At 42.5% G+C, this 132,673-nt stretch overlaps 2 protein-coding genes across 2 annotated transcripts in view; both read left to right on the top strand.

The window, feature by feature from the left end:
* SLC25A20 (solute carrier family 25 member 20) overlaps positions 1–12,993 on the top strand; it is a 19,926-nt gene extending 6,933 nt beyond the window's left edge. Inside the window, exons 4-9 of the mRNA XM_035106819.3 lie at positions 3,325–3,415; positions 6,001–6,118; positions 6,482–6,554; positions 8,240–8,349; positions 10,433–10,557; positions 10,660–12,993. Of these exons, the coding sequence (XP_034962710.1) occupies positions 3,325–3,415; positions 6,001–6,118; positions 6,482–6,554; positions 8,240–8,349; positions 10,433–10,557; positions 10,660–10,722 (580 nt within the window). The 3' untranslated portion in view covers positions 10,723–12,993. The remainder of the gene's footprint in view (positions 1–3,324; positions 3,416–6,000; positions 6,119–6,481; positions 6,555–8,239; positions 8,350–10,432; positions 10,558–10,659) is intronic.
* Positions 12,994–36,434: 23,441 nt separating this feature from the next.
* Positions 36,435–128,990, top strand: PRKAR2A (protein kinase cAMP-dependent type II regulatory subunit alpha). The gene is made up of 11 exons (XM_035106818.3): positions 36,435–37,134; positions 72,425–72,460; positions 101,043–101,095; positions 102,669–102,752; positions 110,991–111,097; positions 114,696–114,849; positions 117,624–117,725; positions 118,556–118,630; positions 119,321–119,386; positions 121,718–121,856; positions 124,633–128,990. The coding sequence occupies exons 1-11, from the start codon at positions 36,870–36,872 to the stop codon at positions 124,764–124,766; spliced, it is 1,215 nt and encodes a 404-aa protein (XP_034962709.1). The 5' UTR covers positions 36,435–36,869; the 3' UTR covers positions 124,767–128,990.
* Positions 128,991–132,673: the final 3,683 nt, after the last annotated feature.

The raw sequence follows: 132,673 nt of genomic DNA, 5'->3' as shown, positions 1-132,673 counted from the left end.
CTCTTTGCAGACTTACATAAGAACAGCCCTGCTAAAGGCCAACCTGTTTCTAACCTGGATTAGTTACAACTAATCCGGAATGCGGCAGCTAGACTGGTGACTGGGAGCGGCCGCCGAGACCACATAACACCGGTCTTGAAAGATCTACATTGGCTCCCAGTAGGTTTCCGAGCACAATTCAAAGTGTTGGTGCTGACCTTTAAAGCCCTAAATGGCCTTGGTCCAGTATACCTGAAGGAGCATCTCCACCCCCATCGTTCAGCCCGGACACTAAGGTCCAGTGCCGAGAGCCTTCTGGCGGTTCCCTCGTTGCGAGAAGCCAAGTTGCAGGGAACCAGGCAGAGGGCCTTCTCGGTGGTGGCGCCTATCCTGTGGAACGTCCTCCCATCAGATGTCAAAGAGAAAAACAGCTACCAGATTTTTAGAAGACATCTGAAGGCAGCCCTATTTAGGGAGGCTTTTAATGTTTAATAGATTATTTTATGCCATTTTTCTGTTGTAAGCCGCCCAGAGTGGCTGGGGAAACCCAGCCAGATGGGCAGGGTATAAATAATAAATTATATATATGTTTCCCACAGTGGTCTGTCACTTGACCATGGGAAACCCACAAGCAGGATGTGAGGGCAGTTGCCCTCCTCTACAGTCGTTCCCCAATGACCGGTCTTCTGACACAGGATCCTTAGACCCTGGAGCTAATATCATGACTTGTAGCCATTGGTAAATTTTCTCCTCCATGAGTTTGTCCAATCCAGGGGTGGGGAACCTTTAGGGCCTGGTGGGCCAGATCTTTTATCTCCTCCTGCTTCTCATAGGCCAGTTTTGGCAGCTGGGTGCAGTTGCTCACCTACTAATCCTCTGGTGTCGTGATGATATCAGGTGATAGATAGGCAGGAGGTTCTAGCCTTCTGTCATAGTGGACTCAGAGGGCTGGGGAAAAGAGGTCTCCTTCGCCAGCACATTCCCTGTAGGACTGAACCCCACCCTAATATAATAATAATAATAATAATAATAATAATAATAATAATAATAATAATAAATGTATTTATTTATGCCCTGCCCACCTGACTGAGTTTCCCCAGCCACTCTGGGCGGCTCCCAATCGAATATTAAAAACACAATGCAGCATCAAACATTAAAAACTTCCCTAAACAGGGCTGCCTTCAGATGTCTTCTAAAAGTAAGATGCCGTATTTTCCGCTCCATAGGGCGTAGCTGACCATAGGACGCACCTAGTTTTTAGAGGAGGAAAACAAGAATTTTTTTTTTTGCTTTCTTGAGTTGTCCTAGGCATAGCAGCCAACTCCTAGAGGCCTAGGTTCCTTTGCCCCCATTAAATATTTGAGGAAGCTTCTTTTTTAGGATCAGCTCAAAGTTGTGCAGCTTTTTTTTTGCAAATGGGAAATGCCCCGTTTTTTGGGGGGGGGTCCAGCTCAGAGTTGTGCATCTTTTTTTGCAAAGGGGGAAAGCTCCATTTTTTAGGATCAGCTCAAAGTTGCTGAGTTTCCTTGCAAAGGGGAAAAAATCCTGTTTTTATGGGGTTCAACTCACAGTTCTGCAGCTTCTCTAGGAAAGGAAAGGGGCCCATTTCTACAGTTTCCAGACAGATAATCTAATCAGCTGTCGCTGGGGAAACAAGCAGCCTCTCTCTGCAGACAACAATTGAGGCCTAGGCAAGGGGCCGGGAAGGGAGCTAGCTCTCTTATCTCCCTCCCTGATCTCTTGCAATCAGCTGCTGAGCGGGTTCCTTTCAATGGGCTCATTCCCTCTTGTTAGCTTTTAGCTCTTTCTTGAAAAAAAAAAAGCTTGATCTGCCTTTAGCCCCTGGGCAATTCAGCTCCAGGGATCATGCATTCACTCCATAAGACGCACAGACACTTCCTCTTACTTTTTAGGAGGGGGGAAAAGTGCGTCTTATGGAACGAAAAATACAGTAGTTGCTTATTTCCTTGATATCTGATGGGAGGGCGTTCCACAGGGCGGGCGCCACTACCAAGAAGGCCCTCTGCTGGTATTCAGCTTATCAACAGTGGGGTGGGGATGGATGAGGTCCTCCCCACCCCGTCTAATCTCTTTCTGAAACCACCTACATTGCCTTTTCTGACATTAGGTGACCAAGTTTGCTGATGATACTAAATTCTTCAGGGACATTTAAAAAAGAGAGAGAGATTCTGAAGAGCTCCACTTTGGTGTGCTTCATTTTGGCTGTTCTGAGGTTTGTTAAGGCAGTTCCCCCCACCCATCATGCCAGTAAAGCGGGAGTGGGGAGTCTCAGACAGACCAAGGTCACATTGCATCCTGGTTAACATGGTGCATGGGGCCAGGGGCAAAGGTGGGTGGAACAACAGGTGTAAATTTTATTTCATTTTAAACTTGCATTATTGGAGTTCAAGGCCATATTCCAGCAAGGTAAAAAACCTCAAGGAGGGTTTGAAGAAAAGAGAGCAAGCTATGTGATCTTGAGAGAGGAGATGTGACCGTGATAGAGTCCCAAGGGCTGGACTGAGGCCTGTATGAGACCTGAGGCGCCCCCACCCCTGCGCTAAAGTTTGGGAGTGGGGGGGGGAATATGCAAATATTGTTCAAAATTTGTAGCGATCTATCTGAATCTGCTGCTACTGTGGTTCTGTAATGACTGCTCCTGCTGCCTTTATATTTTTAATTGGCTTTTGTTATTTTTTTAAAATTGTTGTTAGCTGCTCTGAGGTTCTTTCTGAAGCACCTGGTGAGATGTAAAATTCGGGGGGGAATAAAGACGATGAAATTATCATTTAATTGCATGATTACATTTTGCTCAGAACGTTGGTTTTCTTGGCACATAATTGGGATTTTTAAACGTTGACAGGGAACAGCCCTGATAATATGCATAGGTATTTTTAATAGTTGGCTGGCATTTTTAGTTCTTTTGTTCTGGAAATGAAAGGCGCTCTGAAAGAGCAGAGTCTAAAGTGCCGCGCTGCTGAGCAGTTGTTGATTTAATACAGTGGCATGGCAAGGCCTAGTAAGGACTCAAGAACCCAATAGGTGGCTGACCAGTGGCCAAGCAGATGCCTTTGGGGTGCACACAAGCAGAGGATGAGCACAATAGCCCTCTCCCACTTGTGACCCCCCAGCAACTGATGTTCAGGGGCATACTGACACTGATCCTGGAGATTAGATATAGGCATCGTGACCAGTAGTCTGACAAAGGAATTTATTAGCCTTCACCCCCATGAAGTGGTCTAATTCACTTTAGAAAACCATCCAAGTTAGGAGTCATCACTACATCTCTTCCTGTGTTTAGGAAAAGGCAAATCCCGTGATTAATGTCCTTTCATTCCTATGCAGATATCCCCAGCTTTTTGCTGCAGGCATGCTTTCTGGGGTATTCACCACTGTAATCATGGCTCCGGGAGAGAGAATCAAGTGCCTTTTACAGGTAAGAGGGGCTTCAGGAAGCCACCCAACCTTTCCAGGAAGCTTGTCTGGCCATTGCGCCCTAGCAAAAGCTTTGCATCCTTATATTTCCTCCTTATCACTGGGTGTCGTCCTCTAGCCTTCAGTCTGAGGTTAGCAGGACACCATGTAAATATAAAGTGTTCTAAATGTTTTGGATGTCCCCCAGTCCACTTGGCTAAGCATATGAGTCTGTGTGTGTCTCTGTGTGTGTGTGTAAAAAAGACATACAGTGGAACCTCGACTTACGAGCTCCTTGACATCCGACGTTTTCGACTTACGAGTGGAAAAAGTGGCCGCGCGCTTACAATGTTTGACATCCGAACGGAAAACCCGTTCGTGGCTAGATGCGGTTTCCTCGACTTACGAATTTTTCTGTTTCCAATGCATTCCTATGGGAAACTGCTTTTCTTATGGGAAACTCGACTTACGAAGTTTTCAACCTACGAGTGTGCATTCGGAACGGATTAAATTCGTAAGTCGAGGTCCCACTGTATCTGCGGAAGTGTGTATAGATACAAACGAGAGAGGATGTTAAAATTGCTAGGAAACTATGCCCCGCCTCTTAACTACTAACCATTGGCACATCACATTCCCACCAGCAATGTTTTCTTAATGATACTGCTCATATAAGTGCTACAAGTGGGGTGCAGTGACGACTGCAGGAGCAGGAGGAAAGCGATGGGTGGAACAGAGGTCCAGTCATCTGGCCAGAGGCTTGTGCATCCTGCAGTAGCTTGCAGGAGGTTCCTGGCATGTTTACGCTGAACTGGTTAGGACAGTGTTCTCCCAATAGGGTTGACGGGCCTGTTACAGTATTTGCAAGGGTCCTATACCTACCTTACCTTCCAAGTCCAGGACTGCAAAATCCGGGACCGGCAGCCGTGTGACACCGGAAGTTCGTTGACGCAACTTCCGGTGTCGCTCCGCCCATCTATGGGCATCAAAAATGGCCGACACCGGAAGTCGCGTCTATGCACTTCCGGACATGCGTAAATGCGACTTTTGAAGCCAGCGGCGGCCATTTTTGGTGCCCATAGAAGGGCAAATTGGAAAGGAAAAAAATGGCCGCCGGCAGGAGAAAATAACGGAGAAAAACGGGAGATGAAGTGATACGGGAGACCACCGGGAAAAGGTAAGTAAAAATGGGGGGTTTCCCGGGGGAAAACGGGGTACTTGGCAGCTATGATACCTACTGCTGCCCTATCTGACACTGATACATAATTCTCTCCTTGGTCTTCAGGCTTCAGCTTTGGCCTGTGGCGTTTCTTAAAAAAGCAACCTGCCTCTTTGTCAGTGACAGCGCTTTTTCAACTTTATTACAGCCCCCTTCCCCACTGCTGCAGTTCCTCGCGGTGAAATTATCTTACATCTGAACTCTCTTCTCGGAGAGGCAACGGTCAGGGGCCTGTGGTGCACCCTGACACTTTCCTGGCTGTCAAGTAACTCTCTCCAGAGGACTTCTCACTTCTGATGGGCCCTATCTTGTAGACCAGAACAGTCTCTTACCCTTTCCCCAAGATCAGTTTCCCTGGACCAGGGAGGGAAATAGGGGTAGCTCCCACCAGGCATATCTGCTCTTGGCTTCCCAAGAGCCTTGGACCTCCAGACCTTATTGAAAGCTCCCCATAGTAACACGCCCGTTAATCCAGCCGGTGGTTATCTGAACATATTGAATGGGCAGGTTCATTTCTCATTCCCCATATAAACAGCTTGCCTGTTTATTTCCAAGTACAGTGGAACCTCGGTTTGTGACCACCTCCGTTTACGGCGAACTCGGAGAGCGACCGCCGCGGACCCGGAAGTATTTACATCCGGGTTCCGCACGCGCGGATGCGCAGAAGTGATCGCACGTGCGTGCTCAGAAGTGCTCTATCGGCGCTTCGCACATGCGCAGAAGCGTGCCTTCGGGGAGCGACGATCTCGGGGAGCGACGGCTCCCCAGAACGGATCGTCGTCGTAAACCGAGGTACCACTGTAGACATCCGTTTACAGCTTGACTACTCCGCAAGGCGGTCACTAAATGTTGCATTTGATTACTGTTATGAATGATACACTTTACAGAAGTTTTTGCAGGCTCTTTTGGGACTAGATAAGGGAATTAGATGTTAAAGAGCTGGAAGGGGAAGAAGGATACAGGCAGAGCAGCTGGTAGTTTGCTCAATTTCAATTTGAGTGTGAATTTTTGAATGGAATGTTAACACCAGGCTTGCAGAAGCGACTCGTTAATTTGAGCAAGCTAAAATTAAGAGCAACCACAAGAAGTTTTGAAGCTGAGTTTCATTCTGACTTTATCTTATCCTTTCCGTTTGTGTATTTTTATGCAGTTGTGATGGCCTATGGCTATATGCAATAAATACCGGTATTTACCGTATATCGAGTGGATTTCAATTTCCACCACTTCGGTGCACAATCATCACTTGACATCCTGTGGCCTCACATCACCCAGTCGACTTCTGAGGAAGGAATCAAATTTGCAGAGTTGCCTTTCAGGAGTTCTAGATTTAGGGGCATTTGTACAACCGTGTAGTTATAGCTGATGAGAAAATCATTCTTTAATTCCCTTAGATCCAGGCAGCCTCTGGTGAAATTAAATATGGAGGCCCTATGGACTGTGCCAAACAGCTTTATCGTGAGGCTGGCATTCGAGGTGTTTACAAAGGAACGGTGCTCACCCTTATGAGAGGTAATTGCTGGTCAAGTGCCCCTAAAGCCCTGTTTGTGGAATGTTGTAAATGTTATTTTTTTTCTTAAAGTTTTGTTAAAATAATAAAAGTAGCTAGATTTTTAAAGAGGAGAGGGGGGAGGTTGGCACCGAATTGCTCCTTTGGTGTTTTATAATCACAGATGACATTGTCTTTCTGGCTTCTTTTCTCCCCCCCCCCCAGCTCTGCCCCTGTCTCAATCAAGGAGTCAAGCCCACTTTGTTCCGCTTTGGGGCCTGGCGGAATGTTCTGTATCATTTCCTTCCTTGCAGAATGTTCCTTGCAAGCCAGGCCCCGGTTGTGCCTCTGTTTCTCTAAGTCTGAATTTGCCTTTGCTTTACCAGATGTTCCAGCCAGTGGGATGTACTTCATGACCTATGAGTGGCTTAAACATATTTTGACACCTGAAGGGCAGAGGTGAGTAAAACCCTACGTTTCCCACCAGTACTTCTAGGAAATTCTTCCTGCTGCTGAGTAAGGATCATCTTGTGTACTTAATTATCAAAAACACCATACGCTTGGACGTGATGCACGCCATTGGCAAGTGTTTCCAGGGAAATGCTCAAATACTTGATTATGTGTTCTTTAGTTTTGTTGCATTTGTTTACAGGAAAGCCATTTAAAAAATGCACTGCTTCTAATAGCAAGATTGCTGTTGTTTAGTCGTGTCCGACTCTTCGTGACCCCATGGACCAGAGCACGCCAGGCACTCCGGTCTTCCACTGCCTCCCGCAGTTTGGTCAAACTCATGTTCGTAGCTTCGAGAACACTGTCCAGCCACCTCGCCCTCTGTCGTCCCCTTCTCCTAGTGCCCTCCATCTTTCCCAATATCTTCTCTTCTCTTATGAGGTAGCCAAAGTATTGGAGCCTCAGCTTCAGGATCTGTCCTTCCAGTGAGCACTCATGGCTGATTTCCTTCAGATTGGATAAGTTTGATCTTCTTGCAGTCCATGGGACTCTCAAGAGTCTCCTCCAGCACCATAATTCAAAAGCATCAATTCTTCAGCGATCAACCTTCTTTATGGTCTAGCTCAGTGTTTCCCAACCTCGTGCCTCCAGATGTTTTGGGACTACAACTCCCATCATTCCTGACCACTGGTCTTGCTAGCTAGGGATGATGGGAGTTGTAGTCCCAAAACATCTGGAGGCACAAGGTTGGGAAACACTGGTCTAGCTCTCACTTCCATACATCACTACTGGGAAAATAGCAATAGCAAGATTACATTTCTATAAAGGATTTGAAGTGAAAAGCAGGCATCCCCAAACTGCCGCCCTCCAGATGTTTTGGCCTACAACTCCCATCATTCCTGACCACTGGTCTTGCTAGCTAGGGATGATGGGAGTTGTAGTCCCAAAACATCTGGAGGGCCGAAGTTTGGGGATGTCTGCTGTAAAGTAAGCCTAAGTGGCTTCGTCGTCATATGTGCCTTGTAGTATAACACAGGGGCAGAGTGTAGGAATCCACATAGTAATTATGACAGGACGTCTTTCTCTGACCTGAGTTGTAGCAGGAAAGTTTTCCTCTTTTCAGTGCACTGCAGGAACTCCTCTTATCAAGAACAAAAGCAGCTTGCTGGGTGGAGCAGAGCTGTGACACTACAGGGGGTGAGGTAGTGGGGAGCCTGGTGCAGTGCAGGTGCACCAACGGAAAAGTCCAAATTGGCTCTGCTGGTGCCCTTGCACTGTGCCAACCTCCCCGCCTTCTATCCCCTCTGCCTTGGTGTCTGTTGCGTTTCTGGTCCCAAGAAGTTGTGATCTTCATAAATAGAAACTGAAAAGTCTTGTGGCACCCTGCAGTCTACGGCTTGCACTTTCATGGGTTACAGATATGTGAAATGTCGTCCTCGGAATGCAAAAATATAGAACAACCACAACCTTGTGAACAGTAGTGTCAAATAATGATAAAATGCCAAAAAAAAAAAGCATGGTCCGTGCTAATGCAGATAAAGCTTAAATTTATGCAGAATAAGCACCTTGTGACCATTCACAACAGACGTAATTGGTGATGGAGGACACTGAAGAATCTTTCTTTCTTTCTTTCTTTCTTTCTTTCTTTCTTTCTTTCTTTCTTTCTCCCTCCCTCTTTTTAATCTTCTCTGCAGTGTCCGCGACCTCAGTGTACCCAGGATTCTGTTTGCAGGTGGCATGGCAGGGATTTTTAACTGGGCTGTTGCGATCCCTCCAGATGTGTTGAAGTCTCGTTTCCAGACGGGTGAGTCAGCTTGGTCTCTAACCTAAAGGTGGGCATCTTGGGAGATTGCTGTTTTTGTCTTCCATTACCTTTTGAAATGCATGATTCAAAGAGATGGCTGCCTGAGAATGAAGCAGGGAAACCAAATGGGAACAATGAGCGCTCAGTAAACTTGTGTGCATCTTGAGTGACTCATTGCTAATTTCACCTTAGTGTAATTAGAGAAAACATGGAGGTGTGGCTAACACTATCCATGGCTCTCCCCACCCTGAGTTCCACTGTAGCTCCGCAATATTCTTAGGATAAGAATGCACATTGAAGGATTCGCTCTTTCAGGTTTCATTTGCACATTGCCTTCTTTAGTGAGTTCCTCTGAGCATCATTCCTGGGCAACAGCCCGTGCCACACTCTCTGGTTTAATCCGGAGCTTGATGAGACATTTGCATCTTTCTTCTCTGTGCAATGACTGCCCTTTCCCATTGTGGCCATTGGGTTGCTAGTGCGGCACAAATTCTCACTTTTCTCCCCTCCTAATTGTTGGCTTTGCCGCTGCAACTCTATTCACTATGGGAATTGGAACCCAAATGCGGTATGGCCCCATTTTGCAGCCTCCTTGAGGCTTTCTGTTACCGGAAGTTTTTTTCCAGAGGAAACTTTGTGCTGGCTTTCTGGTGAGGCAAATAGCTGCTTGCCTTGTCAGCTGTGGTGAATATAATTGCCTGCAAACAAAGAGCGGGGACCCAAAGAGAGGGGAACCTGTGGCACTTTGGGGACTACAGCTCCCATCAGCCCCAGCCAGTGTGGTTTCTGGGAGTTGTAGTGCTGCATCCTGCAAGTTGCAATCCCTGTTTGCTAAAAGAAGTTGGTATTTTCAGGCCATTGGTATGCCTCTAATGATTTCTCATTAGATTGGGTTAGTCGGTGGGACAGGTGGGAAGCGGGCCAGAATGTTCCTTGACTCCTTTGTAAAGCTGGTACAGCATCTTCACCACGGCCATGCCTTGCCTTCTCAACAAGCCATTCAGATAAGTTCTGAAAGTTTTGCCTGCCTGAGCATCTTCGTCACAGTGTGGCTTGTACAGTGGACCTGGCAAGTTACTCACCCTTGAGTGAGTGGCAAGTGGTTAATTTCAAGGCTGATTTCAAGGAATAATAATAATAATTTATTTTTTATTTATACCCCACCCATCTGGCTGGGTTTCCCCAGCCACTCTGGGCGGCTCCCAACAGAATATTAAAATACAGTGGTACCTCTACTTACGAATAACTCTACTTACGAATGTTTCTACTTACGAATGGAGCTCCGTCCGCCATCTTGGATGCGGTTTAGATAGGATTTTTTCTACTTACGAATTTTTTCTCCCAATGCATTCCTATGGGATTCGACTCACAAATATTTTCTACTTACAAATGTGTGTTTGGAATGCATTAAATTTGTAAGTAGAGGTACCACTGTACAATAATCTATTAAACATTAAAAGCTTCCCTAAACAGGAACAGCTCCCTTTCTCCCCACCCCACAAGGCAGGGACATTGTCGCTCACATCACGGTCTCTAACTAGAGATGGGGAACCTGTAGATGTTGAGATGTTGCTGGACTACAGCTTCCGTCATTCCTGGCTGTGCTGGAGGAGCCAGGTTCCCTAACTCTCAACTCACTGCAGAAAATGTGGTCCCACAGCAGTAGTTATCATTTGAGGGTGTGCAGAAAGGAGGGAGAGTGATTGCTGGGCAAACAGGGAGGAAGGGGGAGCACAAGGCTGCCTTAGCAGGCCAGGGCCTCTCAGTGACTGGGGCTCATGAGATGACTTAAACCAGGGGTCAGCAACCTTTTTCAGCCGTGGGCTGGTCCACCGTCCCTCAGACCATGTGCTGGGCTGGACTATATTTTGGGAGGAAAAATGAACGAATCCCTATGTCCCACAAATAACCCAGAGATTCATTTAAATAAAAGGACACATTCTACTTACGTAAAAACACGCTGATTCCCGGACTGTCTGTGGGCCGGATTGAGAAGGCGATTGGGCCGCATCTGGCCCATGGGCCTTCGGTTGCCTACCCCTGACGTAAACCATAACTTGCATGCTTTTACCTTTCTCAACAGCTCCTCCAGGAAAGTATCCCAACGGCTTCAGAGACGTTTTCCGGGAGCTAATTCGAGAGGAAGGAGTGGCGTCACTGTACAAGGGATTTACCGCTGTGATGATCAGGGCTTTCCCAGCCAACGCAGTAAGTGAAGAGTGGGCTCATCGACAGATGGTAGAATTTATTTATTTTTTAGCCCTGTTTCCATTTGGATCATTTCATTCCTTTCTGTGTGTTTTCCTCCAGGCCTGCTTCCTTGGTTTTGAAGTCGCCATGAAGTTCCTTAACTGGCTCGCCCCAAGTCTGTGAAGACAGGAAGGACGTGTTCCTAAGGGAACCTGAGGACAAGAGGAAGGAGGCAATCACATTAGAGGAGCAAAATGGAACGATGAAGCAAAATAAGCTGTAGAAATGACTTACTTTTTAATAACCGGTTTTTGCCTTACTCGCTTCCTCTGGAGGAGGCTGTTGTTGCCATTCGGAATCTTGAGCTAATTCTCATCCCCGTTGGGAGCTTGAGATGCATACTTGCCTTCTGAACCCAAAGTTGCCATAGGGGTAAAGCTGCTAGTAGAAAACCTTACTGCTATTAATAGGTGTCAAATTTCTTAAAACATTTTTTTTCCTTCTCGTTTGCCTCTTTTGGAAATAAAGAAGGAATATTTTAATTTCCCTTTTTTTAAAATCTTAGTAAAGAACCGCATGGATGGTGGCAATGGTACCAGGTGGAGGGTGGAGCTGGAGATCTAGCCACTGTGCATTTAATTCTCAGGATAAACTTCACACTTAAGTGCATGCAACCACATAAGAAGATTGTTTAGCTTTGGTTTACAGACGCTACACAGTCTGCCACTACAGTTCCCGTGTAAGCAGCATGGAAATGAATGAGACTTGCACATGGACACAAATGTTACTTCAGCAGTCCCATGAACTTCAGTGGGGCTTGTGCGTTACTCAGTTATGGCAGGTCCTGGGTTTTAAGTCTCTTGCTTGTTACCTTGAGGTGTATGGCCCACACTCAGTGGCACGGCATGCTGGCTTGAACTAGTTCACACACTGAAAGCTAGAGAACTGGACACAACAGATATAAAATTAACAGAGCTGCAGAATCTTGTATGAATGTCTAATCTCCAGGTTTCTTCAGAGATCCTGTCGCAGTTGCCTAGAAAGTCAGCACAGAAACATGGGCGTTTCAAGCCCCCTTTCCCCCTAAAATACTCTTTCAATAGGTGCTTTTTGGTAACCGGTGATCAGGGCTGGCCCTAAGGCAAGGCTGGGTGGCGCAATACGCCAGGGGGCGCTGCGCTGCGGTGCCCGCCAGACAGCCGTGCTGGGAAACGGGGGGGGGGAGCGCCGGAAGGATCTTCACGCCAGGGCGCCAGATATGCTTAAGACGGCCCTGCCGGTGATACCAGTTACCAGCTTCACAAGTGCCAACCTCATGGTTATATCTGAGGTGCCAATTGATGAATTCTGGTACATATCGTACCTGTGCTTGTATTATGGTGGTGTCAAAGTCAAGAGAGGTTTTAAAACAGGGAAGTTGAAAGAGCCTGAAATAGGACAACTTCAGAGTGACTGTTTCCACTGCTGTTTTTCCTCAAGAGGACTTTGCCGCATGCCTGATGTGTTTTAGCTGAAGCACATCCCATGCTCAGGCAGTAAAGGCAGGACTATTGATCTGTAAAGTGTTTCAGTGGGATAAAATAATCCTGTTCAGGACTACAGTGGTGCCTCGCTAGACGAATTTAATTCGTTCTGTGAGTCAATTCGTCTTGCGAAAAATTCGTCTTGCGAATCCCATGGGAATGCATTGATTTTTTTTAAAAAAAATCTTGCCCATAGGAACGCATTAATTGAATTTCAATGCATTCCTATGGGAAACCGCGATTCGCTAGATGAATTTTTCACAAAACGAATTCGTCTTGCAAGGCAACCTCCGACCGCAAAACCCATTCGTCTAGCGAAAAAATTGTCTAGCAGGGCATTCGTCTAGCGAGGCACCACTGTATACATTTGCTGAGTCTCAGCCAGAATTTGGTCTTGGTGTTTTTGTTTACTTTCCGTTTCGGAGTTACGGTACTACACCATCGGCAGAGACTTGTCCTCCTTTTCATAGATATCAGCCAGGCTATTTTAAAAATAGCCTCTGCCATCATGAGAGCCAGAGTCTTGTTCTAAGGGCTGAGATTCTTTTGGAATGCAAATCCTATACTAGCTTCTCCGGGGAACCCCAAAAGGCTGCTCGTGTTCTCTTGGTGTATAGTTTTGTATCTGTTGCTGTCTATGAGAATCTGTTGTTAAACACACAAATTGAACTTTAACTCGGCTGGGACTGAAAGCCTCCTTCAGGACAGTTGAGATCCTGCTTTAACTAAAAATTGGCTGTCTGGCTGTCAGTCGTTCAGCTCATTTCTCATTGTGTCTTTTATATTTGAGGCATTCCAAAGAGAAATCATCTCTCTAGAATATACTCCTCTACCAAAGTAAGATAATTAAGCCTGCACAAGCTGCCTATGAGCTTTTGAAAAAGTAACTGCTCCCTTAAAAAAAATAAAGATCATATGCATAGTTTCATGATGGTGGTTTCATCTCTTGTAAAACATTAATAAATTACTTCATGATGCCCACCATTAACACATTAAGCTGGTCATTTCCTTCCTATCTAAGACAAAGGATTGCTTTCATTTGCAGTATATTGCATCATTCAGTGCTTAGGTCATTTGGTTAAATATTAGTAATTCATTGTCCCTGGAACAGTACTTTTTCGGGGGGGGGGGCTTTAAGGGGCTAGTTTTCTCAGAACATTCACAAAACACAGCCCCTCTTCTGGGTTGCTAGTCCTTGAACCAGCCTTACTAATTAAAACAATACATGGCCATCTGTTGTGGATGGTTTAGCTGAGATTCCTGCCTTGCAAGGGGGTTGGACTAGATGGCCCCTGGGTCCCTTCCAACGCTGCCATTCTATGACTCTGTGCCCTGCTGCATCAAACCAAAGCTCCAGCTAAAGCAGGATTTTGTGTAACCAGAGCAGGCATCAGGTTTGAGGAAGCTCTGTTCAAAATGCTCCCTGGCAGGCCTTAATGCACTTACCGGTAACCTTGCAGCAGCAGGAAACAACTGCCGACATCGAGAGCTGAGCTGCCATTTGAATTTTCTATAGTGCTGTTGCTCTGGAATATAGCATTGAAGGGATTAGAACGGCTTCTAGGCCCAGCTGCCTGGCACTGCTTGGAGCACCGGGAAGATTTTCTTTTTAATGTGGGATTAGAGCAGGCATTGGTTGTGGGCCTTGATGGCGAGCCATGGCCTTGGCACACCTGCCCAAGGATGCTAGGTGTTGACACCAGCCTTGCTATTCGCAGCACTCAGTCACACTTTCCTGCAAGCTCCCAAGCAGAACATGAAGGCAACATTGCTTGTCCTGAATCTACTGCCAGTCAACCGCACTGAGTGACTCTGAGTTTCTAGGATTACAAGTGATGGTGGTGGAAAGGATTCTCTCACTCCGCTCCATTCATAATCTTTATTAAGACTCTTCCCACCCCCACCCCCCAAAAAAACCTGGAAAGCCCCAAATGTTTATAGTGAAGCTTTTCATTTCCATTGATAATTTTAGTTGGCTTTTTCCAGCTCTCTGCTCGTTTTCTAGTTGGGTGACCATTATCGTATAGCAAAAGTGCCTAACCTGTTGCCTTCCATGTGTTGCTGAACCAGAACTTCCATTATGCCTGGACTCTCATCTTGGCTGGGGCTGATAAGAATTGGGAGTTTAATGACATCTGTAAAGCTACCCCGTGCTGTATAAGGTGCTTCAAATGTAGCCATGCTGTAGATTTATTATACGGTGGCATAATGGTGCTTGCTGTTTTATTTTCTCTCTTTCCTAGCATTTAATATGCTCCTCCCCTATAGTTTCAGAGAACTGTCCACTATGACAACAGCTCCTTCTGACACCATCACTTTGTATGTAGTACTAGCTGGCCCTGCCCCGCATTGCTGTGGCTCAGTCTGTTAAATGGAGCCTTAGAGTCCCCCTTCAGACTCCCCTCACCTTCAGAGTCCCCCTGCCTTACACGTGTTATGTTTACACAGGCGCATCTCTGTGACTCCTCCCCCCTGTCCCAACCCATGACCTATCCTGCCCCCTCCTCCCCCCACACCCCACCCAGGCAAGCCCCCACCTCTACTCGGCCTAGTCTGGAAAGCGGCCTAGGCCTAGTCTGGAAAGCAGCCTAGTCTGCAAAGGGGAGCCGAGATGCTGTGGAGAGGGAAGCTTTGCTAGGTGCAGTACTAGTGTAGCCATCGCTAGAGGGCACTGGTTTGCAACCTCTCCTGTGCTCCTAGCATGCATTTTCGTACGATTTGTGAGTTCTGAAACATGGGGTTTGGGTTTTTTTTACCTGGCGTAGGTGACACATCTGTCTTAGCAAACTTTCCTATAGACTTCGGACATTCACATGTGATGCTGTGTCAAAATTTCAGCTCAATTGGTCAAGCGGTTTTGGTGAAAAGTGGAAACACACCCACATGCCCAGTTTACATTTTTATAAGGCAAGGGCTGCCCAGAATTCTGGAAAAGGAAGTGGGAAGTACACCAACCAGGAAAGGTATGTAAATTAACCAACTGTGCATAATTAGCTCCCGATAACAGGTTGTCTAGTGCTGACCTCCAGCCCTCTCTCTCTAAATAGTCTGCTGTTGTCACCTCACTCACTTTATGGCAGAGCTGTTGCTGTCACACTCTTGGTGAATGAATGAATATAAAACTTCTGTTTCAATGAAATTAACCCATTAAGGCTTCATTTATTATTATTATTATTATTATTATTATTATTATTATTATTACGGCTTCAAATTATTATTATTATTATTATTATTATTATTATTATTACTACTACTACTACTACTACTACTACATCCATTTCTTACATGCCATTTTAGTAACTCAGTACAGTACTAGTTCACCACTGCAGGTGGGTGGAGAAAGAAACACTTTGCAGTACAGGCATACTGTTAACTGGTTTGCACCTGTTAATAAAGGTTTTGCGCCTGTTGGTACAGTCTCTTAAGACATGCTTGAAATCATTTGCAAGCTTGGACAGCAGAACCTGTCTACAAATGTCTAATAGAGATTGCGGTTTCTTGGTTCAGTCTTCTTAACAATCGCATTGGAATTGACATTAGTTTAATTTTCATATCCACCAGTCAAAATTATGCCTCCCCCTTAAGTGACACTTAACACAGCACATACATTAAAACTACAGAGTTTGCTTTCAGAAGACGTGGGGATGGCATTAAATGGGGTTTTGACAAATTCAGGAGAATAAGGGTGCCAATGGCTACTAGCCACAATGGCTCCCTCCAGGATTACAGGCAGTATGCTCTTGTATAGCAGTTGCCAGGGAACAACAAGGAGAGAACTATTGCGCTCCTGTCCTGCTTGGGGTTTTCTCAGAAGCATATAGCTGGTCGTTGTAGGAACTGTATTTTGGACATGATAGGACTTTAGCCAGATCCAGCAGTGTTCTTCCTATACAGTGGAACCTTGGTATACAAACACCTCGGTTATGCATTTTCGGTTTATGAACGCCGCGGACCCATCTGGAACGGATTAATTCACTTTCCATTACTTTCAATGGGGAAGTTCGCTTCAGTTTATGAATGCTTCAGTTTATGAACAGACTTCCGGAACCAATTACACCCATGCTTCGGATTAAGTACGCTTCAGGTTGAGTACTCCGCGGACCCGTCTGGAACGGATTAATCCACTTTCCATTACTTTCAATGGGAAAGTTCGCTTCAGTTTATGAATGCTTCAGTTTATGAACAGACTTCCGGAACCAATTGTGTTCATAAACCGAGGTACCACTGTAGTCATACGTTCATACTAAAACCAGAGATGGACGAAAGTGATTTTCAATGAGGAAAGTACAAAGTGAAACAAATCACAGAGAGATTCTTTTCCTTTTTAAAAATCTTGCCTCTGGTGGAGAAGTTCTGAGAGGCAAACGGAGAAGCAAAGATGGAAGCTTTACCTGGCTGGTTTCTGCCTGCTGAAGGCTCTGCCAGGAAACATGGTGGCGCTCCTATTTTTGCATGTGGGAAGAGCAAATAGCTTCGGAGAACAAGGTCCTGTTTCAACGCTGTAAACACTTTGTTCCAGTCAGACTGCCAGGCAGAGTTAAAAACAAGGTACTGACTGTAGTCTTGATGGCTCAGCGATGTGATGTGCAGAGCCTGAGGAACATGTGTTCTGGGTTTTGGCTTTTCTGTTCAACGGATGCCCAAGGACTCCAAGCGCCATTTATGATGCATCACCTGCCAGTAAGCATTAGGATGCCCACATAGGCTCACGAAAGTCCATAATAAGATTGTGGCCCTGATGGCTGAAGTCTCAGCACCGTTAGCGAGCGCTGTGCTGTGCGGCAGACAGCTGCTGCAAAGGAAAGACGCAGTTAGAGCAGCCCTAGATGATGAAACCAGAAAAGACCAGGGCAGTCATTTAGCCCACATTTCTGTAGCATGGATGTGAATAATGAAAAGCACCTTACACCATCTGGTTCCCTCCAATCAGGTGTGATTGTGCATTCATTACATCTAGTTTATTGCCTCCCAGGTCACTGAGAACTCTGCTGAGCCCCAAGTAGGTCAGTGATACAGATGGAATGGTTTGCAAAGGCCTGCTCTTTCCACTCAGACGTGTATTACATCATCCATCGCCTCTGGGAAATTGGCTCTCCAGTGTGCAGTTGTTCGTTCCAGACCTTGAGAAAGACTCCGGTAGCTCAAAAGATTTGCAGAGTTTTCTTTCCACCAAACGCTGCTTCCACACGCAATTTCAAAGCGGGGAGGGAAAAAGTGAAGGGCTTACAGGCATCCTTGGCTTGGGAAGCAAAGTACCTGGCTATGATCTTGTGCTGGAAATCCCATCCACCTTTGTTCACTTCTAGAACCTCCCTGAAGAACAGTATTAGCCCATGTTCACTCTTAGGGAGGAAAGAGATGATTTTGTGTGCCACGACTATTCAGCTGGTTGTCACTAAGGTAACAACAACCAAAAAAAACAAACCCATCCACAGGGAAGCCGAGACACGTTGCATGGCAACACGATGTTCATGACTGTTGCTGTTTCAGTCAATTGAATAAGTGTCTGCTGGGATCTTTCGGTTCTATATTGGAATGTGGGGTGGAGAAAAAATACGAGAGGTAGCACCAGCCTGGGAAGTGTGGCGAGAACTTGTGTTCATAGGACTTTAATGACAAGGAAGTGACCCAGCGTTCAGAACGATCCAATTGGCTGTTCGTATTTCAGCTTTCTTATTATGAACCTATCTCCGCTAAACATCTGTGGATCAGCTGCAGTTTTAATTCAAAAATCTAGTGTGAAGCATTGTGTTATAAATACTAGCAAAGTTCTGTTGTGATCCACTTTGCACATATTCAAATGGCAAAGCACCCCATAAATCAAAATAAGAAATGAACTATGGTGTGCCTCATGTAGTCTGTTCTCTCCAATTCCATTAAGATCAATCAGGTTTCCAGGTAACAAGGAAAGGGCCTTTTCAGTGGTAGCCCCACACCCTGTGATATTGATAGAAGCAGACCTGCAAAGCAACATACCTGAAACAAAACTCTACTTCAAGGAGACCAGAAGTGAGTCAGTGGTTTTTTTTTTTACTGCTTAGATGTGGTCCCATGTAAGATATGAAGCAGCCCTCTTTTGAAGTGCCTATTTTCAGAACACTTATATTAGTTCCTATCCCGTTATATTTTGGGGGAAGCATATTATTAGCCCCAAAGTTTTCTAGGGCGGAAGTCTCTATTGTAGTAGCTGGAGCTCTTGTCTCAGCACTCTTCCCCCACCTCATAAAATAGATATTGTGGCGTTTGTTTCTGCTTAGGAATATGGCAGTAATAGCTACCAGTAATCAACCTTCAATTAATCATAACAGGAACAGCTCACAGCTAAGGCAACAGAATCAATGGATTAAAGAATGGACTAAGTGCTTTGTGACAAACAGCATATAGTTTAAATGTTGGCTGTTGACAGTGAGAGGGCCCTGTACCATAGTCCTAACCTAACCCAGCAATTCCTGCATCTGCATTCTTTTGTTGAAGAAGAAGAAAAGCGGTTAGGCGTTCTGGTCACAGGATTCCCCTGTCAGATGAGAGATAAGTCATTTTACCTACCTCATGCACTCTTCCTGGACCAAAACGCAGCTATCCTTTGCAATATGTACTTTTTAGAATTTTGCAATGCATAATCTCCAGCCAAAAAAACCGCATGCACAAAAGTGTATATTACGAGAAAGTGCACAGAAAAAAAATATGTATATTGGTGGAAACAATGAAAACATGTATTTGGGAGTTTCCTTGCAGAAAGGCATACAGTATATGAAGAAAAAAATGTGTAGGGAAATTTGCCTGTATTAGGAGACAGGTGCCTGGAAACATGTACAAATTTGAACTGCTATGAAGATGTGGAAAACTGAACTTAGCAAAATGAGAGAGAGAGAAATTTCTCCATCCCTAGCGTAAGGTCCAACTAGTATCTAGTTTGGCTTTAATCTTAAATAAAACAGGAAAAGCTTGCTAAAAGGAAAGACTGGGGCAGGACAGATTGAAGGTGTTGCAAAATGCTTCTCCAAACAACCAAGCCTACATCAGAGGACACTGTAGTTAGACCGGTATATATTCTGTGTGACAGAAAGGAAAACAACCCCCTTAATGCACAAAGTAGATCGGGGCATGTATTTGGTTCAGCCATTATGCAAACCATGTACAGTACATGGGTACAATCTCACAGGCCAATCTTGGCTACCCAGAGGTTCCAATTTGGCCCATTAGGCCATTTCCCCCAACACCAGGCCCACCTGCCAATCAGCTGTTAATGCTCCAATGGGCAGGTGATGTCAACTAATGGTCAAGGCGGGAATAATGTTTGTGTTCCCCACAGGGAACTGATGCATGCTGCCAATGCGGCACAATTTAACTGGCACTCATCTGCTGATGAGCAGGGAGTTCTATCCTGCTCAGCTTGATTTAATTCAGTGCATGAATTCAGTTCATGATCGAGCCAAGGGGGTTGCACTGAAACTCCTGCTAAAACAAAGCCTTCTCCCCTTCATTTTTAGCAGTGCCTTGCTGCCTATGACAGTGACGGCGAACCTATGACACCCGTGTCAGACGTGACACACATCAGCCCATTCATGCTACAGCTTGTCTCCGCTACAGCTTGTCCCTGCTGGTAGCCAGAGATTGGTTTTTTAACCCTTTCTGTGCTGTTTTTTTCTGGCACTTTGGCAGACTATGATTGGGTGTAACAGGGTTCGTTTTTTAACCCGTTCTGTGCTGGGTTTTTTGGCGCTTTGGCAGACTACCGTATGTCAATGCTGCGTGTTAGTTCCAGCGAAGGTATTATTTGTCATTTATTTCTGTTCTCTTCCCCCCCCAAAAGCGCAGCAGCCTTGGGGCACCCCCCAAAAAAAGCAAAGCAACTTTTGCACCCCCAAAAAAACCTCCAAAACTTTGGTTAGCAGCTGCCCGCAAAAAGCTCAACAACTCTGGGCACTTTGTGATAAATAAGGGGTTTTTTGTTTGGTTTGGTTAAATAATTAGTTTTTGGTTCATTAAATACAGTTATATATTACAATTATACATTTTTGTTATTTAAACTACAAATATCGTGAAATTATGGTTTTTTTCTCGAAGTGACACACCACCCGAGTTATGCTCGGTTTTTTGGCGAATTTTGACACGCCAAGCTCAAAAGGTTGCCCATCACTGGCCTATGAGGTGTTTTGAAGTCCTGAATTTAGAACTCCAGAGTACCAATTCACCTGACCTTTCTATTACTCCTATTACATTACTCCTGTGTTAGCGGATTATCTATAATTTTAAGCAAACTATTAAAAAAGGTTCTTTCTCTAAGGTGCTACTGGGAAAATTTTTTATTTTGTTTTGACTACAGCAGACCAACACGGCTACCTACCTGTAACTATGCAAAAAGGGTTATACAGATAACCCTTTGTTATGCTGCTGCTGCTGACAAATGCCTATACAAGGTGACAGAGAAGGAAAGTTGTCGACTAAGATTTGCAAAAGTAAATATTACAACCAAGTCAAATGCAATGGAATGCCTTTGGGTGACATGCCTCAATGAAGCTCTTTCGGCTTGGGACACTAGATGTCAACAGAGAGACAAACTGAAACTGCAGCACTAAAGGTTGCGCACAACACCATCAAGAAGAGAAGAAGAAGAAGAAGAAGAAGAAGAAGAAGAAGAAGAAGAAGAAGAAGAAGAAGAAGAAGAAGAAGAAGAAGAAGAAGAAGAAGAAGAAACAGGGATTTATTTGTATTTGTTTCCGTGGCAGCAGAACGTACTTGGCCAATAAGCCTGGAGACTGGAGTTCCTTATTAAATCTAAGAAGAGGCGCCACCCAGACATCATCGAGGTAACAAAAGCTTTCTGTTCCGAGGGGGACATTCATACGGTATGTCACGGTTTTGGTTAATTTGTTAACGCTTAAAAAGTAGTAAACACTGGGAAGTCAGTAGCTGGAAAGGCTGAACTCATTTGCTTAGCTCACACCTGGGGGATGTGGCTAAGCAGGCACACCACACAACTGCATCGCTGCCCCATGTGTTCCACTTTTATTTACGCTTATGTTTCGCTTTATAGCTCCAGTTACTCACCTAGTTATCTGGAAGCCTGGCTCTCAAGAAAGAACATGCAAGAACGGGGGGGGGGGGACGGGACCTTGGTATGCTCTAGTGCAAGGAGGCACTATCCTGACCCTCCCTTTGGACTACAACCCATCATTTCTGACCATTGGCTATGCTAGCGAGGGTTGATAAGAGTTCATTTTCCAGGCTGCACCTACAACTCTGCCTGAAATGTTTGGGGACATGTTCTACACGTTTTTAACAGCCACAAGAAACCTTATCCTGTGATCCTGTGAAGCAATGGATTCAAACTTCAAGAAAGAAGATTCCACCTAAACATTAGGAAGAACTTCCTGACAGTAAGAGCTGTTCGGCAGTGGAATTTGCTGCCAAGGAGTGTGGTGGAGTCTCCTTCTTTGGAGGTCTTTAATCAGAGGCTTGACAGGCATATGTCAGGAATGCTTTGATGGTGTTTCCTGCTTGGCAGGCGGTTGGACTGGATGGCCCTTGTGGTCTCTTCCAACTCTATGATTCTATGAACCATGAAAAGGCCAATGGATCACCTATGGCTGTTGAAGACAACAAGAACACCAGGCTTCGCATGGTACTTGCAAAACCAGCTCATCCAATGGACAAACTGGCCCTACTGTGCTCTGTGTGAACATCATTTTCTTTTGACTGATACTTCCAACACTAGGACAATCCCTGAGTATCACTTCTACTGTCTGTCTAATTCAGTATTCTGCATCTTAATAATGGCCAGCCTGTTCAGAACACAAGGAAAGATATAAATGAGTTCATTCATCTCCCTGCTCTTTTCTCCCGGGTTTGCATGGCTTTGGAGATGCTCCGAGCCTGCGCTTGTGTTTCCAGGCTATTGTGGCCAATCAGTAGTAGTTACTGATATTTTACCTCCTTCATTAGGTAACTTAATTAGATTCTAAACGCAATTCATTGAATAATAGATGGATGGAAATGATGTTTGTTAGCTAGGGACCTGAGCTGCATTCAAAGACGTAGAAGCTCCATGCTCCATTATAATACCTCTGAGCCATTCATTTACCGACAGATCCTCCTAATTTATTATGTATGCTAAAAACGCAGCAGGTGGTGGCTATTGGGAGCAGAGCTACAGGGAACACTTGCTAATATTCTCGGGGTGGGGATGGGATGGCTATTATGATAGAAAAGTGCTTTCTAAATTATCATTAAATTGAACAGCATGCTGTGCCACAAGCTTAATTAAAGTAAGTACTAACAGGTATACTGGAACTGATGCTTAGAACTGGACACGCGTCCCTCCAAAATCAAAGGAGAAGTGCATGAAGTACGGTGACTGAAATTGCTTTAAGCAAACAAACATCCATTCTATCGACTTTTGTTTTAAAGTATAGAAAACAATGTTAAGAAATGTGGCTGAAGCATGGAGAAGAAAAGCAGGTACTTAAATCACTTAACTGGCTAGAAAATTCTGAAAAACAACACAAGGAATAGAGGGGGGACTAGTTTAAGAATTTTAAGAAATATGAAGCCCAGTTGAAAATCCAGCTGATGACTGAGCATAAAAGAAGCCACTTTTCCCTGCATTAAAAAACACAAAAAAACAAAAATACCCTGTAGGAGTGACCTACAGTAACCGGAATTAACCTCACTCTCTCACTGAAGGCAGAGTCAAGAGTGGCGGGAGGTTTCAACACCAATTCCAGCTTGCTCTGGGTTTGACCCTACCTTCCAAACCAGAAGAGGAGTTAAACCTTTAAGAAGCCACATGATCATGGATTCAATATATGATGGTAGGTCCTTTCTCCATCCCATCAATTTCCCCCTCAACTGGCCCTATAACTTCTTCCAAATTATGGACTATTCCCACGTTCAGACTTTCAACTTTCCTGAATACCTGTAGCTTTCCCTTACATCACTGGTTCCCAAACCCCACCCCTACCAATGGACTAGTAGAAATTTTTTGAGGGTCTTGGAGGACCCACCTAAGGATTTTTCTGCCTGTTGTAGCAATGGTAATGCACTGTGCCACATGTATGATTTTTTTAAATTAATTGTATCTTAAAATACCACCCACATGAATAATAGAATCACAGAATTGTAGAGTTGGAAGAGACCCTGATGATCATCTCTAGCCTAACCCCTTTGGGAAGCCTGTCTGACATCTTGTGTGTGAGTATTATGGGGGATCTAGATGCTGCTTGTAACACTTCTGGGCTAGTTAGGATTTAAGATTTTATGTTTATTGTTTTATTTTTATGTAATTGCAGCATGTCATATGCTCTAATGTAAACAAAGATATATATCAATGCAACTGTGTTAAACTGTTGAAAGAAGAATAACAACAAAGAAAAAAGAATTTACGCCTTTATGCTATTTTATTTTTGTTTATTGCCTGTTTAAACTGGATGCAACTCCTCTTTTCTGATCCTAAATCAATCTTCCTTAATTGGGGGTGGACTTTGCACAGGGGAACGGTCCACTCATGTGCTGGGCTGCCTCTTTGAAATGCTGCATGCATAGGCTGTGAGCAAGCTAAAGAAGGGAGGGCTTGTTTTGTGTCTCAGAAAAGAGAGAATTGCTGCTGGCAGATGCTTCCACCCTCATCTGTCTTACCCTGGTACTCTCTGTGGGATTTCCTTCTGATCTCCCCAGGGGGCTATAGTGGGGACAGAACTACTGACAAATCAGCAACTCCCCACATGCCAGCGTGGTGCAGTGGTTAAGAGCGGTGGACTCGTAATCTGGTGAACCGGGTTTGCTTCCCTGCTCCTCCACATGGAGCTGCTGGGTGACCTTGGGCTAGTCACACTTCTCTGAAGTCTCTCAGCCTCACTCACCGCACAGAGTGTTTGTTGTGGGGGAGGAAGGGAAAGGAGATTGTTAGCCACTTTGAGACTCCTTAGCAAAGGTGCCCAAACTTTTTTCAAAGAGGGCCGGATTTCATGAAGTGAACATGCGTGAGGGCCAACCAAAGTTTTTTTAGGATCGAACTTGTTGAGCTTTTTTTAGGATTTTACCCCAGGAAATAGATTGCCACAGGGGCCTGATTAAACCGACCGGCAGGCTGGATTGGGTCCCCAAAACAGACTTTGGACATGCCTGCCTTAAGGGGAATGAAAGGCAGGATATCAAATCCAAACTCCTCCTCCTCCTCCTCCTCCTCCTCCTCCTCCTCCTCCTCCTCCTCCTCCTCCTCCTCCTCCTCCTCCTCTTCTTCTTCTTCTTCTTCTTCTTCTTCTTCTTCTTCTTCTTCTTCTTCTTCTTCTTCTTCTTCCTGGCACAATCTCCACACAACACCCAGAACGCGCTTTATACTGAGTCTGCTTCATGTTTGCCCATTTTCAATTGGCTATTGAGAGGTCATTAATGTTTTCCTCATAGAAATAAGTCAGTGTCTCCCGCTTCATGATTAGAGCATGGGAACCAAGAGGCAGAGTAGACAGGAAATATGGACCTGGAAATAATTTTAAATATACCTACCTAGTGCACTATTCCTGAACCAAAATTCAGCTATCCTCATAGCTGCCAAGTTATCCCTTTTTTAAAGGGATTTTCCCTTATGCTGAATAGGCTTCCTCGTGAGAAAAGGGAAAACTTGGCAGCTATGGCTATCCTTTGAAATGTGTACTTTTTGGAATTTTGCAATGCATAATCTCCAACCAAAAAACCCCCAACACATTAAAGGATATATTTAGTGTAGTGAGGCATACAGAACTGCAATTTTGAATGTTGATCAGATGGTGGGGAAGCTCAGTGGTAGAGCATTTGCTGTGCAAGCAGAAGGTTCCAGGTTCAATCGCTGGTATTTCCAAGTAGGCCTGGGAATGCACCCTGCCTGAAACCCTTAAGAGCTACTATCAATTAGAGTAGATAGTACAGGACTATATGGTCTGACTATATGCACAGTATCATAAAACAGCAGAGTTGGAAGGGACCTAAAGAGCCATCTAGTCCAACATCCCGCAATATAGGAAGCACAATTAATTCCTATACATATTTTCATATTGACATACATACATGCATGTGTGAAAGTCTGCTTCTGTGGGCAGAATTCCTTTGCTGTATTGGGGTGTCTGTTTATAACTCTTCACATAGTTAGGCAGGTGAAATTCCAGTGGACTCAAGGGGATTTTAGCAGGCTAACTTTGTTATGGTGCTGGAGGAGATTCTTGAGAGTCCCAGGGACTGCAAGAAGATCAAACCTATCCATTCTGAAGGAAATCAGCCCTGAGCGCTCACTGGAAGGACAGATCGTGAAGAGAAGACTCCCTGGAAAAGACCCTGATGTTGGGAAAGATTGAGGGCACAAGGAGAAGGGGACGACAGAGGACGAGATGGTTGGACAGTGTTCTCGAAGCTACGAACATGAGTTTGACCAAACTGCGGGAGGCAGTGGAAGACAGGAGTGCCTGGCGTGCTATGGTCCATGGGGTCACGAAGAGTCGGACACGACTAAACGACTAAACAACAACAACTTTGTCCAATATTACTGTTATTGCCGGTTGATGTGCTACAGATTAGAAATGGAAGAGGGAGTTCAAGGCAAACTGATGAAGCACAAGCAAAAAGTAGTACGGTAAATAGCAGAGTTATTACGGGCAACACGGGAGAAATAAAGTCTGAATGAGACCAGACCTTGCATAACAGAAATCAACTGACAAAATAATAGAGCACATGGGTGGAAATGGAGGCTAGTCACAGGCAGATCATGGAGGAGGAGCACTCAGAACATGTTTGCCAGCCATCCCTTATGGTTGGGAGAGCAAGACTGGATACTTGACTTTTTCCACTCTTGCATGTGCATCTCCATTCTTGTTCCCCATTCTCACATTTGCCTGGGCTACAGTGGTTGGTTCATTTATCATTTGACTGTACAACAACTATTACTATCTGGGTCCTCCCACTAGAGGATCCCTTCCTATAGGACTGTTGTCTCTGCTCTTTCCTCAGCTGATACAACATTACATGAACATGCCTAGCATTTATATACTCACTCTGTGTGTGTTGTGTTTTGTTGTGTTGTGTTGTGTGTGTGAGAGAGAGACTCCTCTTAATAGACTCCACATAGCCCTGAGGGAAGTATGCCTCCGTCTTTGACCTTGTGTAGGACTGACTGCATAGCATCATAGTGCCTTGTCACTCAGTTGAGATAATAAGCCTGTTCTCAAAGGTTCAAGGCCAACATTCTAACCACATGCTAAGGGGATCAGCAATATTGAACCAAGGCCTCCAGCAGATTGTCTCCAGCACTTCACCTCTTCTACTACCACAATTCTGGACTTTCAGACAAGGTCTTGAGGGGAACGGTGGCCTCAAGGCTGCAGTCGGATAATCAGCTTTCTCACCCATTTGAGACACAACAGGCCCTATAAAGCCCTTGTAGCCAAGCCAGCTTATCAGCTTGACCAATTTGTCTTGAGTATGAAGGTTTTTGCCCAGCCTCTTCAGCCTGCTCTTGCTGTCTTGGAGCTTAACCTGAATGACTCTGCCTGCATTTGCTCCTGGCCTTTTGCGCTTTGTCTGCCTGATCTGCAGTTCATCTATGACCATCTCTCCTGCTACTGGCCCTTGGCTCTTTGCCTGCCAGGTCAGTTACCTGATCTTGATTTTGACAATGCTTATTGTTCTTCAGTTCATCACCCGCCTGCACTCAAATTGGACTGCAGAGGCAGCCTGTCCTGGAGCTAAAACCAAGGCCTGACTGGAGAGTTCAGAATTACATTTCCAGGAATCCATACACAGGGAAACAGGGATTCATTACCCCATAATGGCTTTTTGCTACTGTTATAAAACCAGTGTTTTAAAAAACATACCAGTATATCCCCCCCATAGAATATGTACATAGGTGAGGATGCTTGGTTGCGTATGTGACTTGAGTATGGAATCAGGTGATGGTTATTCTGGCAAGCAAAGGTGTAATTTTTGTATATGTGGCATAACAGTACACCCATTTCTCTTACTGAAGCTAAGGAAGCTGAGTCCCATAAATTGACAGGATGGGAAATTTGCCTTGGGTTAAGTTGCTTTGACTGCTGCTGGGCAACAAACTTAAACTAGCATGGGGACAAACAAAAGAGGACACCTTTAGCCCAACAACAACAACAAGAACCCACCAACAGCACATGAATTGATATGGCTAACTTAGACCCTCCAATTCTCCCGATTTTCCAAGGACATCTCTGATTTAGAGAAGCTGTCCTGGTTTCTGATTTGATCCCAGAATGTCCTGCTTTTCATTGGGATGTTCCTGTTTTCATTGGAGAAATGTTGGAGGTTATGGAGTTAGCCAACCCGAGCTGTTTGAAGGCAATCCTGTATAGGGAAGTTTGTTTGTTTTTTAGTGTTAATGTTTTATTCTGTTTTTATATATGTTGGAAGCTGCCCAGAGTGCTGGGGCAACCCAATAAGGTGTGGGGTATAAATAGTAAAGTATCATTATGGAATGGGACATCCCTTTTTTCATCGGAGAAAAGTTGGAGGGTATGGCTAACTTGACATAACAACCCCCACCCCCTCACACAGGCAAACAAAACTCATGGCAGTCAACTGAAGTCAACCAACTATGCTCTGGGGGCCCCAACCTCTCTCACCACCAGGGAAAACTAATAAATGAATAGAAATAGAACCTACCTATGTGACGCTAACTCAAAATCCTCACACTACTACACTATGTAAAAGACGGAAAGTTTGTTATCTCCTCTTCTCTCTCCCCACCTCTCTTCTTCCCCAACCTTATATTGCCTATACATTAGTGACTCACATCCAATATAACTGATCTGTTGAATGGACGATCTGAAAATAGAGACGCTGTATGTACTTTTATAACCCAAGAAAATATTTAATAAAAACTTTTTTTAAAAAAATTATTCTCCTTCCCTCTTCCCACATCTCTCTCTCTCTCTCTCTCTCTCTCTCTCTCTCTCTCTCTCTCTCTCTGTGCGTGTCTATCAATAAAAGAAATCACATCCAAAAATTTCTAAAGTGGAGAGAAAACTTTGGTCAGAATCTAATCTCATGCCTACCTTACTTCTGGGGAGTCTGAAAGGTGTTTGCAAGCATCCTTTCTTGCATTTTGCAAATCATCTCACCAGTGGTCTACACTCTAGAGCCTTCCAGGTGGCTTGTGCTTCAATTAATACCTGGGTGAATATATCATTAGTTCCTCCAGTGGAACTTTTTCAAACCAGGAAGCATGTGCAGCCAAGGAGGCCACAAGGATTTTTATTTTTATTTTTAACTGGAAAGGAAAACATTACTCACGACCATTACACAAGGATAAGCTAAGCTCAAACTTCTGCACTCAGTAAAATTCTGAATGCATTCTAAAGTGCTCTGAGAATGTGGCAGAAAAAAAAGTCTTTTATTCCCTGGGGGGAAAGCTTATGAGAAACTGGAGGACAGATTTCAGCACATCACTAGCACCCTTGCAGTAATGCTTGTTAACAAGGGGACCAAAGGAGAGGAATAAAATGCGGGCTTGGCTTTGTGTTTAAATGACCTTCAAGGACACAACAGAAAAAGTGATGTTTATGCTCTAGCCTTTTGCCTCATTGTTCTCCATGTATGGACATATACACAGGAGCACACTGTGCAGTTCTTCAGAGCCTTGCTCATATTTACTGGCAACATGTCTATTTCCCTGTATAAATAAACAGATTTATATACAAAATACAAATAGAAATATTCAACAAACATGCAAAACTGGACCAAGACAGGGCTGGTGCCAAACACTAGAGTTGGCCAAGTGCCTGGCTGCTGTGTATGAGACTTGGATGGAGAAAGCAATTTTCTCTCTTTAGAATGAAAACCTCTGGGTTATTCCTGGGACTGCAGACCGAAATGCTTCCAGCAAGTTCAGGATGAAAACTCCAGGGTACTTCCCCGAAGGCTTCTGAGCAATAAGTATTATTATTATTATTATTATTATTATTATTATGATGATGATGCAATGAGTATTTTCGTTGAATTTCCACAAGATATCAAATATTACAGATAAGCGCCTGACGATGCTGTTACACGGAGCAAGCAGTATTACGATGTTTAGGATTAAAATGTCAGCAGCAAACTAGTTGGAAACAGGAGCATTGCTGTGGACTTAGGGTACAGGACCTATGGTTCCCCCAAAAAGTTTCACCATCATCACTCTCTCACCCACTCCCGCAAATTAAGGACAGTAGTTTGCCGGCATTGTGGTTGACAGCCAGATGCCTGGTAAGGAAAATGTATTTATTATTTGATTAAAAAGAGGGAAGGGGCAGCAGGATTAGGGCCCAGTGCAAAAGACCCAGGTTGGGGACTGTTAAAGAGTTGTCCAGCGGAATCCCTGATCAAGACTTTGTGTGAGAATGAATTTTCTCCACCACAATAATGTGTTTCAAAGCTTTACTGCAGAACAGCTTTAAATACTAGTTACAATAAGACAAATGTTCCAAGTAATACATTGCAAGCAAGCAACGGGGCTCAGTCCTTTGTGCAGTTCAGTAAACTCTCCTCTCTCTGGTCCCGACCCAGAGGGAGAGCCTAAGCTTGTTCATCATTGTAGAACTTCTCTGCTGCTGCTTTTAGCCATCCTCAACCAAGCAACTCCCATCAGCCCCAGCCAGCATGGCCAGTGGTCAGGGATGATAGGAGTTGGAGTCCAACAGTATATGCAAGGTAGAATGTCAGCTGCCCTAGCAGCACCCCTGGTCACAAACATAATATATTAATTCAAAGACGATGTCAAGAGAACGCAGCTTGTACCCTGACCTCCCCACCTTTCTAAATTGTTTTCTTTGGCTCTGATGCTTTGTTTTGTATGTGTTCATCAGGCTTCTCAGAGAGTGTTTTATCATCATCGGGGGATTAGTAAGGTGACAGCACAGGCTTCAGACAGTTGTAGCAATGCTTACAAAACACTCCTCCCAAAATGCGCTCTCTCTCTCTCTCTCTCTCTCTCTCTCTCTCTCTCTCTCTCTCTCTCTCATTTAAACCTTTTTACCTTCAAACTGAGGACAAACATGTATACTATATGCAAGCTCTATGCTTATTTGCCAGGCATTTAGGGGGCACAGGGTCTTAGGGGGACTTAGGGAATCTCATTATGGGAGAGCTGGGAAATGCTTGCCTTAGACCCATGGATAATCAACCTCATCCCCAAAACGACTGCAACATGGCTGGATAAACACAAGTGCTTTCAAATCCTTATGTCAACTGATTGACACCCTCAGCCATGAAGTTCTGTGTATGATATGAGCTTATTGGCACAGCAGAAAAACATGGCTACGGTGGGGGGGGGGCACGTCCATAACCTGCCTTTTATTCAATTTCTTAAATTGTCTCCCCACACCTTCCATTTTCAATGGAATAGTAAAACATTCAGAATGGTACAAAGGCAAAGCAATTCCCTCTGCTTTATAAATTGCATCCTCCAAGGTACTTATTATGTTTTCTAAAAGTTTATTTTTATCTTGTGTTTATGCTTCTTTTAATCAACGATGTACTGTAGCCAAATATATGGCTGATTATATCCAATCAAAATGTAAATATTTCATGTGGCTTTCTGGCCTCTTGGCCCCATGACTCACGTTTCTATTGGCTCTTCAAGCTCCCTTGATTGTTGACCTCTTCACCAACAGTATAAAAATAAACCATATGAGCTTGGTCCCATATAAATAGTTTCCTTCAGTGATTCATGACATACCCAGACTGCAGTTTCACTGTCTGTTGGTATTATATTGATCTCCCTCTCTCAATTGCTACAATGTTTGTAAACATTCCATGACATAACAACAACTAAGTCAATGGGTTTTGAGGATGTGTATGCTGCCAGTAGAAGTCAATCTAAAGCCTCCAAAGTACACCAACAGAAAATGTACTGCACACAGACCTATGAAAGTAACACTGCTAGTGAACATAATGTCAATACTGTAGATAGTGGTGCTATTGCAGATATTAATAGTGGGCAGTTTGAAGCGACTGGATGCATGAAAACTGAGTCTGTTTGGAATGAAGGAATGTCCAGACCCATTAGATATGATTCAAAACTTTACTCACAGAACTTTCTTCATAACAGAGTGAAAACATCAAATGAGACACCTAAACAGCTCTACAAGACGTATGCCAGTCCAACGCATAGGCTCAGCATCTTACAAAATATGAAATAACCCAAACAGATCTATAGGCAAAGGTCTCTCTCCTTATAGCATCCATTTTGCCTGGAGCTGTTTTCCTGGAGAGCTTCATTTACATCTTTATTCCAATAATTAATTATCAACTCATCAAAGAGTTCAGAGACCACTTCTTGGCTTTAATATAGACCCATGGAAAAACCCCATGTTAAAGCTTACATAGCCATTCCCTTTACATTGTCAATAAAACCAAGAAAACATTTGGTCAGCCCCTCTTGCAGCAGAAACATACAATCTCAACAAATATTATCAATGAGGGAACTTATTGTTCTCAATCAATATGCATTAAAGAGATAAGTATTTATTTGGGGGAAATGTCTGGGAAATGGGAGCGGAGAAGCAGTTGAAAACTTCATTAAGCAAGGAGTCACAAACATGCTGTATCTGACAAGCTCAGCCCAAGCCATAATAGTGAGTAGAACCTGCAATTCAAATAAATATTGATTTCTTCCTCTTTCTATTGTTGAAACCAGAGTAACAGCACATAAACATTTACATTGGCAACACAGAGTGACGTCACCAAACCCACAACCTGTACGTTACCTGGTGATTTAACGTCTTATGGGAAGGCTGGTGCCAAGTGCTTGTTTGCTTGCTAGACTTTTGTATTCATATTTAGAAATATTAGATATTATTTTTTAATGCTGTGTACAGGAATAAGACCTTGCACTAAAAAAAAAAGACTTAAGGACACAAGCCACAGATTGTGCAAATGCACATTCACTCCCATTTACTCCTGAGCTGTAAATACTTAAATACCTGCCTCTCTGCTTGCCTGTATAGAAAACATTAACTCCTAGGGAAATAAATCTACATGTGTTACATACTTACATACTGCGTTTAAAATTAGGGGGAAAACATCAATATAATAATACACAATATGCTACTAGGTTTCCTAAGCAATGTCAAGTATGAGTATAAAAAGGAGAAAAAAATATATAGTTGGCACTATGTGTCATCACAAGACCTTTTTATTGTGACATCACCAGGTCCTACCTATTGAATCTCAGGTTTTAGGGCACCTACGATATGGTAGCCAGAGTTGTCTCCAGGCAACCAAACTGAGCTTCTGCTAAATGGGATACAATTGTATCACTCAACTGTATCACAAATGAATGGAATAGGTGTATGAATAAACTGATCTTGAAAAACATTAGTGGTCTAATATGCTTCATAATTCTATTTACAAGGCTGTGAAATATTGCTTTAATGCAGGGATAAGGAAAGCTGTGGTTCTCCAGGGGTTGTTGGCTTCTAACTCATTTCGGCCTCAGCTAGCATGCCAATGGTCAAGGATGATGGGTTTTCTGTGGGAAAAAATAGGAGGGAGGACCTATATAGGCTGTCGTCAGCATTTTGGGGGAAAAGTGGGATGAAGATTAAAATAATTCTAATTTCTCTAAGAATTATTCCATGTGCAATAATGAATTGTTGGTTACTAAGTAGTGATAAGGGACCCAGGTGGCGCTGTGGTTAAACCACTGAGCCTAGGGCTTGCTGATCAGAAGGTCGGCGGTTCGAATCCCTGTGACGGGGTGAGCTCCCGTTGCTTGGTCCCAGCTCCTGCCAACCTAGCAGTTCGAAAGCACGTCAAAATGCAAGTAGATAAATAGGAACCGCTACAGCGGGAAGGTAAACGGCGTTTCCATGTGCTGCTCTGGTTTGCCAGAAGCGGCTTTGTCATGCTGGCCACATGACCTGGAAGCTATACGCCGGCTCCCTCGGCCAATAATGCGAGATGAGCGCGCAACCCCAGAGTCGGTCACGACTGGACCTAATGGTCAGGGGTCCCTTTACCTTTAAGTAGTGATAGAGGGACGCGGGTGGCGCTGTGGGTTAAACTACAGAGCCTAGGGCTTGCCGATCAGAAGGTTGGCGGTTCGAATCCCTGCGATGGGGTGAGCTCCTGTTACTCGCTCCCAGCTCCTGCCAACCTAGCAGTTCAAAAGCACGTCAAAGTGCAAGTAGATAAATAGGTACTGCTACAGCGGGAAGGTAAACGGTGTTTCTGTGTGCTGCTCTGGTTCGCCTGAAGCGGCTTTGTCATGCTGGCCACATGACCTGGAAGCTGTACACCGGCTCCCTCGGCCAATAACGCGTGATGAGTGCCGCAAGCCCAGAGTCAGACACGACTGGACCTAATGGTCAGGGGTCCCTTTACCTTTACCTTTAAGTAGCGATAGAAATGTCCTTTCATCCTCTTTTCTTATTAGGACAATACAGACTGACTTTAGCATTTATCTACACACACCAGTAGATTGAGTAGTTGGGGGACCCAGGTGGCGCTGTGGTTAAACCACTGAGCCTAGGGCTTGCTGATCAGAAGGTCGGCGGTTCGAATCCCTGTGACGGGGTGAGCTCCTGTTGCTTGGTCCCAGCTCCTGCCAACCTAGCAGTTCGAAAGCACGTCAAAATGCAAGTAGATAAATAGGAACCGCTACATTGGGAAGGTAAACGGCGTTTCTATGTGCTGCTCTGGTTTACCAGAAGCGGCTTTGTCATGCTGGCCACATGACCTGGAAGCTATACGCTGGCTCCCTCGGCCAATAATGCGAGATGAGCGCGCAACCCCAGAGTCGGTCACGACTGGACCTAATGGTCAGGGGTCCCTTTACCTTTACCTTACACACACCAGTATGACATTACAAAACGATTTTTAAAAATGCCCACAATTGTAACTTTAATTTTAATTAGAAAGTTAATTTCCGCTTTCAAGCCTATGGAAGAAAACCTCGTCAAATTGTTTTTATTTAAAATTAAAAAATAGAATTATTATCTGCCTGTTGCTTTATAGAAATGTCTGATAAATCATGACTCATTGTGTCCATCTAGTGTATTTGAACTCTGAAGAGAAGAGGTGGCTGACTTATTGGTTTCAAATAAGTGCATACTTTGCTGATCCTGCTATATATTCAAAGAAGTCAAACCAAATGGTATACACAGTAATGGGTGTTGTTTTTGTTGTTTTTTAAATTGTCTCCTAAATAGTTACACTTCTCCAAGACAGTCAGGAACCATATCTTGTCATACGATTACAATGCCTCTATAGAGATGCCCTCCAGTGCCTAGGGATTTATAGCCTTGCAGACGTCACTCCCCCCCAAAAAAATATGACTGACGTTTTACTTTTTTATAATTGTTTTGGTTGTCCCAGATACTTAGCAGGGCCAACGAGGGCATTAGTAATAAATCCTGTGCTGAATTAATTTCACTGAACACAGATTCCCAAAAGGAGGCTACCTTAGGACAACAACTGGGGTGGAAATACATTCCTTTTCCCTGCCCCAGAAAACAGTGGCACTTTCATGCAACTGTAATAACAGGTAATTAAAGCAGCAGCAACAACAACAGACGGACTTCCTCACAATTGCTGAACTGTTGTCTTGGTAATTTTGAAGAGGGCATGCGCGAGAACGTAAAGACAAGCTTGGAAAACAAGCCTTATGAGGAACGGTTGAAGGAGCTGACTATGTTTAGCCTGGAAAAGAGGAGATTGAGAGGAAATATGATAGCCATCTTCAAGTATCTCAAGGGCCACCATGTGGAAGGTGGAGCAAGCTTGTTTTCTCCTGCACTGGAGGGTAGGACTCAAACTAATGGCTTCAAGTTACAAGAAAAGAGATTCCGACTAAACATCAGAAAAAACTTCCTGACAGTAAGAGCTGTTCAGCAGTGGAACGATCTCCTTCGGAAGGCGGTGGACTCTCATTCTTTGGAGGTGTTTAAGCAGAGGTTGGCCACCTGTCATGGAAGCCTTAGCTGTGATTCCTGCATTGCAGGGGGTTGGATTAGATGGCCCTTGGGGTCCCTTCCAACTCTAAGATTCTCTGATTCCAACTATGTAGTTGGGGCAGGCCAAAGGCCCATCTATATCAGCTGCCAACCAGGTATCTGGCCCAAATATCTGGAAGGCTGCCTCTTTCCCCACAGACCCTCCCAGCAGAGGGGATCCCCCTTGGTAGTTCCTCTGCCCTCAGAGGCTGAAGGGATAGTGGCCTGGAAGAGGGCCTTCCCCATGGAGAGCCCCCTAAGATGTGGGATACAGAGGTGGCCTGACACCTTCATTACAGAATGCTGAAGATCCACCTCTTTGCCCTGGCTTTTGACACTTGAGGTGCCTATTTTCAGAACCTACTATGCTTCTGTTTTAAATACTGTGGTTTTTAGTGGTGCAATAATCTGTGTTGAAGGACCTGAGCCTAACAGCCTTCTCCACACCAGTGGCGTAGGAAGGGGGTGAGGTGGGTGCTGGACGCCCCGGGTGTCATCACTGTGGGGGGCTCACAACACAACACTTTTTTTTGAAAAATTCATTATTTATTAATTATTATTAAATAATATTATTTAAAACGAGTTTAATAACTGTCTGACAATCAATTAACCTCAACAAGTCAACATAATACATATTGAAACTTTTTAGTTCAGTCAACAAACGCAACAAAACGCGGCTGCTATGAGTCAAGCTCGTCTCTCTGGCTTAGCCATCTTGTCAACTAAAAACAAAGTAGCAAAAGGAATTGATTTTGACAATGTGGTTTTAAAATTTGCAGAGAACAAAGTTGGGGGGGGGGAGGATGTTTTAAGTGCTTATGCTCGCAATGTTAAATAAACAAACCAGAAAATAACACTTGCAACTGTAAGTATCCTATTTTTCCTTCTTTTGATACAGTAATTTCAATGTTGGCTGGGGGGGGGGGACAAGAAATTTCCCCCACTGGGTACCACCTGACCTTGCTATGCCACTGCTCCACACCTGCATGGGCCCCAGCAGCCGGAATTCAGAGGCATGCTTTCCCCATGAAACGCAGATGGGAGGGAAACTTTCAGTGTTATTATCTTAATCTCAGTTAGAAAAAAAGATCAATGTGAGGGAATGGCGAATTCCCGCCCATTTCGCGCGCCCCACCACCACCACCACCACCACCAAATCCCTCATGCCAAACATGGAGAGGGGAGAGCGCGAGTACGAACCTTAGTCCTCGCCCCCTTCTACGCACGCGCCCCATTCGTTTCCCCCCCCCTCCCCGCCCACCTCGGGCGGAGGTTGGGGGGATAGCGTTCTAGCTATCCCTCGCGCGCCTCTTGTCCGTTTTGTGACGCATGAAGCGTGTTCCCGCCCACTCCCCGCCCTCCCTTGCTTCTCTCTCTCTCTCTCTCTCCCCCACTCTCTCTCTCACACAGAGTGGCGCTCTCCGCCGCTTCCTGCTGGGCATGCGCAGCTCGCCTCGCGCTTCCGTTCCGGCCCCTCCTTCCCCTGACTACCCCGCCGCTCCGTTCCTTTCTCTTTCTCGCGTGTCAGAGAGCAGCGGCGGCGCGAGCGCGGCGGTTCCCTCAGGTCTGACGGAGGGCTCGAGGAGGAGGAGGAGGCAGGACGTGGAGGTGGAGAAAACGGCGGCGGCGGCGGCGGCCACCCCCACCCCCCTCCGGCTCCAGGCCCGCGTAGAAAGCTGAGGTGGAGAGATAGATAGAGGTGGGCGGCGGCTACGACCACGACCACCACCACAGGAGCAGTAGTAGCGGCGGCGGCGGCAGCGAGCAGAGACTCTCGCTCTCTCTACTACGTCTCTCTCTCCCGGGCCCGTTTGTTAAGTCGCCCGCGCGTCTCGGCGGCAAGATGAGCATCGAGATCCCGCCGGGTCTGACGGAGCTGCTGCAGGGCTACACGGTGGAGGTGCTGCGGCACCGGCCGCCGGACCTACTGGCCTTCGCCGCCGAGTACTTCGGCCGCCTGAGGGAAAACCGCGACCAGCAGCAGAGGGAGCTTCAGGCTGGCGTGGGGGCCAGGGGCAAAGGGGTCAACTTCGACGCGGAGCCCATGCAGACAGAGTCCAACGGCGAGGAAGAGCGGAGGGACGACGACTCCGACTCCGACTTTGAGCGTGAGTGAGGGGCGGGGCGGGGTCAGGGGGCGGCCTGGTGGTGGTGGGGTCGCCTGCGGAGGGGGGCCCTCGACCCCGTCCTCTGCCTGGCCTGCAAGTGGGGGTGGGGGTATTTTAAAGGATCTAAAGATTCTTATTACTATCCCCAGACCCCAGGAACTGTAGGAAACAATAGTTGCCCTTCCACGCGCCTGCGGCTTCTGCAAAAGGGTCGCTTAACGCGGGACCGGTTGCGCTTTTCAGCTCGCATTACCCCCCTTGTTAGTCTGAGCGGCGAAATATGGGCTTAATTCCCTCTCCCTCCCTGCTTTACACGCAGCTTTCATGGCTTGTTTCTGCGCCAAGGGGGTTGGTGGGGGATCCTCACCGCAGGTTTCTTGAGTTCCACGACGGGAGAAAGGCGAGACATAAAAACGTGCCCGACAGATAAACATGCCAGAAAGGATCTGCGGATAACAGCAAGTGCACAAGGGTGTGCGTGGCTCTCTTGTACATGGAGTAGGTGTGACATTGCGTGTGTAGTGAAAGAAGGTGCAGTGTATAAGGTAGAGAGCCTTTCTGTCTTTATCCTTCTTTTCTGCCTGCCAAAGTGGGTTATTAATTATTATGGGTTTGTTGACAGTGGGGTTGCAATAGCAGCTTAATCTTGTCCCCAGCCATTGCATTGTCTGCCCTAGTACCAGGGTACGTGCACACAACTGGAACTGAAGTTAATGGTTCAGAAGACGTGCCAGTTGCTTTAGAATGTCTGCAGTTGAATCTTAGCCCCCTCGCATAGAGATAAGGCATTTTTAAGTTTGTGGTATATAAATATTTTTATAAAAGCATTTTGCATGGGTGGGAGTAATTTGCCTTGCTTGAGTCAGTCTTAAATGAATGAGAGCCTTCTTGTGAGCAGGGGGAGGGAGGGATTTAGGTGGCTGGAAAGGAAGAAAGCTTTCAAGGAAATCTCAGGAGGGTGGAGGGAGTGGCTTGAAGGAGTCCCTCTCTTTTCTGGGATGTGTGGTGGAGTGGAGAGGATTTACAGCACCCATTTTTTGTGTGTGGTAGTGTGATCCTAGCCTTTCAGCTATGTTTCCGGAAGGACGAGAAGAGCATGAAGTGAATCCATCATTCCTGGAGCAGAGCTGTTTGTGCAAGTAGTAGGTTCTTTCATGATGTATGAAAAGGCAGAACCCCTGGAGCTGACCCTAACTTTTGGAGTGAGGTAACAGGCTTTCTCTTTGTGTAGATGTAGGTAACATTTTGGAGATTCCCACAATAGCATTTAGAGAGAATGGACACACTCTGGATATGTTGGAGAAGAATTTGTCATGCTTGAGAGGAGGGGAAAAGTAAGGAAGGTTTCTTCCCTCCCTAGTGACCTTTTTTTGAAACATTCATAGAAGGTACTGTAACTTCCTGAATTGTGATACACTTTTGCTGGGAGTGAGAGTTTGGACTGTACAGTCAAACCTCGGTTTACGTCTAACTCTGTTTGCGACTGCTTCGGGGAGCGATTGCCATGGACCCGGAAGTGTTTACATCCAGGTTCCGTGGCGTTGGATACGCAGACGCGATCTGCGCAGCGTGTGTGTGTGCAGAAGTGCTCTATCGGCGCTTCGCGCACACGCAGAAGCGTGCCTTCGGAGAGCGACCGCTTCGGTGAGTGGCCGCCTCCGTGGAATGGATTGCGGTCGCAAACCGAGTTACCACTGTTGTATAAGGCTTGTGTTTGTTAAGATTATGTACAAGTCTGGGTCAGGACTGTCATGCTATCATGAGAGCTCCCTCATCCCTTTATAATGATGTCCAGCAGGATGAAAAGCAGTCAGTGATTACAGATTTTAAAATGAGATTTTTATTTTTTAAAAGTAAAGCATAACCAGTTTTCATGGTGAAGAATTGAAATGATGTAGGATTTATTTCTTAGTGTGACATATACTGTTGAAATTTTAAAAATGCAAGTGAGTTTAAGTTAAGTATCTCTTCACTTAATTCTTTTAACTTCTGAGCTAAAATTTATCTCTTCAAATAAATTTCACTCCCTTTCCCCCAGAAGATGCAGTGCAAGCTGTGGAGTTAAGAAGAGGTTCTCAAGTGATCCATTTGCCTTGCCAGGCTGCATGTTCACCTCTAGCATTGTTTTCAGGAGTATTGCATTCAGTGTTAGAAACTGGGATAGGAAAGCTAGGAGCCATGTCCAGGTGCCTTTTTTTTTTTGCTGCCATGGTACCAGACCAGGTGATTCATCTCACAGCAATTTTTTTTAAAAAAAGATGTATCTTTTGCTGCTGCACTGCTAGGCAAATCAGGTGTTTTGCAGGGTAGCTCACAGTGCCTGACCAACTAACTGCAGCCAGGCAGGTGGAGATGCTAAGTGCAAAAAGGTGGCGCCCAGATATCTCTATCCAGTTGTAAAAGGCTGGTTGCCAGTTGCAAAATGTGACTGGCGCCCGGCTGATTTTGAACGTTGCATATGATTATTTAAATTTTATCCTGTACACATGGTTCATACTGTTAGTGTGGAAGTTATTTTCTTATACTATATGTTTTTGCTGACACAGATGCAGGAAAGACAGTTATCTTGGTTAGAAGTCTTCAATGATTTACTTGTGATAAATTTGACATACAGGCAACGACCAATTTACATGCATCCAAGCACATCACGGCGGCCTAGAAGTGGCCAGAAAATGGGGCATAGCAGCCTTATGCACGTTCTTCCGTTGCACATGATACCTGGAACACAACCCCCCCCCCAAATCTTGGGTTGCCTGTAATTGCCAGTCAGATACATGCTCCTTAGATGATGTGATTTGGACATTGATATAATTTACCTGTCTTTTACCATAGATGTTTCTAGTCAGCCCAAGCTCTTCTGTCCTCTTCTCAGTAACTTAGTTCCTCTTTCCTTCTATGAATGGACCAGGCTTAACATTAATGGGAAAGGGATTTCTAGTTTCCCCCTTCCCTTTGCTGTCCCTTGTAAACCTGTTCCAGGGGATTGGTGGACCTTTGAAAATTATGTACAATATGGTTCAAGGGCATGTAGGGTTTTTGGCTAAAACTCCCCCCCCGCCTCTTACTTGAATGGCAGAGTAATTTAGGTTCCAAGCTAATGTGTTTTGTCTCCCAAGTTCCTATTTGAGCCAACTGTCTGCTTAAGTCTGAGAGTTTAATGGCTACAGTTTTGTACCAGAAAGATTCCATTTCAAATCCTGACTGAGCCACGAAGCTTATTTGGTGACCTTGTCAATCACAATCTCAAGAGCTGTGTGGATAAAATGGATAATCCATATGTGTAGTGGTCAGAACTCCTTCAAAGAAGGGTGAAATAAAACTGTAATAAAATAAGCCATTAGATTTGTTTATTTAGTAAGTATAGATTTATTATAAATAAATACTTTTCTGCTAATCTGTTTTCTCTTTGTATTGGGGTCACTATGGTGGTTTTTGGTTTATATAGCAGTTAATGTTTTAACTGCAATCAATTTTCTCGATCTTCAGAGCAGTTGTGACCAAACTGTGAGCTAATATATTTGAGACTATGTGGGGCCAACTTTGAAGACACCTTGGAAATTACAAATGGTTTACAATATTGCCATCAAGGTTTTATCTGAGGCTGGTTACTCAGAATATATTACTGAGTATTATTCAATCAGTCTCCTGGTTTGTTTCAGAATCCAGTTTGAAGTGCCACTTGTTACCTTTTAGAACTCTTAATAGTTTGCACTTTGGTTAACTCCGAGAGTTATTGTAGCCTGTTCTATTGAGATGAGGGTGTGTTCTTTGTTTCACTACTGTGTGTGTGATTTAGTGGGACAGGGTGGGGCTTGTTTTGGTGGTGGTACTTAGGCTTAGCTGCCAAGTATCCCGTTTTTCCGCGGGAAACCACCAGATTTTAATTCGTTTCCTGCTGTTCTCCTGAATGGAGAAAAATCCCGGAAATCCCCCGGATTTCCTACCTGCCAGGGAGCCTCCATTTTGGGTGCCGCTCTGCCCATGTGTGGACACCGGAAGTCGCTTCTACGCATGCCCAACGGGCATGCGTAGAAGCGACTTCCGGTGCTGCTCTTCCCTATTTCCGGTGCCCACACATGGGCAGAGCGGCCCCAGAAGTTGCTTCTATGCAACCTCCGGTGCCGCGCTGCTGCTGATCCCGCATTTTTCAGCGGGAGACTTGGTAGGTATGTACCTAGGTTGTGGGAGATGTATTTGGCTCCTTTGGTTTTTTCCATTTTCTCATGAATACTGTATTTTCCCATGATGGGGTTTGATTGATTCCCCACACCACCTTTTCTAAGGCTAGTTTCTGTGTTGTTCTTCCATGTATAATATAGTGATTACTGTTTTTTCATCAGTGGTTTAATTAGTAGGGGCCTTTTAGCTGAAAGGAGATATAGTCATGTTAACACAACATATTTATTCCTCCAATTGAAGATAAGCCTGGCTCAGCCTCAAATGAATTGTCACTACAATTTTATTTTGTGTGTGAAACATCTTATTTTACCACTTTTTTATAGTTCATAAGTTTATCGTACTACCCAGAGGCCAGGGAAAGTCTATAAAATCAGAAATAGTTTAAAATACAGAGTGAGCAACTACTTCTTTGGAGGTCTTTAAGCTGAGGCTTGACAGCCATCTGTCAGGAATGCTTTGATGGTGTTTCCTGCTTGGCAGGGGGTTGGACTGGATGGCCCTTGTGGTCTCTTCCAACTCTATGATTCTATGATAATACACAACAAAATTCTGAAGTACGAGAGAATAGGTAACAAAGATACCACCATATCCGGACAGACGAAATAATCAATTTTGACCTCCTAGTCCCCCATACAGGTATTTCTTAATCTTTTAAATCTTTTTTTGCTGCCATATGACTTCAGTACCCACCTTAAAGTCACTACATATATGGAAATGTGGAATAGGTTAGTCTAATAACTAAATATGCAGTGAGAACTCTTTGTGCAGTGCTTCAAAGGCTCATGACAACCAGCTGGTTGCCAAGTTCTTTGGGAGCTACAGAAAGTAGGCTTTTGACAAGCCCTGTCCTTACCTGTATGGTGTTAGTTGTCTTGAGGGAAGTGCCTTGCCCCAAAAGGCCTTGTAGGCCAAATGGGGAATCATGGCAGGGCTAAGACAGGCCTATGGGCCCAAGGTTCCGTATCCCTGATCAGAGTTCGAAATTAGCAAGTGCCAGTCGTATTTTGCATCTAAAGATTCTCCGTTTGCAAGTACCTCAAAAAGTTTGGGTGCCATTTTTGGGCCTGGCTGACACTCAAGGATTACTTAAATGTGCTTTGAAGCCTTGAAGTGTATGTTAAGGATAGACAATATTTTAAGGAGTTTAACAATAAAGAGTAGGGTGTTTTGAAAACTGAAGTATGGTACAATTTTTTATTGCAAACACCCAATTAAACATGTATTAACAGTTTCTGCTAAAAATGTGTTATTAACAATGTGTCACGTGAATTGTGTATTAGTTCATGCTTATCAAAATCTATACAGTATCTACAAAAATGTAGGCATTGTGTGCGCGGAGGTTACAGCCTTTCTCCGTAAATGCTGAACAAAATTGCATCAAATTAGGACAAAGTGTACCTTGCCCATCAGTGAGGGATCTGGCAAAAAAGATTTCCAAAAAGGCACAGCTTTCATACCTTAAATAGTGATTAAACGCAAAAAAGTGGCACACAAATTAAACATCACCAGCAAAAGCTCTGAAGCCTCCAGCACCATCCAATAGAAAGGCAGATTGCACGCTGTCACCAGCAAAAGCTCCAAAGGGCGGCGCCAAATAATGATATCATCAACCAAGCAACTAAAACCACCAAGATAGCCATTACCAGACCCCTAGGGCCCTGCCAGGCCCCCACTAGGCCCGGGGGGAGAGAGGGCGAGCGCCCGGATCGCAGGCCGCAGCATGGCTTTTGTTTTATGTAGGCCCCTGTCAGGCTGCCTGGCCCCCACTAGGCCCGGGAGGAGAGGGAGAGCGCCCGAATCGCAGGCCGCAGCACGGCCTTTGTTTTATGTAGACCCCTGCCAGGCCGCCAGGCCACCACTAGGCCCGGGGGGGGGGATAACACACAGCAACGCACTTGGGGGCATGGCAAGGGGTTTATACTTTAAAATTTAGCGGGCGTTGTGTCACATGCGAGGCTCCGGCAGCCATTTTAAGTAAGGGCAGTCGTGCCCGTTTTAACCTAGGCTTTATGCTATGACTGATTGCAAGCCTCTGCGTCTTTAAAAAACCCAACAACCATGCACTTTCTCTCCCCAGTTTAAGTCCTCGGATATTTGCAGTGGCCAATCCCCCCCCCTGATTTACAATCTCCTACCTTCCCCTTGCCACTTCCTGGGTTTTTTATGGAACTGAACAGCTTGGGTGCTTTGGAACTTGACTTCTGTTGCTACGGAGCTGTGGGTCTTCGCTATTTGATTCCCCCCCGGTCAGGATTATTAAAGTAGTTCTCTGGGTCCCCTACTCCAAAATTAGAAATCCAAATAACAAAACACACACACACACACACACACACACACAACCCCCCCAAACACACAACAACGCCCAAATCATACCATACCCAGCAAAATAAATGACAACCCCAAAAATAAAATTAAACAATAATAACTTCTGCTTCTCATGTTCTTATTTCAAAAATAATAATAATCTAAATATATAAAAATGTTCACGATGCGTGCGCAGGGGCCAGTGTATGGAGATACACGGGGGAGGGGAAAACACTCCCCAGGGAAAACTGAGGGAAAGGTATCCTACTGAAACACAGGGATGAGCCAGGGGGTTGGAGGGAGGAGGGGTGGGATACGTCATGGATCGGGACAAGGTGGGGGGAATCATAGGCATGACCCACGGCAACGCGTGGCCGGGCCAGCTAGTAATAAATAAAAAGTGTTGCTGACACACACCCCAGTGGCGACTAGACATTCTGTTTTGGTACCCACAACCCAGGTCCCAGAAGCCATTTGGCGCCTAGCTTTTCTATAACCCAGTGGTTACACGGAACTTCTTTGAACATGTGTTCTCATTGCTAATTAACTGATTAAAGATATGCTTTTAGCACCAAAGGCGATTACTATAACCGTGTCAGCTGTTACAGCAACTTCCTTTGAACTTTGACAGATGTTAGTCACCTGATGCCATTATGATGCCATGGAACATCCCATTTACATGTCAAAGTTTATCTGTGTGGGCATTCCGCTCTAGGGCTTGCCAGTTACTCAGTATGCAGTATTTCCCCTCCCCCTAAATATTCATTTGGTGAAACTTGCTATACACACCTTTTCTCTTTAAAGTCTTATGTGCTGGAATTTGTCGACCTTTTTTTAGGGGGGAGCACCCAGCCAAAGTTGTTGAGTGCAGCCTCTGGTAATTGGCAGTGTCAAATGATGTAGCTTTGGTTTGATATAACACAAATTTAAACTTCAGAATCTATCCTTGGGCCCAAACTCGATATAGGGAGAAAAGGCAAACAGTATTAAGGATACCATTTTGGGAGTAAGCTCTGTTGAGCCCAGTGTGGCTCACTTCTGAGCAAACTAGCACAGGCATATACTTTTATAGACTTATTTAAGCATATGCACTGCTGAAATATTGTTCAATCATGCTTCTGCTGTTCAAGTCATGCTTTTAAGTTACCGTACCAAGTTGTGACCAGGCTTCATCCTATATTATAAAGTCCAAGTGTCTCTGCGTCCAGTCCCTGTGTCCCTGGGTTTGTGCAACTGCGAATGTGCCCCACAGACAGCCATTGGGACTTGGAGCGCAAAGACACTTGCTCGCGCGCCCAGGACACTCTCATGGCAACTCGCTCTCGCCGAGGCTCACACGGCCGCCGCCGCCCTCCTTCCCCGTCCACGCGAGCCAGTAAGCGACAGGCGCGCGCGCGGGGCTCCGCTCGCGAAGGTTTCTACAAATGTTTGACAGCATATGTTCTAGCGCCCATTTATTTAACGGGCTCAATGACACTAGTAGCCAATAATTATCTCCATTATACTCTAAGCAGTAAATTTTTCTGTGAGCGCATGCAGAATTCTTTTCCCTTTCAGCAGTGCAAGTAGAAAACTGTCCCACCTTTTCCCACACAGAATTTATGAGAATGACCTATAGAAGAGATGACATGAGTCCCTGTATGTGTCTTCAAAAATAGAAAACATTGTCCCCATGTCCCTGGCAAGTATTTCATCATACATTAGGGATTGTGTGATCTACCTATGGTTCAAGGAGAACCATAATTCAATTCATACGGTGCATAGTGTCTATTCCTTTTGATATATAGTCAACTCAGAATTGAAAACCCTGCCCACACTTCTAAGTTACCCAACATAATCATCCCTCCTAAGTATTTCCTTTTTCAGATTAATTTAAAGAATTTGTCAAAATCTAGAGTTTATTATTAAATGTTGATGACAGTTGTGATACTGCTTTTTAAAAAGCATGTGGGTGGCGGGAAACGATTGCCTCATATCAGATCATCATTTTTATTTGAATGTCCCATTAACATGGTAAACAATGCTGAAAGTGGCTCATCACATCAGAAAACTGCACATAATAAAACAGCAACATTTCAAGGTAATTCACTGACAGTGGCAAAGTGTAACACAAATTAATCATTTAAACATATTGCATATTTATAAAAGGTGCAGCCTGAGGAATCTGTCAAAACCTAAGAGAGAATAATTATAAAATAATGTGTAATTGATATTTGACTCTAGACTGACTGTTTTATGGATCTCAATGCTGGTGGTACACTCAAAATATGATTAATTTCTACTTCTACCATATGATGAACCTTCCCCAAAATTAAATTATACAAAATCACTAGATCCTTTTGTGATGATAGGTTATTTAAAAACATTAATCAAGAATTAATCCAAATAAGGGGATTCTAGCATCAAATCACACTACCCAACGTGATTGTGAGACCTCAACAAAGGCTCAAAGGCAGCAAATTAAAATTTTGTATTTTATAGGTGAGGATCATGGAGACTGAGAGATGCCCAAGGCCAGCCATGGCTGCATTTGCACATAATGGTAAACCATGGTTTAGCATTCTTAATTAGATGATACTTTACTCTTGACACTTACTCCCAGAACATGATTGTTGACACTGATTTATGCATCATAGAGCTTGTTCCTGTTCCAGTAGTTCCATTCATGTTTCTATAGCCATAGTTTTGTGAATCCCACAGCCACCACTGATCAATAGATTTACAAGAAAGGCAAAGTAGGATCTCAATTTCCTAAATTTTGTGATTTTTCACTTCCACTTCAGGGGACATGGTTGTTGTTGTTTGTTGTTGTTTAGTCGTTTAGTCGTGTCCGACTCTTCGTGACCCCATGGACCATAGCACGCCAGGCACTCCTGTCTTGCACTGCCTCCCGTAGTTTGGTCAAACTCATGTTCGTAGCTTCGAGAACACTGTCCAACCATCTTGTCCTCTGTCGTCCCCTTCTCCTAGTGCCCTCAATCTTTCCCAACATCAGGGTCTTTCCCAAGGATTCTTCTCTTCTCATGAGGTGGCCAAAGTATTGGAGCCTCAGCTTCACGATCTGTCCTTCCAGGGAGCACTCAGGGCTGATTTCCTTAAGAATTGATAGTTTGATCTTCTAGCAGTCCATGGGACTCTCAAGAGTCTCCTCCAGCACCATAATTCAAAAGCATCAATTCTTCGGCGATCAGCCTTCTTTATGGTCCAGCTCTCACTTCCATACATCACTACTGGGAAAACCATAGCTTTAACTATACGGACCTTTGTCGGCAAGGTGATGTCGCTGCTTTTTAAGATGCTGTCTAGGTTTGTCATTGCTTTTCTCCCAAGAAGCAGGCGTCTTTTAATTTCGTGACTGCTGTCACCATCTGCAGTGATCAAGGAGCCCAAGAAAGTAAAATCTCTCACTGCCTCCATTTCTTCCCCTTCTATTTGCCAGGAGGTGATGGGACCAGTGGCCATGATCTTGGTTTTTTTGATGTTGAGCTTCAGACCATATTTTGCGCTCTCCTCTTTCACCCTCATTAAAAGGTTCTTTAATTCCTCCTCACTTTCTGCCATCAAGGTTGTGTCATCTGCATATCTGAGGTTGTTGATATTTCTTCCGGCAATCTTAATTCCTGTTTGGGATTCATCTAGTCCAGCCTTTCGCATGATGAATTCTGCATATAAGTTAAATAAGCAGGGAGACAATATACAACCTTGTCGTACTCCTTTCCCAATTTTGAACCAATCCGTTGTTCCATATCCAGTTCTAACTGTAGCTTCTTGTCCCACATAGAGATTTCTCAGGAGACAGATGAGGTGATCAGGCACTCCCATTTCTTTAAGAACTTGCCATAGTTTGCTGTGGTCGACACAGTCAAAGGCTTTTGCATAGTCAATGAAGCAGAAGTAGACGTTTTTCTGGAACTCTCTAGCGTTCTCCATAATCCAGCGCATGTTTGCTATTTGGTCTCTGGTTCCTCTGCCCTTTCGAAATCCAGCTTGCACTTCTGGGAGTTCTCGGTCCACATACTGCCTAAGCCTGCCCTGTAGAATTTTAAGCATAACCTTGCTAGCGTGTGAAATGAGCGCAATTGTGCGGTAGTTGGAGCATTCTTTGGCACTGCCCTTCTTTGGAATTGGGCTGTAGACTGATCTTCTCCAATCCTCTGGCCATTGCTGAGTTTTCCAACTTGCTGGCATATTGGGTGTAGCACCTTAACAGCATCATCTTTTAAAATTTTAAATAGTTCAGCTGGAATATCATCACTTCCACTGGCTTTGTTATTAGCAGTGCTTTCTAAGGCCCATTTGACTTCACTCTCCAAGATGTCTGGCTCAAGGTCAGCAACCACACTACCTGGGGTGTACGAGACCTCCATATCTTTCTGGTATAATTCCTCTGTGTATTCTTGCCACCTCTTCTTGATGTCTTCTGCTTCTGTTAGGTCCTTACCACTTTTGTCCTTGATTATGGTAATCTTTGTACGAAATGTTCCTTTCATATCTCCAATTTTTTTGAACAGATCTCTGGTTTTCCCCATTCTATTGTTTTCCTCTATTTCTTTGCATTGCTCATTTAAGAAGACCCTCTTATCTCTCCTTGCTGTTTTTTGGAAATCTGCATTCAGTTTCCTGTATCTTTCCCTATCTCCCTTGCATTTTGCTTGCCTCCTCTCCTCCGCTATTCGTAAGGCCTCGTTGGACAGCCATTTTGCCTTCTTGCATTTCCTTTTCCTTGGGATGGTTTTCGTTGCTGCCTCCTGTATAATGTTACAAGCCTCCATCCATAGTTCTTCAGGCACTCTGTCCACCAAATCTAAATCCTTAAACCTGTTCCTCACTTCCACTGTGTATTCATAAGGGATTTGATTCAGATTGTATCTTACTGGCCCAGTGGTTTTTCCTACTTTCTTCAGTTTAAGCTGGAATTTTGCTATAAGAAGCTGATGATCTGAGTTACAGTCAGCTCCAGGTCTTGTTTTTGCTGACTGTATAGAGCTTCTCCATCTTTGGCTGCAGAGAATATAATCAATCTGATTTCGATGCTGCCCATTTGGTGATATCCATGTGTAGAGTCGTCTCTTGTGTTGTTGGAAGAGAGTGTTTGTGATGACCAGCTTGTTCTCTTGACAGAACTCTATTAGCCTTTGCCCTGCTTCATTTTGAACTCCAAGGCCAAACTTGCCAGTTGTTCCTTTTATCTCTTGATTCCCTACTTTAGCATTCCAATCCCCTGTAATGAGAAGAACATCCTTCTTTGGTGTCATTTCTAGAAGGTGTTGTAGGTCTTCATAGAATTGGTCAATTTCACTTTCTTCAGCACCGGTAGTTGGTGCATAAACTTGGATTACTGTGATGTTAAAAGGTCTGCCTTGGATTCGTATCGAGATCATTCTGTCATTTTTGAGATTGTATCCCATTACAGCTTTTGCCACTCTTTTGTTGACTATGAGGGCCACTCCATTTCTTCTACAGGATTCTTGCCCACAGTAGTAGATATGATAGTCACCCGAACTGAATTCACCCATTCCCTTCCATTTTAGTTCACTGATACCCAGGATGTCGATATTTATTCTTGTCATCTCATTTTTGACCACATCCAGCTTACCTCTATTCATGGTTCTTACATTCCAGGTTCCTATGCAATATTTTTCTTTACAGCATCGGACTTTCCTTTCGCTTCCAGGCATATCCGCAACTGAACGTCCTTTCGGCTTTGGCCCAGCCGCTTCATCAGCTCTGAATCTACTTGTACTTGTCCTCCGCTCTTCCTCAGTAGCATGTTGGACGCCTTCCGACCTGAGGGGCTCATCTTCCAGCGTCATAACTTTTATATGCCTGTCGTCTTCGTCCATGGAGTTTTCTTGGCAGGGATACTGGAGTGGCTTGCCAGTTCCTTCTCCAGGTGGATCACGTTTAGTCAAAACTCTCCACTATGACCTGTCCATCTTGGGTGGCCCTGCATGGCATAGCTCATAGCTTCTCTGAGTTATTCAAGCCCCTTCGCCACGACAAGGCAATGGTTATTCTACCCTTGAAAAAGGAATGTGTTTGAAGTATTTTGATGCTATGGCTCTGAGCCAAAGCTTTAAGTATGAAGTATGTCAGTGCAAGGACAGATATAGTTCTGTCTTTACCATGGAATTCCAAATGGAGATTCTGCAAATACTGAGTAAACGTCAGATCCTGTATCCATTCTTTACCCTCTAGCTGATAATGACTTTCCCTTTTATAAAATGAAGGTGCGAGGCTTCAGCAGTTCCACAAATTTATTTAAGGCATTGCTGATTGATCTGCATCTCCCAAAACAGTAAAAAGAAACGTAAGTAGGTTTGTCTTCTAGATCCACCTCTTAAGTGAACTGGGGGTGAGTGCTCCCAGGCATATGGATGAAATTGACATTTTCCAGCACTGTTTTCCTACTTTATATACCCACAAATGAGATGTTCATGGTGGATTATGCAATCAGCATGGGAAAAATATGGAAACGGACCACTTTTCAGGAGCAAATTAAGACATCTTGGGTCATGACGTTGCCAGCACTCCATGCATCAGCTTTGGTGACCACATGTTGAGGTGGTAGACAATTTTGCCTACGTGGGCTCTACCATAACCAGCGACCTTTCCATTAATGCTGAGCTAGGCAAACGTATTGGTAAGGCAGCTATGGCAATGGCTCACCTCTCCAAAAGGGTATGGGAGAATTTGATGCTAGCAATATTTCATATAGTTCTCCTTACAAAACGTCTTGTAGTCCTACAAGCATAGTCAGTTGATTACAATTGTCTTTCAAATAACTCACATATTTACTCCAATCTTTCAAGAATTTCTGGTCCTGTTGGTTTTGAATTCTCCTAATAATAATAATAGACAACAATATTATTATTATTATATTATTTATGCCCCGTCCATCTGGCTGAGTTTCCCCAGCCACTCTAGGCGGCTCCCGATCGAGTGTTAAAAACAATACAGCATTAAATATTAAAAACTTCCCTAAACAGGGCTGCCTTCAGATGTCTTTTAAAAATAGGATAGCTGCTTATTTCCTTGACATCTGATGGGATGGCGTTCCACAGTGCGGGCGCCACTACCGAGAAGGCCCTCTGTCTGGTTCCCTGTAACCTCACTTCTCGCAATGAGGGAACCGCCAGAAGGCCCTTGGCGCTGGATCTTAGTGTTCGGGCTGAATGATGGGGTAGAGATGCTCCTTCAGGTTTACAGGACCGAGGCCAATTCTGCATAGTCCATCAGTTTCATCTGCCATTTCTCTTTTGTCGGTAATTCTTCCTGCTTCCATTTCTGTGCCAATAATACTCTAGCTGCAGTTGTCGCATATTAAAACCATTTTTTATCTTGTCTATTAATTTCAGTACCTACGATTCCAAGTAGAAATGCTTCTGTTTTTTTAACAAATGTATATTTCAACATCTTTTTAATCTCATTATAAATCATTTCCCAGAAGCATTTCACTTTCTTACATTCCCAGCACAGATGATAAAAAGTACCTTCATTTTCCTTACATTTCCAACATTTTATACATTTTAGCTAGTTTCACTTGTGTTATATACCATCTATTTTCATTACATTTTCCTTCAACGCATTACATGCAGCAAAATTTATTCCTCCTTTCCATAATTTCTCCCAGTCCTTTAGCTGTACCCTGTTTCTCATATTTTAAGACATACCCATAAAATAAGCCATAGCAGGATTTTTAAGCATTCAAGGAATATAAGCCATACCCCGAAAATAAGACATAGTGATAGGCGCAGCAGCAATGCCGGCCGCGGCAGGAGGAGGTGGAAAAAAATAAGACACCCCTTGAAAATAAGCCATAGTGTTTTTTTTTTTAAGGAAAAAATAAATTTAAGACGTGTCTTATAATATGAGAAACACGGTATATTATAACCAAAGTCCTTAGCTCAATGTATCATAACCGACTTAACTTCTTCATCTTTCAAATGCCATTTCAACAGCAATTTATCCATTTTGGACAGTAAAGTATTTTAAATTTGTTATTTAATATTTCCATTTCAAATTTTGACTCAGTATAACCAAATCCATTTTACTTTAGGTCTTCTTTAAACCTTTCATTAATTTGGCGAAAGTGCAACCAATCATTTACAAATTCTTTTACCTCTCCATAAGGTTTGATTTTCCAATTATTTCCTTTCTCTCTTACTAACTTTTCATATGTGGCCCAATTTTTACTCATATTTATCTTTTTCTCACTCATTGCCTCTAAAGGTGACAACACCAAGGTGTTTTACATTCTAATAGGTTTTTATACCTATCCCATACTTCATACAGAGATCTTCTGAATATGTGGTTTCCAAATCCTTTATGAACTTTTGTTTTGTCATACCATAAATATGCATGCAACCAAACCTGTTGTCAAACCCTTCTAAATCCAACAAGTCTGTATTCTCAAACAACATCCATTCCTTCAACCAACTGAGACATGTTGCTTCATAATATAACTTCAAGTCTGGCAAGGCGAAGCCTCCTCTTTCTCTAATATCAGTTAACAATTTAAATTTAATTCTTGGTTTCTTCCCTTGCCAGATATATCTTGAAATTATTTTCTGCCACTCCTTAAATATGCCTACCCCTTTGATTATCGGAATTGATTGAAACAAAAATAGCATTTTTGGTAGCAAATTCATTTTAACAACAGACATCCTACCCCATAGAGATAGTTGCATCAGTCACCAGACTTCCAAATCTCTCTTAATTCCATTCCACATTGGTGTATAATTATTTGAAATACGTTTATATTTTTTGGGGTTAGCCAAATTCCCAAATATTTCACTTTCTTTACTACTTCTATATCAGTCTGTTGTTGCAACATATCCACCAAATCTTGTTTCATATTTTTAACTAACATTTTAGTTTTCTTTTTATTTAATTTAAAACCTGCTACTTGTCCGAACTGTTCTATTTTTCTAGTGCTTCTTTAGCACTAGTTAGTGGTCCTTCCATTGTTAAAACCAAGTCATCAGCAAAGGCTTTCACTTTGTACTCCTTCCGACCAACTGAAATCCCTTTTATTTCTTCAGTCTTCCTTATACTCTTTAGGAGGACCTCCAGCACCGATATTAATAATAATGGTGATAGTGGACACCCTTGTCTTGTACCTTTCGTAATTTCAATATTTTCTGTTATTACATTATTTACTATCAAATTCACTTTTTGATTTGAATATATTACTGTAATTCCTCTTCATAAACAATTGTCCCATATTCATTAATCCCATTTTTATCATAAATTCCCAAGATACATTATCAAAGGCCTTCTCTGCATCCACAAATATTAATGCCACTTGCTTTTCATTCCTGGCCATCAAATATTCAATAATATTCACAATATTCCTTATGTTATCTTTCATCTGTTGGCCAGGAAGAAAGCCTGCTTGATCCTTGTGTATTATTTCATTCAATACTCTTTTCAGTCTAGTTACAGGTAGGTAGCCGTGTTGGTCTGATGTAGTCGAAACAAAAAATAAAAAAATTCCTTCCGGTAGCACCTTAGAGACCAACTAAGTTTGTCATAGGTATGAGCTTTCATGCATGCACACGAAAGCTCATACCTATGACAAACTTAGTTGGTCTCTAAGGTGCTACTGGAATTTTTTTGTCCTTTTCAGTCTGTTTGCAAGAATACTATCCAACAGTTTATAATCATTATTTAACAACTATTATCTTGAAGCCCGTTAAAATAACGGGTCCTAGAGCGCGTGTCTTGGCAGCGGCAGCGGCAAGGCCGGATCGCAACCCCGGCGCTTGGCTATAGGAGGAGCCGGGGCCACCACCGCTGCCTCACGCAGCGCCGCCCGGAGAGGCGGGCACAACGGGCGGCCGGGCGGGAATGGAGGGGAAGCCCTGGGACTGCAGGCGCCGCCTCCGTCGCCGCCTCCATTGGCGGGGATGTGCGCCAAGGACCCCAGGCTCCCCCAACGGACCACTGAGCAGCTGAAGAGGCCAAGCGCTGAGCAGGCGGGAGAGCAGCAGCAGCAGCAGCCACTCTCGAGCGGGAGGCGTGAGGAGAAGCTGCCAGTGGCTCGTTTACTGGGTTCTGGTTCTCTTCATCGATGGGGAGAGCACGCGGTGTGTGCGTCCAGTCTCTGCGTCCAATCCCTGTGTCCGTGGGGCACATGCGCAGTAGCAGGGACACAGGGACTGGACGCAGAGACACAGGGACTTTATTATATAGGATGAGATCGGCCTATAGTTTTTTACTTGTGGCAGAACAGAGTCTCAAGCAAAGATATGCTCTGCCAAGCCTAGAGCCACAGCAGGCACTGTAACTCCAACTGTTTGACTTTACCCTTCATGGCACACTCTTCCATTGTCTCTTTTCAGACATATGTATGCCAACTATAGCAATAAGAACTTTCCTTTCTTTCAACTGTTACAGGTCTTCCATGTGCTGCAATACTTTGTACATTGTCATCTGTCAGTGCTTTTCACGAGCATTATTTGTGTCACTACTGTGGCTTGTTTCCTGGTTGCTAGAGAGTTTTTCAGATTATTATGCATCATGTCACTAAGATTAGCACTGATTTGGAAGATTCATCTCTAGCGTGGTGTCGTATTGGAATTTGCTGTGTTTGAATCGAAAATCACAACATTTCTGCAGTATTTTGTTGACAATTTTTCAATCAGAATTTGTTGAGTGATGTTCAATGTAATAGCAACGTAGCCTTTAGTCTTTGAGTCATCTTCTTTAGTGACTGCTGAAAGTAGTGTGTTTCATTGCTTTAATGTAGTTTAATTTATTTTTCCTGAATTTTGGTATTCTGATTAAATATATTTGTGACTGTCTCCTAGCTGTGTTTCAAATGGTTTCCTTTGTTGTGAGTGATGCATTGCAGATAAGACACTGGTATTTGCATCTTAACAGTGGATGCAAGTTCTTCTCATTTTGGCAGGGGTGCCCAAACTTTTTTCAAAGAGGGCCAGATTTGATGAAGTGAACACATGTGAGGGCCGACCGAAGTTGTTGCCCTTTTTTGGAATTTTACCCCAAAAACTACAGGGGCTGGATTAAATGGACCGGATTAGGCACCCGAAACGGACTTTGGACATGCCTGGGCTAAAGCTTCAGTTTTATTCATACTTTCCTTTCTTATGACTTGCTCTCATTCTTTTACAGGCACTTCCCATTAATTCAATGCCCTGTGAAAAACCTTTAGTGTGGCAGATTAAGTACTACTACTTTCTCCTCTGTGCACCCCTTTCCTTTCAATTACCTGCATGCCAAACGGCTGCAGAGAGCATGGGTTGTTAAGCTGATTAAAAATTTTAGGGAGGATACTGGGGGCTGCAAAATATGGTGCTCCTGATCCAGAATTTGGCCACCCCAGACTTAATGCTATGGAATGATCAAGACCGGGCTCAGGGCGGCTGACACCAATAAAACATAAAATAAAGAAAAACAATTAATTAAAATAAAAATTAAGATACAGTTTAAAATTTTAAATGCAGCCTCATTTTAAAGTAGCCCATTGAAACCATAAGGGGGGAAAACATAGGGTTCAGACTGATTCCAACCCAAAGGCCAGACGGAACAGCTCCATCCTGCAGGCCCTGCGAAAAGATGTCAAATCCCGCAGGGACCTGGTCTCCTGTGACAGCATTCCATCAAGTCAGGGCTAGTACTGAAAAGGCCCTGGTCCTAGTTGAGACCAACCTAACCATCTTATGGCTCAGGATCTCCAAAGTGTTATTATTTATGGGCCTTAAGGTCCTCCACGGGGCATACCAGGAGAGGCGGTCCCATATGTACGAGGGTCCTAAGCTGCATAGGACTTTAAAGGTCAAAACCAGCACCTTAAATCTGATCCTGTACTCCACCGGGAGCCAGTGCAGCTGGTAAAGCACTGGATGAATGTGGTCCCGCGGCAAGGACCCCGTAAGTAGCCTCGCACCTGCTGGAGTTTCTGGGTCAGCTTCAAGGGCAGCTCCGCGTAGAGCAAATTACAATAATCAAGCCTGGAGGTGACCGTCGCATGGATCACTGTGGCCAGATCCAGGCGAGAAAGGTAAGGGACCAACTGCTTAATGCGGCGGAGATGGAAAAATGCCACCTTAGCTGTGACTGCAACCTGTGCCTCCATGGAAAGGGAGGCGTCGAAGGTTACACCCAAACTCTTGACAGAAGGCACTGGCACTAATTGAGGCCCCGCAAGAGATGGGAGTTGCCCCCCCAACCCCATGTCGTCCCGACCCAGCCAGAGGACCTCTGTCTTCGAAGGATTTAATTTCAATCAGCTCCACGTAGCCATCCAGCCACAGCTTCCAAGCACCTAGTCAGTGTGTCTGGGGCTGAGGCAGGGTGGCCATCCATCAACAGATAAATGTGGGTGTCATCAGCATATTGATAACAAACCAGCCCAAAGCTCCAGACAATCTGGGCAAGGGGGGCGCATAAAGATATTAAAAAGCATCGGGGAAAGGATTGCGCCCTGCGGGACTCCACACACCAAGGAGTGCTGCGGCGACAACTCCTTCCCAAGCGCCACCCTCTGTCCCCGACCTGAGATAAAGGAGCGCAGCCATTGTCTGACTGTGCCGTGAATCCCCACGTCGGCAAGGTGGTGGTCTAAAAGTTCGTGATCGACCATATCGAAGGGTATGGTCTACCATACTGGCTGGTTGTAATGGTATTTTTGTCAACAACATATGGGGTCTTAAGGTTGGGAAAGGTTGGTTTAAAGTTCAAAAGTTTAAAAAGCCAGGTGGGAGAAGTGCACAAAGCAAAGGCTTGCTGAGTCTTTCTCCCATGGTTCTAAACTAACAATTAGTGTCATGCACAAAATGAGCACTTGCTTCTTTGTTTGCATGGAACTACTCTCTCAATTTTATCAGTGTACCCTACGGCATAGGAAACTGTTATAGATATTACAGTATTAACTAAGAGTTTAAAGAATAAATTGTATAATGCTAGGATGAAAATATGAATGTCCAAGTTAGGTTTTTTGTGACTAAGTTTAAACAAAAATGAGACTTACTTTTTTTTATAAATATGGTCTCAGATCATACATGAATGATAGTATTCTTTCTTTCTGAATAATAATTATTTATATCTGCATTTTTAGTTTGAAGACAACAGTACATTTTCATCAACATTTACTCTGATATCTACAACTTCTGCTTTTGTGAATGTTTCACAAATATGACTAGAATGTTATTTACATACATTGACATTGTATGTATTTTTTGTACACAATTATGTGTGCTTGTTTGTTAACCACAGCATATTTTTGATAGCCTGATGCAGTGAGGGTATACAGATTGTGAAGGATTACAGTGTATTTTATGTATTTTGCCAGAAGTGTGACAAAGTTGCTTCTGACCCAAGAAAGCTTATGTCAAAATAAATTCATTAGCCTTTAGTGCATCACAAGGCTCCTTATAATGTTCTTTTTGAAGGCAATATATCTTTTCATTATGCCAAGTGGCCTGTGATGAGGGCACCACTTGTCTTTTTCTTTGACTATTTAGATACCCTTCCCCTGGTTCTTAAATATATTCTATACTACTGATCTGGGGAAGTATTCAAAATTCTGGGATTTTTCTTTTGTTTCTTTTGGAATATACATGAGATACCCATCTGTTTTTGCATCGCAGTATTCTGTCCTAATCTCTAATCTTGTTAGAAGAGCTGACCTCTATAGTTTTTGCAAGATAGGTGCTGTCTTGCTAAAATACAAAGCTGCTTAATTACCAAGAAAAACTAGCTGTTAGCTGAAAAGGGGTTTTTTTTTTGCTTGCTGGTTAAAGATACATGACTAGTCAGTTCTTGGATACTAACCAGTTTTATAAAATTCTACCTACACAAGAATAAAGACACTGTTAACCAGAGCTGAAAAGGAGAGGGAAGAGGAATAACATCTTAAATCCATACACATGTATTTGTGATCTAGTATTTTCACTCCTACAGTGCAGTGTTTAGAAAAGTAAGTGTACTATGTTTTGGTGATGGAAAGTTGGGAGATCAGTGTTTCGTTTCCTCCCTTCAGAATCAATTTCTGTTTGGTTTTTTACCGCTTGTTTCAAAGCAGCCAATGTTTCATAGAACCTATAGGAAATCTGGGACAAAATGTTCTGTTGAACAATTTAAAGCTGGGTTGTTGTTGGGAGATCTTGCTCACTTGAGCAAAATATTGAAACTTTGATTAAAAGCATCTTGCTTTCTAACTATGATTGCATATAAGTAATCAATTTAGATCCCCTTGATCCGTACCACATTTACTGTCACCTTTTATTTTGGAATACTAGGTGAAGATTATGTTAACTTTTGATTTTGAAATATAAAGACAAATATTGTTACACCAATATTCTGGGTTCTTTTAAAGCAAAGTGGCTTGCTGCACCAATATCTGTGATACTTATTATGCATGCTGCTCCCTATTACTGAAGCAGCTGGCAATCTTCCAGTTTCTAAAGGTTTTTAAATAGCTATTCCTCAAAATCCTCCTTGGCCTTGCTTATTCTTCTGTCTTAATGCCAGAATTGACAGGCTTTGGTTTTCCCTGCTTGCCCTTTATTCACTGATTTTTTAGTCCTATTAATTATACTTGTAAGTTTGTGTTATTCCAACTTTGCATTTAGCCCAATGGTTCTCTAAATGTTTTGAACCTGGATGCCTCTACCCCAAGCTTACTCCCTGACCCACCCCCCAATGCATCACCAGTCATGTGTTCCACAGCTGAAAGTCAATCAACTTTGGTTTTTTGTTCTTCTCAAATCACTTTGCAGGGGCATGACAGGATCTTCTGTTATGGAGCAGAGAAACCACTTCACGATTTTGCCCGTCTCTTTAACTTCCATCTCCAAGAGGTCTAAGTGCCCCAACACAACCTTCCCTACAATTAGTCAGTCAGGGTTTGTCATATGAGTAGGGCAAGTAGCAATTCCTTCTCAGTAAGTAGTTTAGGCCAGCTATTAAAACTATCCTGTCAGTTAAATTTGTGTGGGCATACAGCTTGGCAGGCCTTTTGTGTGGTGATAGTGGAGTCAGGATTTGGAGGGGGGGACACACTGGAGAGTTAGAATCATAAGCCCATTGCATTGAAAACCTAAATACCTGTTGTATGTAATTTTAAAAATACTACCAAGTTCACATTTCCCTTTTTATTTAGAACTAGCTGGCCCTGTCACACGTTGCTGTGGGTTATTTGTGTGATTTCCCCTACCCTGTGCCGATCCATGACGTATCTCTGTGATTCCCCCCTCATCCCCCTCCCTCATCCCTGTGAATCCCCCAATTCTGTCCTGATCCATGACCTATTATGCCCCCTCTTCCCCCACCCCCGGCTTATCCCTGTGATTCCCCCCCTCTCCTCCCCCTAACCCCCCGGGTTATCCCTGTGACCCATTCATTTTGCACACAATCATTCCCGCAGTGCGCGTGTTCTGTAAAATTTTGCCCTGTCCCAACCCTGACTCCCCTACCCACATGTGTTATGTGAAATAGCATTTATTCTACCCAAAGGCACGGCCCTGTAAAAGGCCCATATCCAGTTGATTCTATGCTGCGGCCTATTCGCCCCCCATCCCCCACCCAGGCAGGCCCCTAAATCCACTCAGCCTAGTCTGCAAAGCCGACAGGATATACTGTGGACAGGGCAGGTTTCATCCCTGTGTCTCCCCCCACCCTGTTCTGACCCATTACCTATCCATGCCCCCTATTCGCCCCTCCACCCCCCCAGGCAGGTCCCTACCTCCATTTGGCAATGTTGGGCTTTGTTGCTGCAAAAGGCCTGTTTTCAGTTGGTTGCTGTGGAATTTTGTGATGTCATCTGGTGGCGCAGCTTTGCAGGCAGCAGTGGGCGATCTGCCTTTCTATTGGATGCTGCTGGAGTCTTCAGAGCTTCTGCTGGTGATGTCTAATTTGGGCGTCACTTTATGTGTTTAATCATTTTATGTATGAAAGGTTTGCTTCTTTGGAAACAAATTTATGCCAGATCCCTCACTGATGGGCATGGAACATTGTGGCCAAATTTGTTACATTGCAGTTCAGTGGTTACGGAGAAAGGCTGTGACCTCCGCACACACAATGCCTACATTTATATATATCTATAGATATTAAAAGGTAGGAGTAGGTTTCCTACATACTATGCACTTGGGTAGTACACTGCTTATTTGTGTTTCATTCTCTGTAAAGTCCAAATGGAAAGAAATTTTATTTTTCAAAAATAAAATGGGGCATTCAAAATCAGGCGTGAGAATGCCTCTCCACCATTGCTATGAAATTGGAAAGCAGGAAACCCAGCAGCACATAAATTTTCTTCTCCAGAACAGATTTTGAACAAGAAAGAACCAGAAGTCCTGTCCAGTGGAAACTTCCACTGTTTCTTACTTTCTCCATATCACACACAAAAGTAAGAAAATCCCATTTAAGCCCCAAGCCCTCTGTGCATCCCAGAGTGAAGTATACTCGGAGCGGAGTCGAGAGTGAATTTCATGCTCTTTAATCAGCTCATAGTCATCAAGGAGAAGAAGAGAAGAATGGCTCTTTTCCCAAAACCATCTACTTATATACATTATTTACACAATGGGCCTTGTGTGATTGGCTACTTCAGGGCTACACCTGTGGGCCAAGCAGGTTGTGGATTGACTTCTACCTGCAGCCTGATTGGCTGCTCCTACAGGCCAATCAGGTTGCAGATTCACTTCTGCCAGCCGCCTGATTGGCTGCTCCTGCAGGCCATTCAGGTTGCGGATTCACTTCCACCTGGAGTTGGATTGGGTAGCTCCTGCGGACCAATCAGAATGCTGATTCTGAATCCTATTGTTCTAGGATTCAGCTCAGTACATAACACAGAGGTTGCTGGGAATGAGATTGCTGGTGTCCACATTCATCTCACTAGAAAGCCGCTCTAGCATTTGTGCCATGAGTAAGTGCTTCTTATGACAGCAGTTGTTATTTGAGATTTATCTTGTACTATTGTGTGGTGTAGACTAGCTAAAGAGATTTTAAAACTTGTTTAAACTGTTCCCTAGTGTTTTGAGTTTGTTGTCTTTTTCTGTCTATGCCACTTCATCAGCCCACATGGTATGCTAGTTTTACATGAGGTGGTTTCTTTCGTTTTCTTCCCAAGAGATTCTGAGGAAATGTGTTCAGGGTCAGACTAAAGATCCATCTAGGCCAGCATTCTGTCTCTAGCAATGACCATCATAATGTATTATTTATAAACTGTCTAATATGCATTTGTGCTGTATATAATTGATCCCCTGTGATTCGTCCCCAGCATCTGGTCTTTGGGCTATAGTTTTCTGAAGAAAGAGTTTATACTGGTATATACACACTCTTTTGTGGTTATTATCCATTGATTGATAATTTCTTAATAAATTTGTCTAATCTTCTTGGTAAGGCCATCTAAAGAAATTGCTATTACATCTTGTTGCAGTGGAATTTCCTGTAAATTATGAATTTCAAGTGAAAATAAAAGAAGTATTTTGTTCTAATACCTATCGGATTTATTGCAGGTCTGTAATGTCGTGTTCAGACAAAAAAACATTTCCCTGCTCTTCACTGTTTCAAACTCAGAACATTTCTACCAAGTTCTCCCATAGTCACAAGCCCCATACACACCTTTCCTCATATGTGAGTTCTTTGCAAATGGAAACCTTTTCCTTTCCTTTTACCCCTTATTTTGGAATTTGTACTATTTTCATACCACGCTAGGCGAAACCATGGCTTAGCATGACTTATGTGAGTTTGCAGCCTGCTGGAGAGACATTTGTGACTGCTTTTTCCTCGGTCATTTTGCTACTGCACCGAGCTGAGTGAATCATGTCAGCTAGCAAAGCAATATTCACCAGAATTTTCTGATTGGTTATTTGATCACATATCAATTACACTATCGTATTCAATTTTGGAAAAGGAAGTGTAGTCAGCTTCTGTTTGATAGCAAGCAGAGTCTGTTCTCTTCCCCCCCCCCCCAATACATTCCACTTGAACATGATTGTTGCTTAGGGAAACCGTCAGGCCCTTGTTAGCAAACAGTCTGTTTCTCCCAGTCTCTGTTTATGACTTTGAAAGTCTAACTAAATTTTAAATTAAATGCAAAAATAATAACATTGTTTTCTTCATTGAAGTAAATTTTTGCCCTTGATCAAAACACCGGCTTGTGGGAAATCTCCACGCTGCTGGTCAAAAATCATTTGTTTTTTATCCGGTTTGCCGGTACCAACATTTGTAGCCATCAATCACCTGTGTACTCTAGATGTGTTTTACCTGCAGGTAGCGACTCTTCTGAATAGGAGGAAGATGAGCTGCTACCTGGATCTGATCCATGGTCAGAGGCTCATTGGCACAGGGGATGCCAGATGGGAACCCCTGATGGTGGGCCCTTTCAAGCTCTCAAGCTTTTGGCAGCTGCATAACCATACTGATCTCTGCAACACGTTGCATAAAACGTGAAACACCAGAAGAAACAATATTGAGAATCGCTAAACTGACTGACCACTCAACAGCTGCAAAAGCCTGCCAGCATAAAGAGATCTGCAAGAGATTTCAGAATGTCAGAATCCAGAATCTCTGGTGGGAGCATTTTCCACCACATGGCACCAGCAACATGTGATTTCTAACTTCTAGTAGACTAGCAAGAGGGAGCAAGCTTGTTTTCTCCTACTCTGGAGAGTAGGACTTGAATCTCAAGTTACAAGAAAGGAGATTCTGACTAAACATTTGGAAAAAAACTTTCTAACAGTAAGAGCAGTTCGGCAGTGAAACAGACTCCCATGAGAGGTGGTGGACTCTCTTTCCTTGGAGGTTTTTAAGCAGAGGTTGAATGGTCATCTGTCATGGAGATTTAAAACAGCTGGTCTCCCTTGAGGCATAGGGATTAATTGGAAAGAGTCTTTTTATTGCTGCTTGGATATTTATTTACTTATTTCACTTTTATCTCACCCTTCTTCCCACTCTCTCAGGGTGGCATACCTACCGTAGTTTATCCCCTGCTTTATCTTCGCAGCAATCCTGTGAGGTGAATTAAGCTAAGATGTAGTGACTCACCAAAGGTCACCCAGTAGGCTTAATTTTCTTCATGGCCTCTGTTTGGTGTCATTTATAGGTTCTGCACCTAGGCAGAGCAAAGTTCAGAATCTTCGAGGAGCCTCGCTCTAGGCTATCACTTATGTGAGTAGGGCAAGTTCCTCATTCACATTGCAACCAAACCTTGCATCAAACTCCTGCTCTGTGCTGCAGAAAAACTGCCTGGCACTTGTTTAACCATTGTTGTAAGGAAAACAATGGAAAGAATTGAGTTAAGCAGCAAAGTATTATAGTCACCTAAATAGTTTTCTTTTAACATATCAATAACCTCCACAGTACAAAATCTGTTGAAACTGGCTTTAATTTTCCTTGTGTGTTTTGACAATGCAGATGTCATTTTCATGCCCACCAACATTAGTCAGTCACTTTGCATGATATGGATACTTTCATAACTACATAAATGGTCATTGTGTTTGCAGTATGTAGCTCTGTACTAAGATTTTAAAAATATAATTGGGTTTTGCTATAATGCAGGTCCACTCTTTTGATAGCTGAACTTGTTTCCTTAAATATTTATTTTTATTTGTTTATGAGAAATATTAATATACTATCTTTGATTGGAATCACAGGGTGTTCATATAAAAATTGCAATAGGTATTAATTGTCCATGTAAATATGGAGGCTAGGTATTGAGTCATTGCATCATCCTGCTTGCTTTGGAAATGCAACATAAAATTGACTACTTGCAGCTCCTGAGATCTCTGGCAAACAGCATGTCAGATGCAGATGGGATCAAAACTGTTCCAGGATATTAAAAGTTTAATTTTCTGCCTGCCCTCTGGATCCTCGCATTATATTATTTAAATAGATTATCAATTTTTCAGCTGGACATTTATTATAAAGCCTCTTGAGCAAATGCCAACAGCCAGTGTCTAGTATTAACACTCACACTGTTGTGTGGTGATGGCTATGGCATCATTCCAAAGGTACATTGCAGACTTCTTCTGAATACTGATGTATACAACATTGAAACTGTGGATTCCTTTAACCTTAGGACCACAATTAATCTGAAAGAATTTTAATTGGTTAATCATGAGAGTTTCAATTGATCATGTGTGATTGAAAAAAAGCATATATTATAGGGGTGTACATGTGTGTGTCTTAGCAGGCATGATCAGGAGAGATTTCCCTCTGTTTTGACAGAAGGAAGAATGCCTTTTCAGATGTTGCTAGCACTTTTAAAAAGTATGCTGCCCAGTTAATTGGGGATGCCTTAGCTGATTAAAAGTGTTTTTTAATTAATGTAATGAGTTAAATGTTACAACCCTGCCATAAACCGCATGCCTAGCAGTGTTAACACAGTGTTGGTGGTGGGTTAGGAAAATGTTATGTTCAGCATTGAACTGGAGTCCAAACAGTAGTTTTTGCCCCGTTGTGTAAATAAGAAATGTAAACCTTGTATATAATTGTCTACAATAATTTTTCTTTATGTATGTACACTTTGTTTCATGACATGCTGTAAAAGTGAGTTGGGCACTTGTAAAATGGATGCTACACTCACTAAATAAACATAGCTTATGAAAGATTTAAAGTGTGCAGGAGAATGTCTTTGCTATTTGTAATAGTTGGGAATTAGAAAGTTGACAGTGTGACACTTCCAGAATCTTTGAATATTCAGTGAAAGCAATTTTCTTAACGTGTGCAGGATTGGCAAGCATACAAAGCATGCTGGAAGCAGCATACTGTTTCAGATTTGAAAAATGGCTTTAAGCAAGCTACAAGAAACTACAGTTTGCATGTAACCCATGATTTAGTGCTATTTGCAAATGCAGAAAAGAAGCTTGCATACATTCCCTTCTCTTCCTTTGTGGCCAGAGGAAAGATTTTGACATGCCTTAAAATGTGGCTTGTCTAACCACATTTTTCTGTCTTTATTGTGGGCTGTTCTTAAAACTGAATGGGGATCGTTTATACATTGCACTTGATTGGAAGAGCTCTTCAGCAAGATTTCATTGCTCTTCTTGGCAGGAAAGGAAATGGTGTGAACTGGTTGGACTGTTCATTTGGTACCCGGGAGCTGCTTAACTTCTCTGTCAGATTTTCTCACCCTCTTCAGTGTGTGCAGTTGGACGTTTATCATCCTGTTGGAATGTGGAAATCACTTGACAGTCATAGTTCACTCTCACTTTCTTATCACTTATTGAGGCGTCATTCAGTATGGCAGTTCCCTCAATTATCAAAACAAATTTGGCTCATGGTTTGTCTCCCCCCAATAAACTATGAATGGTAAACCAAGAAGAAACATTAGTTACAGTTTGTGGTTTGTTAGTTTTTAATGTAAGTCAAACCATGGCGTAGCTCTGGTTAGTGTGTTTGCATAGCTCAGGGGTTCCCAACAAAATTTTCTCGAGGACCCCTCATCAAGCCGCTATTGTGACAAGGACCCCCATTAATTCCTAATCCTAAAATTAAAAAGTGAGAGCCAAATTAAGAGTCTTTTTATATTTTATATTTATACGTTTTTTACAGTTACAACAGAGTACTCCATCAGTATACAGTTAGTTTTAATTTTCAGTTCTTAATGAGATAAGTTAAATCTGTCCTTTGAGTCCATTATTTCTGAAATATTAGGTTCCAAACTTGAAACTTTCACTCTGAAATCCAACCACATGTCGAGCCGATTCCTATATTTGTTTTTCATGAAACACATGGAAGAAAATGCTTGCTTTGTTTACAAACACTACTGTTTTGCAAAGAGGCAGCGCGCGCCAGGGAGGAGGGAGGGGAATGCAGAAGACAGGGTACCTGCGCAGTAGCGCTCAAATGAAGCCGACGCGCGCAAAGCATCTTGGGGAGGTGAGCGTTAGTAGAATGTGCGCGCTGCCTCTTTGCAAAACAGTAGTGTTTGTAAAGCGCCACCTAACGGCATACAGCAGAACTACTGCCTCTATCTAATTCTAGTTTTGCGCTAGACTCTGCTCATGCAGGAAGCAGCCAAAACAAAAAATCTGTTATCATATGAAATATATTTAATATATTTTTTATTCTGATAGCATCTTGCGGACCCCTCTGGCATAGCTCGCGGACCCCTGGGGGTCCCCAGACCACCTGTTGGGAACCACTGGCATAGCTGTAGGAAATGGGATATAATGAGATGGTGAGGCAAATAAACTGTTAATTTTGCAGAGTGTTGATTTATTTCCACACTAAGAGAAATGTGACACACTTTGGGATATGTAATGGATTCATAATAAAGTACTAGAGCTTAATAACAAAAACAACTATGGGCAACATAGCCTTGTTTAAAAATGAGTGAAGTCAGAAAGAAATTGCAGCATAGTTTGTTGAAAATATATTCAAATTTCTGATTCTAACTGCAGTCCTTGACCATTCTCCACAGCTACAGAATAGCATATATGAAGCTTCATATATGAAGAAGTCTTTTTGTACTGTGGCACTGAGCTTTGAGAGGGCATTTCTCATGTGAGAGGATTACTGACAAAGCCTATTCTGCATGTCATGCCTTTCTTCCTGAATAAGCTAAAGTGAAGTACTGTATATAAGACATCAGAAGATGGTGAAATCAAGTGGTGACAGCCACTGAAGTGTTTTTATTCCCTGCTAAATAATTCTCCCCCGTCCAGTTTAGAGTGGCATTTTATTCCTTGATCACCTGATAGGATTTGACTCATTTTCCCCCAGACTATGTCTAATTCTTAAGACATTTCTTTTCCAGTTTTACTTGTGAACCAAAAACAAACACACACGACCCAAGAAAGTAATAGAAATTTAAATGAATATGACTGCTTTAAAGTTGGCACTGTTAGATATCATCAAAAGTAGGTATTGAAATAAATCCGCAGTTTAAATTTTTTTTGCTTCACAGTTTAGCATGTTTCCATGTAAAAGAGCACTTAAGGAAATTTGACAGTATGGTAAAGTGGAGATGTTTTGTCTTTCTTATTTGACAGTACTAGCTGATTTGCAAATATGTTATTCATGTACAGTACTTCATGTAACCATAATTTAGTATTCTCCTCACACAGTTCCTCCTTTGGTATTGTTCTTGAGCAACATTTTTGAAGGAAACAAACATCAGCATGCATAGAATGGTGGCCGCTTTTCAGAAATGTCGCTTGAATTTATATGTCTATAATGAAAATTAGGAAAATTATTAAATTTTCCTTATTTTATTAAATATTAAATAAAAGGTGGCTTGAATGATAATAGGAATAGCCATTGTTTTTATTGAGAGATTTCCAGTTTATTTAATGATTTGTTTAGTACAATTGAAACTGAATTCTTGATTTATTGCAATGTCAGATACTGATCTGGTGCTGTGGGAAAGAGCCCTATGCCTATCCCTTCCCTCTTCACTTTGGGCACTCCAGTTCAATTATTTTATTCAAGGTTTGATCGGACTTTAATTTGCTGGCATATTAGAGGTAGCAAAATGTGTACTTATGCTCTAAATTCTGGTTGGTTCACAGACATCATGAAAACAGGTATGCTGTGGTGCAGGCATAGGCAAACTCGGCCCTCCAGATGTTTTTGGTCTACAACTCCCATGATCCCAAGCTAACAGGACCAGTGGTCAGGGATGGTGGGAGATGTAGTCCCTAAACATCTGGAGGGCCAAGTTTGCCTATGCCTGCTGTAGTGGGAAACCATGTTTATATCCCTGTTCAGGCATGAAAATCTCTGGGTATCCTATATGTTAAGGTGGTATACCTCTGTTCCTGACTTTCTTGCCCTGCTTGTTGGTATTTTGGGGGCATTTAGCTGGTCAGTATGGGAAGCATGATGCTGGACTAGATGAACCTTTCCTCTGATCCATTGTGACTATACAGTCATACCTCATGTTGTGTCCGCTTCAGGTTACTTGTTTTCGTGTTGCATCCTGTGGCAACCCGGAAGTACCAGAACAGGTTACTTCCTGGTTTCGGTGCTTGCGCATGCGCAGAAGTGCTAAATCGCACCATGCGCGTGCACAGACCCGGCACTTCAGTTTGCATCAGTTCCATGCTACGGAAAGGCTTCCGGAATGAATCCTGTCCATAACATGAGGTTCCAGTGTACAGTATTACATTTTAAAATTTGTAGTATTTCCGTTTCACTTGGCTCCATTCACCCTCTACCACAATCAGACTGTGAAGGTATTTGATTTGGCAGAGGTGCTGTCAAGTTTTGTGCTCTATGGATTGAACTACCCTATGTCATTTGGAAAAATCCTGATTGCATAGATTAGAAGTATTTGCATGAGCAATTAAGAATGTGAAGCATCAAATATACACCAGTGCATTCATATTCCATTTGTTTCTGATTCCTATTGTTACAATATTCAGTTTTAAAAATAGAATACAATTTCTTAAGGAATCCTGTAAGTTGCTTGCCCCACCCCCCTTTTTGAAAGCAGGCATAGCTCACTTTGCTGAGTAAAATTTTCTCTGAACGGCCTTAGTGTGGTTATAGCTGTTCATTAACTTGTTTGTTGTTCTGAGCTGTCAATCATAATGGCAGTTTTGCACTCCAGTTCTTTGACGTGGGACTGCTTCTGCAAGTCAGTCATACCTCTAAATATGTCTGGTGGAAAAGGTTATTACATTCATTTACTACCACTTGGGAAGAGAGTGGTGGCCTCTGTCCCTCCAGAAAGCTGGCAGTTCTTGTTCTGTTGATAGTTACTTGATCTGTTGATAGTTATGCTTTTTCTTCTTGAGATGAGATCCATGCATTTCTCCTCTTTACCATCTTCTGTGGTGGTTTTGTGCTGTTAAACGTGCAAGATTTAGAACAGTATGGCTAACATTTGCTTTGGCAGCTTCTGTCAGATTGTAGTTTGCCTCACTGAATTGTCCTCGGACTGTACTGCAATAAAAGCAAGGACAAAAACATCTTACTATATGTGAACAATAATGCTGAATGTGATTTTGGGCAAGGAAAATCTGTTATAGATCAGCAACACTTAAATTATTTTGTGTGTTGTTATGGTTTGTATAAATCTAACTGCCATGCAGCAAGGTGAAGTGACTTGCTTATGACAGTGCCAGCAGGGGAGAAGTACAGTGCAGTGGAACCTTGGTTTATGAACACCTCGGTTTACGAATTTTCAGTTTATGAACGCCGCAGACCCATCTGGAACGGATTAATTCACTTTCCAATACTTTCAATGGGAAAGTTCGCTTCAGTTTATGAACGCTTCAGCTTATGAACAGACTTCCGGGACCAATTACACCCATGCTTCGGGTTAAGTACGCTTCAGGTTGAGTACTCCGCGGACCCGTCTGGAACGGATTAATCCACTTTCCATTACTTTCAATGGGAAAGTTTGCTTCAGTTTATGAACGCTTCAGTTTAAGTACTCCGCGGACCGTCTGGAACAGATTAATCCACTTTCCATTACTTTCAATGGGAAAGTTCGCTTCAGTTTATGAACGCTTCAGTTTATGAACAGACTTCCGGAAACAATTGTGTTCATAAACCGAGGTAGCACTGTACGGAGGCTGCTTTGTGTTGTCACTCACACTTTCAGAACTGTGTCTTGTAAAAGTTACTGAAATGTTGTTTTTAGTTAAGTGCTTCATTGGGGCACTTCACAAGCATAACACATTCATGCCAGTAACACCCAATGAATAACGGTATGTTCTTTCCTACAACACACATTATATTATATCCAGGCAGCTAAACTTGGATCCAGTTCACCCTTTCAAGTACATTGATCTTATCTTCAACTTTATTGCTAATGCAGCTTGAATAGCAAACAGCTAGCAAATGCAAAAGATCAAATATGTAGTTGTAGGAGGAGGATTAAAGGAAGGTTGAATCTAAGGTAAAGAGATTGTGTGATTGAGGTGAAGCAAAAATAAATAACTAAAAAATGTCAGGCTGCAGTTCCGAATGTCAGGGAACTAGACCAGAGGGGTGACTTCCTTTCCTGAGGGAAATGAGTTTAAGTAGGAGTCTACAAGTCTACATAAGAACAACCTATAAATGCTTAATAACAGACAACAAAGCCTGATCATTCTAAATGCAGAGACTAAGGGGCAGTGTACGCCGGCTCCCTCGGCCAATAATGCGAGATGAGCGCGCAACCCCAGAGTCGGTCATGACTGGACCTAATGGTCAGGGGTCCCTTTACCCTTTACCTTTACCTTTAAAGGGCAGTGTAAGACAGTGTTTTTCAACCTTTTTTGGGCAAAGGCACACTTGTTCCATGAAAAAAATCACGAGGCACACCACCATTAAAAAAGTTAAAAATTTTAACTCTGTGCCTATATTGCAGTTATCTAAATACATCAGAGTTGACCCCCCTCTTTATTTTTATTTCTTAAAACTCCTCCGCTGTTTGCAATCTCTTTCCAAGGCAAGCAAGGCTCCCTTCTGCCCTCTTTCTTTTTTTTTTTATCTCTTTGCACTTCTACAGATACATAGTCTCTTTAATTCTGAAGAGTTGCAGTAGGGTAGAGTTGCACCAACCTTTTATGCAGGTCGCGGTTCTTTCTTATTTTGGAGGTTTTGCCGCTTGTGCGCTTCAGCAGCCAGGCTTTCTCAGTGCGGGAGGGAGAGAGCTGCAGCCGGCGTCTGTGATCCCCTTCTGGACCTCGCAGTCCGTTGCGGGAACCCCTCCAACGCCCTGCAACCCCTCTTTAGGCAGGGAGTCCCCCCTGTTCCTCACACGGGGGTTTGAAGCCTCAAAACCGCCCGTTTTCACCCCGCAAAGAGTAGCGCTCCCCGGAGCTTCGTCAGGGAGCGTCTGGAGCGGTCCGCGGCAACCCAGAAGTCCCCCGGCCGGCTTCCTTTACGGCGGGTCAGCGCCCCCTAATGGCGGCCGCCTTCTCGTCGTGGCACGTGACTAGGCACGTGACAAGGCAGCAAATCACCCTTCTCGCCGCGGCACGTCGCGGCACACCAGCCAGCGTCTCGCGGCACACTAGTGTGCCGTGGAACAGCGGTTGAGAAACGCTGGTGTAAGAAATAACACAGTGCCCAGTTGGGACAAAATTGGGTGTGGCATCCCCATGTGAATACTCAATGTATGTAGAAATGAATAAAGAACTGGGGAAGCGTGTCCCATTATAAGCTTTGGATAGCTCTAAATTGTGCATCCACGCATCCACTATATATTGGTTGGAGGGTTTGCCAGTATTTAAGGTTGTGCTTGATGGTAGTAGATTTAGTGCAGTTGCACTAAGAAGTGTGAGCTGTTGAACACTTCTTCTTGAAAATACGGGTTTGTTTGCCACTGATATATGATGTAAATTCCAAAGCTATGGAAACAAGGCTTTAAGTTCTGAGAATGCTGAGGAAGGACCAAATGCTTGTTGGGATGCCTAATTTGAAGAATAACATGTAATACCAAATATGTTCAATTACTTTACTGAGAGCCCATTTTAAACAACTGAAATCTATAATTAGAATTTCTATAAATACCATTAGTATGTGCTTGTATGGGATGTTGATTGGGATGTTTAGGACACGGACATCAAAATTTACAAAGAACATCCCATTACTATGTTAATTAACAGAAAGGATAAATATGCCTTCAACCCTAGTTACTAACAGGTTCTCATATTTCTGTTGCAGAGTTGGGTGTGCACATCTGATTACCTTTTAACAAAAAATAACTTCTAACACTTTGCAAAGCATTTAAGTTCCATTACACATACGGAAATCTTGACAAAAGAAAACAAATGCTCAAGGGGCTATGGATTAAATAATGATTATACTCAAGAGTCCCTTAGGCACCTTTCCCCCCTTTTGGGGATCCAAGCATGTTAGTTGTTGGCATCTATCTGTCTCAGGATACAATAGAGGATTGTGCCATTGCGAGTGAAGTCAAACTGTTGGAGAATTACAGTGCTGGCTATGGCTGTAGATACTGATACGGGAGAGACATGTTTTGCTGCAGCTGGTGCAGATGAAGGTGTCCGGTTGTGCTGCTGTACCATGGCATTTCTTTTCTCTGAGCTGCTCATGTATTTGTGAGGGAAACGGAAGCTTTGACTCCTGCATGAGAAAAAGCAATCATAAGTGATGTTCAGTTTTGAGCAGAAAAGTGGTGAACAGGGAAAGGATTGTGCACCCTTCCCTTCTCCTGTTCTCAGAGCATGGCATTTTCAGAACATGGCAGAGGTTTTCAACCTTTTTGAGTCCATGTCTTCCATGACCAACTACATTCTTTCTGCAGCACCCCCTTGGGGCTCATTCAGGAGCCCAGTTATGTCACTCCTTGCCTGCAGAGCTGGCAGCCTCACCCTTTTTCGAACACCCTCCCTTGTGGGGTGTTCCCTCAGCCTCCTCTCCTTGGGAGTCCTCCAGGCAGCTGCTGCTACCATCCCTGGTCTCTGAGCTGCCATTCCCCCCACCCCAGCCCCAAAGAGAGGTACCTTCTAGGCACCATTTGCCTGTGGAGCTTATAGCCAGGGGTGCTGCAATAAACAGCAGTGCAGGACTTTGGGAGGCAGAGATGCAAGAGGGCATCAGAAGAGGGAGGGAAAGGAAGAGGGACAGAAGCCAGTGTTGCCCAATGTTGCATTCCTCACCATCATTTAAGGCAGGCTTCCTCAAACTCTGCCCTCCAGATGTTTTGGGCCTACAACTCCCATGATCCCTAGCTAGCAGGACCAGTGGTCAGGGATGATGGGAATTGTAGTCTCAAAACATCTGGAAGGCCGAGTTTGAGGAAGCCTGATTTAAGGTACCCCAGGGTGCCACTGCATACTGGTTGAAAACCACTGGAATATGGAATTGTGTTCTTAGTAGTTTCAGCAACCAAGTATTTCCTAGCTTATTGGACTTTTTTCTTTTCTTTTTGCAGCTCCTGTTATCAACAAATTCAACAGAAGAGTATCAGGTAAGAGTTTCCATATTTTAATGCAGCTCAAGACAATTTTCATAGAATTGTTTTAAAAACAGCTCAGCGTGCATATATTTTCATATTGTGTTGGCAAATTCTGTGGGCATGTTTTGAGAGCAGTGATGTCTTTATATGCCATCCTAAAAAAGTAATATTTTTTTAATAATTTGGTCTTAATGTCTTACAATCTTACTGCAACAACCATATGTGTAGTGCTGTATTGTTGCTCTGTTTTTATACCCTACCAATATTGTATTTTACACTATTTATCCAAGTAATTAAGGGTTTTTATACTGAATGTTTCTCATTCAAACCAGGCAAAATTTATGAGAGTGCTGTCCAGGACAGGTTTTTTTTTTAAATTTAACAGCACCTTTTAGAATACAGAACATGTTATCCATCACTAAGCTGTACCCTCCTCCCTCTTTAATAGGCTGCTTAAACTATTGTAAATTTTAGAAAAAAGTTCCCAGCTTAAGGGCAGCATATGCATGTACCATCTGTATATATAAAAATGTAAACTGGGCATGTGGGTGGATGTCCACTTTTCTCCGAAACCGCTTGACCGATTACGTACACAACGTCCAAAGTGAATATGAGAGTGACCATATACAGGTTGCATAGACAGATGTCACACCTGGGCCATGCAAAAAACCCCAAACCCCATGTTCCAGAACTCACAAATTACCCTCAAGTGCATGCTGGGATTTTGCCAAACAGCGCCCTCTAGCAATGGCTACATTGGTACTGCAGCTAGGAAAGCTTCCCTCTCCACAGCATCTCGCCTTGGCTTTCCAGACTGGGCCGAGGTGGGGGCTCGCCTGGGGGGGAGATGGGGGGGAGGGGGCGGCATACCTCATGGGTAGGGACAGGGTGGGGACAACCACAGGGATGAGCCGGGGTGGGGGGGGGAGGAGGGGATGGGATAGCTCATGGGTCGGGGCAGGGTGGGGGGAGTCACGGGGATGACGCTGTGTAAACAGAACACACATAAAACCTTTCAACAAAATGAAGGGCGGCTCTGAAGGTGAGGGGAGTCTGAAGGGGGACTCTGAGGGTCCATTTAACAGACTGAGCCACAGCAATGCGTGGCTGGGCCAGCTAGTGTTTCTATAAAAACTCTCAAACTCTTTGTTCTGGATGCTCAGCTTACAGTTTTAATAGGAATTGCTATCATGTGGCATGGAGGGAGAATAAGGGAAAGGGCCAACTATATGGTAAGACTTTGACAAGAAATTGGGAACACTGACTGCATTCTGGAAGGGTATTTCAACGGATATTCTAGAGTGGGTAATTGTGACCCCCCCCCCAATTCTGTGCTGCAATAAAGAAGAATGGGAAATGAGATTTCTGTGCAGCTTCTTACTGAGAGGGAGGAAGATAAAAATACCTTGAATATGAGCTCCTTGTAAAAATGTTAGCTGTTCTGTGAGTGCAGACAGCAGGGCAGATGAACTTTGGAGTGCTTGCAACTTGGAGGTTTTGATCAGGAAGTCTGTTAGTTGGCTTTTATACTTTGTTAAAATCAATTAAAAATAGAATTAAAAGTAGCATATTTTTTTGGAATATGTCATTGAGCTCTTGGAGGGGGATATTTAATGTTATGAAGCAGCAGAGTGGCCTTGAGAGGCTGAGTTGAATGGCTGTATGAACTAGCAGACATGTAAACTAGCACCTCACAAAGCAGCTGAGAAGTTGCTTGCTGCCTAGCTTCCTTCAATATAGCTCAGTGGGGGCTGTTGAAACCATGATGGAATGCCAGCAAAATAGGCTTGTATCTACCTAATTATCTAAAAAAAATATTGTGCTGTCTTTCAGAAATGGGTAATTACATTTCTGCTTAATAAAAAATGAAGGCATATTCTACACAGGGCCGTCTTAAGCGCCCCTGGCACCATGGTGCGCCGGATCCCTCCGGTGCCCTCCCGCCCCGTTTCCCAGCGCGGTGGGCGGGTGGGCACAGTGCGCAGCGCAGCTGCCACAAGCGCTGCTGCGCGGCAGGCACAGCGCAGTTGCCGTGGGCGCAGCTGCGCGGCGGACCGGCTGGCCAGCGGGCGCAGCTCGCAGCGCCCCCCTGGCAGGCCGGTGCCGTGGTGCCCTGCGCCACCCAGCCTGCACGTAGGGCCGGCCCTGATTCTACATATGCAGCTGAAAGAGTTGGAAAAATTCTGAGTTGTAAGAATGGGCTTGTATCATGCCAGATGGGGAAATGTCACTTTTTACTTAAGTAAAAAAAGACATAATAATAATAATAATAATAATAATAATAATAATAATAATAATAATATAATAGCACAGAAGGTAATGGTTAGCATCCCTCCTCCAAATATGTTAGGTTTTTATTTTCAGGGACTGTTCTACACAGGAAAGCATTCAGCACTGTCATTCCCCCACCTGCCATCTGAATTGGTACTATTCTGAGTCAACTTATTCTGCTGCATGTGTAGATGAGGCTTTATTAACATTTCAGCTGAGAAAAGTATGAGGGTCCAGTAGACAGTCTGCAAAATGGCACCAAGTGTGGGGGAGGGGCGGAGCAGGTTTCTGATACAGGATATTAAGCATACACATACTTCAGATTGAACTGGCTGCTTGCTTTGCAAGTTTTCATTTCCCAAATGGAACTGGAACATTTTATTAAAGTGTCAAGTAGCTATGTCGAAGCTAGGTCAGGTTCATCACATGACCAATACTGGTACTATCCTGGTTGAGTTGGCTTCTCTTTTCAGCCTTGAAAGTTCAATTTGTGCCACCATCAAGACAAGTAGCATACTGTTTTTATATATCTCTTCAACATGACAGTGGTTTAAATGGAACTTTGTTGTTGTTTAGTCGTTTAGTCGTGTCCAACTCTTCGTGACCCCATGGACCATAGCACGCCAGGCACTCCTGTCTTGCACTGCCTCCCGCAGTTTGGTCAAACTCATGTTCGTAGCTTCGAGAACACTGTCCAACCATCTTGTCCTCTGTCGTCCCCTTCTCCTAGTGCCCTCCATCTTTCCCAACATCAGGGTCTTTTCCAAGGATTCTTCTCTTCTCATGAGGTGGCCAAAGTATTGGAGCCTCAGCTTCACGATCTGTCCTTCCAGGGAGCACTCAGGGCTGATTTCCTTAAGAATAGATAGGTTTGATCTTCTAGCAGTCCATGGGACTCTCAAGAGTCTCCTCCAGCACCATAATTCAAAAGCATCAATTCTTCGGCGATCAGCCTTCTTTATGGTCCAGCTCTCACTTCCATACATCACTACTGGGAAAACCATAGCTTTAACTATACGGACCTTTGTCGGCAAGGTGATGTCTCTGCTTTTTAAGATGCTGTCTAGGTTTGTCATTGCTTTTCTCCCAAGAAGCAGGCGTCTTTTAATTTCGTGACTGCTGTCACCATCTGCAGTGATCAAGGAGCCCAAGAAAGTAAAATCTCTCACTGCCTCCATTTCTTCCCCTTCTATTTGCCAGGAGGTGATGGGACCAGTGGCCATAATCTTGGTTTTTTTGATGTTGAGCTTCAGACCATATTTTGCGCTCTCCTCTTTCACCCTCATTAAAAGGTTCTTTAATTCCTCCTCACTTTCTGCCATCAAGGTTGTGTCATCTGCATATCTGAGGTTGTTGATATTTCTTCCGGCAATCTTAATTCCGGCATGGGATTCATCTAGTCCAGCCTTTCGCATGATGAATTCTGCATATAAGTTAAATAAGCAGGGAGACAATATACAACCTTGTCGTACTCCTTTCCCAATTTTGAACCAATCAGTTGTTCCATATCCAGTTCTAACTGTAGCTTCTTGTCCCACATAGAGATTTCTCAGGAGACAGATGAGGTGATCAGGCACTCCCATTTCTTTAAGAACTTGCCATAGTTTGCTGTGGTCGACACAGTCAAAGGCTTTTGCATAGTCAATGAAGCAGAAGTAGACGTTTTTCTGGAACTCTCTAGCTTTCTCCATAGTGTAGCATTATAATGAGTTTGGCACCAGAATGTGAACTCTTTTTATGTTGTATGCTTTCATAATGTAAACACTCTCCATCCTTGCTGTATTTGCATGTCTTGTATATAGCATAATTATCAGACAATCTTTTAGGATGGGTAGGCTGCCAGCAGTCACGAAGGCACAGCGCCTTTTCTTCTTCTTCTTGCAATGCTACGAAATTTTCAGAAACCTCCCTCAGTTTTTTGTGCATGTCTCCCTGCTGTGTAACAAGACCTCAGCTGTCAAGTTAATTGCTTTCTGGGACTTGAACGCCTAATTTGGCTGCCTTTCGTCAATAGAGTTTAGGATTAGGATCGTTTCACTTTCTTACAATGATGCTTGCCTTTTGTTAAACAAGCAGTAAAAAATCATGTTATCTTTTAATCTGTGTCTTCCAAAATCATGAACCCCCCCCCCCCAACCACAGTAAAGGTAAAATAGGGCACAGCTCAAGGAAGATAAATTGATTTAAAGTATTGCTCTTTGGTTTTTAAATCGACTTGTTCTTTTAAAAGAGATTTTCATCTTTGCAATCTGTTTCAGGCAAAGTTTTCTGTGTTTGCAAAGATGCAATAATACTGTAATAGCTATACCTGTGGCTACATACCCCCACAATTTGTATTAATGAAACATGCTCACCATCTCTTCTCCCCCCTGTGTGCCCCAAAAACTGTCCCAAGGGTTCCCCCTACTCTTTAGAGCAGATTAGGGAAGAGTGCACATGCACCCATTTGGCAAGGAGAATCCTTGCATTGACTGGATGCAGCAGTTGAATACTACGTACTTGCTATGTCTGGACCAGCTAATTTTCATATGGTTTTTTACAGAAAGATTTTTTAAAATCCTTTTCTTCAGCCAAAAAAGGCTTTCAGAGCAGCTTGAAAGTCACAAAAAATACAAGTTACAGGTAGGTAGCCGTGTTGGTCTGACGCAGTCAAATTAAAAATAAAAAATCCTTTCAGTAGCACCTTAGAGACCAACTAAGTTTGTCATAGGTATGAGCTTTCGTGTGCATGCACACTTCTTCAGATACACTGAAACAGAAGTAACCAGACCCTAGAAAGATATGACACAAATGGATAATTGAAAAGTCCACACAACAAGACTTTTCATCATATGGGAGTAGCTGCAGCCTCCTGATAATTTTCATTAAAATTTTCTGAACAATTTCCAGTTGTACAATATAATTTTTAGATGTGGGGCAGAAGTGTCACATTATTCTAAGTGTGGTCACACTGTATTTGCATAAAACTGGTGGTGATGAGACATTGCACTACTAGTTCTTCTGAATATCTGTGTAGCTTTTATTTTCCCCATTTTCCTGCTAAAAATTGATGTTAACTACTTCATTGCCCCAAACTATCACACTTACTTACAGTGAAGTCTATTTTCAGATGCACACTATTTTAAAAATAGTTCAAAAGAACAGAGTGTTTTCAAACCTGATTGTATGCATTGCTGGAACAAAGATTTATTCAGAAACACTAAATTGGGACATAATTGAATTAAACAAGGTGTGCTGGTGTCCTAAAAGCAGGGAGTTAAGTTGAGCCAGAATCTCAGCCTAGACTAAATCTATTTTTTAGGCTAACTGAAGAATCTTGCCATTGCTTGCGTTCAGTACTGACCTAAGCCAGAATTAATGTTAAGCATATGAAACTAGTACTTTGGGGGAGTCAGTGCATTGTGGATTTCTTCAGTCTTATATGCTGTCTTTAGTCTAAGATAAACTTTGAAGCTGTTAAAATTGCTATTGAGACCATTTTTGTTCTAACCTTTGATCTAAGGCAGTGTTTCTCAACCAGTGTGCCTCCAGATGTTTTGGGACTACAACTCCCATCATTCCTGACCACTGGTCTTGCTAGCTAGGGATGATGGGAGTTGTAGTCCCAAAACATCTGGAGGCACACTGGTTGAGAAACACTGATCTAAGGGACAACTTAAATGTTTTTGCTCAACAGTGAATTTCCTTGCATATGCAGGCAGTGTCACAGAGAGGAATGTGGGGCCTGGGGCAAGATGTGGTCTCTGAGGCTCTCCTGTTGCAAATCCCCAAATGCTGTTAGTGGTAACATAGCATATTTAAGTACATGTAGTACTGACATATTAAGTGTATTATATACAGTCATACCTCGGTTTAAGTACGCTTCGGTTTGAGTACTTTCAGTTTAAGTACTCCGCGGACCTGTCTGGAACGGATTAATCCACTTTCCATTACTTTCAATGGGAAAGTTCGCTTCAGGTTAAGTATGCTTCAGGTTAAGTACAGACTTCCGGAACCAACTGTGCTTGTAAACTGAGGTACCACTGTAGTTTTTCTAGACCTTTCAGCAAATATTTTGTTGAATGCGACCAGGGTGCCGCTTTTGCCACAATTGTTGCATAATCCTCCGTTATTGAAATTTTAACAAAAAGGTGACGGTCTTTACCCATTTCTCCGTATGTTGCAATGTGCATAGGTCACCAAGAGTTCTTTCTTCATCTGCATTACACAGCTGAAGCAACAGGTTTTGAGCCCACTGCTTTGTAGTGTTGAGTAGTTCACCACTTACTCTCCTACACACACAGGCTGCATGTGTTTTTTTTAAGGCTTGCTGGTCTCAAGGGCACTGCAGAGACTGCCCATGCTGTGCAGCAGCTGTCCCCCATTTCAAACTTACATATTTCATCTTTCCACTGACTTGCAAAGAAATAAAGGAAGCAGGTATAATGATGAAAAAGGGTTATATCCTCTGCCCCTCACACCAAAGGATTCAAGACTCTTCACAGTTCTCCATATGTTGCTTTTGTATCCTTACGATGATATTGTAAGTGAATTGGAGTAGTAGCATAAAGGGAAAATAGCTCCTGTTTTTGTATAAAAATAATAGACTTGTCAGTACCTTAGACCACTGTGCTAGAATGTACATACAGTCTTGTAAGAGAACAGATTTTAGGGTTAGGATCCAATAAACATAGTTTTATTAGAGTAAGCTTACAAAAATCAGCCTAGCAGTGGGTTAGTAGACCAAAAACTGTCAAATGGAACTTAGGTATTTTCTTCATGAAGGAAGGGTTGAAGCCATTAATAATTGCCCTGCAAAATTTCTTAGTTACATAGCTACATAATGAAGAGAACTTGCTTCCGGCATTTCTTGAACAAAAGGTTAATTGTGCATTTTAAATGAAGTGGACTGAGACGTGACATTTTCCCTGTGTTTGCTCAGGTATGATGGCCTTATTGTTCAACTTGAACTTCTAGAGAGCACATGTGGTCTTTCTTTATAGCATTAGGACACTCCATCAAGTGCTAATGTCTTTTGAAGTGAAGCATTAACTACATAGATCAAAAAGTTGGTATTGGTAGAGTGGGCAGCTTTGAACAACACTTGATGTTGAATATTATGGCTGTATTTTGCTGAACACTCAGGACTCTATCAACATCTGCATTCTGGCCTGGCCAGCAGGATGCTTAAGCAAAAGATGGCTTGATGAAAGTCTTGTCATAATTATGCCTGTCACTGTTGTGTACTCCTTGATTGGCCAACTCTAGCAGTATATTTTTGGCAAAGTGTAATGATCAAGGAACATTGTATAATTGCATATAGTATTATGTTTTACTATAGGGACCCAGGTGGCGCTGTGGTTAAACCACAGAACCTAGGGCTTGCCGATCAGAAGGTCGGCGGTTCGAATCCCTGTGACGGGGTGAGCTCCCGTTGCTTGGTCCCAGCTCCTGCCAACCTAGCAGTTCGAAAGCACGTCAAAATGCAAGTAGATAAATAGGAACCGCTACAGCGGGAAGGTAAACGGCGTTTCCATGTGCTGCTCTGGTTTGCCAGAAACGGCTTTGTCATGCTGGCCACATGACCTGGAAGCTGTACGCCGGCTCCCTCGGCCAATAATGCGAGATGAGCGCGCAACCCCAGAGTCGGTCACGACTGGACCTAATGGTCAGGGGTCCCTTTACCTTTACCTATTGTGTTTTACTACCTTTGTAATCTGTCTTAAACTATGCAAGGAACTTCAGGGGCTTGTTAAAGTTAGTTTCAAAATGTAGATGAGCTTCATCAAGCCCCCCCCCCGGCAACGTCCTGTCATCTTGGATTTGGGTTTAAGCTACAGGAGAATACCCGTGTACATAGCCTTCCCCCTCACAACCCCTTTCATACTATCCTCCTTATATAGGACCTACTGGAATAAAGAATAAAGCTGCTTCATTGGGTCATCTGAGGGGAAGCAGAGAAGATGCACAGGCAAATTCAGGTTAGGATGGCACCAGTAGGAGCTCAGACCTCAGGTGTTGGAAATGCAAGAGGTGGTTCTCCACGGGTGCCCTGCCCACCCCACCACTTCTGTGGCCTAGAGGTGGAGAGAGACCAGTGCCAAAGCTCTGAAGAATGCCTCACTCTCACCAACTGTTGGCAAGAGGGAGGTGTTCCAGAAGCTTGTGTGGAGCTTTCCTTCTTTCCTGGTCGCAAGGCTTTACAAGGGTTTTCCTTGAGGGGAAGCTACAGGGCAAACTACAGGGGCGGCAGGGGGACATTTTGCCTCCGGTGCCAAAACGTCTCTGGTCACCCTGGCCCAAATCAAACCATGGCTTAGCTTGCAGCAGGAGAGCTAGGGGAAGAGTACAGCAGCTGCAATCACTGGGAGTCATTATGTATGTATGCTAAGATGTGGTTTAACTTAGTAGCACACACAGATTAGAAGGCTAATAGAGTTCTGTCAAGAGAACAAGCTGGTAATCACAAACACTCTCTTCCAACAACACAAGAGATGACTCTACACATGGAGATCCCCAGATGGGCAGCATCAAAATCAGATTGATTATATTCTCTGCAGCCAAAGATGGAGAAGCTCTATACAGTCAGCAAAAACAAGACCTGGAGCTGACTGTGGCTCAGATCATCAGCTTCTTATAGCAAAATTCCAGCTTAAACTGAAGAAAGTAGGAAAAACCACTGGGCCAGTAAGACACAATCTAAATCAAATCCCTTATGAATAACACAGTGGAAATGAGGAACAGGTTTAAGGATTTAGATTTGGTGGACAGAGTGCCAGAAGAACTATGGATGGAGGCTTGTAACATTATACAGGAGGCAGCAATGAAAACCATCCCAAGGAAAAGGAAATGCAAGAAAGCAAAGTGGCTGTCCAATGAATCCTTACAAATAGCAGGGGAGAGAAGGCAGGCAAAATGTGAGGGAGATAGTGAAAGATAAAGGAAATTGAATGTAGATTTTTTTAAAAATAGCAAGGAGAGACGAGGGCCTTATTAAACGAGCAATGCAAAGAAATAGAGGAAAACAATAGAATGGGGAAAACCAGAGATCTGTTCAAGAAAATTGGAGATATGAAAGGAACATTTCGTACAAAGATTACCATAATAAAGGACAAAAGTGGAAAAGGACCTAACAGAAGCAGAAGACATCAAGAAGAGGTGGCAAGAATACACAGAGGAATTATACGGTACCAGAAAGATATGGAGGTCTCGTACACCCCAGGTAGTGTGGTTGCTGACCTTGAGCCAGACATCTTTGAGAGTGAAGTCAAATGGGCCTTAGAAAGCACTGCTAATAACAAGGCCAGTGGAAGGGATGATATTCCAGCTGAACTATTTAAAATTTTAAAAGATGATGCTGTTAAGGTGCTATACTCAATATGCCAGCAAGTTTGGAAAACTCAGCAGTGGCCAGAGGATTGGAGAAGATCAGTCTACATCCCAATCCCAAAGAAGGGCAGTTCCAAAGAATGCTCCAACTGCCGCACAATTGCGCTCATTTCATACGCTAGCAAGGTTATGCTTAAAATTCTACAGGGCAGGCTTAAGCAGTACAGTGTTACCTCTACTTATGAATTTAATGTGTTCCGAACGCACATTTGTAAGTCGAAAAAAATTGTAAGTCGAATCCCATAAAAATGCATTGGGAGAAAAAATTCGTAAGTCAAAGCAACCCTATCTAAAAATTCGTAAGTAGAAAAAATCCTATCTAAACCGCATCCAAGATGGCGGACGGAGCTCCGTCCGTAAGTAGAAACATTCGTAAGTAGAGTTATTCGTAAGTAGAGGTACCACTGAATGTGGACAGAGTATTCCCAGAAGTGCAAGCTGGATTTCGAAGGGGCAGAGGAACCAGAGACCAAATTGCAAACATGTGCTGGATTATGGAGAAAGCTAGAGAGTTCCAGAAAAACATCTACTTCTGCTTCATTGACTACACAAAAGCATTTGACTGTGTTGACCACAGCAAACTATGGCAAGTTCTTAAAGAAATGGGAGTGCCTGATCATCTCATCTGTCTCCTGAGAAATCTCTATGTGGGACAAGAATCTACAATTAGAATTGGATATGGAATAACTGAATGGTTCAAAATTGGGAAAGGAGTACGACAAGGCTGTATATTGTCTCCCTGCTTATTTAACTTATACAGTGGTACCTCTACTTACGAATTTAATGCGTCCTAAACGCACATTCGTAAGTAAAATAAAATCCTATCTAAACCTCATCCAAGAATATACATAAGGGTCTGGTGGATTCTGTTTCAGTGTATCTGAAGAAGTGTGCATGCACACGAAAGTTCATACCAAAATAAAAACTTAGTTGGTCTTTAAGGTGCTACTGAAGGAATTTTTTTTATTTTGCTTCTACTTACGAATGTTTCTACTTATGAACGGAGCTCTGTCCGCCATCTTGGATGCGGTTTAGATAGGATTTTTTCTACTTACGAATTTTTAGATAGGGTTGCTTCTACTTACGAATTTTTTCTCCCAATGCATTCCTATGGGATTCGACTTGCAATTTTTTTCGATTTACGAATGTGTGTTCGGAACGCATTAAATTCGTAAGTAGAAGTAGAGGTACCACTGTAAAAGACACCTGCTTCTTGGGAGAAAAGCAATGACAAACCTAGACAGCATCTTACAAAGCAGAGACATCTCCTTGCCAACAAAGGTCCGTATAGTTAAAGCTATGGTTTTCCCAGTAGTGATGTATGGAAGTGAGAGCTGGACCATGAAGAAGGCTGATCGCCGAAGAATTGATGCTTTTGAATTATGGTGCTGAAGGAGACTCTTGAGAGTCCCATGGACGGCAAGAAGATCAAACCTATCCATTCTGAAGGAAATCAGCCCTGAGTGCTCACTGGAAGGACAGATCCTGAAGCTGAGGCTCCAATACTTTGGCCACCTCATGAGAAGAGAAGATTCCCTGGAAAAGACGCTGATGTTGGGAAGGATGGAGGGCAAAAGGAGAAGGGGACGACAGAGGACGAGATGGTTGGACAGTGTTCTCAAAGCCACCAACACGAGTCTGACCAAACTGCCGTCAGTGGAAGACAGGAGTGCCTGGCGTGCTCTGGACCATGGGGTCACGAAGAGTCGGACACGACTGAACGACTAAACAACAACAACAACAGCAGTACACAGATCAGCTCACAGTATGCACAGGTGCTCCACTCACCATAAGAGTAGTTCTTGACTTATGGGGTGACCTGGGCTGGAAGTTTCTCCCTCTCCCTCTTCTTAATACTGTACTTTGTCTTTAAGTGGATGGCTTTCCTCCTTCATTGCTGTTCTGTGATGCTGCTTTGTCATTGGTTGTTTTGTAGTTTTTTATGATTTATTGTACTTATTTTATAATCTGTTCTTGGAGCCGTTTGTTGTAGGGTGGGGTAGAAGTACAAATAATATACAATAGTATATACTGTAGTTTCGTCAGTCAGTCAGTCAGTCAGTGGTATCCTGTATATAAGTTGGAGTTGATGATATTTTGTCTGAGAATAGAGTTCATAATTAGGCTCACTGACTGTGCTGATTCCTGTACACCTGTAGGAAAATCCTTCATCAAGTGTAAGAATGGTTTGTTTTGCATGTCAAATTAAAGTTTAGCTGTTCACAAATCAGAATGATTTCTGCTTCACATATTGGTATACTGAAATTCTTTTCCATTGTTAAGGCCAAGGTTATGTAAATGTGGATACACTCACTATACTGTAGTGTAGGCAGTCTTGTTGCAGCGATAAGATGACCTTTCATTCCAGAAAGGCATGTGATGAGTCAGTTAGTTTTCACAAATTTATATCTCAACTAGCAGTTGGTATGTATTCAAAGAATAAAAGCAACTATTATTGTACCTGTCACTGGCTTGCCAGGGCTGTTCTAAATGTCATGGTAACCTAAGCAAAGATTTATGTCAGTTACGGAGGAACAAACAAAAGCATTTCAGATTTTAGTATGTAGATAATGTATATAACCATACAGAGGTAAATAAATAATTAAAGAGAGCTCTTCCTGCTACCCAATCACCCCAGTTCAGCTGTGTTGTCCTATGGTTGGGGGTGGTGGTTCTCCTTTTCACAATTACTTCTGTAGAGTTTTGCAGAAATGGGCTGGACCAGATGGTACACTGTGACCTGCTCCAGTTCGAAAGACAAATGGATGTTTAGCTGAGCTATAGTAAGCTCTTGTTTTCAGACTGTAATAGATTAACAGCTTGGGAAGCTTCACAAAGGAACAACTCTTCCTCTGACAGTTTTAAAGCTGCATCTTGTTCTAATACCTACTTGGAAAAGTAACTGCAAATTGGGAGTGGGTAACTTTTTCAGTTGTGAGGGCCCCCATTGATAGGTTCATGAACTAAAGAGCAGCTTGGAACTTGCATATTTGCCTTCATGTAATTAACTTTTGCATAGCATTTCAGTAAGCTTGGTGGAGGCCAAACAACAGCTAGTGTATACATCATGCTTACTTGTTACCCTCATATGTGGAACTTGAGTCAGCTCTTAAAATATTATCTTTTAAAATAGTAATAGCTTTTAAAGTCTTTGGGTTTCTCCCCTCCCCCATCTTGTCTCCTGTTCCTTTTAACCCCTTTGCCATTATGTTTTCAAACTAAACTCCTGTGTAGGCTTTCCTTGATCCATAAGAATGGACCGTGTACCACTGGATTTTTTGTATGGCATTTTCATTTATGATATTGCTTTTGTGGTTTTATTTGCATAAACTACTAAAAAAATTCTAATTATTAAGCAACTTAGAAATATTAAAGAATAAATTAATAAATAACCATGGCAATCATTGTGGGGTAAAGCAGGATTCTCCCCCACAACCCCTCCCACAAAATCTGAAATAAATTTATTGTATTTATTTAAACCTAGAAGTGAAGAAACTATTTTTTAAACTGGGCGAACAGTACCAAATAGTAAAATACAAGTTTCCATAGGCAAGTTGTTTCTTTATTGCTTGATGATGTTGGAATAGCAGTTAGGATCTAAGACTTCAAGAGATGCTTGCTTTAAACCAATGTGAAGGGTTTCAAAATGGAGTTGGCTGCATATTACCTGGGTTTTTGGGAGCTCCAGTTAAATGCAACACCTGGCCCTCTAAAAATGACTGATGAGGTGGAGAATTGAACTTGGGAGACATCTCTTTGGAGAAACCACCACTATTGGCAACAAGTATTGAGGTTATGAAAAGAATGGCTCATTTAAAACACATCAGAAAAATATAAAGTATGAATGAGGTTATGCCTATGGTCAGGGATTTTTTTCTAATATGTCAGTTTTTGGGTTGGAGGATTTTAAGATGGTAATACAGATTGTCAGAATATACATTTCTTGACAAGTTCTGACAAGGTGCAACTGCTGCATGCTCATTGTGGTATACAATGCACATAAGGTAATGAACCATATACACATCAGTAAACAGGCTGTTGGAGAAGAGGATGGATGAGGTTTTTTAAGAAACAAAATGGCTTGACCTGCTTAACCTGACCAGCTCATTTTTTTCTAAAATCCAGTATAGATAATTTTTGCCTGAGGATTTTATGACCCATATATTACACAGCTTCAGCTTGTGTCTAATTTTTATTCTGAATTTTGAGGACCATTAACAATAAACATTGCTGCAACAAAAATAGACTTTGTTCTATACAGAACAAGATGTGTCTAAACTGCTAATGCGTTGTTTCATAAACCACTAACCAACAATCTTCTATTAATCACGGCAAGCCAACCCAAGTGTTCAATGGGGACTGAATATATTCAGTAATGCATCAAGTTGATTTATGTGTGACCAGGTTTCCGGGCTCCTTCCATAGTGTGGCTGGGGGAAGGCTCAATATATCCTGATGTTTTAGTGGCATCCCTTACAGGCCAGAGGGCAAATGCAGAACTGTATTTTTTGTTTGCAATTGAAATCATTGGAGATTTCATTAATGGTGGGTTCTGATTGCAAATTGGTTTGTGTCCCCAGTACGTACAGTTGTACCTTGGTTGATGAACACCTTAGCAGTCGAATGTTTTGGCTCCCAAACGCTGCAAAAGTGTTCCGGTTTGCGAACGTTCTTTTGGAAGCCGAATGTCCAGCGGAACTTCTGTGGCTTCTGAATGGCTGCAGGAAGCTTCTGCAGCCATTCGGAAGCTGCCTCTTGGATGAACAGACTTCCGGAACGGATTCTGTTTGGCTTCCAAGGTACGACTACAGTGGTACCTCAGGTTAAGTACTGAATTGGTTCTGGAAGTCCGTTCTTAACCTGAAGCACACTTTCCCATTGAAAAGTGGATTGATCCGTTCCAGACGATGAAAAACACTCCCTAAAACTGCAATTTAACATGCATTTTACTGTCTAACAAGACCATTGATCCATAAAATGAAGGCTATAATCAATGTATAAAGGTAAAGGGACCCCTGACCATTAGGTCCAGTCGTGACCGACTCTGTGGTTGCAGTGCTCATCTCGCATTATTGGCCAAGGGAGCCGGCGTACAGCTTCCAGGTCATATGGCCAGCATGACAAAGCCGCTTCTGGCGAACTAGAGCAGCACATGGAAATGTTGTTTACCTTCCCGCTGGAGTGGTACCTATTTATCTACTTGCACTTTGACGTGCTTTCGAACTGCTAGGTTGGCAGGAAATAATCAATGTATACAATTTATAAAATAAGACAGTATTGTAGATGAAAAAATTAACATTTTTTTTTCTTACATGCACTGATGATAGTCATTGTTTGGATGGGGTGCTTTTATCCATTTCTGCAGTCACACAATCAACCAGTAGCTGAACTGGGCTGTACACAATCCCCAAAACAATGACAGAAGGCAGAGTCCCACAGAAGTCCTCCAAACGAAGGAGCAAAGCAGAGACAAAGGCACATGGCAGACTCACATAAACAAATCCCAAAATTCCTTGCAGAATCCCAAAATCTTCCACTCCCCCCCTCCCACAGGGTAGGTGGGCTTACCTGGCTAGGTGCCACGCATATTGCTACAACTGGGGATGGGGCAATGGTTGGTAAAAGGCTTTTCGGCCCAGGCTCATCTTTGTTTTCTTAACAGCTTCACTGCTCTTGGTCTCCGTTAGGTAAGTGTTCCTTTCCTAACTTTGGGGCTGGGATGCGACCTGCTGGGCATCCTGAGGATGTCAGGGCCTGGCTCCGGGCAGTTGTGAAGGCCTCGGAAAGCTCTCATGGCTGGAGGCCGATCACAGAGCCTCCGTATGCCGCTTGGATGTCGGGGCCTGGCTCCCGGCATTCGCGGAGGCCTTGGAGTGCTCCCGCTGCTGGAGCCCAGTTGTGGAGCCTCCGCAGGCTCCGCGCATGTCCGGGCTTGGCTCCGGGCAGTGGCGAGGCCTCCAAGAGCTCGGAACACTCACTTCTGGGTTAAAAACGTTCATAACCCAAAAAAACGTAACCCAAAGCGTTTGTAACCAGAGGTACCACTGTATATTACTTTTTGCTCTTTCAATAGAATGAAATACTCATAATCTTCATAAGACTACAAGTTTGTAGAGCACGTGAAATATGCCTCCCAGGGCAGTCTAAAATATAGCTCGCTTGCGTGATCGTAATTCTTTCATGGCAGAAATAATAATTTTGTGTGATGTTAATAACTATGAATTAGCGTGGTGATAGCCATTTGGGTCCTGATTTCCTCCAGTCCCATACACTCTACCAGGTGGGGGATGCAAAGCACCAGTACTTATATGACAGATGCCTCTCCAGAGGCTGTTGGAACAACCTCTCGTTTTCCACTGGGTGGGGCAATCGATTGGGTAATAGGTGCACAAAAGTATGCTTTTGTCTGGTCATCACAGAACAAGGAGTATGGTTTTCTTTCTGCTCCATTCATAACTGAAATAAACCACTCTGAATTCTTTTTTAAGTGAAACAGGAACAGCTTAATTTGAAACTGTATTTCAAACAAGATTTCCTATTTGTAGAATATAATTCTCTCCCTGTGTGTGTCTATTTTCAAGAGTATTTTCCTGCCAAGTACTTGCATTTAACAACCTTTGTAAAAACTGCATACTGATTGGGCAATACAGCTTGAGTCATTTGTTAGAACTTGCTGGGAGTCCTTAAGCATTGTACCAAAAAAGGCTTTAAGTAAAATTCATATATCCTTTTTCTCTCCACCCCTGCTCTTAGCATGACAAACATTACTGCTTATTTTTAAGACAGTGACATAGTTTGGTGCTCAGTGCCTTGCTAAATTTGCCTTAGTTACACAGATCTGATATTTTAAAACTATTATGTAAGTAAACAATGTGAAAACATTGGATATTCCTAAAAGTGGGGGCCTTGCCTTGAATTGTAAAGCAGTGGTTGTGAATGAGTCATATTTTCCAGTGGATCTTTTTTAGGGCAGGTATCTTATCCAAAAGCCTCTTCAGAAATTCTCCTTGGCAGTGACTTGGCATAGGCTCAACTAACATGTTTACCTTCCACTGTTCTTTCCTTGTTATATTTTGAGGAACATGAAGTTCAAACAACTAGTTCTAACTGTCACGTCTCTGTGTTAAAGGTGTTAACAGAAAGCAGCTTAAATACATGTGAAGCAAAATGTTCAAAATGGAGTTTGGGGATTTGATATGGGAGCTTGTTTCAAGGGGAAAGTGGGAGAAAATAGTGCAATGCTTTTGTGGAATTTTCCATTGGAAACAATCTAGTGTTAAATCTTAGTGACTGCTTCTTGAGTGCATGTCTGAAAATATAAAGCACAATCTGAGAGTTCGGATAAACTAGTAATTGTAAGAAAAGGAAACTGTCAAAATAACTACTAAGCAAACACTCTCATGAGGTGGTGGACTCTCCTTTCTTGTAGGTTTTTATGCTGAGGTTGGATGGCCATCTGTCATGGATGCTTTAGCTGAGATTCCTGCATTGCAGGGGGTTGGACTACATGACCCTTGGGTCTCTTCAAACTCTAAGATTCTATGATTTTTTTGACCAGAGACTATGTGTTCTTTATAGTCAATGCAACAGCTATTGTGTGTTTTATATTTATATAGCCTTTTTTTTTTGGTCAGGTGCATTGCTCTGACATATCTAGACATGCCCAAGATAAAGGATGTGCCTGTAACATGCCACACAATACCAAATGCAAGCATTTTTAAAGGTTAAATAAATAAATGTTTATGCTTCAGCTGTTCTAATTGATTTGAGGATGCCGGTGCTGATAGAACATTCCTATTAGGAGATTTGTAGCTCTGAACCTTCATGGGGACCTAGCAGAGCCAATATGGTTGTATTTTAGAATAAGGGCATTTCTTGCTGGTAAAAATAAAACTGCCTTTTATTCTAAAAATAAATAAAGGGGGAAGGGTTGTGGAGAAGTCCAGTTGCACCAGGAAGTGATCTGACCATGGCATTTCTTTAGTTTCGCTTTTACTTAGTGTCAGATCACCAACATCCATAGAGGTGAACACCAGGTCTGTGGTTATGAGTTGGGCCAGACTTATTCAGGGACAGTCCCATGGAGGCCATGCTTTCCGTGAAGTCCTGAGCGGCTCCTTGTAAAGGTCGTGTCGGTGTGGATGTTAAAATCCCCTAGGACAACCACACTAGGTGTCTCCAGGAGAACATCTGCCACAACCTGAAGCAGCTCGGGCAGAGAATCCTTGGTTCAGTGGGGAGGTTGGTACACCAAAAGGAATCCTGTACTGCCCCTATTGCCCAACTTCCAGAACATGCACTCAGAGAACTGGGTCTTCTCAATGGGATGCCCGGTGCAAACTAAAGACTTCCTAAAAATCACTGCAACCCTCCTCCCCACCCACAAGACCTGGGTTGCTGTGCATAAGAGAAACCTGGTGGACAAGCAGCAGCAAGGACAGGCCCATCTGCTTCATCCAACCAAGTCTCTGTTACACATGCCAGGTCAAGTACTCCATCCACGATCAAGTCATGGATGGCAGTGGTCTTATGAATCATTGACCTGGCATTGCACAGCAGCACCTGCAGCTCATGTGGGTATCCCTTGCTGATTCCAGTATCCGTCCGGTCAAGACCAGAGCCGGAGGGAGGGATAGTCCTCAAACAACGACTAAACCTGCCTCCTCGGTAATGACATGGTCTGGTCTTAGTGTAACTCCTTATGTAAACTTATGTAAGATCTGATACCCAGGCCCCACAAAATAAGAAGTTATCCGCCTTGTTGAATCAATCAGTAGCTGCTTTAAAAGAATAGTGGTGAACCTGTGGTTCTCTATATACACTTGGACTACAGTTCTCAACTCTGACCATTGACCATGCTGCTGGGGCTGCTGAGAAATGTAGGATAGTAACAGGACACAGATTCCCCATCCTTGTTTAAAAAAGTAACTTGCATTTTTTACTTAATTTGGACAACATAAGAATATATATATATATATATATATGTGTGTGTGTGTGTGTGTGTGTGTGTGTGTGTGTGTGTAAAAATTGTGAAAGTGCCGGATCCAATTTTCTCCATAACTGTTTGACCGATCGTCCTGAAATTTTGACACAACGATCCAGGCCTCTCCCCGAGCGTTGTTAGAAAAAAAAATCCCTCAGAACACACACCTGCGCAGGTACAGACCTGCTTTTCCACAAAGTAAAACAGCGCCCTCAAGTGGAATTCCACAGTACACCCCCTCCCTTCCTGTGAAATCTACACCACACCCACACCAAATAATGATGTCATCAACCAAGCAACTGAAACCACCATTACCAGGCAACCCACAGAGTCAGGCCAGGGCCAAGGAATGGAGAGACAGGGCGGAGGCACATTTAAATACTAGCCCAAGCCAAGGCCTCGTCTCTACTTTACAGCCTAAAGACTAGGTCTCTGCTCCATTTTACAGACTAGGCCTCAGCTCTATAGCCCTTTAAATACTATCCCGAATGGAGCCCTGGGTGGGAGGTGGGGGGGGGAGGAGGAGCCCAAATAGGTCATGGGCTGACGTAGGGTGGGGGGAGCAACTGTCCAACAACCACCAAAACGGCCATTCCACCCCGAAAGCCCAAGCCCAAAGCCTCTCCCAGCGGCTACATTAATAAACGCCTGGCAGCATTAGGCAGTCGTTCATCATTTCTCCTAACACGCACTTGGGGGCACAGCGAGGGGTTTTCGCTTAATAATTTAGTGGGCGTTGTGTCACATGCGAGGCTCCGGCGTCCATTTCAAGTAAGGGCAGTCGTGCCCCTTTTAACCTAGGCTTTATATACTACGACTGATTGCAAGCCTCTGCGTCTTTTTTAAAAAACAACAACCATGCACTTTCTCTCCCCAATTTAAGTCCTCAGGTATTTGCAGTGGCCAATTCCCCCCCCCCCCGATTTACAATCCCCTACCTTCCCCTTGCCACTTCCTGGGTTTTTTATGGAACTGAACAACTCGGGTGCTTCAGAACGCACCTTCTGTTGCCAGGCCCTTGCAGGGCCAGACACAGGCCCGGGCCAGGTAGATAATGTGGCCCTGTTTTTAACCCTTTTGTTACTTTTTTCGTTTTACTGATTGTGAATATGCTGACCGAGGCCCCCTTTAAATCCGGAGGCCCGCACCAAGTGGCCCATATGGCCCACCTCCTTCTGTCTGTGCCTGTCTGTTGCTACGGGGCTGTGGGGCTTCGCTATTTGACCCCTCCCCGGTCGGGATTTTTAAAGTAGTTCTCTGGGTCCCAGGGCACATCATCACCCCCAATCCTTAATCTAAATATATAGAAATGTTCACGATGCGTGTGCAGGGGCCAATGTATGGAGATACAGGGGGGAGGGGACAACACTCCCCAGGGACAACAGAGGGAAGGGTATCCTACCGAAACACAGGGATGAGCCGGGGTGGAGGGAGGAGGGGCAGGATACGTCATGGATCGGGACAGGGTGGGGTGGGGATCACAGGAAAGAACCACAGCAACGCATGGCCGGGTCAGCTAGTGTACAAATATTTAAATACAGAGGGGGGAAAGCAGACCTGATCTCCTATACTGGGGTTAAAAAGTGTCTTCAAAACTAAATCACCTCAAGGCGCATGAAATCTCTGAAGCAGTAACCTTTTTATGTGAAAGTGCTAGGTAGGTTCTGCTTTGTGGGAATCTTCTTAACCTAAAACTTGAAGACTCAAAGTGGTGTGGGCATGAGGCATTGCCACAAGTGATGTAACAGAAGGTGTGCAATAAGGTCAATGCCATTTGCATAGATTCTACTTGGAGTTGTATCCAACTAAATCATTGTATGCATGGAAAAACTTGCATGAACAGATCAGAATTCCTCCCACCTGTGCACCGTCTGCACCATATCCAAATCTTTGGAGAATTGGGGGAATGCCCAGAGCAGATTTGGGAGGTGTGCAGGGGAAGGAAAGTGGGGGGGGGGAGTTCTGTAGCACTTCTGGAATATAGCTGCCAAGTCTCCCGCTGAAAAATGCGGGATCAGCAGCGGCGTGGCACCGGAAGCCTCTTCTACGCATGTCTGGACATGCGTAGAAGCAGCTTCTGGTGCCGCTCTGCCCGATTTCCGGTGCCCAGGCATGGGCAGAGCAGCACCCGAAATGGAGCCTCCCTGGCAGGTAGGAAATCCGGGGATTTCCGGGATTTTTTTCTATTCGGAATAACAGCGGGAAACTGATTAAAATCCGGGGGTTTCCCGCGAAAAACGGGAGACTTGGCAGCTATGTTCTGGAAGTCACTCGGTTCACACATGTTTTAGTTGGATAAAACCAAATATTTTCAGTAGCAGTGGGTGCATTGGAGAGAGATGTGATTGCACGTGTTTCCCTTTGAGAAAATAAAGCTGAGTGCTGAGGAGAATATGACAGTTTTGTAAGAGAAGCATTTCATTGATGTCAAGATGTCCTGATGCTGCACGATTATTTATTTTATTTAGTAGACAAACTGTTGTGTTGAAAGAGTCTAAGGCTGCAGTATAGGTGTAGGGGTTTCATTGCACATTTCCCCCCTTAAAAATAACACTTAAATTCTGCAGTAAAAGTACACCATTTTAAGAATGGGTGGTAAAATAAATACTGTATCCAAGCATGGGTGTAGCCAGGATTAATGTTGGGGGGGTCAGGTTTCATGTTGCAGGGGAGGGGCAGAACCTCAGTTAAGTATTTTTATCGATTTACTTGATTTAGGGGGCCTGGCTCCCCCCCCTGCTATGCCCATGTATCCAAGCCTTATGGGTAGCTGTCAGGGTGCTTTATCTGACTGCAAGCGTGACAGGTTAGTGAGAGGAATAAAAGGTAAAGGTAAAGGGACCCCTGACCATTAGGTCCAGTCGTGACCGACTCTGGGGTTGCGCGCTCATCTCGCATGATTGGCCGAGGGAGCCGGCGTATAGCTTCCAGGTCATGTGGCCAGCATGACAAAGCCGCTTCTGGCAAACCAGAGCAGCACATGGAAACGCCGTTTACCTTCCCACTGTAGCGGTTCCTATTTATCTACTTGCATTTTGACGTGCTTTCGAACTGCTAGGTTGGCAGGAGCTGGGACCAAGCAACAGGAGCTCACCCCGTCACAGGGATTCGAACGGCCGACCTTCTGATTAGCAAGCCCTAGGCTCAGTGGTTTAACCAAAGCGCCACCTGGGTCCCGTAGTGAGAGGAATAGGACTTGCCTTTTCCAGCTTTCATTCAGTCTAGAAACAATGGTGAGCAATGACTTTGCTTTCAGCCTCAACTGAATGTGCTGTGCTATACTGAGTCTTTTCTCTCTCTGTGTCCCCATGGAGAGCCAAGCAAGACTTTGTGCTATACTACTACTGTATGTCCTTAATGTCGTATTCAACACTCTGCTTTTTCTGCAACATCATATATATTACCAAAAAATAATAATCCAAAGATGAGAGGTTCTAAGTGTAGGCTCAGAATACTTTGCTTGGAAACATATTGATGAAATATGCAATCTGCAACCCGTTTGATCCTGCAATTTGCAGGGTCACATTAACACCAGCTTTTTATTCCACCTGTTATCAGCATCTCTGAATCACCAGACTCTGGTGATGCTTTTCAATTTGGAAGTTTTTGAAATACTTCCCTGGGAGTGGGGAAAGCTGTTGAAGGAAGAACCCAATGAAAATGATCTGAGTATAATGAAAATTTAAAATATTGACCGGAATGATTTAAAAGCTTCATTTCATTGCTCATAAAATTATAATTATGTTGACTGTAAAGATACTTAGGAGTGTGTTTCCAATTATGGGTGGAAAATAACTATTGTAGAGCTTGGGGGAAAACATTTTGTCTTAAAGGCTACACAAGGGAATTAAAAGATTAAATGCAGTGAAAAGGGTTGGAGTTTGAGGCTGTGCAGCTTTAATCATGCTACTGCTGGCTTGACTTTAGTAGTGCTGTAATATCTTAGTATCTCATGTCTCATAGACTGGTGACACAATCAGGGTCTTCATAAAGAGTACCACCACCCCGCTTAATTTCCATATGTGACTTAAATGGATGATTTTCGACACCAAGGGAATTAAGCTGAGACACCATTTTGGTGGGCAATTCCAGAGGAGGTCTCATTATTCCCATGGTTGACCAAACAGAAATCCCGTATGCTTAATAACATGTAAGTCTAGTTCTGGATCATATACGGTAGCACATCAGATGCTTGGGCTTATTTTGACCAAGACATGCCAGCAGTAGGACAAACGGGGAACGAGTGCACTTTTGAGTAGCATACTGCTTGTTGACATTACACCATACTTTGTTTTTAACTGTGGTTTATTGTGATGTGTGAACTTGCCCAGTGTATTCAGCAGGTCAGTGTACAATAACCAATTCCTTACTATTCTGCCGTACTGGTGAGGTAGAATTACAAAAATATGGCTGTTGAACATGTCACTTTGAATGCATAGCAGTTTGTGGGCATATGTTCTGGAACCCAGATTTATTGTTGTTTGATCATGTGAACTGACTTCAAACCTGATATCAATGGTTGGTAACAATAATGGTTGGTAATAATAACCATAGCTGTAATACTGATAATGTAATCTTGCATGAGTTACCAATGCAAGCAACAGAGAAGGAATAGTCCTCCAAGCTTTATTTTCATGTAACCAACTAGAGATATGACAAATAGGAACTCACAACTGAAGCTCAAGAACATTAATCTCCATATCATTAAGGGCACAGGTAAAGGTACCCCTGACTGTTAGGGCCAGTCGTGGATGACTCTGGGGTTGCGGTGCTCATCTCGTTTTACTGGCTGAGGGAGCCGGTGTTTGTCTGCAGACAGCTTCCGGGTCATGTGGCCAGCATGACTAAGCCGCTTCTGGCAAACCAGAGCATCACATGGAAACGCCGTTTACCTTCCCGCCGGAGTGGTACCTATTTATCTACTTGCACTTCAATGTGTTTTCGAACTGCTAGGTTGGCAGGAGCAGGGACCAAACAACGGGTGCTCACCCCATCGCAGGGATTCGAACCGCCGACCTTCTGATCGGCAAACCCTGGACACTGTGGTTTAGACCGCAGTGTCTCTCACGTCCCTTCCTCCATATAATTAATTCCCCTCAGTTCTTGAACTCATTTACCACAGCTGTCACGCGAGCAATAGTGTAAAGTACTGGCAAGGACCAATTAACATGCGTCAGAATGATGCCCGATTGCGTGCACAGCGCTGAACCTGGAAGTGACATGAAAGCATCGCTAAACGTGTCACTAAAAGAGTGTAAACCGGGTGTGGTGTGCTTATATGTGCTTCACCCATGCATGCAGGGGGCTGGGAACAGAGCCCCCCCCAATGGTCATTGTAGTTCAGTTCAGACCTTGTTGTATCATATAGGAAGACTATAAAGAAAGCAAAATACAGTAGTAACTCATTTCTGAGTGGGGGAGTACTCTTTTGTTTCATTTATTGTGTAACCACTGTAAAGGAGATTTTAAACCCTTGTTCCACTTTTTAATGTGTTTCTCTCTAGATGAGGATAATGCTGCTTCTGTCTAGCATTCTGTGTCTTTCCTTCACTCAAATACAAAGTAAAATGTGGAAAGTATTTCTACAAGAGAAGATGCTGTGACTTTTTGTCTAAGACAGTGGTTCCCAGGGGTCCACGAGCTATGCCAGAGGGGTCTGCAAGATGCTATTAGAATAAAAAATATATTAAATATATTTCGTATGATAACAGATTTTTTGTTTTGGCCGCTTCCTGCATGAGCAGAGTCTAGCACAAAACTAGAATTAGATAGAGGCAGTAGTTCTGCTGTATGCCGTTGGTGGTGCTTTACAAACACTACTGTTTTGCAAAGAGGCAGCGCGCACGTTCTACTAACGCTCACCTCCCCAAGATGCTTTGCGCGCGTCGGCTTCATTTGTGCGCTACTGCGCAGGTACCCTGTCTTCTCCATTCCCCTCCCTCCTCCCTGGCGCGCGCTGCCTCTTTGCAAAACAGTAGTGTTTGTAAACAAAGCGTTGTTTTTCGCGGAAGCTACAGTTCGTGTAGTTAAAAATGGACCGTTGGTTAAAAAGTGGTTCGTTAAAACGACAAAGGCCTACAGATGAAGAGGTTTCAAGTTTGGAACCTAATATTTCAGAAATAATGGACTCAAAGGACAGATTTAACTCATTAAGAACTGAAAATTAAAACTAACTGTATACTGATGGAGTACTCTTTTGTAACTGTAAAAAACGTATAAATATAAAATATAAAAAGACTCTTAATTTGGCTCTCATTTTTTAATTTTAGGATTAAGAATTAATGGGGGTCCTTGTCACAATAGCGGCTCGATGAGGGGCCCTCGAGAAAATTTTGTTGGGAACCCCTGGTCTAAGAGCACTTTTATCTCAAATCCTGCCTGACATTATATATAAAACAGCACATTTCCATCTATTTGAATTTTGCTTAATTGTGGGGGGGGGGGAGCAGAAAAAAGAAGACATGATATTTGTAGTGCTGTTCATCTCAGCTTTCTGTTTGTTAATGTTAGAATGAGTTGTGTTAATTCCTGAATGAATGCTTGACTAGCAGAGTGACAATGCTTTACTTACACAGTGCTTTTTCTCTGTAGGAGAGTACAAATAAGTATCTCAACTAATGCTGCATTTATGCATAACATGGCTAGGAAACTGCATAAACCTTTGATCTCCAGTGACTTGCAGGCTTCTGGGGTTTCTTTCAGATTTTATAAAAGGCTTTCTTTTCTCTCTCTGCCCAGGTTTCTTCACTTCAATAAGCTGGGCAATGTGCCAAGTTTTGTATTGCCAGACTAGTGAATAAAGTACAAATGAGCGTCTATGTAAAATTCTTAATGGTGTAGACTCCAGCAAAACATAAACAGAAGTGGGACAAAGTAAGGTTAAAACAATGCTGATTCTTAATCTTTTGCTGTTCTTAGGCTTCTTTACTTTCACTATGTAAGCGGACTCCAAAAAAAGGCAAGAATATATTGGTTTGAAAGCAACTATACTTATAAAAGAGAAGGGGGAAAAAGACCAGAAACATCTTGTCCTTGCAGGATAATTGAGTGTATACTTTGTTGTGCTGCTTTTAATTGTATACTGACCTGAGTGTTGCTATAGAAAGGTGAGAAGGGAACAAATTATAAATAAAGTTGAGGGCGCTTTTCAGGTCAGTCCAACAATACCTGCCTTTCTGGATCCAACCAATGAGCCATCTAGGTCAGCACTGTCTCTTGGAGTAGCTAGCTGTGTGCTCCTGGGAAACACACAGCATGGTATAGTGATAAGAATCCTGTGTCAATTTGTCTTCAGCAACTGGTAATTGGAGGTATACCGCCTTAAAATACCGAACAGCACCTTTAGCTGTCATGTTTAAATATCTATTCAGACAAATCCACAGAGGACATACCTAATCTTTTTTTAAAGCTGTCTAAGCTAGTGATTACTATGGCACCTTGCAGCAGTACATTCCACATAATGTGTTGAATGAATAAATTGTTTGGGCAAGAACCTTCTCCTGATCAATTTCACTGAATGACTTGAGCACACCGTAATATATTCTCTTGAAAGAATATCCGCTGTCAATACTGGTGATAATTTCTTTTTATAAATCTTTATGGTTCTTGCTTAGGGCTGCATGGAGCCTTTCACTGTCTCCAGGACTTTTAAAAATTATGTGAATGGTTTCAGGCTGAGTGGTAGGGCAGTTAAACTTCACTTGCTGCATATCAGCTCATTCAAAATGACCTTACAACTGGTTCTTGCATAGGAGAACCCCCCACCCTTCAGACGTGTTCTCCTTAGTCTTGCAAACAAAGCAAAGTAGAAGTTACAGATTCATCTTTTAATGCAGCCTTAATTAAAGTTCAGATCTGAACAAGGAACTAATGGGATTGGCTTGGCTCCAAACACATACCGGTAGATTCCAGCTAGAAGGGAGGAACTAGCAGGTGAATCTCTTTCAAGAGAACAAAACGCCAGACTTTATGGTAAAATGAATTGCAGGATGGCAAGGAAGGAAGGACTCAACACCATTCCAACCTTCCCATGTGATCTCAATTCTCTCAGCTGTTTGTAACTGTAGGGTAAGAAAAGATGCATTTCTCCTAATTGTAGTTTGAGATTCTACTACAGTAGCATTTCAGGGTAGGTGTACTTGTTTTTGGTACTGAGAATTCACACACTGAGAGTTACACCTTGTGACTATTATGCGATGAATGCTTTGGGGGGCAATTTTAGGGACAAAAGAAAGGGTGTGTGACTGTTATGTGGTGGCGACCATTATGCAGTGAAATATGGTATATATTGCTTTTCAGATGGACCCCACAAACCTGTTTACATATTTTTTTTAGAATAAGCAAGGAGAGATAAAATTAAATAGAAAAAGACAACTGTTTTGTTTGAAGCTGTAACAGCTTCCAGTCTGTGCAAACATTCTGGATTCCTAGATGAAATTATCCCCCCCCCTGCGGTTTTGGGGTGCGCACAGCGGGAGTAGAGTGGGAGGAAAGCCCTGTTGCGCTAGCGGAAGTTCTTGCACAGGCCTTCTACAGACAGGGCTGGTTGGGTGAATTGAGCACAACGTCATGTTCATTAAGTTGACTAGATCTACTCTGAGTAGGATTGGCATTGGATGAAACCCATCAGGTGGCATTCAATGCTAGTCCTACTCAGACCAGACCCATTGAAGTTAATGCTGGCATCCGTCTGTTTCGTGAGACAATGGAAGGGTGTGCCTAAGGGGGCTAAAGTCAAACGTTTGGAGAGTTACAGCCCTTGGCTTTGTTTGTAGAGAATGATATGGGATTTAGTTGACTACAGCCCAATGTTTGCAGACAGCAACACCAATTTTTAAAATGATAAACTCTCAAATTTATATTCAAAATAGTTGGGAACAACATTTAATTTCTCTGAATACAATTTTTTTTTTAAAAAAAATATATTTTATTAATTTTCCAATTAAAACCAATTATATCACATTCATTATTTCAAATTATACACATATATATATCAATCAATACAAATTTGAGTTGTTTTTCTGTTTCAATATAATGGTAATATAGTAGAATAAAATGACCCTTCAAAGTTGAAAATGACTGTTCTAAGTCTTTGGAAGATTTTAGGGGATACATGGATTACTAATTTGTGTTCAGAGTTGGTTATTCCCTTCCCTAGGAGCTTTATGCTGCACTAGAAAATGAGGAAGCATTGACTTAATGTATCCTGTTCAAGTAATTTTTCTGCACATGACTTAACTTTAGTTATACAATTTATTTGCTTCTTTTAATATAGATTGGATTGATGAAATCTTACATGCTTCAGTTTAAATATTTAGTTTCACAGTATACGGTACCCTTATTCTTTCTGGATAGCAAATACAGATCCACAATATCATTTTGTTAGTATTGGTGGTTATATTGATGCAGAGTGTACCCATCCATGTTCAGTGAGGATGAAGTCCCCCCCCTCTTAAAGCAGGATTTTTGTAATCTCTAGTTCCTTTCCCCTTTAAGCAGGGCTAGTTAATAAGGCCCACCGGCAATCCTGCTAACCAAAGATTTAATCATGATACGTAGTTCTAAGCCCAGTTGTCATATGGGGACAGTATAGGACAGTGCAAGTGTAACCCTGAGCAATAGTATCTGCTTCCACCCAAAGAAATGTTGTGACCTCTTCATCCACAGACAGGAAAGTATGTCCCACTTTCCATGCAGCCTCTGCTTCCTGCACTGCTTTCCTATTCTCCAAACAGCACCATTAGTCTGGACCCTTTCCCTTTATTTTTTGGATTTTAACTATTGTACCATTCAGTCCCACAGCATTTTAAATCTCTTCATAGATCTCCAGCATCTATATCACTTAATGAAACAATTCTATATAGACCAAATCCCAATTTTCTGTAACATTCATTGCAGTAATCTGTGTTTGCACACTTCCTGTGTTTGTAACTTCTGGCTGTTTTTTTAAAAAACATTTTCTTCTCTTTCAAGTCTGTGCAGAAGCATTCAACCCAGATGAAGAAGAGGAAGACACAGAACCAAGGGTAAAGTAGAATGAACAAACCGTATCTGATTTTTGCACAGATTAATGGGACAGATACTGTTGCAATAAGCAGTTCTGCGTGTGCTACCTGCCTTCCTTATAACATGGATCTGTGGTTTTACAAAGTGAAGTCATAAGTGATGCAGCAACACTTTGTTCTGTAGGGCATTGCAGCTGTGTTACAGATTGAACAGCAAAGGGTTTTCACAATTATACTTGAAAGCCTTTCATCTGTGAGACTTTGATAATACTACTTGTGGTAGCATGTAAAAATTAGTAAAATTGATACACAGATTTCCTCACATCTCTTCAATGCCTCTTCGTAGAAGTGGGATGCTTTACTTTTTCAAGAATTTGACTAATAGTAGGAGATACCTATCCCCCCCACCCTACCCCCTAAAAACCTCCCAGCATTATTCCACATGCTGTAAAAAGCAGAAACATTTGTTTTATACCATTTTTTAAAGTATGGATAGGCTTGTTTGGGATTTCAGATGCAGTTATTTTTAGAGAATGCTCAATATTACTTAACAAACTGTTCATACTCTCACACATTTGTATCTTTCATGGGATAAGTCCATATTTTCAAATAGGGAAAATGTCTCTAGAGCAGGCATCCCCAAACTGCGGCCCTCCAGATGTTTTGGCCTACAACTCCCATGATCCCTAGCTAACAGGACCAGTGGTCGGGGAAGATGGGAATCGTAGTCCAAAACATCTGGAGGGCCGAAGTTTGGGGATGCCTGCTCTAGAGCAAATATAGTTACACTTGTAAACAAGCATGCTTTTTCACTCATTTTCTCAAGTTATTTAAAGTTTTTTTTAAAATGAATAACAAACTAGATAGCAATGGGAAAAATTGCTCCTTAGCACAGGTATTTTCAGGGTAAAGGTAAAGGGACCCCTGACCACTGGGTCCAGTCATGACCGACTCTGGGGTTGCGGTGCTCATCTCATGTTATTGGCCGAGGGAGCCGGCGTACAGCTTCCAGGTCATGTGGCCAGCATGACAAAGCCGCTTCTGGCAAACCAGAGCAGCACACGGAAACACCGTTTACCTTCCCGCTGTAGCGGTACCTATTTATCTACTTGCACTTCGTGTTTTCGAACTGCTAGGTTGGCAGGAGATGGGACCGAGCAATGGGAGCTCACCCCGTTGCGGGGATTCGAACCGCCGACCTTCTGATCGGCAAGCCCTAGGCTCAGAGCATGAAATTTACTGAGGTGCACTTAATGGTATCCATTTAATCATTGGATACCAAACAGAGATGTTTGTGTGAACAGAAATACAGTTCTACTTGTACAAGGGAACCCTGCCAGATTCTCCCATTTTACTTATTCCAGAAGGTCCTTTGACACTTGGATGAGTTTGGGTTTTTTTTTTGGTAGGGGTGGTAGTCCACATGTTTGTATTGGGAAACCCTGTTCCACACGTGGAATTTCCACACATCCATCTATCGATCCAATTTGATACCTATTTCTGTACACATGTTTGAATTTGAAGTAAGATGGTATATTCTAAATTTAAGCTGGGTTATTCTCCTGTAATTCTTTCCCTTTGTTATGTTTTGCAGATAGTACATCCCAAAACAGATGAGCAGAGATGCAGATTGCAAGAAGCATGTAAAGATATCCTCATCTTCAAAAATCTAGATCAGGTAGCATTGCTTTTGTTGTGTTTACTACTTTTATTTGATGCCTTATCATGTTAGTTCTTTGCAACATAATCATTGTCGACTCAGAGGTTCACCTTGTTCTTCCTCCTCAAGAGCAGCATATTCACAAGAATTCTTGTACCTTTGTCGTTAGGTGAGTGACCTTGGCAATAGCGATAGCCTAGTGATCCATGTTGGTCCCACTTGGGGAAGTACCTGCCTCAGCCACCTCAGTGTTTTTTTTTTCTTGCTGTATTAAGCCTTGTGCATTCTGTTGCCTTGTCTACTGTCAGTATTTGAAAGGAGGAGTGCATAGCTGGTGTTGTGGAAAGCTGGACCTTTCCACAGTAACTCCAAATGCCTCTGCTCACTTACTTTGGTATGAACTGCTACCCCCGAGCCCAGCTCAGACTCTCACTGAAGGTCACTATCAGTCCTTCCTTGGCAAGTGAGATTGGGAAGAGGAAGAATCACTTTTCAGGCATTGTTCATTCTATTGTTGCTGCTAGAAACTTGTACTTTCATTTGGTAGAAGTTGCTGTACTATAAAATTGGTTTATTACTTATTCCACAAAACATGGCACAGTGGAGCCTTTTCAGCCATCTATCAGCAGCATTGCCAATGGTCTTTTTTTGCTGTAATTTCAAGCTACAGTGGTACCTCTGGTTGCAAACTTAATTCGTTCTGGAGGTCCGTTCCTAACCTGAAACCGTTCTTAACCTGAGATACCACTTTAGCTAATGGGGCCTCCCGCTCCCGCCTCGTGATTTCTATTCTCATCTTGGGGCAAAGTTCTTAAACTGAGGTACTTCTGGGTTAGCGGAGTCTGTAACCCAAAGTGCTTGTAACTCGAGGTGTTTGTAACCCGAAGTACCACTGTACTGCCAGTTACCCTAAACATTAAACTCTAAGGCAGGGGTGGCCAACTTCTAAGAAACTGCGATCTATTCAAAGAGTTAAAAACTGGCAGCGATCTACCCTGTTGAGCTTTTTTTTTAGGAAGGAAAGCCCTGTTTTGGGGGGTTCAGGTAAAAATTGTTGAGCTTCTTTTGGAGGAAAGTGATATTGGAAGGAAAGCCCTGTTTTTGGTGGTTAAGGTCATTTTAGGGGTGCAAGGCAAAGGTGCTGAGTTTTTTTTAGGGGAGCCAAAGTTTTTTAGCTTCTTTGGGGGGAGCCACTGATCTACCGGTGATCTACCACAGACATCCCACGATCTACCGGTAGATCACGATCTACCTGTTGGACATGCCTGCTCTAAGGTTTAGCAAACTACTCAAAAGCTGTTACAGACCAAAACTCTGTTATTCTTTTTGACATTTTTAAATAGTTGGTCTGCTAGCAGGAAGTAACCACTCTGGTGTTGCAGTCTTACGAGGTATTGTCCACGAATCTGTAAGAAAACCTTTGAAAACGATCCTCTGGCTTTAACCTGACAATGCAGAGAATCAGCCTGAATCAACTAATGTTAACTGCTTTTCTCTTACCCATCAAATGCAGTATTTTTTTTTAAGTCTTCTGTTAGCATATGGATGTTAATGCTTTTCCACTTACAGCAGAAGTGGGAAATTTTGGCCCTGTAGATATTTACTGAACTACAACTCCCATCATTCCTTGCAGGCATGGCCAATGGTCAGGGATGATGGGAGTAACAGCTCAGCAACATCTGGAGAGTGAAAGATCCCCCACAACTGCTATAGATTACTGTAGTTAGAAAAAGAAAGAAAGAAAGAAAGAGACAGAAAGAAAGAAAGAAAGAAAGAAAGAAAGAAAGAAAGAAAGAAAGAAAGAAAGAAGTTTACTCAGAAGTAAGCCCCTTGAGTCCAGTACACTTAATACATAGAACTTCAGCCTTAGACCAAGTATATGAGAACATGGCCCCTTGTCCCTTCCAATTCTACAACTCTATAATTTTATGCCAGATCAGACCAAAGGTCTATTTAGTCCATCTTACTCTTGCCCACAGTTGCCCACAAAGTGGACTTGTAGGTGCCATGCTGCCTCACAGCATAGTGGTTCCATGGCTAACATTAGTTGGTTCAATCTTTGGGGCCAATTTCACATTTTGTGAAAGTGAATTTCTTAAATTATGCACTGTCTTTTGTTTTATGTCTTGAGCCTACTGCTAATTAATTCCACTGGAAGTTCTAGTTTATGGCAGAGGGAGAAATATTCTCTTTCTACTTTCTGAACACTAAGTTTGTCATTGGTAGGAGCTTTCGTGTGCATGCACACCACAAAAGATCATACCAATGACAAACTTAGTTGGTCTCTAAGGTGCTACTGGAAGGAATTTTTTTATTTTTGTTTCGACTACGTCAGACCAACACGGCTACCTACCTGTAACTAGAATTTCTGAACACTGTCATCTAAGGGAATTTACAAATATTGAATATAAATTAACTAAGGAACTCCCAGAGTTTTTAATGGGTAGGGTAATGGGACACTAATTGAAAAGAATAAAAAAGCAAATCAATCCTTAGGTTAAAGCACTCCAATCAAATGACCAAATTACTATGCAAACCAGCTAATTTTTGCTAGTCAATTACTGATGCATTATACTGTCACAAAACATTTTTTGGGTTGGCTTTCTGGAGAAAATATTTCCTACTCTGCACACATCAGGCAACCAAAGAAGGATATTTATGCCTAGGATAAACAGTGAACAAAGCTGAAGCTCTTGCAAAGCGTTGATGCTCATCCAGTGCATCTACTAACAAATAACCTTAAAAGGCATCAGGAAAGTGATGTTTATGGTAGTATTTAAGTTGTCATTTGTAGTAGTGTCTTCAGTGACATAAATAAGAAAAGGAAAGAGTTGAAGTAGCTGTTTTAAATGTTTTTAAAGGATTTATGATATGTTCTTCCCTAGTATTCTCTTCCTGTTTTCTCTGCCTGGGAGAGCGATTTTGACATATCCCTCTTTCTTCATTCTGAGAATGATAGAGAGATGAAGAGATTCTCCCCCTGTGCTCTCAGTGATGCACCACAGGCTACCAAAAAAAAGGCTGTTCTACAATACCAGTGATTTTCCATCAGTGCCATAACACTCAAATATATATAAAACCCAACATTTGCTTTTCTCTGTTACATGGGGACCCACTTTGGGCAATTCAGATTTTTCGCAACATCCTGACAGTCCTTGAAGAGAGTGCAAGGAAGCTATGAGTGCAGTCAGTATAAAACCTAATACTTGGGCAGGTTATGAAAGGTTGGCCTGTGCTACTTATAGAGGCAGTCCAGGATCAGCAAGTGTCAGTGAGCAGTGAAAGGTTAGAATTCAGTAAGGTAGCAAACCCTTCTGTAGGTATTCTTTGGAATGGTGCAGTGATACAAGGCGAAAACATAGTTTCCTGTTTCAAGGTTAGCATGCCATGACAGCTTTTTTTTCTGTTTCACCATTCCAAAATGAAGAATCCAGGTGGCATCTGTTTATCTCTCTGTCATTTTGTGCAAACACAAGAGTTCAATCTGCTCTTAATTGCCATTTATATTTGGATAATATATTGCCCTGGCATTACTGCTTATACAGCAATTCAGTCTTGGTCTAGGATGTTCTTCACCATTTCTTGCAACTCTGTTCTTTGATGAGAAAAATGATTGTCATTCTAGCTTCAACTTTGTGAAACAGCTTTTTAACCTAACTGGAACAAGCTGTCTTTGAATTAAATAGCCTTAATTGTACTGAACTTCTTATAAGTGTAGCCATAATTTCAAGGTTATTCATAAATTACATGTGACTGCTCTTTATTCATTAAATTCTAACAAGGGGAATTCACAGTCAGGTGTTTGCAGAAGTGAGGCTGAGCGAAGGGAGACAAGTTAGCTGTCACCAGAGGCTGTATTTATGGTGCTGTCAGATTTCTTCTCCCTTCCTGAGCAGCAGAATGCCTGAGTGGTAGTTTTGCTGGGAGAAGGAACAAGAAATAGTATTGCCTGGGGCACACTCCTTCACCTGTTGAAAATGTTGGGGCTGATGTGTCTTTGCAAGTCTTCATCATGGAGGTCAGAAACCAAACCAAGTGTACTGGTGGTTGGAACAAGCCTGGTAGCACCTACCCAAGCTGTTCCATAATTTAGGAGTGCCATATTATTGAGTTTTTTTTTTCAAAACCGCAAAGAAATTGGATGTTTTAGAGCTATTTATGAGGAATTTTGGAAAAAATGACACTGCTGACAGTGGTTGCAATATGTCCAGACATTTAGCCGATTTCCGCCCGGACACTGCTTTCGATTGCAGTATTCCAGGTCTGTCCAGGAAATTCCAGACGTATGGCAACTCTACATAATTAAGCAGTCCCGCTAGTTAGCTGAGAATATGAATGTGTACTCTAGAGAGTCCCACAAAAGCTGTGGCCAGATTGGGATTTAGGTTTGGAACTGCCTGGTGGTCAATAGGCAACATTGCAAGCTTGTAAAAATAAAGAATTCAAACAGGAAGCTGCTGTCTTAGCTCCTCCCCGCAACCTTTGGTTTTTTACTTTGTGTCGCAGAAAGCGGTTGTTTCTTCCTGAAACTTTTGTTATTTTTTTCAGGCTGGCTATTTTCTTCTTTCTTCTACCTCTTGTTGAATTTCTCTCTGTTTAGCCTCATTCTTGGTTCTTCTCAGCACTCCTTCCAGCGCTCTGGTCTTTTCCCACTCATTTTTAAAGGCCAATTCAGTTGTTGGTTTCCTTATCTACAAGCTCTTCAGACTCTTTATTGCATTTTTGCTGCTTTTAGTTAGCCTCCTTCCCAACCCTGCTTCCAGCCTTTTTCTTAGTACAGTTAAGGCTTTTCAAACCACTAGACCTTAGCTCAGTGGGGGGCTAGCCAGTTTCTCTGCATTTTTTGCTAATGATCAAGACACTGAAGAAATCTGCACGTTCCTGTGAGGAACAAATTGCAGCAGCAGAATTACAGCCCATAAAGGAACTAGACATGGTTACAGCTAGCTCTGCTTGTACTCAAGTTTTGGCTCTAGCTGCCACCCAGTAGCAGTATTTACCACTTTCAGCTCAGTTATGGCAGATCTTCCTGGTTTGGCAGCCTCTCCTTCTCCCTCTTGGGGTGGGGGGTCAGATCAGGTCCTTCTGCAATTATTAGGGGGATGACTTTACCTCTGCTTTGGTTTAGGAGCACTCACAAGGCAAAGAGAGGTGGGCAACATAATCTATTCCTGGTGAAGGAGAGCATGCAGTTCACCAGTTAGATCACTTAACAGGAAAGCTCTTCCTCAGCTGAACTCAGAGGAGTTTCCTCATTCCCTGGAAACCTCTCTGAGTCAAGGTGTTCATGCAGTTTGGCCTAACATGAATCAAATGTTTCAACATAATTACATAACTATCAAGAAGCAGTCTCTGCTTCAGAATACAGCATTATTAATTCCTGAATTTCATCCAGAGCTACTGCAGCACCTTAAGGAGGCTCTACTAGTTGATCTAGCTACAGAAGTACAGTCATACTGTACCTCGGTTTAAGCACGCTTCAGTTTGAGTACTTTCAGTTTAAGTACTCCACGGACCGGTCTGGAACGGATTAATCCACTTTCCATTACTTTCAATGGGAAAATTCGCTTCAGGTTAAGTACGCTTCAGGTTAACTACAGACTTCCGGAACCAATTATGTACTTAAACCGAGGTACCACTGTAGTTTTGTCCTCAGTATCCTCTTAATCTCCAAATCTTCTTCATCAACAATCTTTATCTGCTGCCCCTACTCCTCCCTCCAGCTCCAACAGGCAGTCTAGAACAGCCCGGACACTGAGATCCAGCGCCGAGAGCCTTCTGGCGGTTCCCTCACTGCGAGAAGCAAAGCTACAGGGAACCAGGCAGAGGGCCTTCTTGGTAGTGGCGCCCGCCCTGTGGTCCGCCCTTCCATCAGAGGTCAGGGAGATGAACAACTCCCTGACATTTAGAAAACACCTAAAGACAGCCCTGTTTAGGGAAGTTTTTAACCTTTGATATTTTAATGTATTTTTGTATTTGTTGGAAGCCGCCCAGAGTGGCGGGGGAAACCCAGCCAGATGGGCGGGGTATGTATAAATAAATAAATAAATAAATGAACGTGACTTTCACACAGGGCTCCTCACTTCCAACCCAGAATTTCTGCAGATCCTGCACTTCAGGATATGGGAACACAGTGTCTGCCCAGGGACTTTGCTTCCCCTTAAGACCTTGACTCCGATCATCTGCCAGAGGATGGTGGTGATGATGATGAATGGAGTGGTGAATCAGAAGTAGAGGAGTTTATTCTCTTGTGCAAACCTATGGAAGCCCTTTAGCTATTCATTCCATCCTATGACCCAGCTTGATTCTCCCCATCTGTTTGCCAGCTATTAAAATTATGATTATAGAGGCGTTGTAAAACCTTTTGAAACCTTTATTTCTCTAGGTTTTCTTTGTTTTGTTAATAGGTTGCTTAGCTCCTATCTGCATCCTTTTAATGATGATTCAGAAACACTGCATGCACCGGGAATCCTGGTATGATGAAAGCCCTAGAACGTCCTTTGATAGGATTTGAACAGGGAGGAGCAACCTTTTGTCTGAATGTCAGCTTCTCAAACTGCTGTAGTTCGAAACCTTTTCAGATCCCACCCCCTCTTCCCACTGAAGGTGGTCCAGAGTTTGTTTTGCAGTTCTTCTGCAGCTCTGAGATAATCCCTTGTGCTTTCAAAATGTTTATTGTAGCTTTAATCATTCAAAAAGCAGCAATACTGCAAACAAGCTGCAACTGAGAACTGAGTTCATATGTGTCAGTATCTAACAAAATTTTAGTAACCGATAGTATAGACTTGGGTGTATGTGTAACAGCGAACTGCTTTGGGGGCCTTTAGGCCATAGCTGTCAACTTCCGGATTGGAAAATAAGGGATCAGCAGCAGCGCGGCACCGGAAGTCGCTTTTTGTAATTGTTTGGCAAGTGCTATTTCATTTTGTAACACACAATATTGTGAAGTACTTCCAGATAACAGCTACTAAATGAAAGTTATATTGCTCTGGGGCCTTTTTCCAGTTAAGGGAATCCCTTCCTTTGAATCACAAATCCTTTCAGTAATGTCCTCAGTCCCACTTCTTTCTTGCTACTCAGAGCTGATTAAAATGTGTAGGAATTATTTATTTCAATTTATGAATTGCTTCCTATCTTAAAGTGATTCAGCTGTAAAAACATCAACAGTTAAAACAGTATACAAAAACAATGGGTTCGAGCCATCTAAATGTCTACCATGAGTGCCCTGGAATTTCCCCTCCCTCTCCGCTCCCTGTGCAACCCCCAAGCCACCTGCAAATCGACTTCAGGAGCTCCCAAAGCAGTTCTTTTTCGGGGGGGGGGAGTTTCATTCCACTCACAAAAGTAGTCCTGCATGTACAGTGATTTAGTTGGATACAACCCAGTTAAAACAATTTCAGAATCATTACAGGTACAAGCTGTGATAAAAAAGTACTCTGTGTTAATGAAGCCCACCATCTAGGCTCTCATTCTTTTCTGTGTGCTATTTACACTATAATGTTTGAAGCAGGTTTTTGTAACATAGCATTTGCATTTTCTCGGGTTAAGAACTTTGCTTCAGGATGAGAACAGAAATCGCGCAGCGGCGTGGCAGCAGCAGGAGGCCCCATTAGCTAAAGTGGTACCTCAGGTTAAGAACAGTTTCAGGTTAAGAACAGACCTCCAGAACGAATTAAGTTCTTAACCCGAGGTACCACTGTAAAGTATTTAGTGTGCAAGTATTTTGATTACTTCACTTCTTATCCTCACATGTGTGTTGCAAAGTGAGTGAAAATACAGGCGGCAATAGGCTCTGTTCCTGGCCCTCACAAATGTCAGCAGAGCACCCATAAGCCTGTTCTGCCCCGCTCTGCCCCTGTGCTGCCCTCTTCTAGGTACAAAAGGACCTGTGTGTTGGTGATCGCATGCAAAATGGTCACCACATGTGCTTATATATAAGAACTGCATTAGTACAAGTGCCTCAAGTTGGTTGCTTGCTTGATCCCCACAACAAATGTTTAAAATAAGTGTCTGCTTTCAGAGTTAAATAGTTGGATTGCTTCATGAAATAGATTTTCTCTACATGGAGATAGCTGCCATGTTGGAAAGTGCAAATAACCTTTAACATGTAAAATACAGCTTGAATTTTTCCAAGAAGCCATTATTTACAATGGCTACTTGACTTTTCTCCTCACATGGGACTGTAGGCACAAACAGGATGATTTGAGGCATAAAAATAAAGCCAATGTATTCACCCAAGCATTATTGTCCTTTCAGGAGCAACTATCAGAGGTTCTTGATGCCATGTTTGAAATGAAAGTTCAACCTCAGGATCATGTAATCGACCAAGGAGATGATGGAGACAACTTTTATGTAATTGAACGGTAAGATGCTAAAGCATTGCTTTATCATGGGTTTAGGACTTGGTTTTTTATCTGAGTAGAAAATGGTATTCTGAAATGTAATTTAGTACTGTACCTAGGAGTGACTTGCTAGGAAACTGAATTTTCTAAGCAGGGTGCATACTGGAGATGAGGGTTCTACAAACATGATATGGTTGAAAGCACACATGATACTTGGATAATACTTCAGCCTTCATTTTATGGCTCATTCATTAATTGTCAATGGCAGAAGTAGTCAAAAGATTCCTTTGAGTTGTAGGTGTACAAAATGCACATTACATTAGCTAACCATCAACAATACTCATAATGCTTCTGCTGTAAAACACCAGCAACTTTAATTGTGCATAGCCTGAGTCTTCATTGAAGCTTTGGAGCAGTTGTCTTGTCAGAGTTATAGTAACTCTTAAGTTGATTTTGTACATTATCTCTTTAACTATGTTGACATTATCTCCAAGTAAGAATAGTCTTTTTGTGAAGCTTGTGCGTTAGTCATGAAATATGTTTATATCATTTTTGAAGTGTCTAAAACTGTCATGTAATGTTCCCTCTTAAATATTATTATCCTGACAGTTTTACTGATGAACACCTACTTAATTCTTCTACAGATAATAGTGAAATATGAACATTTATGGTTTCCTGAAGAACGAGGATGGTAATAAGATTGATGAACCAATGGATAAATGTCTGTGGGAATAAAGTCTCTTAAGAGCTCAGTTCAGCTACAGTCTTAAGATGGCACAAGATTTTAACAGGGACTTGTATACGCGTTATCTATTTATTCATTTCTATAGGAATACACACACATAACTCTTAAAATGAATCTCCAAGTGTATTACAGCACAAATCAAAGATACAATAAAATGTTTAAAAGTTTAAAGTTTAAAATGTTAAAAGGGAGGATTTGAAATCTAAAAAGAGCACATAAGAATCTCACATAGATAAAACAACTATTTAATGAGATATTTGAAAGATTTAATAAGATATTTAAAACAACTTTGAAGAAGTACCTCTTTGGAGTTTTGCAGATAAAAATGTACCGTATTTTTCCATGTATAAGGTGCCCCCATGTATAAGATGACCTCTATTTTTTTGAACCCCAAATTAAGAAATCGGGCCAGAGCCTGAACCCAAGCCCAGGCCGCCCAGGCCAGAGTTCGAACCCCTGTGCTTTCACCAGCAGTGTATAAGATGACCCCCAATTTTTGACTACATTTTTTAAAGCAAAAAACATCATCTTATACATGGAAAATACAGTAGTTTTGAAAAAAATGAGTTCTAGTAACAGGAATGATATTAACTTGTCCTTTAGTATGTCCATCAGTCTCAAATACTGCTTGGCTAGTTCACATGCCATTGGGTTTTAGAATTTGTTCCACATAGAGATTTGCTTTTTTTATCATAAGTACACAGTGTCTATGCATACCACACTAAACCATAGTTCGGTGCTACATGCACAAGTGGAAAGAAGTCACAGTGAGCCTTGGGTTTCTTCCCCTTGCATGACCAGAAGGAGGAGCTCAGAAGCTTTTGCTTCAATGTTTGATTATTCACAGCTTGTCAGTCATCTGGAACTGAAACTGTGGCTAACCTTAATTAACTATGGTTAGTTTTAATTAAACAAGCTGTTGCTTGAGGCTCAGGTGGCCTCAGTGGCATGGAGTGCCTTCCATCAACTTCAGATGGTGGCCCAGCTGCACTCCTATCTGGACAGGGATAGCCTAACTACTGTTGTCTCTGCTGTGGTAACCTATAGGATTGCATTTCTTGCTAAATTATGGTTGAGCATGATGTACAAATGTAATCAGTGATATATTTAAGACATGTTTGTCAGGAGCCAATTTATGTATTGTTCTCCAGTGATGACAACTTTCACGTGTTTCCTTTTCTTGCATTTTGCTGAAAATGTGTGAAAAATTAACTTTTTTATAAAGGGAAAACATTGCATACTCATAATCCTATAGAATAAAAATTGTGTGCAAAATATAACCAGTTGGTATTGTTTAGCTTGTCACTTACGCAATAGGATGAGTGCCTTTTAAAGTAGAGTTCTCCCAAAATGTTAATGTCTTTAACATTAAAGCTTCAGCAATTAGCACATGGCAATATTGTAGTATCAAAGTTATATTAGTCGTGCACAGACGTCATTAATTTTAGTGCATTTATTTCAGTGTGTCTACTCCAGGTTGAACTTAGTTGGATAGCATGCTTTCTTCCCTCTAATCTGCAGTTTAATACATAGACATCAACAATCCTAACTTGGAGTTGTGAGAGTTGCATGCTAAGAGCTGTATTATCCAGCAGCAGCCGCACTGAACTAGACCAGCTATAAAACTGTTGTAGGTGTCTTGGAAGTTTGCTTCATGGCTTCGACTCAAGTTGAAAGTTGGACACTGCTGTTCTAAAATAAAGTTTTAGTTAATAAATAAACTCTGACAACTTCATGCCCATTTCAGCCTAAAACCCTTTGAAGACACAAAATCCTCTAGGGGCCCAGTAGTAACATTGCTCTTTTTGTAGCGATAGATCATAATCCTTTCTGTGCTAGTGTCTTTTATTAGGATAGCATGGTACCTTGGGGAAGAGGTCAGATTTAAGGTTGTCAGATTACAAAATGTTCTTCAGTATATCTCAAGACATTGTCACAGCTTGTGTGTGTGTGTGTGTGTGTGTGTGTGTGTGTGTGTGTGTGTGTGTGTGTGTAAGCCTGGCAGTTGGAGTGATAGTGAGATATAAATACTGTAATTGGCTCCCATGCAGGTTTCCCCCCCGAATGGTACATACAGAATTTGACAAACCTAGACTGGCACTTGAGATAAAGGGAACACCAGATCATAATTAGTAGTATTTTAAATGATTAAGTAGCTGGAAAATTTAACCATTAGGGGTCAAAATTAAGTCTCATGGACGACTGCTGTCATTTGAGTACAGGATAATTTGCTTAGGGTAGTTTTCAGTTTGCATCAGAAATTTCTCTAGTAGCATAGATTGTGATCTAATTTGGCATATCTTATTTTATTTCAAAAAACTAAAAGCTTTGAAACTGCCATTTCCAGTTGGCATTCATACTTAGAGTTTATGAAACAGAAGCATTTCCATGGAAAAAAAAGTCTCTACATCACTGATAGACACTGAGATATGTTAACATATTTCTTCTAAGGCATATATCACTATCCCATCTCAACTGTTCACTTAATGTGTGCCTTCTGAGCAAGTAATTTTTTTATTTGCTTAAATTTCCTCATCTGTAAAACAGAAATAATAGGGACCCACTTCAAAATATTATTCCAAGAGCAATAAATAAAAAATATACGATATTTTGCAAATTATAAATATATATAGTACTTACAAGAGGAAAGGAATTCCAAATAAAGGCCTAACACAGTGAAAAGGAAATAGCCAAGTTATTTTGAGGGCAGATCAGGATACATGTTGGCAGGGTATATTCGCTCCAAACCACAGAGGAGAGATTCGGAAACCATCTTATTTTATTCCTTGCTTGTGTTCTTGCCAAAGTTGGAGTTTTTTAAGCAGTGTTATATTTGGTCTAATGCCCATGGTGTTTGTTTTCCCATCATTCTAGGGGATTGTATGATATTTTTGTAACACGAGATGGCCAAACTCGCTGTGTTGGCCGCTACGATAATCATGGCAGTTTTGGGGAACTGGCGTTGATGTACAACACTCCTAGAGCTGCGACAATTGTTGCCACAACAGAAGGATCCCTTTGGGGATTGGTAAGTTTATTTGGGGCATAGTGGGAAAATTACTCACATTTTGTTTGTTGTACTATTACAGGCATTATGTTTATCAGATGTTGTCCCTCTCCAATGGCTTTATGCTATTCCTGGTTTTGGCATGGCTTGCTATCTATTATTTTCAAATTTGTGTATATTAGATCTACTGTAGCCTTGGCCATTTAGCTGTTAAGCTAGCTAGCTATGCTGTCGCTTCACATAATTCATTTCTGAGAACTCGCTTTCTGTACGAAAGGCTCTCTGTACCAGATAGTCACTTCCTTGTGAGAGATTTTACGTTATTGGTGGACTGTTTTCTAAACACCAGTCCTTTTCTTTACCACATAAAGTGGACTGGGAACTGACAGTACTGACTGCTGGCTAATTCGTTTAATTTCATCTTACTGAGCTTATTTGCCTTTCCAATAAAAATTACCTAAGGCAGCATGTAAAAAACAAGATGGCTGATATTGCTTAAGGGAGTATTTGGTAGTCTTGGTTCCATGCCTAGTGGAAAATGTTTTTTTATTTTTTCTGCTCACACATATCCATGTCATATTGCAAACAGCTTTTGAAATCCTCGTTTTCCAAAGTTATTTGACATGCAGCACCAGGGACTGCTGTTCAAGAAACAAAGGCCAAAGTCCCCTTGGCATGTCAAACTAGAAATGCAATTATTTAGATCCCTGCTAGTATTAAATATACCAGTTATTTGGTTCCAGTGAACAACTGCATCTCTTGCACACCGGCTTTGATATACCTACATATGGAGTTGGAAGGTGCCTTTATAGATTCTCTTCTCCCCAAGAGGAGGAGTGCAAAGGGTTCCTGAAGTGCGGTTCCCAAAGCTGACTGAGCGCATTGCTGCTTTTTCTGGGATACACTTACAAATTGAGGAACTTCCCTTCTAGCACTAATCTGCAGCTGCTAATCTGTGATCACTTCATAGTTCCCTGCAATAATTTGCCTTGGGTGCTCTGACGTCATAGAACCCTTTGAAGCGTCATGGATTATGTGTATGTACGCTGTATCTACCAAGCTGCATGGCAACTAGTATTAAGTCCGTCTGATAGGGATGGCTTTGATCAAACGCTGTACACCACTAAGCAGGTGCGTCCTCCATTGTGGGCTTGGTCATTTGCCACCACTTTCCCCTGCTGTTAGATGGAAATGACCATCTAAGTAATTGATACTAAATATGTTATACCATGAGAGTTTATTGATTAGAGGAGGGCAAAACAAAAGGTAGCACTTTATCAGATGCATGATGTTACTTGTGAATCCCTTTTAAAAACGAGTGACCAAAATGTTGAAAAGAAATGAAAACAGTTTCATTGCCCATGCCCTCAACATGTTTTTTTTCTTGGACGTAAACTAGGTTTCTCCTTGATTATCTACATTGCTTTCAGCTTCCCAGAGATTCTCTTTCCCATGTCTCTTTCCTTTCCCGAAATGCTGCCATCATGCTGGAGCAGCTTTCTCAATTACCTTACTTTGTCTCATAGCTGCTTATTAGGCCCTGGGGGCATTCTTGAATGACAGGCTCTCCCCACCACTGCCGTACGCTAGAGAAATTAAACATGAGCAGCATTGCAAGCCTGTGCTGACAAAAATGGGAAACTGAATTACTGTTTTCTGTAGTTATTGCACAGCCATTACAAATTCTGTCTTCTATTGCTCCAGTGTACAGTTTACTGTTTCTGCAAATATAACATAGCTATATATCCAGCTGCAAATGAATTCTTCCTTTCCAAACATATTAATACACTCTTTCTTTTCTTTATCCAAGCAATTGTTTTTGTTTCAGAGACTGGCTGTTTTCAGAATAGTTTTCCTTTCAGTTTTTAAGCAATTTCCAGGGCTACAGTTCCATGATATTTGAGTGCATTTTTTAAATGTAATTATCAGTAACTAGGAAAGCAGGGTCGAGCTGGTCTTCTCAGGAGTTTATGTATTTCAGGGTTTTATATATTGCTTAATATTGAGAATTTCTAAGTGGTGTACATAAAACATTAAAAACTGTTAAAAGAATAACAGTATGGCATTAAGGCAGAGATGGTAAACATGTGGTGCAGGTTTCTCATTTGTTTGATTTTTATGCTTAATATACATTTAGCCCGCCTACCCCAAATTGTCTCCATCATCCATCCCAGCTAGCTGCATCTGAGATGATGATGCTTCCTCTATTATTGTGGCTGAGATAACTTGCCATTTGGCTTTTCTTCTCCCAGCATACTCCTGTGCAGGGGGCATTGGGCCTGAATTTAATTTCCTCTTCCTTTTCTATCCCTTTCCCTTAAATGTATTGCTTTTATCAAATGGCAAGCTGCCATCTTAAACTGTGAACTGCCTTATGTGGATTTGCAGAAAGGTTGGCAAATTTCATGTGGACATTTTAATTCCATATTTAGTATGCAATTAATGGGTGAGCTGAGCTAAATAAATGTTTGCTCATTTTCAACAAGCAGTTTTTGAATGTATCCTCTGCATCAGTCAAAGTGCATGTAGAGAAACCAGGTTAGGAAAGAGCCATTTCCCCCTCTCTTCTCTCTTCCTGTTTCCTCTCCAGTATTAACATTACTGTGTGGACATTTCAAAAGCTAGTACCAGAGCCCTGACTAGAAAAAAATGTGACACTTCTTACAAAGAATTGAAACATAATTATAACTTTACAGGGGTGAGTTCCTTGTTTCTATTGACGAGGTCCTTGTTTGACTAATTCAGATAGAAGTTGTCAGGGTAAATAACCTACACTTTAATGCTGCTTCTTAAAGGATCGAGTGACGTTCAGAAGAATTATTGTGAAAAACAATGCAAGGAAAAGGAAGACGTATGAACTATTCATTGAGTCAGTACCCATCCTTAAGTCACTGGAGGTAATGTATTTTGTTGGAGCTGACCCATAAAGAATGATTAATATTGATTTGGGGCACTGCTATACTTAACTTTTCAGCATTGTAAATATTCGGTGGGTGGCTGAGCCTGCCAGGCTTGGATAGGACTTGTAACAGCAACTCTTTTAGAACCGTGCTGTATTTCTACATTAACTATTTCAGCCAGCCTTGCTACTTGTCTGGCGAATTCTCCCAAGGTGAGGAGAGGACAAATTATGTGGGACAAACTATGCCAAGCTCTTGAGGCTTTGTATGGCTCTGTTCCCAATATTAAAGGGATTCTAATGGGAAGATGCTAATGGAACCTTCAGAATGATGACTTGAGCTAGCTGGCAGCTTAATAAATGCTGTCACCAAGAGCTGCCTGTGTGGTTCTCCCTATTGCCTTTCTAGTTACTAATTTAAAATGAAGGCAAAAGAGCTCTATGTGGCGCTTTTGTGGTTGTCACTGCTGTTTCTCTTTGGCTTTCAGGTATACTAGAAGCAACAACACGCATCAATTGCTGTGTCCAGTTTCATGATTTGGGGAGGGATGGAGAAGCAGACTTTCTTTGAGCTGCCAGAACTAAGGGAAGCAGTGGAAGGAGTAGGGTTGAGGGCAAGCGTGGGTGACAAAAAACAGTGAATGGGTGAACAGCCTATTGGCAATAAACTGCAATGCTGTTTTGGAACGAAGTTATGCAAATAATACTGTGGGAAGGGTTTAAGATATCCACATAGCGGCACTTTGGTCACCTTGTTATAGCATTTGGTTAGGTTATGCCGGAGGAAGGATTATGGGAGGTGGAATTCATTTTCTCTTTCTGTTCCAGCCTGCAGAGCGAATGAAAATTGTTGATGTAATAGGGGAGAAAACGTTTCAAGATGGGGAGCGTATCATTGCTCAGGTATGTGTACACCATTCTTCCACAACACACTCGTATCGTAATGTCAGGTTTACCTTGACTTCATTATCAGCATGAACTGTTCTTCCTTGTTTTAGCGGATCATACCTACTTATGTTACCCAAACGAGCATACAGAAAGTAAAATGAATATAAGCCTTTAGGGGGACTGGTGTTCGAGTTTTAAGCAGTGTGGCCATTTATGTGCACCTTTCTTCTTTCCTTGACCAAAGTGCTGTGGTATTGCTGTGGCACTTCATGCTTCTGCTGATGTACTTATTTGTCATTCAACCTGGATCTTTTGTTTTCCCTCTGTCCTGTTATTTGCATTTTATAGGAACACTCAGGAACTTAGCACAATTGTGGTTTGATGCCAGTATTTGTACCAGTGAGGTTTTGAATTGGAATCCCCCCCCCAATGCAACTTAGGAAAATTTACATCAGAAAACGCCCCAGAGAGAGATAATTTAGTATGTTTATGTGTATTTAGTAAACAAAGCTAACAACTTCAAAACCGTTAAGCTTGTCTAATATTTGATTTGCACATGGCATCCATTTGTTGCTGCTAATGAACTTATGAAACACAAATTTTTCAATGAAACAGTAAAGCAGTGGAACACCACCACCCCAGTCGGTGGGCTGAACAGTTTCAGAAAATGAAAACAAATCTGAAAACAACTTCTTGTCTTCACAGGGTGATAAGGCAGACAGCTTTTACATTGTAGAATCTGGTGAAGTAAAAATCTTGATTAAAAGCAAGGTGAGTTCAAATACGTTGTGGTGCTGATTGGTTAAAATTTAGTAAATACAAATATCAATAAAAAATGACCAGTAAAAAGCAATCATTTTCAGGAATCTTGCTATAAGAACTGCTACTTATTTTACTCTAAAGTTACTATTGGGGCGGGAGGATGGAGGGAAGCAGTTGTGTGAAGGTATTAACAGTTTCTTAGGACACCAAAAGTTCATGTAGGCTATGAGCAAGACCACTGCAAAGCCTTCAAGCTGTGGATTGCCATAGTTAGAAAAATACACTGGTATGAAAATCTAAATTATCCTGTTGTGAAAAGGAATCCCTCTGACATTATATATGCATCTTTAAAGAAAGTACAGACTAGGTTTTTTTTTATAAAAAAACCAAACACCGATTAAGCCTAAAAATCTATTTCTATGGGAAGAAGAGGTTTGGTCTCCCTCTTCTGCATTTAGTGTGACTTTGCTTATGGTCTGTGTTAGTTTGGTTGTAATTTCCAGTTGAGGAATTGCCTTTGCAAGTGAATTCTCAAGACTTAATAATATAGGGGGAAATGTAATGAGAGATTGCTGTTGCTTCCGTGTTACCTTGCACACACATGGATTTGTGAAAACGAGTTTAAAAGAAAGCAGTTAATATGCATTTGAATGGGAAAAGGTTAATGTACAGTACCAGGGAGAGAGTTCAGGGCTAATCTACAGAGGATGTCATTTTTGTACAGCAGTATTCTCTGTGTAGGAATGAAACATATACACTTACCGGTACGTGTGACCAATCCACGCATGTGTCACTTGTCACAAAACGTATATTCTAGACATACATTTTTATAGGCACATTTTCTATACATAGCTTTCTTAATTAGTTTCACCTTACAGAAATAATTTTAGTATAAGAAGGAAAGTTATGTATGAAATGGTACTAAAAATACATAGGAATTGTCCTATGTGAATTGGTCATTTAGATTCATTGTGAAGGAAATAATATACATAAGTGAGAGGTTGGGGCTGGTTCACATACAGAAATTTGGCAGTATTTATCCCCTCAGAAGGAGCTACCAAGCCTGCAAATGTAATCTAATTTAGTTTTTTAAAAAATTCCTGGATAAATAAATTTGTGTGGAAATTAGCATAATAATAATAATACCTTTATTGTCAATGTACAACCTGTGTACAATGAAATTAACTGATGTTTTATCTTGCCAGGCGCAGCTAATATGCCTGCAACTTTTATCCAATTCTGTTTTAAAAAGTTTATCACATTTTTTAATTTCTCAAAATAGTGGTTAGCTTTGATTTTCCTGAATCTGGTTTGAAATTCAGATCTGAATCACACAGCCGTTAAATAGGTCTTGAGTCCAATTGGGCTGTTTTCTGAAGCATTGAAACGGTGCAGACCAAAGCTTATGGCTTGTGCACACCTCTTGTTAAAAGCTCAGTGTTCTTAGCATTGTTGCATTGTAACCTACAGGCAAGGGAAAGGAGGAAGTGTTTGTACAGCAGAGAGGAGGAGAAAGGGTGTGCATGAACCCATGTCCCACTCCTACTGTTAAATCTGCTTTGGGCCATCATGCCAGAAGTTTTTCATATGAATTATGCCATATGCTAACAGTCACAATGTACCCTGGCTATCAACAAAAAAATATTATGTTTCCCAATGGAGCAGTAATAGAATGCAGTCAACAAAAAAGCAATTTTCAATACCTTAGTGCTTTGCCTTCTCAGCAGCGCACTTATTGCTTTTGAGTGAAATCCATGTTCACATTATGCAGCTGCAGAGATGTATTGAGGGGCAAAGCCTCTTGTTAAGTCAGCCTTGATTTAAGTGGATAGGTGTCATAGCTGAGAGAACTGCTGTGCAAATAGTATGCTAGAACACCCAGAACTTGCCTCTTACAGTGGCACTTTCCCTTAGAGAATCTGTTTTACTTTAATTCCTCCAAACATAACTGTACAGAATCCTCTAGGTAACAGTGAAATCAATCAATAGTTTCAATATCAATGTAATAATATTTTTTAGAAAACGGTTATCATTGTATGGGTCCTAGCTGGACCGACCTCATTCCTCAGAGTCCTGTTGAAATAAATACTGTGTGTGCCAACTTCAAAAAAATGTAGGCATTGCTGCCTTCCAGCCTTCTTTGAGAGCAGAGCTTTACAATGAGGGCACCACCACAGAAAAGCCTCTGTAGTTTGTGATACTTCAGTCTGATAGTCATGGAATGGACAGCAGGGCACTCAAGTAGTGTTGCTGCACAGAAGGGTTTGACGGGGAACGCTTTCAATGCCATCTTACGTCCATAAACAAGAATCACTTCCAAGTGTTATGCTTCTAATGCAGACCGTCACAGGAAAGGACGCAAACCAAGAGGTGGAGATTGCTCGATGTGAAAAAGGACAGTATTTTGGAGAACTTGCACTTGTTACCAACAAACCCAGAGCAGCCTCTGCCTATGCAGTTGGGGAGGTCAAATGTTTAGGTAAGAACTCTTTCTCTCTTCTTGTGTGTGTTCTATCTGATCAAGTACCATCAGCGGCTCCATTTCCTCCACACTTCCGTTTGGATCCATAATCTTTCTGTTTGGGTACCTCATTATTATTATTACTTACTACTTATTAAATTTATATACCGCCCTTCATCAAGAGATTCCAGGGCGGTCCACAGAATAAAATACCTTAGCACCACCAGCGAGAAAATCTGTTCCATTGAGTTTCTAGCTCTTTTCCCTGTGAAGAAAATCTTGAAAATAGGACAGCATCTTTCTTAAAGGGTCCAATATGTTATAATTGTGATGTTTGAGTTGACCCACTGCATAGCTTTTTGGTGATCCCAGTTGGTTAGAAGATTGCTAGCAGAAGATGTGCTATGCAAGGATTTGTTTCCAAAGATTTGTTTTATTTCCTTGGCAAGTACCTGTGTTTGGGCCTGTTTACACAATTTGAATCCTAAGTGAACTTGATGCCTTGATTTCTTCATCCAAGATGGTAACTTGGAAGTTCAGTCAGTGATGCCTAGTAAAATTACAGTTTCCTGATTCTTCACTCTTATCTTGGGTGAACGACTATATTCGTTTCCATAATAGGAGACAATGAATGGACTTCAGTTTTATGGTCAAATGTGCTGACTTGTGAGTGAACCAAGTCAGTCGTAGATGGAATGAACACACTGTAATTACTTTCTAGCATTATATTATTTATTATTTTAAACCAGCCATCAATTTAAAATCCCAGGGCAGTTTATAGAAAATCAGTTAAAACAAGAAAATTCAGGTTTCCAACCATAAAAAGCAAAGAGTTAAGTAAACATTGATGAACAGCAATGCAGCTTTGTTTTAGATAACAACAATACAAACTGCAGTGGTCTTTATAAAAACCCTCACCTGAGCAATTATTTTCAAAAGCCTAGGTGAAAAGATAGTCTTTACTTGACACCCAAGGCCCCATAGTGAAGGGGTCATGTTAACCAACAGAGTTATCTAAGGATATCAGTATTTATAAAGTTCCCTTGAAACTTTATTATCTGCTCAAGAGGAAGTGAGCTGTCATTTAAAATCGGGAATTGTAACTGTTAATATAATCCAGAGATTGTGGTTTATCACAGATTATTTAAACATGACAGTTTCATAACCCACAGTTTAAAGTGTGCTTGTTTTGAAGCTAGAGTTTGTGATATACCACACAGTTGTTTCACATGGCAAGTAGTCTATGAAACTGAAACTAAATGCTTGTGAAATCCCTCTGCCTGTGCAGAGGAAAGTGTGTGAGCCCGAAACTTCACTTGGGCTTCCAGCTCGTGCTCATAGCACTAAACCTTGGTCTAGAATAGTATTTGAACACAGCCAGTCCACATCACAACTGTTGAGCCTCACTAGTGTCCCATTCAGATAAAGGTGTACCCCCGGCTAGAACATAACCAGCTTCATGTTGCACAGGAAGATCAGTAGTGGCAGGCAAGCCAACATTCAGGGTCCTTGATATTCTTGAATCTCTTAACAAGCTTCCAAGGAACTCTGGTGTTCTCCAGAACACATTTATTAAATCCTCTGACTTTGCAGAATGGAGAGAAGGCAAAACCAGTGGGTGCCTGGTGGCTTGGTAACAAAGTGGTTTACAAATTTCTTGATGTGTTTTACGTTTTGGAGATAAAGCAACATAGAATTATATACGGTACTTAAATCACAGGTTATCCTAGTTGAAATCAGTTCCTTCCAGTTTGCTTCAAAATCTGACAAGGGCGTTCAGTTTCATTTTTATTTTGTAAATTTATATCCTGTTCAGCTATGTTTAAAAAAAAAAAGAATTCCAGGGTTGTTTACAATACAGTGGTAAAATTGTAAAACAGTTGAAATCTAAAAGAGCAATATGAAAGATTAAAAAGCCTGGTGTCCAGAAGACATTAAGGGAGACACCAAGAAGGCCGTCTCTTCCCATCAGTAAGTTTCAGTCAGATACACAACCAACAAAGGCCTCTCTCATTCATGTTCCCTACCAATGATGTTTAAAAGCGTATTGACTCTGATACTGGAGGTATATTGATTTCAGAAACGTTGCTCTCCAGTTTGGCTCTGTGTTTGCTTGGGTGTCAGCTAGCAGAGAACAGATTCAGTCACAGAATTGTTTTCTTGATTTGTATGCTGAGGTTTCTCTGATGTTATGTTGGTGAGAAGTTTGGAAACCAGCTTGTTAATAACAAGCCAGCTTGTTCTCACTGGCTTTGTTTTCTGTTCATTCTGCTGGATGCGGCCTACAGCCTAGAATTAGATACATTTCTGGAATAGCCTTGGGATCCACAGTAAATAGCAATACCAGGCAAAGGTTTGTGGTCTGTGAAAAGTGGTTTCCCTTGAAGAAGGAGAAATGATCTGATTTGGAAAGGATCCATCCTTCGGATCAACTTTGCCACTTTCCTTCTGTCCATGTGACTTAACATGCTGCTGATGCAGCAGTTCAAACTAATAATAATAATAATAAATTTTATTATTTCTACCCTGCCCATCTGACTGGGTTTCCCCAGCTACTCTGGGCGGCTCCCAACAGAATATTAAAAACACGCTAAAACATCAAACATTAAAAACTTCCCTAAAACAGGTGGCTGCTCTTGGAGCAACCATAAAAACTTCCAGGAACAATGTCTCCCTGTTTTCCTGGTTCACTTGTTCTGCTGCCAGTTTCTTTGGAGGGGCGGGTGGGGGCGGGGATTTCCCTTGAAGCCTCTTTTGATGCATTCTTTCCATGTCTCCCTGTGTTTCTGTGCAGTTATGGATGTGCAAGCATTCGAAAGGTTACTTGGGCCCTGCATGGACATTATGAAGAGGAATATAACCCATTACGAAGAGCAGCTGGTAGCGTTGTTTGGTTCTAGCTTGGACCTGACACATCCAGGCAATTAGGCACAGAGTACCTTAGTGCCTTCTCAGTTCAAGACACAGAAAAGTCTCCTATTAGCAACAGCGCAGCACCACACAAATGAAAGAAGGACACTATAGGACAGTGGCTGTTGGTGTCTTCTTGGGCATTTTTTTTTAGAAACCTACATAGGTCTCAGCACAGCTGGACAGGTCAAGGTTTGCTCCAGGCCTCTGCTTTGCTGCTGCTGAAATTTCATTATTAGACCTAGCTTACTGCTGAGTCTCTTAATCCTCCTTTCACTTTGCTTGATTCAGAATGGCATGTCTCTCCAACAATTCAAGTGCCTGATACGAAAGATGTGGAGCCCTCTTATCTGTTCTTGTTTTAAAAAAAATCATTGCGAGAGAAAACTTTGTAATTGTGATTTGGAATAGCAGGTGGCTCTTCCTTCTTTCTTTCAGGGACAGCTACCTCCTTACAGTATCTTCCTTTTGACGTTTCCTCCCCCTGACAGAGTATCAATCTGCTTTTAATACAGATGTTGTACTTGGATTTGAAATAGTTGGTAATGTCAAGGGCACGGGAAGATTTTGGAGCTTGCGAGTTCTGAGGTTTCCCTGCCATCTGCTGGAAATAGCAGGTACTGTAGCTTCTAAAGCTTCTGGGTCCAAGGGTCGATGAATAATGAAGCAAAATACTGAATTATGAGCAGTATCTAGCAGAAAACGAATTAGTATTTTTAAAATATTTTTAGACTATGGTGAATTTGAATATTAGGTCAAGGGATCCAGTGGCCAGAAGTGTTGCAACAATATTGTCCTCCAAAAGTTCACCTGTTTTCTTGATTAAGACTTAATCTGTGGTCTGATGGGAAACAGAAGTGCGTAACTCAAGTTCCTTTTGTGGGGATTCTTTATACACTTCAATTTTGCATGGCACTGCCTTGCGCAGAATCCGTTTTAATGCTCTTTTTTTAAGGAGGGTTGGTTTGTTTTTGTTTTTGGGGTAACTTATATTTATGTACTTAAGGGGCTCCCTTCTACAGTAATATTTTACAGCATTCTTTAACAAAATTAGTATACACTTTCCAGTTGCCAAGTCTGTTTGCTAAATCTTTTTTGGAAACTTACTTCAAACGAGAATGATTTCTTTAAAAAAGAAAGAAAAGAAACCTAAAATGAAAAAATCTCACTCCCTGGACAATGATATTGTGGCTGGAGGGATCTTTGAGCTCGGATTCAGTTAATTACATTTCTCCAAAACACTTGCTAAGTCAGCAGCATATTTTTAAAAAAGTATCTTCTTGCTTACTTAAAATAATTGGCACCATCCAGTGATGTTCATCACCTGTGCAATGAAAATCTACTTGCACAATAGAACTTGGAGTTCCTCGTCTCCCTCATTTCATCCCTTGTGCACCCCCCACCCCCCAAAAAAAATCTGCTCTGGCAATTCCCCCAACCCTCCGGAGCAGATTTTGGGAGAGAGGAAGGAAAAGCCCTCTTGCTTGTGGGGCCTCCTGCTCTCACTATGTTTGATCTCGGCCAAAATCTGGATTAAATGTTATCCAAGTATTATATCTACAGCAACTAGATTTTAAAACGATTCTCTTTATAGCATTAGAAAGAACATTCTTAAGAGAAAAGTTTTGGAACCTGTAAGTAGTCATTTTGCTTTGACTATTTCATTTTCAGTGTTTCTCAGTGTGTTATAAACATGACTATTTTGGAGAGAGATTTTTCACTAATTACGGATTTTCAATGATAGATTAAAACCTTTTAATCATTGTGGCCCAGCCATTTAAACCTGAAATAATTCCACCATTTCATAATTCCTCCTTCTTGGCAATGCCACAGATCTAAACCACAAATTAGCTCATAGTTAGTAGCCATTTCCCAGTTTGTCTCATTTTTATGTTTTTACATTAGCAATTTAAGACATAATTTTAATATGTTGTTGAATCAGGGAATGATACTGTACTAGCTTGAAGGCAAAAGGACTTTTTTAATGTAATGAAAGCCAATGGAAAAGACGTCCAAGCTCTGGTGATTGTATCCTGCGTTTCTTCCCCCAACACCTCCATTTCAGCTGTGCATTCTCTGCTTGTAGGAGACAGGTTTGCTACAGTTGCAACAGCCCAGAAGCAAAATATGCTTCATTCATTTTAAGATTTTACACCAAAGATATTGTTTTTCATTGTAGGATTTTCAGTGTGTAAACTTCTTTTAGGTTGTGGATCTAAATAAGGGGATTGGTTGAAAAAGGTCACTGTGGAGCCTTTGTAAGCTGAGTTGAGCAGGTATGCATTCAAGCCATTCTCAAGTTTTCCTTAATATTTTGTCAAATTTCAGGTGAGCCAAATTCCTTCTAGACCCACAGTTTCCAGTCAGTAGAGGCCTTCCCTTCTTATGCTGGGCACTTACTCACTAGAACCCTGCAGGCTTTTGTGTTTGTCCTATATAACATTGCTTTATAGTTCTTAACAGGTTACTCAAAATGGCACCTTCTCAACCTGGCCAAGCTGAAGTAACACTTTCTGGGGTTCTGTTTGTTGGAGACTTGAAGAGGATTCTGCATTAGAAAGAAATGACAGGGACGGGAGATGGCTTTACAGGAAGTAGAGTGGGTGAGGGCCAGACTAGCTATACTGATCTATAGACTACCCGCTGAAAATAATTTTCTATACTTTTCTGAAAGCAGGCATGTTGAAGGGCTCAAATGCACAATCCCAAAATTGGACGTTCCTTTCTGTGCAAAACTGATTAATCTCTGTGTGTTTATGGATGGTGGACTGGTCATACGAATCACTATCAAGAGCCACAATTTTCTGGTGTTCCTGTGATAAGTTGTGTGGGAATTCCAGCTGAACATTCAAGGAGGACACTCTTCTTTCTTTGGCTGGATTTAAATACAAGTCCAGTTTGTAGCCGGGTGGATTGCTCCTCGCACTGAAGACATCAACATTACTTTTAAAATGAACCATTTTTTATTTGTCTGAGTGGTAATGATTTGGCTATTGTAAAATGATGTGTTGTAAAATACTTAGAGTGAAAGATACTTGGATGAATCATGTTGGCATCTACTATTTCCCCTTCACGCCTCCATCCCCAATCTCCCTGGAGTCTAGCAATATTGACCGAGAGTGGTTCAACTCCCATTTTTTGGATCACTGCTTTACCATAGCTGCATTAACTCCTTATGACATTTGAACGTATTTTTAAGAATTTTGTTTCTGCTTCTGGTATTGCTCTTTATCAAGGGGGGGGGGAAGAAATCTGCGAATAGTTTGTGTACGATCACTGGTGATGTCTAGCTTTAATAAGAGAACTCAGCATCAAAGTGGCCAATGAGATTGAGATATCTTCATATGGTCATTTTTTTAAAACAACACCAACACCAACAACACAGCTTTCTGCTTGTCATTTTTGAGGCTGGTAGGAAGAGCCTGCAGTGTCCCTGTGTTATACTTCTGTTAATGTCACAGCACAAATTTCACTAAATGTATGTAAGAAACGAAATGTTGATATGTGAAATGCAGGTTTGCAGAGGAGAAAAGGTAAACCCCTTTAAATGCCATTTTCTTTTCAGTTGTTATTGACATGCATTTGTATACTGGTCTTGCCAAAAAATACAACTTTTCTGGGTCTGGTCCCCCCGTTATATTTTGTTGTGAGTACTGCTGGTGACGTCAGTGTGTTCCAGTTGCTCAACCACATGATTCATTTGAAGAGGCCTTCTCTCTGTGTGGTTTCTCCCTGTACAGGCTTTAGGGCTATGTTGCGCCTTTATCACCCAGGAAGCAGGAAACGGTCCCTAATCTCTTAGGCACGTGGCACACATTTTCTGAGCCTATCTAAAGCTTAAACCATGTGCTATGAATGCTTTTCTCCGGTCACAAAGGTAATTTCAATTTTGCTTAAAAACGCTACCTCAAGGCTCCAAGTGCTGTAAATGTGTCTTGCCTGTGAGAATTCCACAAACTGGTTATGATGAGTTCTGTTGCATTAAGTATGTGGGATGTTCTCTTGGGTTTTTTTTAAATCTGTTGGGGAGGGGCCTGTTTTAACTCATTTTTACAGCTAATATTTGATTATTATTTTTTTGTTTTTTTGTTTTCAAAAAGTGTGGGCAGATTTGCAGAGGGATCAGTTCTTGCACTATAGTATTGCCCAAGGTGGGGGAGAGTGCACCCGCCATACGAGATGCTGGTGTCAATCTGATCTGGGGTTTGACTACACTTCCGACTAATAAAACCTGACATGCCATGTCCAGCCTTCCTGATTACCTTCTTGTGTGTCTTAGTCTGCTTTTTAAACTTCAGCGAGCGTGATCCTTGCCCACACTTACAAATGAAGAGAGACAATTCCGCTTGGGCCATGTGCAGTACTGAATACAGGCAATACTGAAAGGCCATGGCTGCTTGGGGCAATAACTCTTGGGGAGAGAGGAAGGACCATTGCATAGTGGAAGAAGGCATGCTTTGCATGCAGAGAAGGTCCCTGGTCAAATTCTTGGCATCTCCAGTTTAAAAAGTCTCAGGTGGCAGGTGCTAGGAAAGACCTTTCAGTCCGATATACCCCGGGCAATCATTGCCAGGCAGAGTGCATAGTTCTGGGTTGGATGGACCAGTACCCTGACCCAGTGCAGCCCCCCTGAGATCACTTGGGTTGCAGGTCAGAAACAGGTGCTCAAATGCTCTTGCATGTCAGACTCCTTGCAAACGGGAAGCTAGCATGCCAGACAGGAAAAGCTGCATGGGCGGGGAATAAACAAATAATTATTATTACTATTTCTAGCCCCCACAGTCATAGAGAAGCTTTCAAAAGTCAGTCTTGCACTATTCCCAACTTAGGTTGAACACCTGGCTTACTAACTCAATTGTTCTTCCCAAGCCCACATGCCCCCCCCCTTTTTTACATATTACTTTCTCTCTCCAGAATGTGCATTTGGGTTTTTATGCCGGACGAATCATTAAACTGTGCAGGTGGAGTAACTCGTTCAGTGTCTGGCTACTAAATGAAGGTTACAGAACAGTAGGGGTTTTTTTAAGTTATAAATTTATCTGTAGGGGAAACTGTAGCTATTATAGAGGGTCGATTTATGAATCATAAGGCATAAACTTCAGTGCATTAGAATCCCCCAGCTGCATGAAATAATATCCTAAGTTGGGTGTGGGTGTTTCTGGCTGCCTGGCTGGTTGGCATTTGTCTGTCTCAAGAGAAGGAAGAAGAAAAGTAAGCAGTAACATCAGAGAGGAAAGAAATGCAAGGAATAAAGGTAATAATTACGTTAAAGTTTAATTTTGTCAAAAATGATTATTCACAATTCACAAAGCAACATTAACACCAACATCCTAGCAGTGGTCAGCTAATTAAGAGGTTTTGAGGATTAAAAAGGCCATTATCTCAGGCCACTGGGGTGATAGAATTGAAATCTTGATAAATTGTAATTCACTAGATTCATCCTATAATCTTTCTCTGAAGCTCCTTCATTCAAGCATGACCACCTTAAGGTGAGTAACAGTATTCTGTGAGGTTGAAGGATTGTATGGATTTTGCCACAGATTGGACACCTGATTCTAGAGTCCTTGCCTTGAAAAGTTCAAATGTTTGCAAGCCAGTGGAAGATACCATTGCTCTTATTTATTTACAATTTTCAGTCCCACCTTCCCACTACAATAAGTCCTGATGGCAGTTGGTGGCTGAGGAAAGCAGAATGTCAGAGAAGGATCTGAAATATTTTCCTTGGAGCTAGAATTTGCATTTATTCTGGCTTGTTTATTCTTTATTCTGGCTTCTAGACATTGCATTATGACAACCGTAACCTAGGTTTAAGGTGCCATTTGATGATTAGATCATATATCTGATTTTCTAACACTTTCCCCATATTTCCACACGGCATTGTTACAACACAAGGTATTCCCGACTTTAATAATACTTTTTTATTTACACCCCGCCCTCCCCAGTCATGCTGGCCACATGACCTGGAAGCTGTACGCCGGCTCCCTCGGCCAATAATGCGAGATGAGTGCGCAACCCCAGAGTCGGTCACGACTGGACCTAATGGTCAGGGGTCCCTTTACCTTTACCTTTACCTCCCCAGTCAAAACCGGGCTCAGGGCGGCTGACACCAGTAAAATTACAACAAGACATAAAGAAAAACAATTAGTTAAAATACAAAAAGGCTCATTATTATACAATCTCTGATAAGAAATTGGTGCTCATTCTTCCTGCATGTCAAGTTGTAGCATGCAGGTGGATGTTCTCAGCACCTGTCCGATAACTCTGGGAAGCCTATCCCAAAGAGGTGGTTGTGGGGCTTTCTTGTGGTGCTACACCAGTATGGACTGATATGCAGGAGTTAAGCCTATAGTTTTGCAGAGCTGTTCTTCTTTTTCACCCCAAGTCTTTTGGATGCAGTTGGGTTAGCCTAGTTCTGTTACAGCCGTCCTTGATTAATTCTGGGAGCAATTGTCAGTACGCCACAGCCAATCAAATTTCCTGTTGGGCAAACTACCGAGGATTTTTTTCGTTTTTGTATAACCAAAGGTGCAAAATGTTCCAGGCAGTAGGTAATTGGGAATCAGCTTTTCCATTCTCATGACTTTCTTTCCAGGCTGATAAGAGACAAGAAACATTTATTGGCTCTGTAATGTACCCTTACAAAAAAACACGAACTACTATAAAATCAAAGAACAGATGGTTTTGATGGAATTAAGCTATTTTTAGCTCAAGAAAAACAGAAAAGCAAATTATAGGCTGGACTGGCATACACGACTTCCTTCTCCCCTGTTTATAAAGCAGCATCAGGTTGGTTCCAGTCCTATTTGGGCATTTTCCTAAAAATGCTTCTGTTGCACGACTTGTCTTTCCAGGCCTCCATTGATGCCTCCGTATCAGAGCTGTCTCTGCATATGAAACCTACACCAGCAACCACCTCTCCTATGCTTGCATTAGATGCTGGAAAGCCAGGAGGAATCAAGTAATGTTACATAACGTGATGTGTTGGGTTATGCTGTGTGGCAAGAGGAACAGCACAGAAGGGCTGGGGAAGGATACCAACCTATTAATTTCCTCTTGAATATCTGCCTTTGATCCTTGTCCAACGTAAGTGCTTTGTGTTGGCGGCCTAAACAATTCATTTGTCATAGTAAGGAAGAGAGATACTGGAGGTTAGCTTGATAAACAGGAACCCTGAAGTATATTAGATGCATTTCAACTAATGTGTGATCCTCACTATTAGCAGAGGGCAGCGAGCTCAAAGTCCTTATAGCCCTGTAGATGGCAACCAAATTGTGGAGTGTGTCTATCCTGTAATACTCCCACTCTCCCCCCCCCCCCAATGTTCCTTTTCTTTCTTTCTTTCTTTCTTTCTTTCTTTCTTTCTTTCTTTCTTTCTTTCTTTCTTTCTTTCTTTCTTTCTTTCTTGTAGAGCATAAGCGCAGGGACTGAGTCACAGGGTTATCAAAAATGTGTTATGGTACTTCCCCAGGAAGTGGTGTCTCCAAGAATTGGGGCATAAGTCAAAATGAAAGGGAGTGGGGATATGGTTATATTTTGTAACTGACCATACTGGAGGGGGCAAACACTCCTATCTATGCAAATTGCTTGAGCACTTGAGCCAGTATATAACTAAATGCTACTCGGAAGACCCATAGAAATGAAAAAGCAGGACTCGCATTGAATACCACCCATATATTCTAGTGCTTGTGGGAATGTTCAGCGTGTCAGGAGAGGATATATTGTTTATTAATATCCTTCCTAACTTGCGCTAGCAAGTTGCTTTACTTAGCAGAATTTACATTCCCCTTCTCACGCACAGCAGAAAACTAGTTGCAAACTCGTGTGAGTTTCTTAAGACAATACACAATTCAATCTGGCCTGTCCAGATTGAAATGTGTTCTAATATTTTCCTGGTGAGACCCCTTGAATCCCTCCTAAAAGAATAA

This window comes from Zootoca vivipara, chromosome 2 (genome assembly GCF_965207765.1).
Source record: "Zootoca vivipara chromosome 2, rZooViv2.hap1.1, whole genome shotgun sequence".
NCBI classification, from domain to species: domain Eukaryota; kingdom Metazoa; phylum Chordata; class Lepidosauria; order Squamata; family Lacertidae; genus Zootoca; species Zootoca vivipara.
Note: the sequence above shows the minus strand (reverse complement) of the source record. Positions and strands in the feature narration are given on the sequence as shown.

What these genes read in the sequence shown, in the direction of transcription:
- PRKAR2A (XM_035106818.3), top strand. Translation starts at nt 36,870, where the DNA reads ATGAGCATCGAGATCCCGCCGGGTCTGACGGAGCTGCTGCAGGGCTAC. An exon ending in AACTTTTATGTAATTGAACG is followed by an intron (nt 111,098 to 114,695) that starts GTAAGATGCTAA and finishes CCATCATTCTAG; the next exon opens with GGGATTGTATGATATTTTTG. An exon ending in AAATCTTGATTAAAAGCAAG is followed by an intron (nt 119,387 to 121,717) that starts GTGAGTTCAAAT and finishes CTTCTAATGCAG; the next exon opens with ACCGTCACAGGAAAGGACGC.